The sequence below is a fragment of the Xyrauchen texanus genome, chromosome 13 (assembly GCF_025860055.1).
Source record: "Xyrauchen texanus isolate HMW12.3.18 chromosome 13, RBS_HiC_50CHRs, whole genome shotgun sequence".
NCBI lineage: Eukaryota > Metazoa > Chordata > Actinopteri > Cypriniformes > Catostomidae > Xyrauchen > Xyrauchen texanus.
The window spans coordinates 18740642-18877999 of NC_068288.1; the positions used below are offsets into that span (position 1 = coordinate 18740642).

Below are 137358 nucleotides of genomic sequence, written 5' to 3' on the forward strand. Positions count from 1 at the left end.
AGTTTTTTATGTGAGCATTTTAATAGCAGCTGCAAATTTTGCACTCCATTAACACCCTGGTATAGGGGCAGATCATATATACAGTAAGAGAAAACCGAGCCACAGATGTGACCACTATATACTGTATATGTCTTGCCATAGAGAGTACTGCTAATCTTTAAGCTGATGTGTTTAATTTTTCCCATGTTACATTTATTTTCGGTATACCAGTTTAATATACAGAGTCAACATAAGCCATTTGTAGGATGATTTCACCAAAAAGTGTAACTTGTGAAGTCAAAAAAATTCCTCTGTCTGATTGAGCTGCCACCTCCTGCTCGACACGGCAACATTCGATCGACAGTGTACGTTTGGGGCGGGACTATTTGTTTGGAGAACCAGTGGAGGACAGGAGGAGATTTCTGGAATCTGGTTTAAATTTTTTTTTTTTTTTGCAATTCCATTAGGTGATGCTAGTAGCACAGAAAATACACACTTCAGCTTTAAAGTGGAGGAGTGAATAACTGAATATCATCTAAGACACATACAAGCATTTGAATTTACCTGCATGGCCTGGTGTCTGCAGCGAAGCTGCACCAGCCAATCAGGGTCGAGGAAAGGCTGATTGACACCCGTATCTCTGAGCTGTGCCTCAGACAATTTCAGTCTCTCCACTAACTGCGGTAGCAAGCAAAGCAGATATACTGCAAGTAATCAAATCATACAACATTTTGGATGCATAAACATTAAAGCTACATGATTAGAGTTAGCGTGTTCAGGTGTGAGTTACTTTGATAAGCTCCTCCAGCAACACCATGTGGGGTTCCTCAATCCTGAGCAGCACTTTTGCCACCACCTCACAGTAGTGATAAGCCTGAGACACAAGACCACAGTCCAGCAGCCGACATGCATACAGGAATTTATACACCTACACAAGACACAACACAATCATAATCATACAATAAATAAAACACATCAACCCACACCTAAGCATAATAATACAACAACTGTCAAATGTGAAACAGTCACAGATGATTCATGTATAAATGATAGGACTGTATAAAATATCAACCAACAAATCTGACATAAACAATGTATGTGTGATGAAGTTCAGATCTGGCTAAGTACTTGGTGCCTGTATTCGATGTTTAAATTCTACCTGAAAAGCAGGGATGATATATTCAGCATTTCCAAGCCTCTGGCAGTACTCAAACAGTTCAGTGCAGCGAATGGCAGAGTTCTGACAGAACTTGGAAAACGGAAGATTGCTGTCAAAACAATAATAGAAGATCCATGTGAATTTAGGAACTTTGTGCAATTTAGATCAAAATAAATGGACCTTAGTCAGGGGAGATGCCATTTTTAATTTGGAGTGTTTATTTGCATCCCGGTGTAAACAGTATCTGCCACACAGTGCAGCTACAGAATAAGTGTTCATAGTAAATCCTCACATGTGCTTGCTGCCCAGCAGCACCAGGCGTTCAGATCTGTTTTTGTACCAGCCAAAGGGGGAATGGGCTGTGAGGTAGCAGATATGGGAGGCATAGAGCAGACCCCTTGAGGCTGAGATGGAAACACATTTAAAATCAAGATCGATTCTGAGAATAATATTAATTAGGGCCAATTACAACAAAGCATGAATGGATGGATGAAGGTGGTTTTTGGTATGTCTAAAAATTGGACTGGGCATTACCTAGGGTATCACCCATGGTGATGATGGACCTGCGATGTATGATGGAGTCTCCTGTCTCATTGGACAGCATTACAGCCAAGTGTGTTCTCCAGTCTCCCCACTTCTCACTACTCCAGCACTGAAAAGAGGAAATGGAAGGTGAGCATAACGAGAACATTTAGATGGGAGGCACATACCCTGCTGAAAAGACCAGCATGAATTGGTTTACACTGTTTTGGTCCTGGTCTAGATGATGGGATGATTGATCACCAGTAACAATAGGCTTTTCAACTACCCATATACATGCACAAGACTCTGGATGACTGACATCTTGTCATGGTCTTTCTGATGAAGCTGGTTGACCAATAAAGTCTTGCTGGTTGAAGTATTCAAGAAGCTTGCTGGGGACACCAAAATCCCAGCATCCAAAACATAACATACAGTTTGCTGGTGAACAGGATTTCTTTTCTTTTCAACAGGGTAAAGGATGATTTATAGGAACAGAAGAGGAAATTAAAAGTTTGAATATGAGGAGTGATTGAGATTATTTGTATCACACTTCTGTTTAATAACCTTAAACCCCCAATTAACACAGAATGGTGTGTATTACCATGGAAACAGCTGGGATTCTTCCTGAGAGCAGCTGGAAAAGGGTTTGCAAAGGGTCAGCTGGGGCCAGGCTGCCAGTAAATCTGTCAAACACACATACATACTCTATAAAGCCAAAATACATGACCATTAATCTGCGATGACATATATACAGTAGTGGACAAAAGTTTGGAATAATGTACAGATTTAGCTTTTTCAGAAGGAAAGTGGTACTTTAATTCACAAAAGTGACATTCAACTGATCACAAAGTATTGTCAGGAGATTAATGACGTAAAATACAGCACCATCACTATTTGAAAAAAGTAATTATATCCAACACCTTATCCTTGAATAATCATGTTAAATTGCTAATTTGGTAATAGAAAATCACTTGCCATCATATAAAACACAGTTGAAAGCTATTTGGTTTGTTAAATGAAGCGTAACATTGTCTTTGTTTGTTTTTGAGTTGACATTATGTAATAGACTGGCATATCTTAAGGTCAATATTAGCTCAAAAATGGCAAAAAAAAAAGAAACTTGTCAGTCAATCAATGTTTTAAGGAATGAAGGCTATACAATGCTTCATACAAAAGGTGTACATTACAGTCTTCAAAGGCAAAGGACAACTGGCTCTAACAAGCACAGAAAGAGATGTGCAAGGCCAGATGAACAACTAAGCAAGAGTGTACGTACATCAGTACATCTCTAGTTTGAGAAATAGATGCCTCACATGTCCTTAGCTGACAGCTTCATTGAATTCTACCCGCTCAACGCCAGTTTCATGTACAACAGTAAAGAGAAGTCTCAGGGGTGCAGGCCTTATGGGAAGAATTGCAAAGAAAAAGTCTTTTGAAACAGAAAAACCAACAGAAAAGGTTAGAGTGGGCAAAGAAACACAGATATTGGACAACAGATAATTGGAAAAGAGCGTTATCTTAACCCCATTGAGCTTTTGTAGGATCAGCCAGACTGCAAGGTGTGTGAGAAGACTCTTTGAAGAAGTTTAAGTTCTGAAAAAAAATTTGAAATACAAATTTGAAAAGTAATTTTTCACGTTATTAATATCCTGACTATTCATTGTCATCAATTCACATGTACATTATTCCAAATATTTTGCTACCAGTGTATATACAACCCCAATTCCAAAAAAGTTGGGACAGTATGAAAAATGTAAATAAAAATAAAAAGGAGTGATTTGTAAATTATATTCACCCTTTGATATATTGAAAGCACTACAACAAAACGTTATATGATGTTTTACCTTATGAATTATTATTTTATTTTTTTAATGAACAGAAATTTAAAATCAGATGATTGCAACACGCTCCAAAATGTTGAGATGGGCAATAATATGCTCCAAAAAACTTGAGACAGGGGCAATTTAAGACTAATAACATTTTGATGATTTGAAATAAGACGATGTGAAACAGATGTTAAACAGGTGAGACAATCATGTCATAGTATTTAGGGAGCCTCGAAAAACAGCCTAGTCCTTCAAGAGCAAGGATCATTCTAGACTTGTCAATTTTCCAACAGATGCTTCAGAAAATAATCCAGCACTTTGAGAACAATGTTCCCCAAAGACCAATTGGAAGGATTTTGGTATTTCACCCTCTACAGTGCACAATATAGTTAAAAGATTCAAGGAAATCTCTGTGTAAAGAGCTAGACAAAAACCCTAAAGTTATCTCTGATCCCTCAGATTTCACACTCTAAAAATGGCTAGATTGGCTTGCCTGTAGTCCTAACCTGTCTCCATTTGTGAATGTGTGGTGCATTATGAAGCACCCCATATGGCAACGACCCCATATAATTGTTCAGCTAAAGACCTATATAATGGAAGATTGGGGGGAAACTCCACTTTCTACACTTAACAAACTCCTATCTTGAATGCCAAATTGCTTAATAAGTGTTATTAGAAGAAATAGTGATGTTTCAGTGTTAAACACTCAACTGTTTCAACTGTTTTGGAGTGTGTTGGAACCGGCTGAACAGTCAAAGTAATATTTTTTATGAAAACATTAACAATTAGACACAAAACACAAACACACATACAGCAGCTCTCTCTCTCTCTCTCTCTCTCTCTCTCTCTCTCTCTTCTGAACTGCTGCATCATGTATCCCTCTCCGCAGCTGATTAGCCCAATAGGGGGCAGGGCGTGCATAGTCACGGCCCGGCCCTCCTCCACGTACCACTCCTCCCTCCTTTGCCTCAGGTCGGGGAACCCACGGCAAAATATGTACATTATTTATATAAATATGTACATTATGCTCTGAAGGAAAGAAATTGGTACTTTTATTCACTAAAGTGGCATTCAGCTGATCACTAACGTGAAAACATTTTTAAGAATGTGAAAAATTAAGAACTTCTTAAACTACTTCAAAGAGTTCTCATCAAAAAATTCTCCATGTGCAGCAATGACAGCTTTGCAGATCCTTGGCATTCCAGCTGTCAGTTTGTCCAGATACTCGGGTGATATTTCACCCCACGCTTTATGTAGCACTTGCCATAGATGTGGCTGTCTTGTCAGGCACTTCTAATACACACACACACACACACAGTATAGACAGATAAAGCTTGACATACATACAATAACTGTATATCATGATACTCGTACACAGCACATGTCCACATACATACAAACTAAAGTGTTCTTTCAATTAATATTTTGGATTCATTACCAGTAAAGCTCTAATGACAGCATCTGTGATATGCTGTTGATTTCCACAGAAAACAATTTAAACTAATCAGACTAATAAAAATGTGCTGACAGCTATATACTGACAATAAAAGTCTCATTTAAAAAAACAAAATTCCACCTTATTGCCAGGCAATATGCCAACTGTCAACATTGAGGGGGACAGGTCCTGCACACTAATCAGTGGTCAACCAATATGTTAATACTGTAAATAATGGTTGATTTGTAAATGATGACATGTGTATGTGGTTACATCCCATGTCATCCTGTATGTGGTTAAATCCTTGCATTACTGAAGCTCAATCTACAACCCAAAACAAATGTTAAAATAGAAATACATTTTGAAAAAAGGAATGCATCAAAACAGAATGAAAACACACACACACACAAACTACACAGAATGTAAACACCTGCAAAGTAATTCCCCACACATTGCTGAAACCTAGCCAATTAGCTGAGTTCAACAAGGTTAAGGGACACCAATTAACATGAAAGGGTCTTCTAAGTAAGGCATTTTCAAGGCAAGCCAGTGCTAATAATGGAACACTGACATGAGTTATATATTGTATATAGCCTGTTCATCCTGTATATGTGGCTTCACAACTGTCTTCACTTACTGTATATATGATCTGCCTCCCTGGCATGGTGTTTATGGAGTTTTTAAAGCAGCAATTAAAATGCTCACATAGAAGGGCATTGTTACACAAACAGATGATTCAGGGTTTCATTTGATTTGAAAATATTAATGAAAATGGAAATCATTAACAGGAAGTTGTTACTGCCAATATGAGCATTGACTGACGTCCCTCTGGCATGGGCTATGACATTTACCTTTCACACTGCTACAAACCTGCTTAGCACTGTGTTGTAGGATCTGCTGTCCATTTTGCTGGCCAGAAATAAGGCATGTCCCCAAAGAAAACTCTGCATGGCTGACTCCAGTGCCTCCTACAGGGAGGGTATAAAAACGAGGTACAGTGATGACATGAGTTGGTAATACCATAAACATTTGAAATATACCATGGTAATAAATCACTGCCATTTTCATATACTGCACCACAGTATTTATTTACATGTACTACATGGTAAAAATCCATGGTTGTACTACACATAGCTGAATCCTAGCCCATTTGGCTAAGACTATGGTACTTTTTATAAGTGTTTCATAAGGTACTGACACCAAAGTAAAGTTTTAAAAATGTTTTTAAAATAGTTTTAAATCTTGTCAGTAGCAGACACAATTTATACCCTAAAAAGGCAATGTATGCAGGAAGATACTAACTGTAAATTGTCAATAAAGCAGATCATTCAGAAAGTATGCTTATGATGCTTTTGCGTGCGTTTTAACTTTTAATGTCAGGCAGTATTCACTGCCACGGTTTTGAAAAGATGGTCCACAATATTCAATAAAGCATCTCCTTCTGTGTTATGCAAATACAGAAAGTCATATGGGTTTGAACAACAGGAAGGTGGTAAATTAAGACAAATGTTTAATTTTTGGGTGAACTATTCATTTAAGTTTAAGTGAAATAAGTCACAAATTTGAACCATTGTGTTATTTACAAATGAGACAGGGAACTGACAACTCAAAGAATAATAAAAAAAATGGAGTGGAATAGAATAAAAGGAAGGAGACACAAGCAAAAAGAAGCAAAACAGAGAACAAAGAGTTAAGTTGAAACAGCAACCTTTTTCCTGCCAGACAGCAATAGTTTGGTATATTTCTCAAGGTTTTGCTCTTCGGATTCTTTGTCAGTTGGAGGGTATCCAGTCAGAAGGTCAACAATGTTGATGGTCTCTGTTTCTGGTGTGTGAGTTTCACTCAGATCAATGAGGCTTGCTTCATCTGCAGGTTCACCAGAGACCCCACAAACACCCAAAGAACTGGAGTCCCTCGTCAGTAGTTCTGCTACGTCTGAGCCCACAATTCTCTACACAACACCAACACACACTCATATTAACCGGAGACACACATAGCACACAATGTCTTGATTTTTCTTAGAAAAATGACAATGTAAGCAGAGAAAAAGTATTGGCTTACAGAATTATTATGCAGAAGCATTGTAGTAATAACATTGGAATCCTGATGAGTTGAGATGTGACTTACTCCATTCTGTCTGCACAGCAGTATTAATAGATGCCACAAGAGGGCAGCAGAAGTGGCATCCTCTAACTTCTGGTCCTTCAGACATTCCTCTGACATTTGAAGGGCAAAGTTAATGGCATCCACCTTGTGCATATCCTCCCTTCACAAAAGAAGAGAAGAAACTATTTGTTTAAGGGGACATATTCAACAAATTACATTATAGTACTGGTTTAAAATATTTACATCACTGGGTCAGTATACAAAGCGTTTTGATTAAAAGTTGAGGCAAATCATCTAAAATGTGATTGTTTTTAACCATCCTCTAAATAAGAACCAATAAAGACCTAATGCGGCTCTTCATACATGACCCCTAGCAAAGTAGACAATGAATTTCATGGGAATGAGCTATCTTGATTAATGTATGTGATGCATGTGAATACAGAAGTCTAATCTCACCATCACAAATAGACCTCAAGATTTATATTCTCCCCTTTGTTACTAATTTCACCAATAATGAGTTTTTGGTGCAATTATGGTTTTGAAACTGAAATTATTTTTCTGAGAGGGATATTTTTGGAATATCTTACCTGGTCAGTGGCCCAGGAAAGTCTCTCATATCCTGCTGATCCTCTGTATCACACATAATAACCTGAAAAGATTGTATAATCATATGCAAAATACAGTACATATAATAATCCACCACAACAGTTCTTATGTTTCAGTATAAAAAAAACACAAAAAGACTTTTCAACAAGCAATTCAGTAATTTGTGGACCAAAACAGAGATACTCTTTATTTATGTTTGCGCTGTGGGCTCTGGAACAAAGCAAAAGACCCTTTATCTTAAAAATGATTTTGGTCGTGACTTTCTTACCTCTAGGCTGTGGATTTCCACTTGAGCAGGGTCACCCTGCGAGGCAAAGGCAGGATTGACCCATACCAGCTGACCTGCAGGCCCAAAGCTCACTGCCACATGGGGGATGCAGAACTTTAGTGGGGCTATGACCGCAGCATCGAAATCTAATAAACGGGATAGTTTAAAAATATATAGTTTATGGAATAGTACCACAACAATAAACAGATAAGTTCAAAAGTCTGAGAACATCCCTGAAAATCTGGGATTCAAATTATAAATTGAACCTTGAAATAAACAGAACATTTTAGGATTTTTAAAATGTTAAGCAAAGAGACATTTTGACATAAATGAAAAAGAAGTATATCACAATTTGTTGGTCACTAATCAAATAAACTAATTGTGCCATTTGCCATGTTACCTTTTTTTTTTTACTAAATGTCAGATTTCCTTGCTTCCACTGAAGTGCACACTCTTAAATATTCTCAAATCATGCTGATAGAACATTAATCATGAAGTATAGCACAAACTTATCAATGCCAGTTAGAGCGCATGTTGTCATTAAACCAAAAGGGAAACTTATCTAATCAGAAGACATTCTGACATTCATATTCATTTTTCAATTTAACTTACAGTATGTAACTTGTTTAATTCACTCAAATTGTTATGATTATAATATAATGTTATGGGGGGAAAAAGAAAATCCAAAATCAAAGCATTCAGACTTTTTGACCCCACTGTATTTACCCATTTATTTGTGATCATGAATAAATAAATATAAATGAATGAACAAATGCATGAGTGTTAAAGAAAATGTGCCATTCCATTCACATTTTCAAAGAAAAATAACCATTACACATCTGCCGTGCAAAAATAAAAGTGTTCTGAATACTGTAGATCTTGAGTCTATGAATGTTTTGTCATAGTTCTAACAGACCTATGTGAGATACAGGCTCAGGTTCACTCTGATCAGCTCCATTGATGTACTGGCTGAGCTCATAGCTGCTGGAGGACAGACCTGAGGTTTTAGAGTTGGCAAGAGCTCCATAATCATACACCTGGAGAAGATGAAACAAAATAGCCTGAGGGTCAATACAACAGCGCTGAAATACTGTACGTATACTGATGTCTACTTTCATTTATAGAAGCAAACCTCTCCAGTTCCATCTCCATTTTGCATACTTTCTCTGCGCTGTCTCTCCAATACCCCATGACCATACTGACCGTCTGTTCTATGGTTGTAGCTGTGAAAAACAATGTGTAAAGTAAGTTGCTTGATAATCACTTGATTTTTATAAAGATGTACAGCAGATATAAATGCAGTAGTGTATGAGAAAAGGTCATTGACAGACCCCTGCTGATCAGGGTATGCAACTCTTGCAGACTCCTGGTGCAGTCCTCTGACCTGATACCCCTCTCCTCTCCAGCCATCTGCAGGGCTCCACCCACCACCATCTACACATCAGCAACAAAGTTAGCAAGAATCGATTGAACATGAGAATTATAATGCACACACATTACTTTAGTATATGTAAAGTAATGTGTGTTTTTAGTTAGTTTACTGTCAAATTCATGTTATGTAGTGATATGCTGTGAGCATATGAGATTGAAGTTATGTACCTGGGGAGCTGTATTGTGCTCTGTTATAACCATGATAATTGTAATACCCATAGTCTAGTCTGTAGGGCCAGTAACTGGGGGCAGAGTAGTCATATTCCTGCCTGAACAGATAAGCAGTTAGATCTTTTACTAGACTGTATTATTCAAAGACAAATAACAATAAACAAGAGCATCAGGTATGCCAATAAATTTTTAATATAGACAAAAAGAATAATCCAAAATAAAAGATACTGAATGAGTTGCATTAATTCCCATTTACCTGGAATGTGGTCTGTCATGTAACGGCTGGTCTGATGCAAACCCTTGGCTAGAGAAAGGACGACTGCTATATCCAGGAGTGTTTTCTGGGATAGGAGGACTGGCCATGTAGCTTCCATAACGGGGATCCATATGGGGCCACTCTCTTTCTCTTGGGTCTGATGGTGGGTAGTAATATGGTGTTTGGTGGGAGGATCTGTAGTGGTCATCTCTGTCACCAGACTGGTACTGATGACCTGGCATATGCCAGCCTTGCCCTCTGGGCTCCATCAAGAGAAACTCTGCAGGTGCAATCTAAAGCAAACTGCACTTACAGAGGAAAGTCACAATTGTTAGGGAGAAGAGGGGAAGACTCATCTTTGCATTTTGCCTGCTGTTTACACACTGACTGACTAAGTATAATGTTATCAGTGACCAGCAATATTAGTCACTGTTTATCTATCCGGAAGGGAGCATTAAATCAAAATAACCTTTGTTTTCAGTTCTTTAAGCTCTTCAGATAACTTGTAACTCATGACATAACTAAAAACAAATCAGAACAAGATTAGAAAAATGTAAGTGCAACATTTTTGTACTTTAACGGGACACATTGAAAACCTGATATACTGTAACTGTGATACCCTCCAAATGTACCAATATATGATATGGAGGAAGCGTCTAACAGGAATAAAGTCCAATAATTGTTTTATTCTAATAAAATATCCTTGACAATATCAAACAAGAAAGTAATTCCTCAATATCATTTGTCAAAATCAAATGCCAAATAAGAAGTTTTCAATTTTAAATGTTTTTCATACATCTTAGTACTCACAGTTCACCGCTGTTTAAGCTGTCCTGTCACAGTTTCAAAGTGCACATGCCACATCATTTCAGAGTTCAACACAAACTGAGCTAACCCATGGACCTACCTCACACCAGAACTGAATGATCAAAGTACAATCCATGCTTGTCTTATCCTCTCTTTCTCTATCTCTTCTCAACTACACATGCAGAAAGCAAGGGAGTCCAAATATGACACCTTCCCTTTGGCTACTCAAAACAGTAGTTGCCAAGATACATGCAACATCTCGACATTACGATTTTTATTATTATTATTATTATTACTACTAAATGCATAACTAAATAAATGCAGATTACACTAATAACAATTTCAAACATATAGAATATCTTCTTCAAACATCTAACACTAAACGGGGGAGGGGGAAATCAAAGCAGAACTTACAATGTGTTTGCATGTAGTTTGACAGGAACTGTACGCTCACTCTCATGTTTGCAATATTTGAAGTTGCCACGTTGTGCGGAACCATAGCACAGGGACTCTGCGCTCTCCGGACATCCATCAGAGGAACACACAAGGCATAAGCTACACGCGTTTTCTTAAAATATTTTTTTTTTATTGCAATATAACAAGAACCAAAATAATTTACATACAAGACTACATATAACCATACATGTCAAGGGTAAAAAATAAATGCATTTTACAGAAAAAACGTATACCTATTAAATAGCTGTAAAGTTTTCCTTGCTTTTAAGTTTTTACTTTTAGATATTGTTTCTAAATATATTTTAACATCGATTTTAAATTGTTCAAAATTTGGCATTTTTCCATTCCATTTCACTTTATTTATATAATCACGGGCAATTATAATAATTAAATCAAATATAAACAGAATATTTTTATCACCATCAAATGAAAAACATTTTAGCATAACATCAAATTCAAAGTTGCGTTTTCTTAAAACTGCACAATGATGATTTTACAGCTTCATTTCCGGTTATAGCGTAATTTCCTGTGAAGCTGCTTGTGTTGTGAAAATATAGGCGCTAAATTGTCAAATAAAAATGACAATTTGACTTGCGATTTTGTGTAAGGAATTGGATCATTTCCAACTGAATCTTGCATTCAGATTACTACAGAAAAAATATATATATATTTCATGTATTTACTGATTTATAAGTTGTTTAAATTTTTTACATTTTATATTTTTGTAAAAATCATGGTGATTTAGAAATTATTTTTTTTAATTATGATTAATACAGTCACCCTGTAAAAAAAAAAAAAAGTGCTAGATACGTATCAAGCACTTTTTGATTTATTTATTTATTTATTTATTTATTATTATTTTTTTACAGGGTGACTGTTTTAAGACTATTTGTTCAAATAAATGTCATAAATAAATGAATAATAAAAATAATTATTGAATAGTAAATTAACCTAAATCCAGCACAGTAATGCATGTTTCCACATTCCTACCTACGTGAAATGTGAATTCACTACACCGCCACACGATGTCACTTTAACCTTTCCACTCACGGTAATCATACAGTAATCAAGTTTGGAAAGGTTGGCTCGATCCCGAATAGTTTCACATTTAGAACACATTTTTGGCTTGACATTGAATATATATCCACAAAAAAATAAACGTCCTCTCACTTTCAGCTGCTTTTATTTTCAGCAAAATTAACATGTGTAAATATTTGTATGAACATAAAAAGATTCCACAACTAAGACACAAACTGAACAAGTTTCACAGACATGTGACTAACAGAAATGGAATAATGTTTCCCTGAACAAAGGCGGGTCCAAATCAAAAGTAACAGTCAGTATCTGGTGTGGCCACCAGCTGCATTAAAGTATTGAAGTGCATCTCCTCCTCATGTGCACCAGATTTGCCAGTTCTTGCTGTGAGAGGTTACCCCACTCTTCCACCAAGGCACTTGCAAGTTCCCTGACATTTCTGGGGAGAATGGCCCTAGCCCTCACCCTCCAATCCAACAGGTACCAGACGTGCTCAATGGCATTGAGATCCAGGCTCTTCGCTGGCAATGGCAGAGCACTGATGTTCCTGTCTTGCAGGAAATCATGCACAGAACGAGCAGTATGGCTGGTTGCATTGTCAAGCTGGAGGGTTATATGTGGATGAGCCTGCAGGAAGGGTACCACGTGAGGGAGGAGGTTGTCTTCCCTGTAACACACAGCGTTGAGATTGCCTGCAATGACAACAAGCTCAGTCCGATGATGCTGTGACACACCGCCCCAGACCATGATGGACTTTCCACCTCCAAATCGATCCCGCTCCAGAGTACAGGCCTCGGTGTAACGCTCATTCCTTCGATGATAAACATGAGTCTGATCATCACACCTGGTGAGACAAAACCACGACTAAATGAAGAACACTTTTTGCCAGTCCTGTCTGGTCCAGAATGTGGGTTTGTGCCCATATGCGATGTTGTTGCCTTACAACAGGCCTACAAGCCCTCAGTCGAGCCTCTCTCAGCCTATTGCAGACAGTCTGAGCACTGATGGAGGGATTGTGCGTTCCTGGTAGAACTCGGGCAGTTGTTGTTGCCATCATGTACCTGTCACGCAGGTGTGATATTCGTATCCTGTGCAGGTGTTGTTACACGTGGTCTGCCACTGCGAGGGCGATCATTTGTTCTTCCTGTCTCCCTGTAGCGCTGTCTTAGGCGTCTCACCGTACGGACATTGCAATTTATTGCCCTGGCCACATCTGCAATCCTCATGCCTCCATGCATGCAGCATGCCTAAGGCACATTCACGCAGATGAGAAAGGACCCTGGGCATCTTTCGTTTGGTGTTTTTCAGAGTCAATAGAAAGGTCTCTTTAGTGTCCTAGTTTTAAGTTTTTATAACTGTGATCTTTGCCTATTATCTGTAAGCTGTTAGTGTCTTAACGACCACTCCACAGGTGCATGTTCATTAATTGTTTATGGTTCATTGAACGAGCTTGGAAAACATTGTTTAAACCCTTTACAATAAAGATCTGTTAAGTTATTTGGATTTTTACAAAATTATCTTTAAAATACAGTGTGTGTGTGTGTGTGTGTGTGTGTGTGTGTGTGTGTGTGTGTGTGTGTGTGTGTGTGTGTGTGTGTGTGTATCACTTTGTGGGGACCAAATGTCCACATAAGTTTTGTAAAACCCGAAATGTTTGACGTCGTGGGGACCATTTGTCGGCTTATAAATCATACTAAATTATGTTTTTTGAAAATTTAAAAAAGCAGAAAGTTTTCTGTGAGGGTTAGGTTTAAGGGTAGGGGGTATAATATAAAGTTTGTTCAGTATAAAAACATTATGTCTATGGAAAGTCCCAATAAAACAACGCGCGTGTGTGTGTGTGTGTGTGTGTGTGTGTGTGTGTTGTTTTTTTTTTAATAATTATCAATTAGCGTGTGTGCAACATGTCAAGACAAACATTTTTTATTGTGTGAATGCATTTGTCCGTGTGCGTGTATGCGCGTTCACGTCCGCTGACCAATCAGAGACGTATCATGTAAATGAGACGTGAGTGAATGAGTACTCAAAATCTTCTGAAGTGAGAAACAGTTTTTACTTAACTCAGCACAGTCGCACACTTATATGTCTGTATTGCACAGGAATACACTCCGTCAGAGAACAGTGCGCGATACATAACTTAAGGAAATCCGGCTCTTATGTGCAATATGACTTTTGAAGAATCTAGTGGAGACAACGCCACGGAAAGGTATGTTTTCTCATGAATATAGCTGGTATATTGGCTCGAGGCGAGTTGTCTGTTCTCGCGCAAATAAAGATCACTCATAGGTTCCCAAAAATGTCTTATACAGATAGTTTTATAGGAGCCAGATGAACTGCCCGTGCATTTGTATGTGTTTCTAGCCCTCATGCGTATATGTCATTGCACATTTGTCTCCTTGGTTACTTAAAGAAAAACACGCTTGCATCGCGTGCAGAGATTACCAATCAAACGAACGAACGACTACTTTTTGAAATGAAACGTACAGATGACTACGGTTGTAGCTGATGAAAGATCGAATCCGCATTATTTTAATTAAACTTCCCCAATTCCTTTGCAAACCGCGCTCATGCACAACACTTTCCTTCATGTTGTTCTGTATGAGAAGTTTCTGTTTCATTATACATGAAGGATCGCCTGTAAAATAGACAATAGTTTCTGAAACGACCGAGCTAATGAGTTTTTCTTCACCTCACAGAATGGACTCGGTGGAAAAAGCACTGGAAGAGGTACTGACTGCTGCATTACCACAGGGTTGCATCACAGTCGGAGTTTATGAGGCAGCCAAGTCACTTAATGTGTAAGTGATCATTGCAGATCCTCTGCAAATCATAACATTCACGTATGGTTCACTAAACGTATTACTGCTTTTTGCACATTCTTAAATGCACTATCATTAACTCTTTATCAGGGACCCAGACAACGTGGTCTTGTGTCTGTTAGCCACAGATGAAGAAGATGTGAAAGATGTCGCTCTTCAGATTCATTTTACCTTGATCCAGGCGTTCTGTTGCGAGAATGACATCAACATCTTGCGAGTGAACAATATGAGACGTCTGGCAGAGATCCTCGAGGGGGTGAAACCGGGAGGAGAATCAATGGACCTTCACTGTGTATTAGTCACCGTAAGTGTCATTTCATTCTCTTAAACAGTCTTGCCTTTGGCACAGGTTTTGCTTGAATCAGGAATTGCAGTGGCAGTTTATTGTTGGTACACGAGGCAGCCTCTAGCTTTATTGTGAAATTCACTGCTGTTAATGGCTGCACAATTCTTAATGCATATTCACAACTGCCACCCGTGCACACAAGTGGTTTAGGTTGAGATTGGAAGGTTTCGTTAAACTCTTTGAGGGCAGCTCGACTGAAGGTATTTAAAGTTCAATGATCCATTAGAGTGTTTTGTGATGTGGAATTCCTGCACGTCTGGGGCTGCAGTAGACTGCTGAACTTCTGTGGCTGTCTGTATACACGGACCTTCCTGTGCAACGGTGGGGTATGTCTGCAAATACAGTTTCCTGGAAGAAAAGATTTGTGAAGTGACCATCTTTAACAAATTAAAGAGAGGCCCTTTGAAAACAAGTGCTTGTCAGTTAGCCAGCAGCTGATAAAACCCCTCACTTCAAGACCTATACTGTGGACATACTCCGATTACACAATAGGATGCATGAGAAATTCATAAACGGATCTAGAATGCATGCAATGTACAGTACAAGCAGACTTCATGATATTTCTCCTCTCTCTTGCAGAATCCACAGTCGTCTGTGTGGGAAGATCTGGCGCTCCGCAAACTGAATCGATTCTGCAGAGACAGTCGGTTTCTGGACCAGTGGGTGCCGGTTATCAATCTACCCGAGCGATGAACAAAAGCAGACAAACTGTCAGCTTTTTCAAGCTACTGCACTAGTTTTGTGTTCTGCCCTGGAAGAAGCCAAATGTTATCACTGAGAATGAGACATAAGGGGGATTAATGAAATGTAATGCATAATGAAATGTATTCCAGCAAACCCAATGATAAGAAGTGTGGATTTTGTGTTCAACTGGATAGGCGATTCATAGTTTGCCCCAGAGCAGGAAGAATGACTCAGCACTATGTTTACAGTGCTGCCAGGGAACGACAAGTCCTGCAGTTTGCTGGGAAAAGACTGTACAGGAAACCGAATCATGTGACTGCTCACCCACACATGCTGCTCAATTGTACTAAGAGCAAGCTGAGTGACTGGAGTACTGGTATGTTCAACTGGATAAAATGTGATCAGACTGTCAGTCTAATGGACCGTTGAGCAAAAGTTGGGCATGACACTTTTGCGGACACACTGCAATTTAAAGACCATAATTTATGATCCTAAAGCTGTCCTTTTTATTACAATTATTTAAAAGGGAATATACAACAGACTTTTGTTTTAGAAATAAGTAACTTGTTTTTAATTCAATGATTCTGGAATAGGTTCTCTGTATTTAAAACTGTTAATTTATTCATTGTATTTATATTGTTCTGTTCACCCTCAGAAATTGTTAGAAAATAAAATATCTGACCCATCTTCATCTGTCGTTGGCTGTGTTGCTAATGGATTTATGCATATGTCATTGTCATAAAGCCTTGAAAGAGCGTGTACGATAAGCCTGTCTAACTGGAATCCTACTCATAAACAGAAACTAAGACGACAGTATCACCCTCACATTTATCCTGACTTTGCAACTTTATATAATTTGGTATCATTATAAATGCACTACATGCTAAATATTTTGTGGGGCAGGCACATTTTGACATAGATTGCATAGCATGCAGTCTTCTCTTGAACTGTTAAATGTAGAAGAGAACAGAGAATTCCATTACGTTCCCTATGGCAGCTGGGAGACGCATGACGTCTGGTCATTATGGCCTTGTGTCTTAACACAAAACAGGAGATAAACTGGGCCCTGACCAAGCCAGAAATAGAAACGCGGCTGAAAGAGTGAATCATACCTGACAGCATTAGCATACAAGCGGGGTGGGGGATACAAAACGATAGCAGAGTTTAAATGTGGAAGAGTGAAGGCCATTCAAGGCTGCAGCAGGAAAGCTGACAAATAAAATTAGCTCTCTATACATTATGCAAGAGAGAGAAAGAACAAAGAGGGAGAATACTAGAAAGACTATTATGCATTAAATACCAGTGTAAACTGTCATTTCATTTCCTGAATTTAGACTTCAAATGGAATTGGGTTATTATATTGATCACTTGCAGAGAGAGGGAAGAATGCAGTAGTGTTTGAGCTGAGGAATCAATTAAAGGGGCCTTGGAGCAAATATGTCACCCAAAAGAAAATAAAGAAAAAAGTAAATTTTATATTATTTGTATGTGCAGTATGTTTGGTATATTTTTGTATTAAGATATTTCCTAAACTTAAATTCTTTAGATTAATTCGAAAACTATGAATTATGCGTTACAGATAATTAACTAGACTTAGAATAGATTAGAATGAATTAACTTTGAAATATGGTGACACAAAATATGTTTTGTATGGTTAGAAAATGCCATCATAAATGTAAATAAAGCACCTAAAAATCAACAATATGCATAAGGTTAGGTGCGCCATACAGCCCCTTAATAATCCAAAAAAGTTCATGTCTGATACTGGGTGTTACCTAGTACGCATCATGCCGTACCTTCAATGCAAAAGTCCCGTCAGAGAGCTAGGCTGAGCCATTATGTGAGGAGACCAGTGAATAAGCAAACAGTGCTTACATTATGCCCCTGCTGCAGTGACCCCGGCCTGCCATTAACCTCATCCTGATAAATACAGGAATGCAGTCACAGGGCAGAGGAGGGGGAGCAGGTAAGTGGAGTGATACAGAGGTACTTTCGCCCTGAAAGTGCCTAAAGGTGAGGAACTCCAGGTTTATGGCTTTGGGACTGTGATTTTTGGTGGATGTGAGATGTTTACTGTTCCCACACATGCACAAGGAATGCAAATGTTTCTTTAATTTGTGGCGACTGGTTACAACATCACAAATTAAAACCAGTGAGCATATAGCAGAATTTAAGGTCAAGTTTGCTCAGGGGTTAAAAAGCTATTGTTTAAATTAAATTAAATTAAATTGCATTATCATGTACTATCATGCAATATTACTTAAAAATTTAGCATCTGCAGTATAAAGCTATACCCAGCATAAAGCCAGGGCAAACATTAGTGCCCTACCTCCCATTAATGGGCACATGCACCTGTGGTATCACAAAGCTCTTGCACTCCTAATCTCACAATATATCTACAAAATAAGAAATACATAATAGATGATATATCGAATAGCTCCTCGGCTCCCCCATACCGGATTACTGGGTTTATCCTAGAGCTTTTTCGCCAAGCTGACAGGTAACCATGACCACAAAGCCAGTTCATCAATCATATGCAAGAAGCTTCACTGATTACATCAATATGGGCCAGTAAATACAGCCTGACCTGTTTGTAAGTGTAGAGAATATAAGAGAAGCTCTACTGGGATCATTGCACAACAACAGCTTTGACCTGGAGCCCTATATAAAACAGTCTGACAGAAAATTAGAGCAAGTGGAAATGTTGAGACCCTGAACACCTGGCTGCTGTGGGTGAGTATTACTATAAGGCAGTGATTACAATCACAATACATACTCCTGGCTGTCCCCTAAAATAAGCTGAATATAATTTAAATATGCTGGCTGTGAAATAGTGAGATTGTGAACATGTATTTACAGTGTTTGCAAGGCAGGATTGTATTGAAAATACTCAAACATTCTCATTAGAGGTTTGTTTTAAAACCCTAACCCTATTTTGCTTTATGTAAACTTAATAATTCTTAAGAAATGTAATATTAAGAGTTTGAAAATCTCCCATTGTCTTACAGTATATTAACAGAATGTTACCATTTAAATTGCAACCGATAGTGATTGCATCATTTTTGCATAATTAATTGCTATGGCAGTTCTTTCTTGCATTTACTTGCATTATGAATTGTGATTTTTCATATTGCTTTCTTGCATCTATGTCGCCCTTTATAACCAATTGTCTTATTGCTTTTTTGTATCTTTGTAACCATTTATAGCCATGGTAGAACTGCAAAGAATGCTGCATTGAGGGTTTTTTCACCCGGAGAACAGCATGATCATATGGGAGGTCGACATGTTGCGACTGAATGTTACAGCACCCTGACATCAACCTCATTCTGCTGAGTTGGGCAGAACCAATTTAGTTAATGTGAACTAACAATGAACAATACTTTTACCACATTTATTAATCTTGATTAATGCTCATTTCAACATATACTAATAATTAAAAAATGTATAAGTTAAAATCAGTTAATGGTTAATGTTAGTGTATAAAAACACAATTCTTAGTTCATAATACAAGGTAAATAAATGCTGTAAAAATACATTGTTCATAGTTAGTTCATGATACCTAATGCAATTATTAATATTAACAAATAGAACCTTATTGTAATGTGAATCCAATCCACTGATGTTAGTGTTAGTGCGTATGATTAATATGCATTCATATTGCTGTCGTGCAAGTACTGGTGTTTCTTTCAGGAAATACAAATATATTTAGTAGAAACATTTAATGTGTGCCTGCCCTGTAACAAATGAGACAGGAGTGTGAAGACAACAAAAATAACAAGACAACAATTTTGAGAATAAAACTATATTTAACTTCAGTTGGAAAAAAGACAACACAAGAAGTTCTTTTTAGAAGATGGAAAATTCACTCAAAAATGGTGACACTGAATGCTCTTCATATTAAAACATTTTTAAAGACAAAAAAGCTGACTGAAGAGCTTGAGCATGACATTTACAATCCAAAAGCACCTTTAGAAATGACAATAGCATACAGAAAAGCACAACTGTCCGAATAACAATAGGCCACTGTGACAAATATCATTTTGAATGCATTACTTAGTGGACAACACAAAAGCAAGGCTGCATTCTTATTTATAAATGTGTACTTGCTGAAACCATACTGTTATTAAAGAGGATTGCATTACAGCTGATACAGGAAAATCAGGATTCTGCTGTTTTTCTGTGCAGTTCAGTTGCACAGTCATTAACAATTAGGAATCAAATATGGAATGATGAGAACACAGTATAGAGTCTGTGGGAAGCATTGCTGCTGGTTCACAGTATTTGGTTCAGTCTGGTTGTAGAGTTAAGACAGTAGCACGGCAGTGAATAAGTAAGAGCAGGAATACTTCATTAAGGCCTTTTGTGGTTCAGCTGGTCTGGTGGAGTTGTTTTCTGCCAGCTGTGTGATGAAGGCTTTACACACTCACTTTCAACACACACTCAGATGCTTTAACTGCATGGTGATCCTCAGAGTGTTCAAAAATTGGTGCAGGGAATGTAAACATGGAATGGTGTCAAAATGCATGATTATAACAGTCACAAACATAACTACCTTTATAGAATTCATCATCTGCTCACCATATGTATACAGACAAATCATACGAAGCATTGATAGTTTCCATTGCTGATCAGATCCAAGAATAAGATGGCACAATGACATTTAATCTTTATTATAGAAAAAGAGGAATTAGATGGAAACAATCAAAATCAATGTTTATATTGAATTAAGCATCTTGTAAATAATCATTAAAGGGTTGCAATATATTACCGTACCATTATCTGCAATAAAGTATTGCTAATGTATCTATCACACACAGGGCAAAAACGCAAGTCAAAGTATTCCAATGTGATCCTGCAGCATCTACTGAAAGTGGGTGTTCAAAGAATGGGTGTCAAAAAGTGGAATGAGTCAAATAAACAAATTTTGTCTGGCTGATTGAAAAAAAAAAAGAAACAAACAAAATGCCAGCATTTCAGATGAATGCATGAACACAGAATGTTGTATCATTCCAGAAATGCTGATCTGCAAGTTTTTGGCAGCTGTTGAACTTTTGAAACAGTCCCCCTGGTTTACTGAGAGAAAAAGAAAATGGCACAATCTTGTGTGTAGTGACTCGACAGGAAAAGTTTGCTTTCTTTCACGCCATTGTTCACACAGAGTGAGTTAGGGAGGGAGGGCAGGAGTAGTAATGCGTCAGTATGACGCCTCCACAGACACCTGTTTACCCCTCCAGTGAGCACAAGCACCCTTCACACATTAGTAATGTTGACATTTCAACTCTCACATCAGCCCCTCACACTCCCTGTGACTGGATGCATTTAAAAAGTCACATGGGGTCAAAGCACCACTGATGAGGCTTTGCATATCTGGAGTTATATATTACAGCATGCAGTCATTAAAAATGATCGCTTCCTGTGCTTCGTGATACTAGTAAGGTTTGGAACTGCCCACTCTGACCTCACCCTTTATTTGCAGAAGTCACCGGTGCCAACCACATCAGTGAGGAGCATCACAAAGCAAACAAGTTATTTGTGCTGAGTCCAAAGCTAAAATTTCATTCGTGGGTTGGCTTTGTCGTTGCACCACAAATGATTTTGTTTACTAGGTGCTTTGGCTCTTCTTTTTATAGTTTAAACAAGAAGAACTTTTCTAGACAGGAGATTTGTTTCGTTTCAGCCTTAAAGCCAGTGGATACAGTCAGATAATGGCTTGGGGTTTAGTCACTTTAAGGTGAATAGTAAGTGAATGTTTGAAGATCCTATTTTCTCTTTAACTGAAAAAATAAAGAGCACATCAAAACACACATCAGGAGTTCAAGCATCACACTACAATATAGTGCAGGGCTTTTTATCTTTAAAAGGGTTTTCTGAAGTAGGGATACCCATTAGCAGAGGGTCATATTTGGCATGTTCACTACAGTAATGCATGAGGTCTGCAGAAGCTTTAGAGACCTGCAGATAAGAGAAAGAGAAAAAAATATGAAAAATAATACATTTGTGTGGGAGAAGCAGTGTATAACTATAGTCATCATTAATTAGTAATTTAGCTGATATATTGCATTCATCTGAAGTTATTTTAGGGTCAACCTATTTGGAGCACCCTGATTTTAAGTGTCCTATTCAAGGACACACTGGTGATACTCGACTGACAACCTTTTGGTCTTGCTCAGTTCTTTATAATATAACATGGAGTGGTGGTGGCGTAGTTGTCTAAAGCACATAACTGCTAAACTGGTAATCAGAAGGTTGCTGGTTCAATCCCAACAGCCACCACCATTGTGTCCTTGAGCAAGGCACTCAACTCCAGGTTGCTCCGGGGGGATTGTCCCTTTAATAAGTGCACTGTAAGTCGCTTTGGATAAAAGCATCTGCCAAATGCATAAATGTAAATGTAACATTTCTTCATATATAAAAAATAAAGCACTGGCTGTTTTTCAAAATATTAACATATTCCCAGACTAGTACACTAACAGAGTTCCAAAACATTCCACTATATGTTTTTTTTTTGGGGAATGGTGCCATGACACTTCCATGTTTTTTTTAACATGTACCATGGAAATAACATGGTTTTCTTCTACATGTGCCATGGTAGTTCCAGGGTATTATTTGAAATGCCTTAGATGGAAATACCATGCTACAGTAAATTAATATGGCATTTAATTAGTCATCCTGGGACCGGTTGCATAAATCTGTTTTAGATTAGTCTAAATTAGTTTAGAATAAATTAGTTATTCTAATTTTAAGACTGGTTTGAACGTTTGCATAAAAGTTGCATAAAAAATTTGATTGGTCTAATTTGAGACCAGAATGAAAGACTGCATTCCCTAGGCTAAGTTTTGTTTACATTCTATGTTGCCATGGAAAATAACTGTCAGCTGAGGGGATTTCAGTTGTTGACTGAAAGAGATTTAAAGCTGAAGTATGAACTTTTTTGTGTTAAATTACCTTCTCCTGTCCTATCCCAGAGACAACTACTGTATAAGTAAGCCATAGTTTAATTTTCTCATGTCTTTCTGTGGCACTTTGAAAATTGCTGAGTTTGCTTTGACCGATCCACTTAGACCTGCCCCCCAATTTTTTGTTTTCCCAGGTAAAAAAGAAAAGAAAAAACAACCTTTTGAAAGTGCTTATCTTTTTTCTTAAGAAAAGTTTTACAAAAAAAAAAAATCAAATGTTATTTGCAAATTGTTGTAAATAACATCTTAAAGTTAGTGTGTCGGGTTTAGGGTAAGGATATCTGTTTTGTTTACCTCACATTTGCTTTAATGACAGTATTGGTTAGGTTCAGATGCAGCAGTTGGGTAGGGACATTGGCCTTGTTAATTTCAAAAAAGAAAAACAGATCATCTCACATTTGTTTTTTAGGATACTATTGGTTAGGTTTCAGTTAAAGGTTTAGGTTAGGGAGGTAGGTTTTATTAATTTACAACTCCATAGAACATTAGGGCCCAAACATACGTCATGCAAGTATGCAAACACAGACGCGAGCGCTTCGGTCAAGTGAGTCCAAACATTTAATTTGTATATTGGTGTACATCAAAGTAACATGGCATTATATCTAATACCTTCACTGTAGAGTGGTACAGACACTGTTATTTATCAGCTATGTTTATTGGTTATTATGACATGCACTAGTATTGTACCTTTATCCTCTCTGTGTTAGCTTCTATCCGTAGCTGTTGAACAGTCCTTCGGGCCTGGGATATATTATTCGAACTTTGCATCTTAGATGACATCTTTGATAATCTTCAGATACCTGTGGGGAAAACAAATGCAAAATTAATACAGACAAATGTTCTTTGTTACCAATGAGCAGTCAGCAGTGCAGATCAACATAACAAGTACACATCAGTCCACCCTCATGAATCTAGTGGTGTAAATCGGCAGTTTCATCTTGATCAATCTTATATAAATTCTCAATATTATATCAATCCGATGTTTGCGATACCTCAAAGTCTGCCATGATACAATTTCGATTTGATTCGATTCAGGTGCCTGTGATCTATATTACGTTATTATCTCATGTATGCAACCAAAATATAACTGGAATATTTAATTGCACTCTCTGAAAAGTGAAAATCCAGTATCCTCTTTGGGTCATCCACAACAAAATAAAAAAATTATACAAAAAAATGCACACGTCCATGTCTCACATGAGATGGATATTTAGCACTCATAAAACAAGATCATAAGGTAATATCAAAACATTGCTGCATCGCCTGACAGAAATGCATAAGGACGTAGCTGGCATTAAAAAGTAAACAATTTCTAAAAAAAAAAAATACACATTTATGAGTTGCATCTATGACATTGCATTGTTGGTTATTAGATCGATGAATTGTTACACCCCTACATTATTCAGGACAGTAAGTTGACACAAATGTCACAAAGCAAAACTCTCAGGACAAACATGTGCAGGGCAGGAAACTTGACCTATATAATATCTGTATGTACATGTTTACACAGTCACACAGTAAAGCTCTCTGAAGAGGTTTCTGGGGGCCCCTTTAACCCCTGAAGTGGATGGTGGTGTTGAGTGCATCAAGTACCCAGCCAGAGGCTTTTTCACTAGGTCGGCAACCTCAGTATTACCTTTTAACTCCAGGATAGAAAGCAAGCAGTGTGTCTCCAAGTAATATAATACTTCAATAAACATAATTCACGCAAGTACGCAGACGTGATCGTTTGGCCAACGCATGATCCTGTTGTATATACATTATGTGCACTCTTGCATTGCTCAGGCGGTTAAAAACCTCAGATCACAAGGGAGCAAGAGATTTTTTTAGGCGTGACCACGACACCAGTTGTGGTAGATGAGTCGATAGTTGAGGATTGTGGAGAGAGAAAAAGTTTGTTTGAATGGACTGGGGACAAAATTCGCACATATGTTTTTTAAAGATTAAACTCAAATTTCTGCCTGAGTCCACCAAGACAGTTGTTGACTGAAAGAAGAAAATATGCTCTAGTGCCCCTTGTGGCAACGCTGAGAATGCAGTGCGTACTTGCGTTGACGTGACACATCGACGTGGGAAATTGAGCTTGTGTAGCAAGATACGTCTGTATTCACGTACTTACGTAGAGCATGTTTGGGCCTTTACCGTCCCTGCAGAGCACTTTCCATATACCACCATCACCGGTTAAGCTGCCAACTCATCTTTCACATAGAACACACGTGTATAGGCACAAAGAGTTAACGGTGCAGTCAGGTGGAAGGGGTTGTGCTATCCAAATGGCACAGAGAAGGATATGGTGGAGTGGGAGGGGGGAGATGATATCTCAGTGACCGAGAAATAATGAGAAAAACCCTATCTGGCTCCCGGACAGCCTAAGCATGGATTAAGTGGTTTGGATAACAACTAGTTGTTAATGCAGTGATGTAATAAGTGTGAGACAGAGACTTCCTCCTCCATAGTTGTGAGTATAGGTCTTCACAGGTCCAAAAATGTGTTCCCGGACCCGAAGAGACCAGAAATGTGTTTTCCGGAACCGACCCAGACCCGTTTATTATTTAAAAGTTTGGATCCGGACCCGTGCAGAACCGAGAAATGCCGTAAATGTACTACCCGGAACCAACTCGGACCAGTCTATTATTTTAAATCTTGACCCGGACCCGGACGGGACACACAGACCCGATTGAACTCGATTGACAGCTAATTGCTATTAACAATTTAATTTACAAGTTGTGAAAATAAAACTTTGGGTCTTACCTAATATAACGTTAGTAGCCTTCTCTCCTCTACCTGACCGTGACGCATACAATCCATCCTCCTTGCCAAGAAAGTTGGTATAATAACATCCATGTTGTTCCTCTCTTGCTGACTGAAAGAGTATGTATAATCCACTCATTATTTCAGCTTCAAATGTCCACTTGTTGTCACGGTGACGGATGACAAAGAAGTCTTTGCAGTATTTTTTGTATCTAGCATAAAACGATATCTTCCACTGTTTGCCCTTTTGAACTATAATAATGATTGCTCGTTCAGTGCCACGGCCGCTGACATTAGCATTACTAATTTGCTGTCATCTGTGCTCTTGGAGACATGTCTGACCATAGATTTTAGATATACAAAGCGAACAAACTCCAACCACAATATCTCAAAAATTGCGCTGATGCCAATAATGTACTTCGGTTTTACGTCATCTTTCTAACACCGATATGGCCCGCCTTTTAAATAAAATAGCCAATAGTCAATTGGTAAATTCATCGTGTTACTGCAGACGTTAAACAGACCCGGTACCCAAGTACAAGAATGGGACCTGACCTGACCCGGGTCGGGTCCCGGAACCTCGGGTTCAGGTGGACCCGTGAAGACCTCTAGTTGTGAGGTCCAGGGGCAATCCATACATTACGGTCCAGAGAGCATGCTGTTTAGCAGCAACTTAAAGAGCACAACCAAAAGATGACACCTCTCTCGATGGCAGTTTACTAACAATTTCTGCATTTGCAGGACAATAATATGGGCACTTAATTTGTAAATGATGAAGTCAAAACAAGGACTGGTGATGGATCTGCCAGTTTTGGGGGAGGAGGGACTGGAGGCTGCTGGATCTGATAGGGTGGTGTCTGTGTTGTTGGGTCATCATAAATGAAAAAGATTGCATTTAAAAGCCAAAACATTTCTATTAAGAGACACAACTTGATGTGATAAAATTACATTGTTTCCAACCTGGTCTCATAGAATGAATGTTACTCTATATACATATCTGCAAACTGTCTTTTACGTGCCGTTTTCTACATTTCGCTGCAGTTTCCTGGTAAAATGAACAGTACAGACGCTACAACAAATGTTTTATTGATTGTCACACAAATCATGTGTACAATTGCTGATTATGACTTCATAAAAAACACAGAAATTATATAAAAACACTTACTTTAATGCATGATTTGAAAAACGATGTAATGACACTTGTTTTACATAGCCACCTACATATACACACTTATTCCAATATCATTAGCTTGCTTGGAAGCTCACCTGATGACTGCGGTTTGAGTCCAGCCAAAGATGAACGAAAGTAAAATTGGCATAGAAGTGACACAAAATGACACGATTGCTTCATTAAATGTGTTTTGTTTTTCTTTTCTTCAAATTTGCATTTTAAAACACTTTCAGTTAGGGTTAGGTGTTGGTTAAGGGTAAGGTTGTCTGTTTTTAAAACCTCCATCTGACATTTACCTTAAAAACCTCACCTGAGCACGTTGCAGAAACGTTGCAATGCTCAAGTACCTATTGTGAGGCCGAACTGATTGGTTATATTAAAATGAAGGTGTCTAGACTGCAAGCAGCATGGCATCAGATAACTTGCCATTGATTATGATGGGTGCAACATGATGCTCAGTTATAGATTGGGTATAACAGGTGCATTAACATAGTGTTACTACTGTGGTTAATAACTTGCACTAGGCTAGACGAATATGTAAATAATTTGTAAAGAATATTTTCAAAAACATATTGGTTTGCTGGACTCTTAAAAGAATAGTTCCCACAAAAAGGACATTTCCATTATTGTTTATGCAACCTAATGCTGCTCCAAGACAGATCAGAGTCACTATTCACTAGCATTATGGCAAATAAACCCTGTGAAAAAAATTCACCTTTTGTGTTCCATGGAAGAAAGAAAGTCATACAGATTTGAGTGACATTACGGTGAGTAAATAATGACAGAAATTTCATTATTGGTTGAAGTCTTCTAAAACTTATGAGAAACTCGACAAACAGATTGTATTCATGTCTGTATATGTTACGTAGATTACAGATGATTAACAAAAAACTACAATGCTATGTTTTGTTTTACATATTTTACAGGTCTATTGCAAGTAATTGAAAACATTTATTAATATACTTGGTCATGGCATAAATGTCTTTCAAAAGGCATATGAGGTGGGGATTCACTAAAATTGCTGCCAGATCCAGCTTGTTTTGGCACTAATTAAGCCCTGCTAGTTACACCCGTTGTGTGTTTACATTGTGGCATTTTCTTAAACAATTGTTAATTTGTGCAAAGCTGCAAAGGCAGCTTTGATTGCATTCAGTTGATGTCAAGTTCAATCAAGGTTTATTAAGGATGCAAGCACAAAAAATAGGCATCCACTCTGAGAAAGGCTAGAGATTGTTCAGTCTGTTCCCTCAGAGTGGCTTCTGAACAATGAGTCAACTTTCCGCAGATGCAGCACAGAGCTGAACTTTGACGTAGACAGACACGCTCAAGAACAGAGCCAATTAAAATCCACTCACTACTTGCTTACATCAGCACAACGACCACTGACCCCTCAGTAGGCTAGCCATTGGTCCGCATCCACTCATGTTGGCCAAGTAGAGGTTCACGTGTGGAGAAAAGAGCATGATGACATTATGATTAACTGTCAAAAATCAGTGCGCAGAAAGCCTGCCAGAAGCCCACATCCGTTTCATTAACCCACTCACTCACTCCTCTCCTCTCCCTGCAGTATGTATAAATGATTAAAGATGTGTATGAATGTATAAATAGCACAGGAACAGGAAGAGAGGGGGAGTGTGTCAAAGCAGGATACACCCAAATCTCAGACCAGAACCAAAGTCTTAGCTTGGCAGAGAAAAAGATCACTAACTACTGCAAAGCTGGGCCTGTGGAATTTGATTCATTATTATATGTTATAAATATATATATTCATAACAATGTTGTGATAAAACACTGAGAAGGGAATTCACTTTACACCTTGTCTATACCGGGCGTGTCCTTTGACGAGACGCAACGTAACGGCTTGACGCTGTCTATACTGGACACGAATGTTCTAAATGGTTTATTTGTGTTGTCGGCAGTTGTAGCATCAGCACGTGCAGTGCAAAATGGAATGGGACACGCGTTTACGTGCCACAATAGACACTTCCAGTGAAGAGAGCATCATTGATTATAATGGGTTCTATTGCTTTTGAAGCGACACACCACTCGTGTCCGGTGAGGACAGGTTGTAAGTATGAATTGTGCCTGTTGACAGAATGGTTTATTTGTATAGTGCGTCTGTGTTGTTTTAGCACCTGAATCAGTAATAATTTATGCAAATCAGGCAAAGGCGTAATTTGCAAAAGGTGATTTAGAGGTTTTCAACCCAACCCCGGCCTGAAAGTCCTTACAAAAATCGAGAGTTTATGGCAAATTCACCACTGATCAATTTCACATGCAAATGAGCACTGCAGCAAACTTGAGGCAAATTGTGCATTGTTGCCAAAAGGTTTGCTGAAGGTTCACTTCTGGCAAACATTTGCAGCAAATCACAAGCTCATTTTCCTGTGAAAAAAATGAAAGGCAATTTTGCGGCAAGTTTGTAACTTTCAATTTTTGTAAGGGAGGGCTGAAGAAACCGCAGGGTTTCTGGGTTCAGGTCAGTTTTTCAAGTGTGACTTCAGGTTCGGTTCGGGTATTTAATTAAAGAAAAAATAACATGCTCTCACTCACAGACACTTGCGAAGAACGGGCCGTTCACACTGGACGTATTTTTGTGTGCATCTGCTCTAATTTTCTGGACTGATGTCTGTGACTGTGGCACCACGTTTCGCTGTTTCTTCAGCGTCTCCTCTTTTGACAGTGAACTTCAAATTTCCAAAGTTTCATTCATTTCACTGAGTCTAGCTTGTTTTTAGTGCAGGTGTCTCAAAGATTCAACATTCTGAACAATTTTACATAAAATACAGCCTATTGCAAAAAATACTCAAGAAATCATAAAGCAAGCGATTTCCAGTTCCGGTGGGTTTGGGGCTTAAAATCTGACAGTACCATTCGGGCCGGGTAGGTTCGGGCACACGGTCTTGGGTACGGATAAGATTCGGGTTTCATTTTGAGGAATGTGTGGACCTCTAAGTTTATTCCAGATCTTGCAAGCACAAAAAAGCCCTATAAATTTCAAAACAATTAAGTTGCATTTAAAGTCTTCTGAAACCATATGATAGATGTGTGAGGAATAGAATAAAAATTAAGATTTAAATCGCTGAAAATTGTCCTCTCAAAAACAAACATCCAAACATTAGAATGTGACACAAGAGAGCCAATAACACTTGACATCACTGACTTCAAAGCTGTCATAAAACATGAAAATTACATACCTGAATTTAAATGGTTGTATTTACTGGACCCTTTGGAGTATGGACACATTTGTAGTATCTTTTGAAAGAAGACACTTTGGGCTTTATTTCCCAAGTTTCAGAATTAATATATGTTGTTATTTTTTAAAGTTAGAGAAGCTGAAGTTTATAGTAAAGGAAATATTTTCTAAGAAAACAATAATAAAAGTACCAAGACAACCCATAAATACAATGTTCTCAAAGCCACAAGTCTAAAAGATGTTTCAAATTTGAAGATGATCTAACAAAAAATTAGGTTCCTGGCAGCTTTTTTCTCCGTAAAATCGCTGCTGATGTACAGAGTAAAATTAAGGCTCCGCCTTTCAAGACGACACAAAATCTAACTGCACTGCTTGGCTATTATGAATAAAACTATGCTGCATTTTTAAAAACAGACTTTGGAGACAGGCTCATTTTGTTTACGAGACTCTAATATATAAGATTATATACAGTTTTAGAACATGAATGCTGCTCAGATTTCATAGTTTGTTGAAGAACGATGACAAAGGGTAATTCTTTCAGGCGAGATCTCACAATGAGATGCAAACAATGGAGAATATATCAATATTTCTCCGATGTATCGCTTTTATGGACAAAAAGTGCTACTGGATGTTTTTCAATGAATGCTTGTCGTGGACAATTGACCCAAGTGTGGTGAACTGGATCCATCTGGTGATCACGTTTTCCTAACAAAGGTATGAAGTCCCGTTTTGATTTTGCATGATTTCATTTGTACTCCTGGCACAAATAACTAAATTGCTGTTTCTGGAGCATTGCTATCGTGAAACAGAGATCAGAATCAGAAAAAGCTTTATTGCCAAGTATGTTTTTTACGCATACAAGGAATTTGTTTTGGTGATGTAGGCGCGTGTGTCACACATTCTCTAAATATAAAAAACAAGTATTAAAATATAAGCAATATAATATAAATATGTCCACAAAGTATATATTAAAAGTAAGAATACAAATAAAAGAGCAGCAGAGTAAGTACAGTGGCATGTAGAGCCAGTGGTGGAGTGTGGAGAGTGTCAGGGTGGGTACCGGCAGGATATCAATGTTGATGTTCAGCTCCCACTTGAGGACCTGGGAGATGATAGTTCCCAGGAAGCGGAAAGACTCCACAGTGTCGATTGTGGAGTCACAGAGGGTGTTGGGGGCAGGTACGGGGGGCAGGATACCAATGTTGAAACCTTAGACCATTGAAAAGATGTATAATTTGTATAATTATAATTTGTTAACATTATTACATTTATAGACTGTAAATGATATATTAAATGTAAGCAGAGTGACGTCACCACTGCGTATGGGTTAATTGTGTATTAACAATTAAAAATGTACCTTTGAGTAAAGTATAGAAATCCTCCAAAATGAATACGTTGAATAAATGGTAATAGAGTGACATTTTATATGCACAAAAAATTATGTTCTGGTGATGCAGGCAACAGACCAAGGAGGATGTTTTGGTGGTGCAGACAAAAAATCTCAACAGGGATGTATAGTTGTAAGAGTGTCCTTCTATTTAAGTGTATTTTGTGCCTACTTAAACCGAATTGTGACGGTTTAGTACATTCACAGACACAGACTCTTCCATTTTCTCAATAACTTATTTATCCTTTTCATGCTGAGAAAGCACAATGCATGTTAGTGTATGCCCTGTGCTATCTACGCAACAGCAACTTAACAGCAACAGCAAGCTAACCACTATACAGACTTAAGTGCAGAGTGGACACAGGGGGTGTTTCTCAATTCTAAGAATGCAGAGAACAAACTTGTGCTCTTACAGTGCATCCGGAAAGTATTCACAGCACTTCACTTTTTCCACATTTTGTTATGTTACAGCTTTATTCCAAAATTGATTAAATTAATTATTTTCCTAAAAATTCTACAAACAATACCCCATAATGACAACTTGAAAGAAGTTTGTTTGAAATATTTGTAAATGTATTAAAAATAAAAACCAAAAAATTCACATGTACATAAGTATTCACAGCCTTTGCCGTGACACTCAAAATTGAGGTGCATCCTATTTCCACTGATCATGCTTGAGATGTTTCTACAACTTGATTGGTGTCTACCTGTGGTAAATTCAGTTGATTGGACATGATTTGGAAAGGCACACACCTGTCTATATAAGGTATATAATGTCAGAGCACAAACCAAGCCATGAAGTCCAAGGAACTGTCTGTAGACCTCGAGGCACAGATCTTGGGAAGGGTACAGAAAAATGTCTGCAGCATTGCAGGTCCCAATGAGCACAGTGGTCCCAAAAGCCTCCATCATCTGTAAAAGGAAGAAGTTTGGAACCACCAGGACTCTTCCTTGAGTTGGCCGCCCGGACAAACTGAGCGATCGGGGGAGAAGGGCCTTAATTAGGGAGGTGACCAAGAACCTGATGGTCACTCTGACAGAGTTCCAGCATTTCTTTGTGGAGAGAGGAGAACCTTCCATAAGAACAACCATCTCTGCAGCACTTCCACCAATCAGGCCTGTATGGTAGAGTGGCCAGACGGAAGACACTCCTAAGTAAAAGGCACATGACAGCCCGCCTGGAGTTTGCCAAAAGACACCTGAAGGACTCTCAGACCATGAGAAACAAAATTCTCTGGTCTGATGAAACAAAGGTTGAACTATTTGGCCTGACTAGCAATAGTCATGTCTGGAGGAAACCAGGCACCGCCCATAACCTGACCAATACCATCCCTACAGTGAAGCATGATGGTGGTAGCATCATGCTGTGGGGATGTTTTTCAGTGGCAGGAACTGGGAGACTAGTCATCGAGGGAAAGATGAATGTAGCAATATACAGAGACATCCTTGAATAAAACCTGCTCCAGAGCGCTCTGGACCTCAGACTGGGGCAAAGGTTCATCTTCCAACAGGACAGCGACCCTAAGCACACAGCCATGATAACAAAGGACTGGCTATGGGACAACTCTGTGAATGTCCTTGAGTGGCCCAGCCAGAGCCCAAACTTGAAACTGACTGAACATCTCTGGAGAGATCTGAAAATGGCTGTACACCGACGCTCCCATCCAACCTGATTGAGCTTGAGAGGTCCTGCAAAGAAGAATGGGAGAAACTGCCCCAAAATAGGTGTGCCATGCTTTTAGCATCATACTCAAAAAGACTTGAGGCTGTAATTGGTGCCAAAGGTGCTTCAACAAAGTATTGAGCAAAGGCTGTGAATACACTTTTTTTTTTTTTTATAAATTTGCAAAGATTTCAAACAAACTTCTTTCACGTTGTCATTATGGGGTATTGTTTGTAGAATTTTTAGGAAAATAATGAATTTAATCAATTTTGGAATAAGGCTGTAACATAACAAAATGTGGAAAAAGTGAAGCGCTGTGAATACTTTCTGGATGCACTGTATGTAAATCAGTCTTGACAAGCTACCTTGGAAGAAGGAACTCTGAAGGACAGGAAGACGTAGAATGCATCTACTGCGAGCTTTGAGATGTGCTGCAATTTTCGCAAGCTTTCAGCTGGAAAATCTTTAAGAAAAAACAAAACAACAAATGTCCTTCATCTGCCACCGTAGTACTGAGTTCTTGCCCACAAGTAATGGGTTATTTCCTGTGTTCTCTGTACTTGCGTTCTTGAGGATTGGAATCAAACTTCGACAGTGGATGATGACGTAGAACGAGTCCATGAGAATGTAAGAACACAAAAGAATGCCCATTGAGAAACAGCTAAGCGTGTTGACCAGTACTGGAGAGCGGAGCCAGACAGAGTCGATGCTCTGGTGCTAGCAGCTGTGCAAAGATAGTGGACACTCGAGGTGCTCTGAACTGTGCCAGGCAGCTCATCTTGGTGTCTCGACTGAAATTACAGCTTTAGATAGAGACCTATGAATCAGTCAAGCACACTCCAAGCCTGGGCTGACGCTGCACCCTTCAGTCTTTTGTTACATCTCTGTCACCTCTGCCCTTACCGTGACCCTGCCCAACTAAAACAACTGTGCTGACAAGAAGACATAATAAAGACTGAATGAAAGGGGAGACTGCATAGGATATCTGTCACCCTCTAAGGATGGACCTAAGGGGAAGCAAAAGAGAGTGAGCTGAGAGAAAGAGAGGGGACTAAAACCAGCTTCGAAGTGTGTGATTCAAGCTGAATCACTAACAAACAAGAACAAGGGGAAGAGAAGACCACCAAAATGCAGATCATGGACCACATCTGGGCACAGAGCAATACTGCTGCCGCTGACTGAGCTGCTCACCGGGCCACCCACACCTCCCTCCCTCCCTCTCTGGCATTGCCTCTGCCTGCCTGGATCTCGGCCAGGACAAGACGGCTCCAGCCATCACCCCAGCCTCTGATGTAGCACTCCAGGAATAACAGAGCACTGGCAAACTGAGACCACCACAGCAGCAGCAGCAGCACAGAGACTGGGAAATTACTTTTACATTTGTTACACTTTGAAAAGAAACAAATAATTAATTAGAAACTAGATTTGTACATTTTATGAAGATAATGTGGTAGCTGTCTGTTTGAAAAATACCATAATTTGCTTAATGGCTTCTAGGGTGTTCCCTGTGGTATTCACATCCCTAAATATGCAACCTGGTCTCATAAAAATCACTTTACTATAAATATTTGCAAAATAATTTTTATGTGGCTGTTGAATGTACAGTATAGCGGCAGTTTCCTGGTGAAATAAACACTAGAGACACTCCTCTGTGTCACTGTGTGTCATTAATACTGTGCATATGATCCCAGAATGACCAAGAACAAATGGCATTATAGACAATCATTAAACTGAATTGAAACTGGAGCACTTCACTATCAAAATCCTTGTTTATTTTTTTGGCGGGAATCTGCCACAAGTAACGGTTTGTTTAAGTAATTTACCATAAGTATGAGCAATATTAATAGGTGGTGCTTGCTAAGGCAACCTCCACTGACTTGAAGCATGAAAAAATATTTGAAATGCATTCCTTGCTACTACTATAAATACCGCACAAGTTTTTGTTGATTTGTGCACTACAGTAAGCATTTCACAGCAATATTATTCATATACAGAAACTAGGCTGGGAGGTGTAAACCTTTATGAGACTCAAGGAGGATTATGTAAACAGCTGCATTTTCAATGGTAAGACAGGAATTTTACGGCTAGCCATACCTCACATGGGAACCCTTGACCAGAGCTACAGCCCATGGCCAAACTGGACCAACAGAAGCAGTTCCTTGTCTTACCACCAGCAAGCATGTCTTAAGATATGCTGTACAATAATTAAGCATTGTTTTCTTTAAGGTCTGGGTGGCAGAATGGGTTAAAAAGTTCCAAGAGAACAAACTATTTTCTTTTCCTCTGTCCCACAATGTTCTTTTCACAGTTTTATTATCTCTCCTTTATGCAGACCAATTGCTAAGCAACTGTTGTGCCTAAAATTGCGCTTTGTGCTGCTGAAACACAATAAGGCCGTTGAGATCTCAGGACACTCAGTGCACAGCAAGGACAATGAAGACTGTGCTATCAGAGGACCTACACACTCCAGCTTGTAGAGTGGGAGATAGGGTACGACCAAACAACAAAAAATTGTTGACTGCGGTAGCCAGGGCCGGTTTAACAGTACCCTCATGAGACTTAATCTCCTAGAGCCTGATGTTATCAGACAGACAGTCTGAAGCCATGAGGCGTGGGGAAGAAGGGAGACAGTCTCTCTCACATGAGGCTTTGGGAGAAGGAAGGAGGGAGGAGAGGAGTGCTGATAGAGGTGAATAAGTGCTTGTGAATGTGTTTAAATGGAGAGCTGGGAGTCGAAGAATAGATAGTCTCGCGTAGGAAGACATTTGACTAAACGGCATGATCCACAATGCAGCTTATTCTGGCCAAGAACTGGACATTTACACAGGAAGAGGCCTCTGACTGATACGCAAAGTGACCAACCACAGTTCGAATTGTTTTTAAGTTCCATTTAGTGGCACTGAAACATTCATTTAAAAAAAATGGCATGACAGACTACACAAAGGTTGTACAGAAAACAATGGAAAAATAGGGGGGGAAATCAGACTTTAAAATCTGAATTTTTTGCTGTCTAAAATTAAAAAGGTACACACTATTTTACACACATAATACAGAAACACTGAATATCTGTAACGAATACAGGAGTGAAGGCAGACGAGGAGGTGCGGATCCAAAAGCAGGTTCTTTATTATAAATCAAAGTGAGGGCAAACAAACAGGAACAAAGAAATATCCATGAGGGGAAAACAACATGAACATGAACATGAACATGAACATGAAAAACATCCAAAGCAAGGAGAAACAACCATAACATTCACGTGCAACAACATTCAACGACAGACAAGGACTAAACCAAAAACCAGGATATAAATACAAAAACATGGGAAAAAGGGGCCAATGAACAAACAGAACACAAACTAGGTGACAAGGTGATTAACAGAAACCAAAGGCAAATTAACAAGGGCAGGTGAAAACAATGAACAGTGAACATGAGGGAAAACAAGACTATGGAGGTACAAGGGTGACAAAAGTGAAAACTAAGGAATAACAAAAGTGACAAAATTACAAACAAAGGGCAACAGTGAGACAAGACAGGGTAACCGTTACATAGCCCCCCCCTCAAGGATCGGATACCAGACGATCAACAAAACAAAAAACAGGAAGAACAACTGACAAATGACAGGGGCCACAAAGGGCAGACAGGCAGTCCCGGGGCAACGAGAGGCAGTCCGGGGGGCGACGAGGGGCAGGCAGGCAGTCCAGGGAGCAACGAGGGGCAGGCAGGCAGGCCAAGGGGGGCACAAGGGACACGGAGACAGACAAAGGAGGGCGAGAGGGCAGATTAGCAGTCTCTGGGGGTGTGTGCTGGGAACCAGGTCGGGTGGCCTGGGAAGCTTCCACCGGGTAGGGGCGGGTTTAGGTGGACTGGGAGATGGCCGCAGAGCAGGGGCCGGTTCGGGGGGCCTGGGAGGTGGCTATCGGACAGGGACAGGTCCAGGAGGCCTGGGAGGCAACCTCAGGACAGGGGCAGGTCCTGGAGGCGGAGCTGAGAGGGGCTCTGGAGACAAAGCTGTGGGAGGTTCTGGAGGCTCAGGAGGCGGAGCCAAGGGAGGCGGACCCATGGAAAGCTCTGGAGGAGCAGGAGGCAGAGCTGGGGGAGGCTCTGGGAGCTCAGGAGGCGGAGCTGAGGGAGGCTCTGGGGGCTCAGGAGGCGGAGCTGAGGGAGGCTCAGGAGGCGGGGCTGAGGGAGGCTCTGGAGGCGGGGCTGAGGGAGGCTCTGGAGGCGGGGCTGAGGGAGGCTCTGGAGGCTCAGAGGAAGGCTCAGGAGACAGAGCAGAGGAAGGCCTAGGAGGTGGAGCCGAGGATGGCTCAGGAGGTGGAGCCGAGGGCGGTGGCGCCGTAGGCAGTTCTAGAGGTGGAGGCCTGGAAGGCTTGGGAAGCTCTGAGGGCAGAGCCGTCGAAGGCTCGGGTGGCTCAAGAGGCGGAGCCGTAGGAGGCTCTGGAGGCGGAGCCCTGGAAGGCCCGAGAGGCAGAGTCCTGGAAGGCCCGAGAGGCTTGAGGGGCGGTGCCCTGGAAGGCTCGAGAGGCTTGAGGGGCGGAGCCCTGGAAGGCTCGAGAGGCTTGAGGGGCGGAGCCCTGGAAGGCTCGAGAGGCGGAGCCCTGGAAGTCTCAAGAGGCTTGAGGGGCGGAGCCCTGGAAGGCTGAAGAGGCTTGAGGGGCGGAGCCCTGGAAGGCTGAAGAGGCTTGAGGGGCGGAGCCCTGGAAGGCTGAAGAGGCTTGAGGGGCGGAGCCCTGGAAGGCTGAAGAGGCTTGAGGGGCAGAGCCCTGGAAGGCTGAAGAGGCTTGAGGGCGAGCCCTGGAAGGCTGAAGAGGCAGGGCCCTGGAAGGCTCGAGAGGCTTGAGGGGCGGAGCCCTGGAAGGCTCGAGAGGCTTGAGGGGCGGAGCCCTGGGAAGCTCAGGAAGCTCGGAAGGCGGGGCTCTGGAAAGCCCAGGAGGCGGAGCTCTGGAAAGCTCGGGAGGCGGAGCTCTGGAAAGCTCAGGAAGCTCGGAAGGCGGGGCTCTGGAAAGCCCAGGAGGCAGAGCTCTGGAAAGCTCGGAAGGCGGAGCTCTGGACAGCTCGGAAGGCGGAGCTCTGGACAGCTCGGAAGGTGGAGCTCTGGACAGCTCGGAAGGCGGAGCTCTGGACAGCTCGGAAGGCGGCGCTCTGGACAGCTCGGAAGGCGGCGCTCTGGAAAGCTCGGGAAACTGGGAAGGCGGAGCTCTGGAAAGCTCGGGAAACTCGGAAGGCGGAGCTCTGGAAAGCTCGGAAGGCGGAGCTCTGGAAGACTCGGGAGGAGGAGCCCTAGAAGACTCGAGAGGTGCTGGCTCTAGGATGGGCACGACCACTGGCGCTGGCTCTTGGACGGTCACGGCCGCTGGCGCTGGCTCTTGGACGGTCACGACCGCTGGCTCTTGGACGGTCACGGCCGCTGGCGCTGGCTCAGGGACGGTCACGGCCGCTGGCGCTGGCTCAGGGACGGTCACGGCCGCTGGCGCTGGCTCAGGGACGGTCACGGCCGCTGGCGCTGGCTCAGGGACGGTCGAGGCTACAGGCGCTGGCTCAGGGACGGTCGAGGCTACAGGCGCTGGCTCAGGGACGGTCGAGGCTACAGGCGCTGGCTCAGGGACGGTCACGGCCACTGGCGCTGGCTCAGGGACGGTCGAGGCTACAGGCGCTGGCTCAGGGACGGTCGAGGCTACAGGCGCTGGCTCAGGGACGGTCGAGGCTACAGGCGCTGGCTCAGGGACGGTCGAGGCTACAGGCGCTGGCTCAGGGACGGTCGAGGCTACAGGTGCTGGCTCAGGGACATCTGAGGCTACAGGCCCTGGCTCATTGACGTTTGAGGCTAACGGCTCTGGCTCAGGGACGGTCGAGGCTACAGGCACTGGCTCATTGACGGGTCGAGGCTACAGGCGCTGGCTCATTGACGTTTGAGGCTATCGGCACTGGCTCACTGACGTCTGAGGCTACAGGCACTGGCTCGGGGACGGTCGAGGGCTCAGGCTCACTCACCGTGACATGCGTGGGCTCTGGCTCGCAGACCGGGGCTGGCGCGGGCCGGGAGGCGGAAGCCCGTCTTCTCTCCCTCCTCCGGGCAGACGAAGTGGACCGTGCAGGCTCGATGACGGCAACAGGCGTGGGGGTTTGCACACTGACCGTAGGGGCTGGCGTGACAAGGACGACTGGAGAGTCACCGCCGTGGGAGGGGAGGCAGGATCCTCATCCACATCCACAGTAAGTGGCGAGCCGCATACCAGCAGCGTCTCCGCCACAAAATCACAGAGCGTCCAGCCGCGTGTCGCCGGTGGCAACCGCTCCTTCAGTGAGGGGTTCAGGTTACCCCAGAAGAAAACCACCAAGGCCGAGTCCGGGAAGTCGGAGATGTTTGCCAGCTCAAGGAAGTCACGGATGTGATCCTCCATCGGTCGGTCCTCTTGCTTTAGGCAAAGCAGCTGGTAGTTCGCTTGCTGAACCGCTGGATCCATAGTGTGGTCTGTCGTTCTGTAACGAATGCAGGAGTGAAGGCAGACGAGGAGGTGCGGATCCAAAAGCAGGTTCTTTATTATAAATCAAAGTGAGGGCAAACAAACAGGAACAAAGAAATATCCACGAGGGGAAAACAACATGAACATGAACATGAACATGAACATGAACATGAACATGAACATGAACATGAACATGAACATGAACATGAACATGAACATGAACATGAACATGAACATGAACATGAACATGAAAAACATCCACAGGCAGGAGAAACAACCATAACATTCACGTGCAACAACATTCAACGACAGACAAGGACTAAACCAAAAACCAGGATATAAATACAAAAACATGGGAAAAAGGGGCCAATGAACAAACAGAACACAAACTAGGTGACAAGGTGATTAACAGAAACCAAAGGCAAATTAACAAGGGCAGGTGAAAACAATGAACAGTGAACACGAGGGAAAACAAGACTATGGAGGTACAAGGGTGACAAAAGTGAAAACTAAGGAATAACAAAAGTGACAAAATTACAAACAAAGGGCAACAGTGAGACAAGACAGGGTAACTGTTACAATATCTTAAAAAGATTTGAAGGCAAACTTTGTTAAAAGCCAGTGATTATTTTACCCCTAAAGTGTGAATTTTGTCAACTGGTAACTTGACTTTGTACAAAAATTTGTTTCCTGACTGATAGAAAAATCGGTGTGCCCTTAGTGCTGGAAGTAGGAGTGGGTATCATAAGGAATTTAACGATTTTGCTTCTTCAGAAAGATTCTGGTTCTTTGCAATGCTTTACTTTAGAGGAAGAAATTTTGGAAAGCAAGCAATCATTATTGCATTCACTACACTTAGCTGTCTGTTCTGTTGCCATATAATGACTTATGTACTGCCATATGAGACTTCTTGACTTTTCAGACTTATTTTTCACAATGGCTGCATCAATACAATTTAATTGGTCCTATATACTATATTTTAAATAAAATTACTAAAACTAAATTGTGGTAGCACATTTCTTTTATTCATTTTGTTTTATAAAATACCACTGATTACAACAAAAGTCATAGTCATTTGCTCGGGAATTGGACTACACTCTTTGCACTGTATGTTTTTGATTTCTTTAAAACAGGGGTGTCAAACTCATTTTAGGTTGAAGGCCGGACTGGAATAAGCATTACTGTATGCTGGCCAAACTGTTAATACATGCATATATATATATATATATATATATATATATATATATATATATATATATATATATATATATATATACACATACATATATGATGTTTTAAAATAAGAAATCCATTTATTAAATAATTTTTATCATTTGAGCAATAAGTGTAATGACAGAATTAAGTTTTTGTACACAAAACAGTTCTTGTTTAATTTTGTTGTGACAGAGAGCAAAGACTTGTGGTTTATGTGAATCATACATAATTCAGCTGCTGTGTTTCAGTGTTCATTCAGTCAAGTATTTGTCAGACTGATTAAAACCAATAACTCGTGAGTTGGCCAAAGTAAAAATAATTATTCTGGAAAAAATTGAAAATAGAGTTATTATCTCTAATATTTATCCTTATACCGATCCATGTTGTCATTATTGCTGTGAAAAATTTGCACAAAATTCACAGTGGGATGTGTTGTCCTGGGAATGTTGTGGATACATGCGGGGCATTTGCTGATCGGCGTAAATCTGTGAACACTGAATTTCTTGCAGAATTACTCGGGCTGTCGATTTAACGCGTTGATTCAGTGTGATTAATTTTATTAAAAGCAACGCGCTAAAAAAATTTACGCAAGTAATCGCAATGCCCCCGGACCATAATAAAGAAGATTTCTGAAAAATGCAAGCTTGTAGTACCACCTGTTTACTACAGAGGGTAGAAAGTGAAACTTCAGCTGTATGGCAAAGCACAGTTTATACATTGAACAAAACAACCCTTCAGCATCTAGCACAACACAAACATGCGTTACGTTCTTGCGTTCAAAACACTTGGAGCGCAAATTCGAACTAAGGGATCTCAAGATGTGTTCTAAGTATTAAACTATATTTAACTTGACACAGTGACCTAAAAATGTTATGTTTATGACGCACACACCCGAGACGCTTTACAAGCATCTGTCTGATGCATGTGTACATTGACGGGTCCTTAAACAAGCCCTCATATCAAATCTCGAACAGATTGACAAATTCACTTGTGAAATGGATTGCTGTGAACTGTAATTTTATTTTCAATTTTATTCTAAAGCCACTTTTTGTGGTGTAGTGGCTAAAGCACAGGTCTGTTAATCAGCAAGGTTAATCAGCAAGGTCGCTGGTTCAAACCCCACGGCCACCACCATTGTGTCCTTGAGCAAGGCACTTAACTACAGGTTGTTCCGGGGGTTTGTCCCTGTAATAATTGCACTGTAAGTCGCTTTGGATAAAAGCGTCTGCTAAATGTAAATGTAATTAATCGGGACACCATGTAATTAATTTGATTAAAATGTTTAATTGATTGACAGCCCTAATAATTACACAAATTATCACATATGATGCAATTTATAACATTCATGCAACACTTCAAGTTAAAATGTTTTCTGCCCTACTGTAGCTTAGAGGGTTAGTTCACCCAAAAATTATCCCATTATTTACTCACCCTCAAGCCATCCTAGTTTTATAAGACTTTCTTCTTTCAGCCAAACACAATCGGGGTTATATAAAAAAATATCCTGGCTCTTCCAAGCTTTATAATGGGAATGAATGGTACCTTAGATCCATCAAAAAAGTAATCCATACGGCTCCAAGGGGTTAATAAAGGCCTTCTGAAGCGAGGTGATGCGTTTTTGTAAGAAAAATATCCATATTTATAACTTTATAAACTATAATCACTGGCTTCCTGTAACGGCCGTCCGCACGTTCACGAGAGAGTCGAGTTCTGGTGTATGACGTAGACGTAGTGTAAGCTCCAGTGAGAAGTGACAAACGTGGAAGCACAGAGGATAGAGGAAGCCAGTGAAAACATGGACGGCCGTTCACGGAAGCCAGTGATTATGGAAATTTTTCTAACAAAAACGTATCGCTTTGCTTCAGAAGGCCTATATTAACCCCTTGGAGCCGTATGAATTACTTTTTTGATGGATGGATGCGCTTTTTTGGGCTTCAAAATCTAGTGTACCATTCACTTCCATTATAAAGCTTGGAAGAGCCAGGATATTTTTTAATATAACTAGAATGGCTTGAGGGTGAGTACATTCTGGGCTAATTTTCATTTTTGGGAGACCTAACCCTTTAACAAATATCATCATACCGATATAACAGGTTAAATCAATATGATTTATGAATATTTATGAAACATTAATATTTTTAAGCATAGTTTTTTCCTCAAATAAATCCCATGGGTCAGATTGGAGTCCTTTGCGGGCCACATTTGACACCCCTGATTTAAAAGAATTGGCACATAACAGACTACACAGGTTGCGATGTCTGTTTTGATTCACTTAAAAGAACCACTTCATAAGCTTCATTCATTTAGGAATTGGACTACACTGATCACGCTATGTGCTTAAGCAGTGCAGGAACAGCGCCTGTCCCCAGCTACAGAAGGCACACTTGAGAACAGTTAATGGAGCCGAACCTTATGAAAATAATTTCATTAAAAAAAATTATCTTACTCAGAACCGGTTCTCTGTTTTCTAAACATGTTGTGTAAAATCAGCCAATAAAATCTGAGCTTACTAGATCAGAAAGTGATTTCCAGTTCTGTGTGTAATATGCAACAAATGGTCAGTGAATAGACTGTAGAAGGTCCGTGGGCTGAGATGAAAGAATGATGCCCAGGGAGACACAAAGAGACTAACCTCTCCTCCCACATAAAACTGCCAAACTACAGCAAACACTACAACGCCAACTATGAAAGCAAGTCTACCGATAAGAGTCAATTAAAAGACACGTATGCTTAATCTGCTCAGACAAAAGACAGATCGCTGCGTGAATACCTCAGAGGTGTTATGTTCAGGTGCTCACAGAAATTGTTTTACTTACAGTGTGTACTCAGGACATTTAGCCAGTGAGTCACAGCCTGATAGTTTCTCCCATGTCTCCGCAGTGTCTCAGACTGAGGGAATGTGGGAAAGAGGTGAAAAGCAAATGCACACCTAGATCCCTGATACATCCGGGAAAATAAAGTACCAATGGCAATCTGGACAATTCTCAGTGAGTACTTGGAAGTCTCTATAATACCAGGAAAGCAATATCTGCTGCCATTGATCTCAATGGCAGTTGGTTGGCTAGCACATGACCCCTCAGATGTATGAGATATGAAGGGACCCATCTTTGCTCACGGCATTAAGTTTCAGCACTTGTTGTCATGTGACTCATCAACTGTCAATGGCAGCAGATAGGGAGAAATATTTCACAATATTTAGAGCCCTCCATAAACAAACATCTGTTACTGGTTAAACATCTCCTAAAATACAATTAAATACTTACAGTTTATGTATTATTTGGACAACAAACTTATTTTAGAATACATGATTACTTTTGAATGGCCTTCAAAGGGAAACATGTTTTTGCCATCATAATGGTGTTGTTCCAGCATTTTCCACCAGGGGCTACGGCGGGTGTCACTAATTTGTGAAACCCTGGTATTTGGCACTGTTTTTTCTTTTCTTTCTTTGAGCACCTGCATGATAGGCAAGATAGCACAAACTTTGCCTTCTTTTCTTACTTCACTCTAATTTTTTCTACTTTTGGCACACTATTTCTGTGATCAAGATCCAGTGTAAGTGGGCTAAATAGTGCTGAATTAAGTAAAACCACAGCGCTACATTGCGTTTGATCTCTGCACAGTCACCAAATTGTACACAAGAGACATCAGATCTCTCCCTCCCTGCACATTCCTTGTGTGGCCCACACACAACTCTCCCAAATGCCTGTGAATGAGCCAGAGACAGAGACTTCAGAGACACCGGCTTCATTTTAAAGTGTGTGAGCATCACGCCACATCTGCATGGCAGAGTGAGGGCTAAAGCAGAGAATGACCATCAAATGTGGTGCAGCTGAGCAGGGAGGAAGGATGTTTGCATTTGGAACGCGCGGCCCTTTGGAGGTATGGCGAGACAGGAAATGGGGCGGCAAGGGAGGGAGAGTTCAGTCAGGAACAACCAGATGCAACTTAACCCACCATCTGCTACTATTAATACACCATATCAGGATAAAGAGAGATGGGTGGGGGGAGAGCATGCAAACCTGCTGCATGATGTCTGTTTGCTTTTAGACCATGCCTATTGTGCGATACAATCTAAAAATAAATGGGTTGAGGCTGGGCCTGTTAAGTCAAGGTTTCTTCCCCAAAATTTAAATTTTGTTCAGTAGAGCCTATTTACAGTACTTTACTATCCTAATTATGCATGATTACAGTGTATGGTTAGTTGCATTCTATTATTTGCATTTAGCATTGTTTTTTACTGCTCTCTGTCAGGGTTGTGATTTGTGACCCACCATTTGAGAACCACTGTGTTCAAGAAATGTTCAAGGTTCCATCCAAATCAACAGCATTTGGTAGCATAATGTTGATTACCACAAAAAATCGTTTTGATACATCCCTTGTTTATTTAAAAAAATATATATAAAAAATTTTGGTTACAGTAAGGCACTTACAATGGAAGTGAATGGGACCGGCCAAATATAATAGTACACATGGTTTCAAAAGTATGGCCACAAGATGTTAACATTATTCATGTATTAGCTTGACAAAATCTCTGTTTTACATGATTTTAATTTGATAAAATCAGCTGCAGGGTTTATCGGCATTAAGCCGTCAAGGCAATACATTTGTAATGGATGGGCCAATAGCCATATCTGTGTAAACTTATACATGATTTTATCACAATGAAATCATGTTAACTTAGACAATGTTTACTTCTTGTGGCTTTAATTTTGAAACAATGTGTGTTTTAATGTTTATGGACTGGCCCAATTCACTTCCATGGTCTGGGTGTATGGGAGAGGTTTGCATTATGAATGTTAAAGCATGTCTACATAGTACATAGAATTTAAAAAGAGCTGGGAAAATCTTGATGTCCATGGTATGGCAATTTATGCACTTAATAATGTAAAACTAGTGCAAAAAATGTGTTGTTATGTATTAGTTTGTGAAAGCTAACCCTGTAGGATATTTGCCCAATAACTGTGTAAACTTTCAAATGATCTCCAGATCAAATGATATTATGATTGTCACAACAAAGGGAAAATGTGTTATGAACTGCAAAAACAAGCCTAAGTAACAGGTAACTACAAAAATCGACTCCAGTTCCATCAACAGCTTTTATCCTCCCTGCCAGTGACTCCACTGTGTAAAGTGCACTGACATGCCAAGAATACAAACACTTTAAATTACTTGGCATCCTAAGAGCTGCTGGTGGCCACTCACTTTTTCTTCACCTACTGTTTTGTTATTTCTGTGCACATCTTTGAAGAGATGAAAGAAGGCTCTTGAGTCAGGTGGAGGTCATCTATAATGACAGTGTGGATGCTCACCTTCACTGAGAGCCAGTATAAGAAGATCATGATAGGGCTTTTGTTTGGGTCTTTCTTGAGGTGTTTTATCTTGGAATAGTGTTCAATATGGGCTCTTTGTGTGGCAAGAAAGTAGAAAGGCTTTGCTCTCTGTACACACAATAAGTGCACTGTGTAGCATTGACTCACCTTTATAGACCTGATAACACATACCAGACATGAAGACGAGCAGTCTGTCTGAGCTCTGTGTGTTCTTCAATGATGCACAACAGACACTTTCATTATTCAAAGTCATTGCATGGTTCAAAGCAGATCCTTATTTTCTGTGATCTTTGCATTCAGGGTAGACGATGAGGAAGTTGATTACTTGTGCACATGCTTCAGTATGCAAAATACAAAGAAACAAGAGTGGCACACGGATGGATCCCTGTTCCTCAAAATCAAATAAATTAATTGACCTGCTCAGAATATGTTAGGAGGACTCTACCTGCCTATCTCAGACGAATCTCTAAATCTCAGCCAAGCATGCTCCTGATAGGAAGAAACACTAAAGAAAGCAACTTATAGCACATAAAACAAGTATGGATAAAATGCAAACCTAAAATGTGGGAGAAAATTCTTTCACTATTAACAAATAGTTAATCCAAAAAGTTCAATTATGCCATGATTTACTCACCCTCATTCGTACATGCATTCAATTCAAAATTTTTGTGGTTTGTTTTTTAGGAAACCACATCCACATTAACTTTCACTGTACCGAAAAGTGCACTTGAGACATTTTGTAAAGTATATTTTGTGTGGCATAAAAGAAATGGTTGCAATGACCATTTTTTTAATTCCAGAAAGAAAGAAAAAGAAGAAAAAAAAACATTATCACTATCATTTACAGGAATGTATTACTACAGAATTGCATAAAGACTGAGGAAGAACCATTGAGTATTAGAGTATTTCATGTTAAGCTGCTCTACCCTCCGTTTCCTGCTGCACAACAGTACAGAGTAGACACACAATTCTGACGTCCATCGGTCATGCAACGCTCCGAGAGAGCTGGAGGGGATGTCATCATTTCACAGCAGAATAAATATGAGGTACAGAATCTCCCCGGCAAGCCTACACACAGGAAAGCTGCAACAGGAAGAGCATGTATCTTACGCTCAAGTGGAGTGATCTAGCCACAGTACCCTCCCCAGGGTCAACAGAGGAGGAGGGGGTTGACGCTGACAGGAGCTCAATCCCATTCTTTCCCTTCACACACACCACTTCCTGGAGCCCTGAGCTCTGGGGTAGGCTATTTTTGTGCTGCACGAGCACACACATTTAGGTTCTGCCAGTGAATCCAGTCCATGTCTACAATCCGGGCCAGGCTGTAGTCATATCACAAGAATCTGGTTCAAATGGTTCCTCACATTTAAAAAGTTCTGACCACAAATTTAAAGCCACCGTTCGTTACAACCACAATGGGTTGCTTTTATTTCCTACATAATAAAGACATCAAATGCTTCCAGGCCATTCAGATCCAAAAGTTTTTGTTACAGCCCGTCTTTGCATGTAAACTTTGTTTATTCTCAGTATCTCTATGCACACACCTAAATCCCTCTGTAAAAGGTCACAGTGAAAGAGCAAAGTAAAGATTTGTATGTGTGCGCAGGTAGTGTGTGCATATGTATGAAGCACAATGGTTCATAACGTAAGCGAAAGCAGCCTGGAATCAAGTAATTGCTGCAGATGCGAGTACAGTAAAGCTTTGGGTGTGTTCCTGAAATTGTCACTTTAAGGAAGCAGGGGAAGGATCAGTCATCTTTCAGTCACCTCTTACAGTATGCATAAAATACACATTTTACCTTTCGGTCACCTTTCTCTTTAGGCAGTAAGATTAGATGCATAAATTCTTGACATAACAGAGCTGTAAAAACACCACAACAAATGTGCACAGACAGAGATTTAGCAGCTATCGTAATGCATCCAATAACAACATACTGTATACTTTCCAATGTTTACTACTGTATATGCATTACTGTTCTGTTCAGAGTTAAGCAAACAAGCATAAGCCTGCTTAGCAGCCTCAATCTGTGCGTCAACAGCTTTGATAGTATCACATCACATTTCCATGCAAATCTATGACTGGATATGAATGTACCTCATTCTGTCAACTATGTGCCAAGAATAACAAAAGATGGAAGTCGTTTATGATGCACTCACTATTTAAAATATGCAAAAAGTATCCTGATTTACTATCTTAATCGATTTAAATCTTTAAAACAACCTTATATCTTAAGTTACCACAAGAAAATATAATCCTAAAACTGTTTTGTTGTTTCTTAGAAAGAGTTATTTTAACAAGCAACCAGAAGATAAAGAGCAAGATCCATAAATAGACAGCAGGGAGGAGACCTGGGAATGTGAGTTACAGCTCTACAGACACACACATCTTTACAACAGAAGAGCATGTTCTTATCAGTGAAACATGGTGTCACATGTACACTGTGAGGTTATGTGTGCTTTTTATCTTCTAAACGGCGTCAGTCTCTCACACACACATTGGAGAAAAAAAAACTCACAAAAGTTTCATATCTTAATTGTTTCTCCTAGAAAGCAATGATAATAAATGGGGAGCAAATGAAGACTTATGCACCACCTTTTTGAGCACAAACCATGAAAATGACATACCTGAACTTAAATGGTTGTATTTACTGGACCCTTTGGAGTATGGACGCAGTTGTAGTATCTTTTGAAAGAAGACACTTTGGGCTTTATTACCTTTATTTATTCAGAATTTATATACAGTATGTTGTTATTTTTTAAAGTTAGAGAAGCTGAAGTTTATAGTGATGGAAATATTTTTTTATGATCTAAAAACAATAATAAAAGTGCCAAGACAACCCAGAAATACAATGTTCTCAAAGCCACAAGTCTAAAGAAGCTACGTTTCAAATTTGAAGATGATCTAACAAAAACGTCTAGGTTACTGTTGTATCCTCCATTCCCTGATGGTGGGAATGAGACATTGTATCGAAGAAGCGACACTAGGGGTCTCTCTTGAGAGCCTCACTCATCTCTGAACTTGTTAAAAGGCCAATGAGAAATTGGCAGACAGAATTTGCATGTCCCTCCCCTGGATATACGGGTATTAAGGGAGGGAAATATGCATCTGTCCTTTCAGGTTTTGTACCGAGGAGCCAAGAATGAGGTTCGGTCATAACAGTGGTTCGGTCCAGAGTCGTGGCTGGGAGGACACAACGTCTCGTTCCCTCTATCAGGGAATGGAGGCTATAACAGTAACCTAGATGTTCCACGTCTGTCGCTCACTTTGATGTTGTGTCGAAGAAGCAACACTAGGGGTCCATATTCAATCACGCCATGCGCTGAACCATGTACGTGCGCTGCTGATGCAGGTGCGAGCAGGCAGTTGCGTGCCAAAGTGGCAGGCTGCGTCAGACTGCACGTACCCTTCCCCAAAGCCCCATAAAATCATCATAAACCTTTTAAGTGCCAAGCATGGGAGCAGGCCGCGCCAGCCGCGCCTTTTCTCTCTCTATGTTTCTCGCATAGAGTAAAAGTGGCTGGGGCCATCTTGGCGCTATCACATAAAGACCCCGCAGAGACCACCACCTGCCCAGCCTGGGGGTAGGTAAAGATTGGCGGAATACATCACATGGGTTTTCAGGCCACATGTGGAAATGGCGCGTTGGTAGATCCTACCTGCTGCGAGGGAAGAGTTGCTACAAACACGCCGACCGGGGGGCAGCGGGGACTGCCCAAGGGAGACCATACCGTGGAAAATACACACACAGGGGGAATAATACACACAAGGGCCCATCCTGTGGAGCACCCATTCCAGTACAGATTAGTTTTAGTACCCATAGAGGGTCTGATCGGGGAATACCTCCGCTGACTTTGCGGACCAGAGGGATAGGGTGGAGTCATCAAGGGAGCCGAGTTAGTGGGATCTCCTGAGATAAGAGTGCACGTGATCGCCTCAGCGGAGTGGAAAGGCACTAGGTGCATGCAGTACACCCGGTCAGTTGTTTCCGCGTTACCAAGTTCTACCGGCTCGGACCTGAGAAAACACGGGATGAGACCGACTCAACCCTGAGATTGTAAAATCTCAAAGGTATTGGGTGTTGCCCAGCCTGCTGCTCTGCATATGTCTGCTAGGGAGGTGCCGTTAGCCAGTGCCCAAGAGGATGCCACACTTCTTGTCAAGTGTGCTCGAACCCACAAGGGGGTGGGCATGGCCTGGGTGTGATAGGCCAAATGCAATGGCATCAATAACCCAGTGGGAAAGCCTCTGTTTGGAGACAGCGTTCCCTTTCCGCTGTCCACCAAAGCAGACAAAGAGCTGCTCAGAACATCTAAAGCTCTGCATGCGGTCCACATAGGTACACAAAGCACGCACCGGACACAGCAACGAAAAGGCTGGGTCTGTCTCCTCCCGGGGCAGCTTCGCTTGCAGGTTTACTACTTGGTCCCTGAAGGGGGTCGTAGGAACCTTGGGCACATAGCCCAGTCACGGTCTAAGGACGATATGGGTGTCTACCAGACCGAAGGAAGGTGTCGTTGACAGAGAGCGCTTGCAGGTCCCCAATCCTCTTGATGGAAGCAAGCACGATCAGGAGGGCCGTCTTCAAGGAGAGGGCCTTGAGCTCAACTGAGTCAAGCGGCTCGAAGGGGGGTATCTGAAGGCCCGAGAGAACCACTGAGAGACCTCAGGAGGGGAACATTCTTGGCCGGGCAGGATTCAGCCTCCGGGCGGCTCTAAGGAACCTGATAATCAAGTTGTGCTTGCCCAAGGACTTGCCATCCACTGCATCAAGGTGGGTCGTGATAGCGGCTACATATACCTTCAAGGTGGAGTGGGACAGCATACCCTAAAACCTCTCTTGCAGGGAGGAGAGCACTGACTGAACTGCGCATCTCTGCGGGTTCAGACCGGGAAGCACACCAATTTGCGAAAAAGAGCCACTTTAGGGCTTAAAGTTGCCTGGTAGAGGGAGCTCTGGCTTGGTTGATCGTGTCTAGGACCACAGGTGGTAGGTCACTCAGATCTTCCACGTCCCATCCAGAGGCCAGACGTGGAGGTTCCAGAGGTCTGGGCACGGATGCCAGAGGGTGCCCTGTCCCTGAGAAAGCAGGTTCTTCCCCAGGGGAATTTGCCAGGGAGGTGCTGTCACGAGGCACGTGAGATCCGAGAACCAAGTCTGAGTGGGCCAGTAAGGAGCCACTAAGGTGATTTGTTCCCCATCCTCCCTGACCTTGCACTGCACCAGTGCAAGAAGGCTCACTGGGGGAAATGCGTACTCGAGCAGCACCCGGGGCCAGCTGTGTGCCAGTGTGTCTGCCCCGAGGGGAACCTCCATTAGGGAGTACCATTAGAGAGTACCCAGGAGTGGTACTTCACCGTACCATTCCCAGCTCGACCGCCTGCGTCTGCGACTGCGTGCCCGTTGCACAAGGTGCCCCAACTCTGTTTGGAGGCATCTGTGGTGACCAGAATGCATAGGGACACCTGCTGTAGGGTGACTCCTGTCTGCAGAAAACAGAGGTCAGTCCAGGGGTTGAAAGTCTGGCGGCAGGTGGGGATGATGAACACAAGGTGCGTGCCTTGGCACCATTCCCATCTCGGGACTCAAGTCTGGAGCCAGTGCTGAAGCGGTCTCACATGCATCAACCCCAGTGGCGCAACCACCGCGGAGGATGCCATATGCCCCAGGAACCTCTGGAATTGTTTTTAGAGGAACCACTGTGCCTGGCTTGAACAAGGTGAGGCATTGCAGCACTGACTGCGCGCGCTTGTTGGTGAGGTGCACTGTCATTGAGACGCTCTTTTCATTGAGACGAAAAGAGATGCTCTGAACCGGGGCGAGCTTGCTCTTTTCCCAGTTGACCTGAAAAGCCCTAGACGGCTGGGGTGCCTGAGCACCTGGTCCCTATGGGTGCACAGTAACTCTCGAGAGTGGGCCAGGATGAGACAGTTGAAGAGGTAGTTGAGTATGTGGATGGCCACTTCCCTTAGAGGGGCAAAGGCTGCCTCTGCAACCTTCGTGAAGACGCGAGGGGACAGGGACATGTTGAAGGGGGGGACCTTGTACTGATATGCCTGGCTGTTGAACCCGAACCCTAGAAAGGGTCGGTGTCGAGGCATGGAAGTACGCGTCCTTCAGGTCTACCACTGCGAACCAATCTTGATGCCAGACACAAGTTAGAATGTGTCTTTGCGTGAGCATTTTGAATGGAAGTTAGAGCAAGGACCGGTTGAAAACTCGCAAGTCCAAGGTCGGTCGTAAGCCGCCGCCTTTCTTGGGTACGATGAAGTAAGGGCTGTAGAAACCCTTCTTCATCTCAGCTGGAGGGAAATTCTCTATCACGTCTTTGAGTAGAAGGGTCGCAATCTCCACACGCAGGGTATTGGTGTCTTCGCCGTGCACAGAGGTAAATCGGACGCCGCCGAAAGGGGGCGGGGGCCTGGCGAACTAAATTGTGTAGCCGAGTCGGATGGTCCTAGCTAACCAGAGCGACGGGTTGGGAAGTGAAAGCCATGCGTCCAAGCTCCGTGCGAGGGGCACTAACGGGACGATCATTTTTGACGTACCCGGCGAGGCTTCGCAGCAAGGCATGTAGTGTGGCATCGGGAGGCAAAATTGTGTACCGAGGCTCTGGTGCTGAGAGAAGACTCAAAGCACTTACCTTGCTCTGCACACCCGGCAGGGGGCGGGTTAGTGACTGAAGGTTAGAGGAGGAGGTCCCGTGTAGGCGTCCTCTGGATTTGTCAGAACCAGCCGGCTGGGGGACAGCAGTTGTGAGTCTGGAGGCAGGGGGTCCATGTCCGGGGTGCTGGGACTGCTGAAGTAAGGCACCGGGTTGCTGTGAGAACGGCATTTGCGTGCCAGGTGACCCAGGGAAAGAGGAAATTGCTCTATTATTGAGAATTTGGGAACCGCAGCCCAAAGGGAGTGCGGCAAAGAAAATACCTTTAACTGAAGGTTCTCCTCCCAGCCCTCCACCGGGGGACAGAGCGGTCTGCTTACCTGACATTTGGACGCCGCGGGGGGACGCCCTTGGTGAGCTGACGGAGCACGGCCCATGCTGGTACGGCGGCGGGGCATGATGTGGGAATGGCTTCTGTCTGCTTCTCCACTGCTGAGTACTGCTGGGTGAAGTCGTCAATGGTGTTGCCGAATAGACCGAGCTGGGTGATGGGGGCGTTGAGAAAGCGTGCTTCTTGACCAGGTCCAGCCATAGATGACGCTCCTGGACCACGAGGGTGGCCATCGCCCAGTCCGAGTGCCGGCGCTGTGACCTTCGTGGCCCTGGGGGGCGTGAACGGTCATCAAGCGCAGTTCCTGCAGCAGATCAGGATCAGGACTACCCAAGTGCAGATCATTAAGTGCCTTGGCCTGGTGGATTTGCAGGGGGGCCATGGCATGCAGGGCGGAGACAGCTTGGAGCCGCTCCGCCGTCAAGGGTAGTAAGAGCGGAGGAGTGAGGAAGCCGGTTTCGGGCAGTAAAATTAAGTGAATGCAGCTCGCTGATCACACAACCGCTCTGAATGGACAGATGCATATTTCCCTCCCTTTATACCCGTATGTCCGGTGGAGGGACATGCAAATTCTGTCTGCCAATTTCTCATTGGCATTTTCTCAAATTCAGAGATGCGCGAGGCTCTCAAGTGAGACCCCTTGTGTCGCTTCTTCAACACAACGTCGAAGTGAACGACAGACGGGGAACTGAGGTTCCTGCAAGCTTTTTTCTCTGAAAATCACTGCCAGTGTACAGAGTAAAATTAAGGCTCTGCCTTTCAAGATGACACAAAATCTGACTGCACTGCTTGGCTACTATGAATAAAACTACGCTGCATTTAAAAAAAAATAGACTTTGGAGACATGCTCATTTTGTTTATGAGACTCTAATATATAAGATAATATACAGTTTTAAAACATGTATGCTGCTCCAATTGCATAGTTTGTTGAAGAACGATGATGAAGGGTAAATCTTTCAGGCGAGATCGCATGTAAACAATGGAGAATATATCAATATTTCCCAGATTTATCCGATACATTTTTTTTATCAAGTGCTATTGGATGTTTTTCAATGAACGCTTGACATGGACAACTGACCCAAGTGTCGCAAACTAGATTCATCTGGCGATCGTGTTTTCATAACAAAGGAATGAAGTCCCGTTTTGATATTGCATGTTTTCATTTGTGCTCCAAATAACTAAATTGCTGTTTCTGGAGCATTGCTATCGTGAAACAGAGATCGGATATCAATGTTGAACCCTTAGACCTTTGAAAAGATTTATAATTTGTTAACATTAATTACATTTTAGATGGTAAATTATATTGTAAAGGTGAGCAGAGTGATGTCATTCCCGAGTACGTTGAAATTGCGTATCAACAGGTTAAAGGAATAGTTCACCCAAAAATTTTAGTTTTCTCATCATTTACTCTCATGCCATCCCAGATGTGTCTTTATTTCTTCTGAAGAACACAAATGAAAATGTTTAGAAGAATATCTCAGCTCTGTAGGTCCATACAATGCAAGTGAATGGTGACCAAAACTTTAAAGCTCCAACAAGCACATTAAGGCAGCATAAAAGTAATCAATAAGCCTCAAGTGGTTAAATCCATGTCTTCTGAAGTGATCTAATTGTTTATGAGTGAGAACAGACCAAAATATAACTCTTAAAAGATAACACTTTTTCAGTGTACATCTTGCCATTGCAGTCACTAGGCATGATTATGATTTCAAGCTTGATTATTCTTCCTAGTGCTTGATGAATGCACAGAGTTGTGCTAGGAAGTGTAATCAAGCTTGAAATCATAATTGCCAATTTATATGTTGGTCTATTCTCATCAAAAAACTATTTGATAGCTAGCTACAGAGGACATTAATTAAACCACTGGAGACAGCTGCTGTATTTTAACACTGCCTTTATGTGCTTTTCAGGGCTTCAAAGTTTTAATTCACCATTCAATTGCATTTTATGGACCTACAGAGCTGAAATATTCTTTCAAAAATCTTTGTTTGTGTTCTACAGAACAAAGAAAGTCATACACATCTGGGATGGTATAACGGTGAGTAAATGATGAAAGAATGTAATTTTTTTGGGTGAACTATCCCTTTAAGTCTTCTGATTTATAGATTTTTCTCATGAGAAAAATACCTTAAAAGATACATTCGAAGGGTGCAAATGCTGCTGGCTAATAACTGCGGCCTATGGAAATAACAGGCTCTTGATCAAGGGGACATTTACTGGCCAGACAAAGCCTAATCTTCTGTTTGGCACATTCAAATTTTGAATTCTAATTTTGTCTTACTTAGGGATATCTGTATACCCAAAATTATGCTTGTTTAAATCTATTAGTTCCAAAGATTGGTACCTGGGATCCACATGGACATCCGGCCCTGCAATCTATAGAAAATTATAAAATCAAATGCCTTATCTATCCTGTAATCGCAAATTATTCTGATTGGTCCATTGCTGCCAGCGCTGAGAAAAGTCAAATGTATTATGCCACCACATGCTCGTAAATATTCACATTAGCAGTTGTCTGGATGACCACATCAATAATATATAAGAATATAGTTAATCTAATCAAACAAGTAATCTGTCTGTGCATAAATCATGATGACATTGATCAAACTCTTTCAAATGCAACAAACAAACACAGCAGGTACTGTGCATATACTGTATTATCAGCATTTAAATTAATGCATGCATCCACAAGGAGATGGAGAGTGATAGTGAGGAACATTCTACTCAATTTATGTGCTGCTGTAATTCAAACGGTAGAGAATGCTACTAGCCTACGGTGTAACCTAGACTTGCAGAATTATTCTAAGACAATGAAAGTCAACAACACCCTCCTCATTTGAACAATGGCTGGAGCTTATTTCTAATATTGCTAATTATGAACAAGTTACATTTAGAATCTCATGATCTGTTTGTGAAAACATGGGCTCACTTTCTAGAGTTTATTAAGACTCTACTAAGAAGCGATGCACAGTAAGAATGCTTCATTCCATTTCTGTGCTGATAACTCTTTACATTGTAAGATCCAAGATAAATACACATATGCACACAGATGTGTATTTCATACCATGTATATCTATACAGTATATATTTTTACTTTGTGTGTGATTTTTTAAGTAGAATTTAGAGTCACTATCAACTGTGTATTGAAATCAGTGAACAAGACTTCCTTTAAAATTACTCCTTTAGTGATCTGCATAAGAAAGAAAATCAAACCAGTTTGGAACGACATGAGGGTAAGTGAGGACAGACTTGTAATTTCTGGGTCAACTATTGCTTTAAGCTGCAGCCCATGTTAAAGATAAATACAGTGGGTCAAATAATCAAACCTGAGGATGATGCCACCCATGTGTACAAATATTCCAATGCACTAAAAATACAAACACACACACACACACACACACACCCACACAACTGTCTTATTCTGTATGTGCAAATGTCCTTCACCTCTTACCATGACAGAGATACACACAGGGTCATCCGCCTTGCTTTGGTTGGAGGACAGGACAAGGTAGGGGTGAGTGTATGTTTGTTAACGTGTGTGTGTTTGCAGGTCCTGCTGTTGTCTAGAGGCAATTCTCTTGACCTACAGGTGGAATGCGTGCAGCGAGAAAATCTCAGTGGGGGGCCAGCACTAATACGACCCCTTGAGAGACAGCACAGAGTCAGGCAGCTCATGGGAAGGTCCCTCCTTTCTCCTTCTCTCTCATTTTTTAAATGTTCCTCCCTCCCTCCTCTGTGGAGGGTGAAACTAAGGATGAATTGAAAGCCTTGAAAAGAAACCCCCCTAAAACACACACAGGTTTTACTTTTTTCTCATTTTTCAAATCTTTTCTTTAAGGACAAGAACCTTATCAATCAGTCTGTGTGCCAGTTTTGAAAAAGAGCAAAACAGAACAGTCCATTACAGCCATTAATCTCACAGCTCTGTGATCTAATGGACAGAGCATCTAACATATCACATGCAGTGTTCATGCATCCTTATGCATCACTGACTAAACCATATTGGTGATAACAAAAGCAACACATTTTTGTATCAGAACACGTCAACTAAAACAGATTAATTGGATTGTAAATGAGACAGAACATCTGATGTGCCAATATACGGTACTGTGCAAACGTTTTAGGCACTTGAGAAAAATGTTGCATAGTGAGGATGTCTTCAAATATAGTGCCATAAATTGTTTGTATTTATCAATTAATGTCATACAAAATCCAGTAAACATAAAAAAAGCTAAATCAATATTTGGTCAGACAACCTTTGCTTTCAAAACAGCACCAATTCTCAGGTACAGCTGGACACAATTTTTCTTGGTTGTTGGCAATAGGATGTTCCAAGCTTCAGCGGTCTCATTTGCTTCTGTCTCTTCATGTAATCCCAGACTGACTTATTGATGTTGAGATCTAGGCTCTATGGGGGCCATACCATCCATGGCAGGGTTCCTTATTCCTAATCAATTCTATTTGCAAAGGGAATTCTGAAATCTAAAATTTATATTTTCTACTGAAACACTAAACCCAGAATACAAAAAATTACCATTTTAAGACAAATGTTTTTGTGAAAAATAAAATGCATCTAAGACATTTGCACAGTATTATATGTCCCTTGCCTGCTCTGGGAGATTAAGACTATGCATCATGTACACTCATAAATATTATTGATAAGATTCATATCAAGCATAATAAATAGATAGGATTCATAAAACATTGAGGGAGTTCTAAGAAAAATGTTTATGCAGGAATCTACATGCACACACATGGGCAGGCAATGCAAGTTGTTACAAATATATACAGTGCATTCAGAAATATTCAGACCCCTTCATTTTTTTTTTTCTCACATTAATCTTCACTCCGTACCCCATAATGACACATTTTTGATAACTTTGCAAATTTATTTAAAAGAAATCATATTGACACAAGTATTTAGATCCTTAACTCAATACTTAGTTGAAGCACCTTTGGCAGCGATTACAGCCTTGAGTATATTAAGATATGATACGACCAGCTTTGCACACCTGGATTTGGGGATTTTATGCCATTCTTCTCTGCAGATCCTCTCAAGCTCTGTCATGTTGGATGGGGACCGTTGGTGGACAACCATTTTCAGGTCTCTCCAGAGATGTTCAATATGGTTCAAGTCCAGACTCTGGCTGGGCCACTCAAGGACATTCACAGAGCTGTCCCTAAGACACACTTGTGTTGTCATGGCTGTGTGCTTAGGGTCATTGTCCTGTTGGAATGTGAACCTTTGGCCCAGTCTGAGGTCCTGAACGCTCAAGACAAGGTTTTCATCAAGGATATCTCTGTATTTTGCTGCACTCAACTTTCCTTCAACCCTGACCAGTCCCCCAGTTGCTGCCACTGAAAAACACCCCCACAGCATGATGCTACCACCACCATGCTTCACCGTTGGGATGGTATTGTGCAGGTGATGAGTAGTGCCTGGTTTCCTCCAGACATGATGCTTGGAATTGAGGCCAAACAGTTTAATCTTCATTTCCTCAGACCAAAGTTTCTCACAGACTGAGAGTACTTTAGGTGCTTTTTTGCAAATTCCAAGCAGTCTTTCATGTGTCTTGCACTGAGAAGATGCTTCCGTCTGGTGAAACAAAGCCCTTCTGCAAGTTTCTCCCATCTCCACACATGATCTCTGGAGCTCAACCAGAGTGACCATCTGGATTTTGGTCACCTTTCTTACCAAGGACCTTCTCCCTTGAGTGCTCAGTTTGGCCTAGTGGCCAGCTCCTGGTTGTTCCGAACTTCTTCCATTTAAGAATTATGGAGGCCACTGTGCTCTTGGGAACCTTCAATGCAGACAAAAAAGTTTGTAGACTTCCCCAGATCTGTGCCTCCACACAATGCTGTCTTTGAGCTTTGCAGGCAGTTCCTTTGACCTCATGGCTTGGATTTTGGTGTGTTCTTTTCCAAATCATGTCTATTCAATTGACTTTGCCACTGGTTGACTCCAATCAAAGTTTAGAAATATCTCAAAGGTGATCCAGAGAAATAGAGTGTACCTGAGGTAAATTTGAAGTGTCACAGCAAAAGGTCTGAATACTTATGTCAATGTGATGTTTCAGTTTTTTCTTTTTAATACATTTGCAGAGTCATCACAAACCTTGTGTTTGCTTTATGGGGTATGGAGAGTGGATTGATGTGACTTTTTTAAAAAGCATTTTAGCATAAGGCTGCAACATAACAAAATGTGGAAAAAATAAAGGGGTCTGAATACTTTCTAAATGCACTGTATATAGTTGCGTTCCAGTGGCGTGCAGCAGTCAGCCCCTTCAAACCCTTCAGAAGGGGTGACATAAACTGAGATGGAAATGCAACAACACATTACTATATATATATATATATATATATATATATATATATATATATATATATATATATATATATATATATATATATATATTTATGAAATTTTAAAACTATACATACAGGGTTGGGGAGTAACGAAATACATGTAACGCGATTACGTATTTAGAATACAAAATATAAGTAACTGTTTTCCACTAAAAGTATTTTAATTACTGAAGAGATTACTTTGCATTTTATTGTCATTGTTTCATTTAATATTTAGTCCTTTCAGTGGAAAGCATTTATACATATACATGATGTGATCCAATGTGCATTTGAACAGCGGTGAAACATGATGTGTTACATTCATACGAGCAGACAGAGAAGTACGTTTCAAGTAAATTTGGAGCAAAAGAAACAGAAATAAGCCTTGTGTAAATTGTCAGCTTTATGCTAAAATAAAATGCTATTTCTAGCCATTTTACATGCACATGTTACCAGGCACGATCATATTTTATTATCAAGAAAATTCACGTTGGATCATAATTTCTTTTTTTCTACAAAGACCTTTGATATTGCGGCCAAAATCATATTCTTCATAATAATTTTAGTATTGTTTTCCTGTTAAAATATCTAAAAATCATTAATAGGATTAAAAAATCCAATTCAATTTATCTTGCTTTATAAACAACACTGCCTAATATATTTAGGTTTATCAGAGAATGTATTTTTAACATGTATTTTGTCTTACTGTACTGGCAGATTTTTTATAGTCAAAACAAGTGAAAAAAAATCAACCAGTGCTGAAGAAGTAATACAAAGTATTTAGAATACGTTACTGACCTTGAGTAATCTGACAGAATACATTACAAATTAAATTTTACAGCATGTAGTGGAATACATTTCAAAAAGTAAACCTCCCAACCCTGTACACATTTATACGTACAGTATACTGTTTATATATATATATATATATATATATGGGTACTTGGACATGGCTGCAATGATCGATAGTGATCACGCATGAAGTGACTTTTCACTTAATTCAAAATCCTGTGACAAATACCTGACAACTAAACACAAGCATATAAAAGAGGAAGCTTATTTTTAATTTTGAGACTGATTACATTGTACAGTAAATTTTTACTTTGAGGGGTACACTGATTACTTCTCATGGCAAACAAACTGATACGACGCTGCAATGCTATCATTACGATAATCAAAAAAAAGAGAGTGTAATTAACCGTGTTTTGAACACCTGTCTTTGTAAAACGTTTGCTAAACACGCTTTATTATAATATAATGTTAGAACTTTGACTAGTTAATGGATATTATTTAATAAAAGTGAATGATTGTCACTGACTAAACCTCCCTGACCGGCGTGACGTAACACACACCTGCATCTCGATGAAATGAATGAAGATTTCCACTTGAGTTTCCAAGTTTGATATCCGATATAAAGTGTCATTCCGTTGCACTTTTCTCAGTTGAAAGGTGGAAATTCAGACTCTCTGAGTTAAATGGAATGCATCATGAATCACAAGAGCGAACATTTGGACACAGACATACGTTATTATATATAAGAGTTATGAACATTTAATTTCCCCTTGAGTACTAGACAAGTACTCGAGTAATTAGTCAGTGTACTCGAGCAGACAAAATGACTAATATATATATATATATATATATACATATTTTTTTTTTTTTATTAGACCTGTCAATCGATTACATTTTTTTATAAAAATTATTACATGGTGTCCCGATTAATTAATCACGATTAATCGCATATACAAATATTTGCTGAGAAAGCCCCTCATATAACAATAATTCAATATATAATGATGAAATTATACATAGTAAAAATGAATATATATAAATACAAAATATTCAGATAATTAAAATGCTTTACATTCTTGTGGCAGAAGAGTTAATCATTGATAAGACGATACAAAAAGCAGCTTTAGAATACAATGTATTGTTTAATACCATATTATTGAACATAAACCATAATAAATTGTTCAAAGAAATCAAGCAACAAGATGAACTCTCCCATTACAATGACTGCTGTCACTACCTGCAGGTGTTTCTCCACAGTTCAGCACGAGCTCACTGAGGCTCCTCCTAGAGTTTTGCACTCTTACGAATGCTCTAATTAAAAACTAAGCTGTCTAATCAACATAACAAATATTTATCCTAAAAAAAAATATTTACACCGCATTTATGCCTTTATTAGAATGGGAGGGTTTTAGTTCTCGAGTTGCTCATTTGCAGTATATTTACCATCTACATTGCAAGCGAGTGGCGCAATATGCAATGAATCCAAAATAATTCCTAAGTGATTTCCGCTTTTGTTCTACAGCTTCTTTTGGAGTGTTAAATGATTTTTCTTCAGTGTTAATTTTCATGTCTGTTCAGAATACTCAACTGCTGCAAAACACATTGTAAATAGAAACCACTGACTTAACAGGAGCAGACTTACAGGAATAGTTTGCCCAAAAATGAAAATTCTCTAATTATTCACTTACCTTGATGCCATCCTAGATGTGTATGAATGTCTTTCTTCAGTAAAACACAAATGAAGATTTTTAGAAGATAGAGCTCTGTCAGATCCTTATAATACAATTAAACGGGTGCAAGCACTTTGACGGTCCAAAAGTCACATTAAGGCAGCATAAAAGTAATTCACACAACTCCAGTCAATCAATAAATGTCTGCATATGTCTTGATATCTTACACAATTTTGCCTTTTTAAGTACATTTGTTTTGTTTTAAGAATGCTTCCATATAATGGAAAACAAGAAAAAATACTGATTAGGGAATGCATTTATATATTTATTTTTGCAGTGCACACATACAACCAAGTTCATGCTGAAAAATACCTTTCCTGTATAGAGTGCAGATACTGTATGTGAAAATTAAGTATCAACAGAGAAAAGGAGGAAAAGCTAAAATAAATAAATAGATAAAGAGAAGAGGTGTTTTTAACAATCATGAGGCTGCGGTGTATAACACTGAGAAGACTGTGGAGCCTCTCTCTACTTTACAAAACATCAATAATCTCGGCCCGATAGCTACTGCCACTGCAATTAAACTCCACTTATTGTGGCCAGGCAAATATGTCCTATTCCTCTGTCTGCCAAGAGACACGGCATCAAACAAACCTCAAAAAACAAAACAGAAAAGTGGACACAAAAAGTGGAAAGCATGGAAAAACAGGTTGGGAGCAGAATTCCAGGCATGTGGAGATTTTTCCAGTGAGGCCACAGAGGGATTGGTCACATGCTTTTGTACTGTGATCACTGCATGTCTAACCTCATTTCCCACAGTGGATGTCATTTCTGAATTGCCAGTAATGTCTAAACAGGCCCCTTTTTGCACTCCCTATCTACTATTGTTGGACCAACAGGTAGTCCCTGCCAAATCTCACACAATTAATAAAGCAGACGTTTACATCTAATTGCTCAAACAAACAAAGCAATGTTTTGAAGGCTCCACTATAAGTCAATCTACTTCTAATTTTCTCAGCATATTAAATGGAGAAACAAAGATTACATACTTTTAAGAGAAGATAATTGCAGTTTCACCATAGAGGTATGCATTGAAAATCATTCCTTACATATCCAAAATATGATAAAAATGTCTCCACACAACTGTACACCCCCACACCACCTTAAGTTCCTCTAAGGCATGCAAGAAGATTAATGCAGAGCAAGTATACAGAAAATGTTACTGATGGAGCGGAGACTATATATAATGGGTATTCTGCATCATCCCAATGGGAAAGATCAAATAAATTATTAAAAGAATAATTCCCAAACACACACACACACACACACACACACACACACACACACACACACACACACACACACACACACACACACACACACACACACACACACATCTTGTTTGGTTTCCATGTTTTAAGGGGACTTTCCATACACATAATGGTTTTTATACTGTACAAACTTTATATTCTATCCCCTAAACCTAACCCTACCCCTAAACCCAACCCTCACAGAAAACTTTCTGCATTTTTACATTTTCAAAAAACATAATTTTTAGTATGATTTATAAGCTGTTTTCCTCATGGGGACCGACAAAATGTCCCCACAAGGTCAAAAATTTCGGGTTTTACTATCCTTATGGGGACATTTGGTCCCCACAAAGTGATAAATACACGCACACACACACACACACACACACACACACACACACACACACACACACACACACACACACAGAACAAAACATTTCATATATATATATATCATATGATCCCATGCCTTGCACACATCGTCACTGTGAGAAAGAAAGCACAAGCTCAGGGAATGTGATCTGAGTTGACCCACTTAAGGTGAAATAGGCCAGTGTGACAAGGGGCACCACACAGCGCCACAGATACTACTCAGATAAACTCGCTTCTGCAAAGCAGGAAAAAAAAACGACCTTTCATAGTTCCAGGCCAGAGAGGACAATGAATTTATAAAGATCACATCCTGTCTCCTGCAGCTAAATAATGACTATAAGATTTGAATGGGTCTGTGGCAGGGCGGAGGGCGGGGCCGGGTCGTGATTATACACACCCGGTCCCTTATCCGGCTAATTAAGCCTCCGAGAGGGATAAAGGCTGATGGCAGATGGTTCTGCGATGAGAGAGAGATCGTTTACGGACATGTCTGTCATGTGTGTGTGTTTTGTCTTTTGCTTCAGTTTTATATTAAACTATTTTTTATATTATCAAGCCGGTTCTCGCCTCCTCCTTTCCATTGAACTGATTACAGGGTCCTTTCCCCAAGAGGAGAGAGCTATATAGGGAACACTGCAACACAGGATTCATACAGTCTTATCAGAGTTAAACAAATCTGACTGCTGTCAGGAGACCATAACTGCACAAATGGGTTATCTAAGAAGCCGTATAATTATGAGCCATTTGAAACCTAATTTGCATCTGGAGCCCACCTATGCCGTTTAGGTCGGCAGCGGAGTTACTGTGTGTGCGCAACTGAATATGACCCAGGCAGCAGGCACACAGGTAGATGTTGATATACACACACTAGCTTTTCTTCTCTCTGTTTATGCATCACTTAGTTCTATTGTTTTGCATTTGCTCTCTCCCTTCCAGGGTTTCTCAATTTTCCCCCCAAATGAGGGCTTGAGCAGCAAGAATTGAACAAAGTGCAATTGCTGGCATGTTGTATGACACCTGTAAAATCCCACTGAAGAATACAATAGGAACAAACAAACACAGAAACATGTTTACTTTCTATTATGGTAGGGAATTTAAATTTTTATATTTTATGTTAGGGAATTATATTTTCTGTAACGTAACCCTACCTTTATCTTTAAACCTTTAGAAACCATTACACAAACCTTTCTGCATTTTCATCTTTTTATTCAAACATTATGGAGTATGTTAATTACGTAAGCATTTTTCCTTTTGGGGGCCATTGGTTGGTTCCCACAAAATAGGGCGATTTCCATCCTTGTGGCCACATTTAGTCCCCAAAATGTAGGCAGAACCTGACCCCTCCCAAACACACACACACACACACACACACACACACACACACACACACACACACAAGCTGGGTATCGCCAGCCAGCACGTATTGCGATACATCACGATACATATTTCACAGTTCGATATATCATGATACAGAATTGATTCCGATTTACATTTTCTTTCAATTGCAATTAATTTGGGCATAAAGTATTTCAGTTCTATTATCCATTTTGCTCATAGTTTTAAAGAAACTCTATTTCAGCTAACACCCTGTCTACACCGGGCACGGCGCAATGGCTTGAGGCTGTCTACACTGGACACGTTGACAGGAATGTTCTAAACCCTTTAATTTGTGTAGTAGCGCCAGTGCGTGCTGTGTAAAATGAAATGTGACACCCGTTTATTGTCGATGCGACAGACGCGCCACAATGGATGCTTCCAGTGATGACAGCATTATTGATTATAATGGGGTTGTATTGCTTTTGATGTGACGCGACACTCGAGTCTAGTGTAGACAGGGTGTAATACTGTTATTAACATAGAGGATCTTCTAAGTTGGTAAATTACAGTAATATTAATAGTAATCATCATTTTGGGCACATTTTATCTTTTTAAGCCTTAAGTAGCTTTGCAGTCAAAAATTATCCCTTTTGAACATTTCTTTAAAAAAAAACATGGTTTCCTTCATCTCAGTATTATGAGGTTTGGTGACTTTTCCTACATCACGCATAGACTTTTGCTATCTATACACACGAAAAAAAAAAAATTGGGCTGAATTCCGGTGATGTGTAGGTGTAACAAAACGAACTCACACTTGTAGTGTTCAGGGTCAGATTTGTCACCACATAGCAAATTATGATGATAAAACAGAGCATTTTTTTGTTTGTTCGTTTGTTTGTCAAATAAAATCACACAGAAATGAGGGGGTGATAGTATAACACATCCACAATGTGTAACGCACATGCTCAAACACACACACACACACACACACACACACACACACACACACACACACACACGCACGTTGGTGCGGCTATCCTTATGAGTACTCTCCATAGACATAATAATTTTTATACTGTACGAACTATAGATTCTATTCCCTAACCCTACCCCTAAACCTCACAAAAAACTTTCTGCATTTTTACATTTTCAAAAATACATAGTTCAATAAGTTTAAGCGACTTGAATTAGGGGGACACTAGAAATTTCCTTTTGAACCACCCAAACACACACACACACACACACACACACACACACACACACACACACACACACACACACACACACACACACACACACACAGTTTGGTTTCCATGTTTTATGGGGACTTTCCATAGACATAATGGTTTTTATACTGTACAAACTTTATATTCTATCCCCTAAACCTAACCCTACCCCTAAACCTAACCCTCACAGAAAACTTTCTGCATTTTTACATTTTCAAAAAACATAATTTAGTATGATTTATAAGCTGTTTTCCTCATGGGGACCGACAAAATGTCCCCACAAGGTCAAAAATGTCGGGTTTTACTATCCTTATGGGGACATTTGGTCCCCACAAAGTGATAAATACTCGCGCTCACACACACACACACACACACACACACACACACACACACACACACACACACACACACACACACACACACACACACAAGGAACAAGGAACTTCATGCATATTCTTTTAACAAGCAACTACAAAGTTATCTGTGGTCAGCCCCTACACTAACATAGACAGTGAGAATAACAAATCCAAATTGAAACACTTCCTCATTTTCCTGTGAGGCACATTACAACACAAATGATCAAAAAGACAAGTCCTACAGAGCCAAGTAACATCACTTCCTGCCAGACCACGCCTGTTTGAGCTTTGGGACAGTTTGCATGGATGTTGAGTGTGCGGGACCGTGCGGAGGATGTGGGTGTGTGCGAGTCTACATGCTTGTGGAGGGGGAGCTTGTAGTATGTTGGACGGAAGTACGCCAAGTTCATGTAACTTAATGCCCATATTTGTGCAAGTGCTTACGAAACAGGAAGGTAGAGATGCCATTAATGGGAAATGCCTATAATAAAGCAATCATGAGGTAATGTAGGCCAAATGCATAATTTCTCACTTTCCTCTCTTGTACTTTCCTAGAGGGCATCTGGTACAAACCTTGAACACAAAAACTCTCACATAAACTTACAATTACATTTACATTTATGTATTTGGCAGACACTTTTATCCAAAGCAACATACAGTGCACTTATTACAGGGACAATCCCCTGGAGCAACCTGGAGTTAAGTGCCTTGCTCAAAGACACAATGGTGGTGGCTGTGGGGACCTTCTGATTAACAGTTATGTGCTTTAGCCCACTACGCTACCACCACTCTGTGTAAACTTGTGCAAACACATTGACTAATACACACACATGTATGTATCTCTTGCAGGCACACAAAAGCATTCCTAACCACACATTCTGCTCAAAAACAGCCGCAGGAAACTCAGAGTTGTTTTCTAGTTCTCTTACAGTTAGTACATTTCCTAATGACGAATTTTGCAATCCGGCATGTTCGTTAGATTCTAGCGTTAGATTCTGAGGCAGCGAGCCAGTGATCTGCACAAAAGAGGGACTGAAACTAAACCTGCTGCTCTTGTTGTCCTGTTAGGGGAAGGAATTTTTCCCACACTTCCTTCATCTAACAGGAGTGAAAACAACCATTCTCAGCCAAGAGCCTCCCTCTTTCCAAACCAGCTAAATATGACACTCCATCACAGATTATATTACACTTGATGCATTCCAGCCCGCTTTCTGTTTAAGCATTCAACAAATCCACTTTAGTTCTGAATCCATTCATGTGAACTACAGCTGTGTTCTGAGATACTCTCTGTGATATCAGAGACTATTTAGAAGAGACTGGCCACTTCCATTAAAATAAATAAAAGAGCTCGTGCCCAATGATCAACAGATGTAGAAAGGAAGTCCCACTTACAGGTAAAAGAGCCAATCACAATTTAGATACAGACATCTCCTGTCAATCAATTCAAAAACGCACATGAACATTAGCTATACAAGCAGGAAAAATTGCTTTTTTGTGTGTGTAATATGAGGTAAAGAAGAGCAATTTATGATACCAGTTTTATCAGATTTTACAGCTGATTTAAAATATGCTCTTTTATCGTAACCTTGACAAAACGTTTTTTAGATTTCAGTGTTCTCCCATTCAAGTAGATAGGACTAGCACTAGCATGACTGAAAATAGCCTCGTGGGAGTGTTCCGAAGAAGGCCGACAGTGGACTGACTTGCTAGAGAGACTTTAGCGATATGCACACCTGACCCTGAGTGCTATGCTGAGTATGTTATTACAACACTAGGCTACTTCTGACAGTGAAACTTTTCTCAAAAACTCTGACTCTACATTTCTCTGTATAGGTGCTGTCAGTGGAGAGAAGTGGTGTGTCCAATATCATCACAGTTGGATCATAATCATTCTAACATGCAAATATTCACAAATAATCTTACATGATGCCTGGTAAAGGTGGGATTAGATATCCGAAAAAAATTAAGTCTTTCTTGTGGCTGGCTATGAAAATAGATTGTATAAATTGGGTTGATATGAGCCCATCTAATACATAACTACAGAAATTATAAAATATTATGTTACTGCAACTCATGCACCCTGTTAGACGAGCATTGGACAGAGTATTAAGGACAAAGTTAGACCGATGTTGTTAATGGAAACATGCTGTTATTTGTTTCAGGAACATAAATCCCAGTTCAGTGGCTCCCCCTAGTGACAAAGGTAACCGATAAAAGGTTAGTTCACAAAAATGAAAAGTCTCTCATTATTTACTCACACTCATGCCATCCCAGATGTGTATGACTTTGACACAATCGAAGATTTTTACAAGGATTTCTTAGCACTTCAGGTCAATACAATGCAAGTAAATGGCTGCCAAAATTTCTATGACTCTAATGGTTAAATCCATATATTCTGAAGTGATATGATAGGTGTGGGTGAGAAACAAATCAATATATAAGTCCTTTTTTACAATAAATTATCCTCCCTGGTCAGTCAATCTCCACTTCACTTTCTCATTCTCCTTCTGTTTTTTGTGTTTCACATCCCTCTTGCATTTCACCCCCCTAATGGGCAGGGGGAGAATTTATGAAAAATACGACTTAAAGATTTATCTGTTTCTCACCCACACCAATCATATCATGCCTGAACACAGGGATTTAACCACTGGAGTCCTATGGATTACATTTGGCACCCATTCACTTGCATTGTGAGGACCTACATAGCTGAAATATTCTTCTAAATATCTTTAATTGTGTTCTTCAGAAGAAAGAAAGTCATACACATCTGGGAAGGCATGAGGGTGAGTAAATCATGATATAATTTATTTTTCATTTTTGGGTGAACTATCCCTTTAAGTGAAATAAACATTAAAGGGATAGTTTACCCCAAAATACAATTCTCTCATAATTTACTCACCCTCTTGCCATCCCAGATGTTTATGACTTTCTTTCTTCTGCAGAACACAAATTAAGATTTTTAGAATAATATTTAAGCTCTGTAGGTCCATAAAATGCAATTGAATTGTGGCCAGATCATTCAATCTCCAAAAATCACAAAACATGAAAGTAATCCATAAGACTCCAGTAGTTAAATCCATGTCTTCAGAAGCAATATGACAGGTGTTGGTGAGAAATAAATCAATAGATAAGTCCTTTTTTACTATAAATCCTTTGTCCAGCCCTGATCAGTAAGTGGCGATATGCTTGAGGAATATGAATTGCCAAAAAACTAAAGAATGTGGAAGTGAAAATGACACTGAAGATTTATAGTAAAAAAGGACTTAACTATTGATCTGTATCTCACCCACACCTATTATATCACTTCAGAATACATTGATTTAACCACTGGAGTCATATGGCTTACTTTTGTGATCGTTGAATATTCAAAGTTCTGTTCACCATTCATTTGAATTGTATGAACTTACGGAGATTAGATATTCGTATAAAATCTTCATTTGTGTTCTACAGAAAAAGAAAGTCATACACATCTGGGAAGCCACGAGTGTGAGCAAATAATGAAGGAATTTAAATTTTTGGGAGAACTATCTTTTTAATCTGAGTTAAGGCACCCAGGTCATTAGTTTCTAATGCCATCCATTGCAGCTGCATCTCTGAACATCTGTACAAAATAATCTTACGCCAAATCATTTAAAACAGTCCAAGAAGCAAGCATTTCTATGTACTGGTAATTCCAAGTATACACGTATTTGCAGATGAGCAGGTTGTGATCTTCACTCAAATACAATTGGAGAGAGATACAATTAAAAGCCTTTACAAACTAACCCGTCAGTCACACACTGTGAATAATGTATTTTTAAAACTGGCCATCTGCAATAGTCTGAAAACAGTTCAAAGTTAAACACCCATTTTAAAAAAACATACTGTATAATCATTGTATTTTGGATAATGCTTAGAAATAGTTTAATAATTATGTAACACTACATTTCTGTGTCGATTTCAAAACAATAAAATGTTTCAGTGCTGTACTGTAAGGATGGCCCTATGGCCTGGGGCCAGTATGTGAGTGTTTTGCTGCGTTGTCACATCAACTTACATATGGCATGTGCGTACCATATACATGCATTTTTATGCCTTGCAAACTTAAAACATTTGGATTTCTGTTTTGTGTTGTGTGTTTTGTAATTTGTGAAGAAGGCATCATTTGGTCAGAATGGGTTGGAAAATAATAAATAAATCACTCTATGCCATCATTTCCAGCAATAGTGCATTACACAGCTATAATGCAACTCCATCTACATTTATAGAATTACACAGAGTTACATTGCTGCTGTTTAATTTACAGATATCATTTAAAATATTGCAAATAAAAAAACAAAAATTATTTGTTGCAACATTTAATGAAGAATTCATGTATAATTTTTTTCTTCAGATACATATATTTTCTGATACATATTTTGTGGTGGTGCCAGTGAAAATGTTACCAGGGCATGTAAAAGTCTGAACAAAGTCTGAGAAAAACAAACAAAAATCCTTATTGCTGAGCCCTGCTTTTCCAAATCACTAGTCTAAATGTAATTGCACACAGTACTGTCTTTCAAACACTAGATGGCAGTGTTTGAAACAGTAACATTTTGATTTCCAGACCACATGACAAGGGTACAAACTGCAGGCTTTGCTCCAAAATGCCATTGAAGATATAGGGAGCCCCTTACCTAACCCTTTCCCTAACCTTAACTGTGAGTGGAAGTGCAATTGAAACAACCACCATTTGGGGTAACCCCGCCCTTTTTTTGAGATTCCACCCCCATTTGGAGGTCTCTGGCCTGCAGCTATACATAATTTGACCACAGGGGGAAAAGGGTTGTAATGACAAGATTGTTGATTTTAATGGACAGTCAGTTATCAGATCCTCATGCAAAACCCTCAAACACTGTAAAAGATGACCTCTTCACTGTATAAAACATCACCAACACACAGAACATGTCACGGCCAGCATTGAATATTCAGCAGGCTTCAGTCCAACATAAAGTGAAAGTTATGTCTTGTTAACAGGATTCATAGGTTCATTATTAAACTCTGCTCTTTGAATGTTGGAATACGCACCTCTATGAATGTGTGATGAAATGAACAGACAGGAGCAGAAGGGCTTCAAACGCTATGTAACTGCATCTCTTTGAGGGAGTAAAGGTCTGTATGCTTGTGCAATTAGGCCTAGTTCTGTCTTCAACACATTTTAGATACACTAAGGTGATAAGACATTCCAATTGCATTGATTTTAGCAACATTTAAACATACCGTTTGGATTGAATAGAAGTTAGGAGTTAAAAAAAAACAAAAAAACATTTTCTATGCTTGAGAAAAAAGATTCGAGGAGAGATGCTGGTCGCATTGTTCTGATGTTGTACACAGTCATGATGAGGTAAGTAGATGACTTAAAATTCCATGTATTATTTGGATTTGTCTTATAAAACAATGACTTATTACTACAGCTGGATGAAAAAATAAGAAATATGAAAAGAAACTCTGATTAGCTGGTTTAAAATGGTTGTCAGATTTGATTGTTATCAAATATTATCTGACCACATTCTAGTAAAACCAGTTCAACCTCTAAGGCACACTCATCAACAGATGTAGGTTAACATAAACTATAGCAGCGTGACAAAGCCTGAGAAACAAAGGAAAAACACATTCTTGGAAAACTTGAATGGTCTTTATTTCCTCTAATGCTCTTGTGTTAAGAGGCTGCCTTACTTGTTCACATTTGGCATGATTTCAATATTGGCATAATATGCATATTATTCCTTGACAAGACTGTTGGTAGATTTTGGAATTGAGTGGATTAACCAATTTCTGTTAATTGGCTAATCAGGCGCAGTTATTGGCAGATGCAATATCTCAGCCGATTAATTGGCCTGGCCAGTATACGCTCACCTAACACTTTATAAGGAACACTATGGTTCTAATAAAGTGCCCAATGTGGTCATCTGCTCACCCAAAAGTTTCGATGTGTTGTGCATTCTGATATGCTATTCTGCTGGCTACAATTGTACAGAGGGGTTATCTGAGATATTGTAACTTTTCTGTCAGCTCGAACCAATCTGGCCATTCTCTGTTGACCTCTCTCATCAACAAGGCGTTTCCGTGCAGAGAACTGCTGCTCACTGGATGTTTTTGGCACCATTCTGGTTGCGCTTGAAAATTCCAGGAGATCAGCAGTTACAGAAATAGTCAAAGCAGTCCGTCTGGCACAAACAACAATGCCACAATCGAAATCACTGAGATAATAAGTTTTCCCCATTATGATGGTTGATGTGCACATTAACTGAAGCTCCTGACCCATCTCTGCATGATTTTATGCATTGTACTGCTGCCACGCGATTGGCTGATTAGATAACCATATTCATAATTAGGTGTACAGGTGTTCCTCGGTAAGTGTTTATAGACCTATCACTACAACTCGCTGTCTATTAGATGAACTGTTCTCTATCAACAGATCTGTAAAACGTGCATGCATGCAACACTTGAGCACAATGCAAAAGCAGTAAAAATGGCAGTAAATGGCAAAAATCTATGTGTGCATGTAATTTTTTGTTTAACCCATTTATAACCTTACCCTATTAAAGGAAATGCATTCATTGCGTGCCATGATATATTATGCATCCCTACTGAAAACGTTTTTAAGATGACATTATAATAGATATAGACTAAAAGCAGCACAACTTTAATTTCACTGGGTCTGTAAGGAATCTCTCTCCAGCCTCAACCAGTCTTCCTTTTGGACTTCATTAATCTGTCTTCAAACTTCAGTCTGTTTAGTTTGGACTGTTATCAATATGAGATGTTAAATTTATTACAGTCTCATGTAAGCAATTGGAGGGATCATGATACGGATTTAGACATTGCCTGGCAACAGGCGGTCAGCCTCCCAGATGTATACCTAGTATACTAGTCAATGGCTGCTTTACTCAAGACAAATGGTTTCCAGATTGAACACTGACATTAACTAAAACTGAATTTTAACATTCAACAAGCAGTGAGCTGGTACTTAAGGTGTGAGATCTTGGTTATCCTTTAAACAATCACAGCCAAGATGTGTACACTGAGAAGTAATGAGTTTGTAAAAGCGAAGTCTGAATGCTGGCAGTAAACTAATTACGGTAAGTACTACAACAGCGACATAAAAAGGAGAGTGTGGCTCTAAACGAATAGAGAATCTTTAGACAGGGGCTGCAGCCAATTCAGGGTTTATAGATCACTAAGCAACAAAGCAGGACACTCGTCATGGAGACAGGAGGTGGGGGACAGAAAGCACTCCACATGAAATGGCTTAATAAAACAAGAAGCCATAAAATAGAGGCAAAGTCTAAATACTACATCTCAGTACTGATTTAATGTGTGTGTAAATCACTACAGTGTTTATAGGCTTAAAAAAGCATCAAATTCATTTTAGGCATATCTGCAGTTTGCATAATGTAGTTGTCATATCACAGGGCCCATGACAGGAGATAAGGGCTTCTGAAGGGTGAGAATTATGAGTCCTGAGGTTGTTTATGGGATCAGGCATACACAAAACAGGAGCTCAGATTATTTGCACATTTCGAGGGAAATCGTGGCATGTCAGCACAACCCCTATATTCAAACATAGGCATAAAGTATATTAATAGACATGTCAAACTGAGAGAAATGTGTTTGGTATCTGTTTTCTTGAATCCCTATCCATAAACTACCATTCTTCCACATGTTGGCTCTAAGGTGCTGAACTTATGTTGTTTCTTTATGGCCTACTGTGTTCTACAGTTGCTAGGCAACCTGTTACTTCCCTAGACAGTGAGTTTGTGCAGAATCACAGGGTTCTTCTTATTCTGTGTTCCATGTAGGCGATAACATGACCACGGCAATCATCTGGTGACACCTAATTAACCAGCCCTCAACAAGTGGCCCTATGCATGTTACTTATAAGTGATTTCTGCAGTTGATGTGCCTCCCTATCTGCAAGATGCTTAGAGGTCTGCAACTGGCTTCTCAGATGACACAGACATCTGGTATGTTAGGGTCATCAGAGGTACACCCTTTAAGCGGACCAAAATGGGCTCTGTAGGGTTAAAGGGATAGTTCACCAAAAATTCTGTTATCGTATACTTAACCTCTTGTTGTTGTTCCAAACCAGCATTGTACAACTTTCTTCCATGGAAAACAAATGGAGATGTTAGGCAGAATGTTCCCCTCAATCAACATTCACTTTCAATGTAAAAAAATAATACAAAATTGGTTATTGAGGCTAACATGTTGCTGAGCATCTCTTATGTTCTATGGAAGATAGTCAAACAGATCTGAAACCACATCAGGGTGAGTAAATGTGTGATGAGTATTATCTTTCTTTTTTTTGTATGAACTATCCCTTTAAGGGAACTGATTGGGGCTGATTCGATAATCAGCATTTGTGCACATTATGCAATGATAATTTCATAGGTTTTGTCTTCTCCTCTGTGGTAACCATGGGAGAAAGACTATAGAAGCTGATTTTATAAATGTTTTGAAGTTCATACAATAATTTTTACAAGGAGTTGGAGCTTTTGAATAGGTGTGATGCTGTAAGTGACTTGCAGGGCACTTTTCAGTACCTCCACCAGACTGAGAACAGCAAAGCCTTCAGGGATATTAATGAAATGAATGAGTCAATGAGTGAAGGAAAGTTTTCTCTGATGGATAGGCTAATGAGGTTTACGTTCAATCCCGGGTGAGCCTGGGCCTGTTCAAATTAGATCCAGGCCCACAAAGTATATTAGTGATTATTCTTTGATTTCAAATATATATTTATCAAATAGTTTGAAAAATAAGCATAAATTATGATTTCTGAAAGTGTGAAAGAAAAATGGTAAAATTACATTTGGATGAAATCTTGGCCTATCCATTTTTATTGAGGCCTACCCAAAAAAAAATCCTGGCTATGCCCTTGCTGTGAACCACCAGAACAGCAAAAAAGGACCACAATGGGGACCAAGGGCCTGATGTAAAAACTTTGCATACACACAAAATGAGTGTTGAAATGTGTGTATATGCAAATAACAGGATTTATAAAAATAAACTTGGCTTGAATATCTGCACACTTTAACCCAATTTAAACCCTGGTTATAATATCTTATAAAATAATCTTTCTCAAGTAAATTGATCTTGTTTAAAGGATGTTTAGACATTTTTAATCTAAAACAAGACAAATATTAAGAAATTATTTTTAGCAGCATTTTTAAGGCACATGAGACATTTACAGTCTGTATTAGAGTCTATTCTCCTAGTTTTTTGTACTGATAACATGCATATTAAAAATTACATACAGATTAGGTTATGTATAGTAAAAACAGGCATTGTACGCTCCATATATGGTTTATTTGGGAAGGAGACGGGGTGCGGAATAAATCACATGCAAGTATGCACAATCTTACGCTAAATGGGATTTATATAATGACTTTGTGATGGTTCTGGCATATGTACGGTTTTAGAAATCTGAAAACTTTTGAGCGTACGCATATTTTTAGGATGAAATCTATGCCAAGTTTTATATGAGGCCCCAGATTACGTGGAGCAATTTGAAACTTTATAACATCTCTGATCTTGGCTCCATCTCTGAGGGTCAACTATGGTTATGATAAACTCATCAGAGCCTATGATTTTTTGGTGTAACTCTATTTGGGTAAAAAACCCAGATGAGATAAAGGGCTTTCACACAAGAGCTTTGGGAGAATACTTGAATATGTTTCATGCCAGAGTGTGATTAGTTTGGTTAGTGCACCAAGGATCCGGACCCAGGACCTCTTCCAAATGGTTCCAGTATGACATTAGAATTAGAAATGAACTGCTGTTAATGACGAATAGCTTGTTCACTCACCTTCCTGACAAGCGGAACAGGGAAGCAGAGAAGCAAATGCATATCTTAATACTGCTTGTCTCTGGAGAAATTGCCTTCAGCAAGCAGCTTTCTTTCTTTGTTTCTTTTTCAATAATCCGCTACCAACATATGCAAGTGTCATTCTGTGCATTTTAAGTTTTGGCAGTAAAACCAAGAGCACAAAAGTATGAGAAAAAGTGAGTGCATTGAGACTAGGGTACACTACATGACTCAAGCACGTCTCCTTTAATGTTTTGAGTCGGCGACTAGTGTGTCACACGACCACAAGTCGCAGACACTACGACAGATTTTAAACCTGCATACTTAAAATCTGGCTGACGAGTTGTCAGGTATGTGCACTTGTGTATTGTGGGCACCAAAACAACCAACCAATCAAAAGACTGTCCATAGCAGGCCGCAGACTGAAAGTTATGCAGTGTGCAATTGGCTTTACCAGTACAGAATAGGCATGGCCCCAACGTGGATAAGGTAATTCTAAAATGCAATGTGCTGTAGTCAATGTCCCTTATCATATAAAACTATATTCTCTTCAAAACTGAAAAGCATCAATAAAAAAACAAAATTAAATCATCAAACAAATTCGATTAATTTATGTATGTGCTATGCACTTTTTAAATAATTAAGTGTTAATGGAGATGCTACATTAGAAGGTGGCTGCCTGTATAGACACTAAGGCATCTTACTAGTGTAAGTCATCATCTCAAGAACATGTCCCTGTACTATTACAGTGAGCTGATATAATTCTCAATTTAATTTCAATATTGCTTTGTTATGCCACTGGCATTAAAGTTATGAAATGAAAATTCATTTAACACATCTTATAAAAAGTGCTGCCTCAACTTCAAATTTAGTTTTAAGGCAAAAGTGAGAAAAAACTAAATGTTCTTCCTGGTCAGACTTAGGCAATCCTTGAAGAATTGAGTGTAAATGTCACCATGATAATGTATGTTGAAAGGACGGATGTCTGTCACGCAAAACATGAGCTCATTTATGTCATAAAATATCTGTCTGCTTTTTTATTCCATCCTTTACTCCTGGTCGGAGGCTTACATAAATATTTAGTTCATACGTAGGGTTAAGTTCTACCTAAGTTTAATGGTGCAATGCTCAAATATTTTGTAGTGCGTAAATTGTGACTCAGTGCCCATTTACACCACAACTAGGCTAAGTTGTAACTTACGTATAGCTGGTGCAACCGGCCCCAGGTTGACCTCTGCGGTGCGGCTCAGTGATGCTTGGAGTTCAACTGAATGACACACAACTTGCTGTTGATGGAATTTATATATTCGCTTAAAATTCCCTTATTTGGGCATTAAAATGTGATTGAATTTAAAGTCAAGTCAAGTGGTTTTTATTGTCGTTCAACCATATACAGTTAGTACAGTACACCCTCCAGGACCATGGTGCTACATAAAACAACATAGGATAAACACAGAACCACATGAGACTACACAGACTAATAGTCTGTGTAGTCTCTGTGTAGTCTCATGTGGTTCTGTGTTTGTGCACAATAATTACTGTTATCTTAAATAAACGAGGTTAGATCAAATAACCAAGATCAGACAATTATTTAATAATTGCAACAGGCCTACTCCAAGAACCGAATAAAAATAGTAGTATTCAGTAGAATCATAATTTTACAAGCATTGATCTGTAATATCACTTCGCTTTACCAGAACCCTTCTAAAAGGGGAGCCTACAAGTTTAGCGTAAAATAGCATAACTTGGTGCTCCCATAGACATTCTTTGGCAGTACACTGGCGAGGAGACAAGAGGCCATTTTTTTAATGGATGTCTTTAGAAAAGATGCCTCAGTGTGCTGAATAAACTGCTTTTGAGAGGAAAAATCTCATCACTTAATGAATTGACTGCCTTTCAGCTAATCTTCAACATGTTTTACACTAAACAAAGCTTTTGGAGTGAAGTGTGGAGTTTACTACAATAAATGTATGTTTTATAAGAGAAGTCACAGACAATTTTGCGGCAGGTAGGTGTCACTTTACGGCTCTACCCACTCATTCATATGGTATCCGCAAATGGTGACATGGAGGTTGTTATCTCAATATATGTATAAACATATTTCTGACTTTACTGTTTAGAAGCACAGACATCAGGTCTTCTTCTCTTATCCAACACCTCAAGGGCACACATCCACAGCAGTCCCAAGTGGACTCAATTGTAACTGCTTGAACAGTGTGATTCAGCAATGCTCACAGCAGGCAAATGCAGAAAGGTCATTTAATTTGTGATATTTGAGTAGTGTTATAATACTTGAGTAGCTGGTGCAAAACCAGTTTAATCTATGACTTGATTATTCGTGCACATCCCTAATGATTACATAGCTATGTTTAAGAACCAATGATGTACAGTGACAGATCTTCATGTCTGCACTCATGCAAACTATAGGTTCAAGCAACTGGGTTGATCGGTTGTCCACGAATCAACCCTTTATTTAAAAAAAAAAAAAGTTTAGTCTGCCTGATTAGCGTATTGCTCATGGTTGTTTAAGAATAGACAGCAACATACCATCTGAGCTCAAAGCTGAACACTAACTATGCAGTGTCATGCAGCCTTATCCTGTGGCCCTTACATAAAAGAATGTACCTCTCTCAGCTCCAATCACAATCTCTCAACAATCCTTGGCATAAATCGGACATTAACCCTTTCACAAGTACGATCAAACCAATGTGATTACACTAGGCTGGGCTCAGACGTGTATAATCAAACCGGTGTTATCTATGTACTTCTGTTTACCATCAAAAGTGGGACTGAAGCAGTTGTCATAATAAACCAGCAGCCCAAATAGCCTTTTCAACATCACAATATCTTTATTTTTAAATGTTACAAACTTTAAAACACTCACTAAATAAAAGTATAAAGCCATTACCATCGGAGTGTACGGTTTTGATGCAGCATTGCGGCCATGTTTTCTAACGTCAATGAATATACAAACTAGTCAGTCCACTTGAGCCTTCTCCCATTCTGCCCATCACAACCACTTCAAGGGTTTTTAGAACCTTCTATGACAACACAAACTCGGTATCCCATCATGCATTGCAACGAAAATATAGCGGTGAGTGTCATAATCATAATCAATCATTATAAGCATCTAAAAACCACCTTTATGTTTGATAATATATAATCTGACCATCAGTGCACCTGCTGTGATATAATCTTTCCTCAAGTACATCTGCTGTGATGTGTAAGGTAATGTTTATTTTAATTACAGCACGCATTTAAGAACTCACGCTGGAAGATCCGTCACTACAGGAGAAATTCACGTGTGAAAAGGTTATGATAAAGATATGGTTATCACTATTTATCTCATAACTATTTGCAGAAGTCAGATTGTTATTATTCCAAGTAGTGTTTTTCCTCCCACAATTTATGTATATGCCTTTCCTAAACACCATGAACATGAGTCACACACAAGTAATTGCTTGTCACAAACACACTTCCAGTAAACTGTTGTAAACTTGAGATGACTTCACACAGAACTTGTGGCAACCTAAACCTCAACACTCAGAAACGTACTTATGACAAAATGGGCAAGTCAGTGATGACCAGCTAACAAACAATATAATTAGACAAGAGACACTTGGACAAAACACCTTCTATCAAGGGGAGCCAACAAGATTAGCCAAGCAATGCATATCACTACGGTCCCGTAGACATTCTATGGGTAGTACATCTGCGAGGAGACCAGGAGACCATTTTTTTAAAGGATTTCTATGGAGCAGTGTGCTGTAAAAACTGCTTTTATGAGGAAACAGCTCATCACTTAATGAATTGACCACTTGCCTCAACATGTTTTACACCATAAAATATTTTTGGAATTAACTGTGGGGAGTTATTGTGGGGAGCAAATAATATTGCTCTTTTATAAGAGGACACTGACAATTGTGTGACAGGTAGGTGTCAGTTTAAGGTTCTCCACATTTATTTGGATGGTATCCACAAATGGTGACTTACTGTCGTAACATGCTAGTTGACCGTAACGCTCTCACCTACGGTAAAAACGCAGATGTTGTTATCTCAGTATAGAAGATCTCTGAAACACCCACAGCAGGACAAAAATACTTCTAAAAAGATTATAAGCCCCATTAAACATGACTAAACATGGGTCATTCCAACACACTGTAAAATCTCTGAGATGACTACGGTGGGTGTGAGTTCTATGGAAAAGCTAAATGGAAATAAAAATACACTCCACTTCACTTGGAGAAACCAAAGTCCCTTTCAAGGCAAGTCAGTCCACTAGGCAGCCATCTTTGGAACACTCTTAGGCAGGCTGGACAGCAAGCGGCATACAAGAACAGTTCCTATCTACTTGAACGGGGAAAAAACCAAATCTCCAAAAAGGTTAGTCAAGATTACGATCAACGAACATATTTAAAATCAGAAGTAAAACCTGAAAACACTGTTCAATGGAAAGGAGGAGGTGAGAACCGGCTTGTCAATATAAATCATATTTTAATAATAAACTTAAACAAAAGACAAAACACACACATGACGGACATGTCCGTCAACTATCTCCCGCACAATCCTCCGCCTTTATCCCTCTCGGAGGCTTGATTAGCCTGATAAGGGACCGGGTGTGTAGAATCACGACCCGGCCCCGCCCTCCGCCCTGCCACACACTGGTATCATAAATTGTTCTTCTTTAGTTCTGATCATGTAAAAAAATTACATTTGTAAAAAATTCTACAGCTTGTATTTTTCGAGTTGATCATATCTAAAAGGTGATAAGGCAGAAATTCCCTTTTGAACATCCATTGGCCATTCCAATTTCTCCCATTTTAATAGAAGTTGCCCTTCTCTCCTAAATAGTCTCTGGGCAAACTTAAATGTGAGCAAAAAGCCACTAGCGCCAAACTAAATTGCATAAGGAATGATTGTTTCCAAATAGGTTTCCAAGACAATCCTATAACACCTTCCCACCCATCCCATCTTCTGTTGTTTAGAGACAAACAGATTGTTTGACAACTTTGTCAGGACACACCACTATGAAAAATGGTGTATGTTTACTGAGCAAGACTGCTTAATTAGGAGTATAGCAACCACTTACAGATTATACCCAGTCTCAACAAGCCACCGGCAGAATGTGTCACATCTTTATTAGTGTCTGTGTGTGTGCGTGCGTGCGTGCGTGCGTGCGGAGTTCAACTCTGTCATTTCATGTCTGTCATTACACATTTATTGCCATGTGCAGGTTAATCATATATTGATGAAAGAAAGATCATGAGCTGAGATGATAATTTCATCTGCTCTTTGGATCAGCCACCCTTCATAGGCTCCCAACTGAAGTTAGCAGGAGAGAGGAGGGGCTGCAGTGACATTTTCCTGTTTGGCAGTGCGTACCCAAACTCAATAAAGGGCCTCATCACTGCTGTCTTTAAAACCGAGCACGCCCAGGGCTCAACTCTAAGGATTTTTTCTACTGGCCCGGTAGGCCCAGTGCTTCAGATTTTTACTGGCCCTGCAATAATTTTCACTGGCCCCAACACAAAAATGACAAATAGCTGTTTTTACCATCGTGGCTTTAAAAAATATGTCAGAAGATAAATATTTTTTATATATCTTATGCTTTTAATAAGGTGTCGCCCAGGGGCCTGAGTAGCTCAGTGAGTAAAGACACTGGATACCACCCCTGGAGTTGCAAGTTCGAATCTAGGGTGTGCTGAGTGACTCCAGCCAGGTCTCCTAAGCAACAAAATTGGCTCAGTTACTAGGGAGGGGAGAGTCACATGGGGTAACCTTCGTTGTGGTCACTATAATGTGGTTCGCTCAGAGCCCTGACGCCTCTACTCGGGAGACCAGTCTCTTCATGCTGGCATCCTCACATTGGGGAACAGAGCCCCCCAAACCCCGTACCCCAGGGGTGAATAAGATGCGACTCCAGGGACTAGAGCACCCGTTGCAGGTGGCGGGCAAAAATTCTCGTCACATGCCACAGTACTGGGAAGCCAAGCCACTTGGATGAAGCCACCGCCACTCGCGCCCCAGACCAAAGGAGGGGGAATCGTGTCACAGCCGCTGGTCACTGCCCATGGACCTGGACCTTACACTGTCATCAACACCCATCCTTCACATAAGGATATCCATCCACACAGTGAGGATACCAGATTCCCCTTTGATTTGGACACTTTTCCCTTTGGACAATTTATTCTCCCTTTACTTTGTTTTATTCTTTTAAATAATGCCACTCCAAGGCCTGACATCACACCCACTGTGTCGGTCTCTTGCTCACCTGCCACAACATATAGGATGAAACTGAGATTCAATGACAATTCAAAACTTGCACTAAATGGACACCACATTGTTTTGACAGGCTAAAATGAGCTAGTAACATTGACTGATAGCTGTCCTTGAGAAGACTGACATGTAGGCAAACATCCCACTCCTTAGTCCAAGCATCACACTGTAGCAAGTTGCTATATGTAATAAGTTTGGGAATTTCCCACATTCCTCCACCAATTATATGTAAGGAATTAGTCACAGGGTATATTTACAACTGCCTGCATTTATCACTAATAGATGTATGGAACTTGCATAATGGTTGACTTATGGCTTTAAGGTTATTCCTACGTCATTTTCCACCCATAAATGCAATAAATGTAGCTCAAAAAAGGAAATATAAATTAATTCAGGGAAAATTACAATAATTAATGTGTAAGTCCGATCCAAGTCTTCGGCCAGCAATGAGTTGATCGGAACGTAAGGTTAATTCTTACAGTAATACTACTTTCATGGGCAATTTGGAGATTTTACTTATGTAAGTTGTGTTGCGTTGGTTCTTTGGCTGGGTCCGTAGGAAGTCCTGTCACGATTAGGGGTGGGGGGTGGGGGGGTGAAGTAAGGAAGTAAGGACTGCTGCATGTGAGAACTCGGGATTCGCCAGAAAATAAGTCAAAACTGAGTGAAAGAAGATGTGCCGAGCTGAAGAGAAGTTTGTTCAAGGTTGAGAGTTGAGGAGTTGAGATTGGCTGCACCCCAAATCAGAATTGTCTATTTGCTATGTCACCTGGTCAACTCTTTCCCTCCTTTTAAGTTTATTTCAAGTTTTTGTTCTTCTTTCTTGCTCAAAAATTATATATTTTAATCAAGAACTTTATAACTTAAGTACAACAGAATATATATAAAAAGGAATTAACCCAATATTCTCCTCATGTAAAGACAATTTGTTTATATTATATATATTTAAATATATTTTCTCAAAGTAATTCAACATGGATGACACAAGATTACAAATTCATAATTATCATTTTGTTTGTTATTAAAATGATTGCAAGTCATAACACATGTTTTACAGGTTACAATCAGGTTAAACTTTGTGAGTTTCCCACACTCTGGCATGTTCGTACACATGGTTGTGTATTTGTTCATTGAAACATTATTATAACACAAGCCTTATGATTGTGTTGAAGTTCATAGATTAAGTTGATATATCCTACTTGTAGATGGGTTATTCAATATTAGGGCTGAAACATTTAGTCGACGTTATCGACAACGTCAAAAATAAAAAATTGTCGACAAAAATTTTCGTTGTCAAATGTCGTTTGATCTCATTTAACCTAACATAAATTATACAGCTCACAGCCCAGATGCACTTTAAACTCTACAAACAGATTGAGATGATGTAGATCGCAAAGTATGAGGGAATTAGAATGCAAAAATACAAAATAAGTAAATACAGAAGCATACAGTTGTGGAATAAGTGGAGCTGGAGCTGGAGCTGCTGCTCCGCTGAAGCAAAACTTGCATGACGAGTGTCTTTAAAGGAAACACCCTGGCGTACACTAATATTTAAGTTACATTAGACAATTTTAAATGGAATCAAGACAAAAACACATGATAACAACAGGATTTTTTTACAGTGAATTTCTTTACTGAATTAAACTTTAAAAAAAAGTCTTTATTCCCCTTTAATTCAGGGAATGTCATTTGATTTTGACCTCTTTATTGTTAGTAAGCATGTTTAATACAGCCTTTTAAGTTTGGGCACAAGCTGAATAATCGGTTAAGAGCTAATGATTAATAGTTGCAATAATCAGCAAATAGTTGAATAAACATTAGATTAATCAATTGTCAAAATAATCGTTAGTTGCAGCCCTATTCGAAATTCAAATAAAAGTTCAGTCTGTGGATTTATGAAGTAGGAATAAGAAACTCCATCTAACGTTTCTTTCACTGATAAGAGTTTCTTTGTTCAGACATCTCATGGTTTCCGTGGCAACCATGGGGGGAGTTGCTTTAGCAAATGGCCTTATCAGTCATGTGATAAGTTGGGGGTTTATCTGATTTAAAAAAACAAAGACTGTGAAGTTTTGTTGTGATTCCCCATATCTGTCTTTGTTTTCAAGGCAGTCAACCTTAGCCAGATGTGTGCTTTTATTTCATTTATGCCATGTTGTCCCAGACTTTAGGGCATTTTTTTGGCAGAGAGCTTAGTTTATGAAGTCGGTATACATTTTATTTATAAGGTGTGTATTAGAGGGCATCTCTCTGTAATTCTCTCATTATTCTTCTACCTCCGAGCACTACGACACTGTTGGTCATGAGAAGTGGTGCTTTTATGAATGCACCACTTCTACAGCTGAGCTGTGGCCCTTGCAAATAACAAGCTAAAACATTGTAGGTGTTGTGCCTGGTTGTCCAGTTCCAAGAGAAATTTGAGAGAAGCCTTCATCACCTGGAAAACACTAGACATACAACATTTCTTGAAGAGAAGAGTGTTTTGTTCCATCCACCTTTTTCCTGAACGTGGAAGTATTCCACGATTCAGAACAGATTCCTGTTTTCATTTTCCAGTCGGTAGTGTTTTCACTCACATTGGTGTAAACTTGTAGCAGATATGTAATGTTTAATGTATTCAATTTGTAAAAAATAAAAAAGGGTATGCGGCTCAATAGTACTGATACTTTACAGATTTACAATGACTGTTTTTTGACAGTGCCTCACACGTCAAAGTTTAAGGACTGAATGAATGACATGAAGCTATGAACCGAGGTTTGTTACATTGATATCATAAACTACTTTGAGTTATGACAGCCAAGAAATTAACACATTAAAGGTGCACTTGAAACACATGTATAAAACCATGAGAACTTACATGAGATTAAGACTCCAGTTATACCAGTAACCTTAGAAAAGCTGTTTGATTCTACACGGAGAGGGTCTCCTCATGGGGGCTGCCATGTTAGGACCACATGACCAGCCAAATACTACTCTCTTAATCTCAGTAACTGCCTGTCATTGAACAGAAAGCTGTGATTCCCCACCCCCTCGGTGTGCAAAATATGTTTACCAATCAGAATGCAGCATGCCTAAAATATCAAGAACAGAACAGAGTGAGCTAACAACCAATGAGAAACAGAAACAGGGAAGATGAATTCAGGACAGAATAATGACTTAGTGCCGGGGGAATTAATTTTTTTAAATCGACATCCGTGGTTTGGAAATATTTTGAATACAGGAGAGAAAACGTGTCACCGACCCAGGTAATTTGCAAGATCTTTTAAACTAGTATTGCGAGAAAACAGATTTAGCAATGCATGGCGACAAAGTCCCTCGAACAAAAGCACATCCCAAACTCAGTCTGAACCAGGTGAGCAAAAATTATCCAGGCATTTGCAAGCTGCACACTGTAAGAGAGGAGCTCAAAGGTATAAAGAAATAACCAACATATAAGTATCATTTAAGCAAAGACATGGTGCCCAAATACACCGTCAATAAAGATGGCTACCAAAGAATTATACAAACACTCAACAAGAGATACCAACTTCCATCGCAAAGTTATATTTCATGAGTTGCCATCCCTGAAATGTATGCCAAATGCAAGACCGATGTTGAATCTGAGCTAAAACAAGTGAAATATTATGCAGCAAAGTTGCAAATTAAAGGGGGTCTCAGATGCTTTGGCTTCCTGGTGACTTTGTGAGGAGCAGCAAATGTCAAACGCCACAGACAATGGCTCAAACATAGTGAAGCCTGTAGCTTTGAACAAATGGACATGATCACAATACTTTGGACACAGACTGCATCTTGCAATTGGTAACTGTTTTCCTAGCTAGATTTATAAGTAAATTAGATATTCATAAGTGAATATTGTTGCCATATTTTCTGTCCTATTTTTGATTTGGATTAAATTCTGGCCATTTTGTTAATTTAAGCCCAGTTTCCTTTAAAATATCTCAAAACAAAACCAGACAGGTTGAACAGTCTTGTCTCACCCTGAAGGGGATATTTTGCAATGATGGCTGTACACTATCCCACTTATTACAAAGCATCCTGGCATTAAATGTAAAAAAAAATGGACTTTAAATATTGCTTTGCGTAGAAAATATTGATTTGCGTATTTTTTATGTAAGAAGAATTAGAACATGTAGTGTTTAGAAACCGCAAATTTTCACCTTCGGTTTTCGTTAGAGTTCTGTAGGTGTTTATTTACGGTATTAATGTCTGTCTAACTGCTCAATATCCCGCTTGTTACAAGACTACTTGTCAAACAAATAAATGCACACAAAACAATAGTTTGAGAAATGTTTTATTATTTTATTACTTTGAAAAGATCACAAAGTGATAGAATAAGAAAGATGACCAGTCTGATATCACTTAATCCCCAGATGTGCGGTAAGAAATAGACAGCTAGATTGCACTATTGCCAATCAGAATTGCGTATTGTAGTGTGCTTTGTAATAATTGCCTTTAATAATCATATAATTTAGAAGTGAGAAACAGAACAAGAAACACTTTTAAATATAAATTCAATGTCAAATCTATTTGTCGAAAGACTACATTGTTTTATAACTTTGTAGTTTTATCTTATTTAAATGTATGAAATAAGATCCATGATGCCATTAAAGTTAATGCATATTGTCTTATTTTTTACAAAATGCAGTAAAGGATGAACAGGCCAGGCCACAGGCTTGTGCAAAAAGTTAATGGGGAATTTCTCCCACAGTTGGAAGACCTTCAGATTCCAAAGCATGCACTCAGGATTTCAGTTCACAGATGCCCTTTCTGGTGAGGATTATGTAAGTGTGTCATATTTGAAACCCGTCCTTCGTCTATTCAATGCAAAGATATTGGCTGTGGAGAATGGGAACTCTGACCTGACAAAGACAATAAAATGTGAATACCCCGTCCGGGACATACGGGTATAAAAGCGGAGAAATACTTCGAGTTCATTCAGAAATTTTATTCGGAGCCGATGGTCGTGTTGCAGACAGCTGCGAGTCACACACCTGTTTCTGTTTCCTCTGACGCTTTGCCTGCTGTTGGATCTACGGCGCACTTCAGCGGCTTTCTGCATTCTCTGCACGGCAATGCAGTTTGCCCCTGGGCGCTTCGACAGCACAAAAAACTAAGAGTTTTCAAAAAAAGAGTGATTTCTCTGAAAGAGTTATTTTCTATTTAAGAGCAATACGCAGCTGGCGTTGAACGTCCTTTTCAGGACACGTCTTTGTAAAGATGCCCTTCCACCCCAGCGTAGTTCCTGGATGCGGTAGAGTGCTCTCCGCTTCAGACGGCCACAGGCGTTGTCTCGTGTGTCTGGGTTGCGATCACACCGAGGCAGCGTTTGTGGATGGTTCATGTTCTCACTGCGAGAACATGACCATGGAAACGTTGCTGTCGCAGCTTGCTTTCAACAGAAAGCACGCCACTCCAGCCGCCCCCCCCCCGCATTGCTCTTTCTTCCCACAGGATTGAGGACTGTGTGGCTGGTGAAGAAGGCGATCTGGGGATGGCAGCGGGTGCAGCTCCGCCGGGTACGCCCCCTCGGACCACCCGCCCCCCGGCACGCTCGTTGACTCCAGTCCATGCTTGAGGCAACAGCGGTTCGTCTTACAGCCAGCCTGACTATCCTCTAGAGCTAGAGTTGGATGAGCTTGCCGCTGCATCGTAGAGCGCGGCGTCTGACGCTGAGGACTCCCCTGGGCTGCTGCCTTCGGGCCTGCATGATCAGGCTCAGGCTGACGCGCAGATGTCCGATATGTTTGCCTGGGCCGCCATCAGCGTGGGGCTGGACTGGAACCCTCCGTCCTCCCCACAGCCATCGCGGTTGGATGACTGGTTCCTGGGGGCTCCGCGGCGCTCAGAGCCCCCCCCCCCCCCTTTTTTTTACCGGAGGTGCATGATGAGCTGATGTCTGCATGGAGGGCAAAATATCTCCACACGTCACAAAGCCATTTGCTCATCCGCTATCTCTACCCTCGATGGCGGAGCGGCCCACGGGTACACGGCGATTCCTCAAGTGGATAGGGCTGTTGCGCTCCACCTGTTTCCCGAAAACCCTACCACCTGGCGGGGTCGCCCTGTACTCCCCTCCAAGGCCTGTAGGACAACGTCGTCACTGACGGCCAAAGCCTACAGTGCCGCCGGACACGCCGCTTCCGCCCTGCATGCCATGGCCCTCTTGCAAGTCCACCAGGCCAAGGCACTCAAAGATCTGCACGGGGGTAGCCCTGATCCCGACGTGCTGCAGGAACTGCGACCGACCTCGCCCTCAGAGCCACGGAGGTCACAGTGCAATCACTCGGGCAGGCGATGGCCACACTCGTGGTCCAGGAACGTCATCTGTGGCTGAACTTGGTCGAGATGCGTGAGGCCGACAAAGTGCACATCCTCAACGCCCGTCTCCCAGTTCGGCCTCTTCAGCGACACGGTCGAGGACTTTACCCAGCAGTTCTCCATGGTGAAGAAACAGACGGAGGCCATCTCGCATATCCTGCCCCGCCGCAAGCCTGCCGCCATGGGCCATGCCCTGTCTGCTCGTCGAGGGCGTCCTCCTGCAGCGATGAAACGCCCTGCTCTGCCTCAACCCGGGCCCAGCTCTCAGCCCATGTGCCGCCAACCATTCAAACCCTAGACAGACCTCTGTTTTTTAAGGGCAGGATTGCCCCTGCAGCAGGTGTCCCGACGCGTCCTGGTCACGACCGATGCCTCCAAATCGGGTTGGGGCGCCGTGTGCAACGGGCCCCGCTGCACTGGCACATAAACTGCCTAGAGTTGCTGACTGTTTTCTTTGCCCTGCGAAAGTTTCTCCTGTTAGTTCGAGACAAACATGTCCTAGTCAGGTCACACAGCACCAACGCGGTAGCGCACCTAAATCGCCAAGGCAGCGTATGCTCCTGCCACATGTCGCGACACGCCCGTCGTCTCCTCCTTTGGAGCCAGCCGACTCAAGTCGCTGCACGCCACTCACATCCCGGCGACCTCAATGTGATAGCGAACGCGCTGTCACGACAGCGCTAGCCCGGTGGAGAGTGGAGGCTTCACCCGCAGTTGGTTCAGCTGATTTGGGAACGATTCGGCAAGGCCCAGGTAGACCTGTTTTCCTCCCGAGAGACCTCCCACTGCCCGCTCTGGTATGCCCAAACAGAGGCTCCCCTTGGGGCAGACGCGCTGGCACACAGCTGGCCCTCGGGGCTGCGCAAGTACACATTTCCCCAAGTGAGCCTTCTTGCACAGGTGCTGTGCAAGGTCAGGGAGGACGAGGAACAAGTCACCCTAGTGGCTCCTTACTGGCCCACCCGGGCCTGGTTCTCGGACCTCATACACCTCGCGACAGCCCCTCCCTGGCGAATTCCCCTTAGAAAAGACATTCTTTCTCAGGGACGGAGCACGCTCTGGCATCCGCACACAGACATCTGGAGAATCCAAGTCTGGCCCCTACCAGGCAACTTGGTAGGGGCCAGCGAATTGGTGTTCTTGCCGGGCTGAAGACCCGCAGAGGTGAGCAGTTAGGTCAGTGCTCCTCTTCCTGTAGGAGAGGTTGGAGGTGAGGCTGTCTCCGTCCACCTTGAAGGTGTATGTTGCTGCTGTTGCGGCCCACCACGACGCAGTAGACAGCAAGTCTTTGGTAAGCATGACTTAATCATTCAGGTTCCTAAGAAGCGCCCGGAGGTTTAATCCTTCCCGGCCAAGCCTGTTCCCCTCCTGGGATCTCTCAGTGGTCCTCACGGGCCTTCAGAGACCCCCCATTGAGCCGCTAGAATCAGTTGGACTCAGGACCCTCTCCTTAAAGACGGCCCTGCTGATCGCGCTCGCCTCCATCAAGAGGGTCGGGGAAGTGTTAGCGACACTTGCCTGGAGTTCGGTCTGGCAGACACACATGTAAGCTTTATTGATCAAGCTCTAATTGTTCTAATCTAAAATACTGTATGTTTGAAAACTGATATGTATTTTTAAATGGTAAATCTATGAATAAGGAAACATTTTGCCAAAATCACAATATCTATCCAAAAATCCTGTATTTTTTTGTCCATGTTGCACAGCCCTAGTAACCACAGAACTCATACTGTAGCAATTTTATTAAACAAGAAATGTGATTTGTGTTAAAGTTTCTTTTACATTTCGATTTGTATTATTTTTAATTTTTGTTAACATTTATAAATTGCAATTATGATCTTCATTTGTATTGGTAAATTGACAGAGAATGTAAATGTTTGGATATGGGTATGTGGTTATTTTAGATTTTTTGACAATTATAAAAAAATTTTTTATTGATTATTCATTTAGTTTGAAGTGTAATTTCAATTTAGAATTTTTTGGGTTTTCCCGTTTCAATAAATTAATAAAACATTTTTAAGGAAAACTGTCAGGGTTCCGGTGGGTCTGTCTGTTTTTTTCTTGTGTGTCTGCGTGTTTCCCTACCACTCTTGTTTTTACAATGGCCATGTGGGTGGAGTGACTTGCGTTTCTATGGGAATGATAAATCACGCCACTCATGAGCTGATTGTCCTCATCTGTTCTTCGTTACTATATTCCTATCGCCCTATATTAGCTCCCTCATGTGTGTTGTCTGTCCCTACATTGTTTTGTGAAGCGAGCTAATCAGGATCTGGAGAGGGTGTCCTGAGCTGCGTGGCTTCCCAGTAACCATTGTCTTAGAGTTCCAAATTGAGCAGAGTATGCACATAATTGCTTTACCGTCTTGCCTAAGGGTCTGTAGACCTTCCAGTGCTGTTTCCCCTCCCAAGATCCCAGCAATGTAGTTCCTTCCACTCACGCTTTCATCCAAAGGTGATGGCACACATTTGTCGGACTGGCATTTGGAACAAAATGTTGTGGACTTACTCCTGTTCGGATTATGACCGTTTGCTGGACTGTTACCTTATTTCCTTGGGGAATATACTCACCTGTTTCTTATCCAGTCTGTTGCCACTTACCTATTCTCGCTGGGGTGTCCCATGCTGCCATCATCTCCACGCCATTCCTCATCCCCGTCGCCGGTTCACCGCTGCAGCCTGAGCCCGGTTGTTTCCCTCTGCTTTGCTCATCCTATTCCCATATTCTTTTGACTATTTAAATGAAGACTGACTCTTTGATTTCCTCTGCCCATGAGTCCTCCTTACAACAGACGTGACACAAATTGACTTATGGAAATTAAGTGCTGTGCAAAAATATTACAGACACATTTAAATCAAAAACTCGTAAATAACCACCACCCTAAAGCCAAACATTTACGGTCTCCAACTTCCTCCAACTGCCCCATTTGCCAAGACATAAGTATTACATCTATGAAGATAGGTGATAATTTACCAATAAAAATGAAGTTCATACAGACTATTATAAATGTAAACTAAAACATTAATAATAATTGAAATGTAAACAACTTTAAAGGGGCATATTATGAAAAATTCACTTTTACATGGTGTTTGTACATAAATGTGAGTCGGCAGTGTGCGTACGTAACCACCCTACAATGTTAAAAGTCCACCCACTCCTCTTTCTTATATTAATCAAAAACAGTTTGTCAAAATGAACAGTTCTCGCCTGCTCCTGACAGACTCCACCCTCCTCCCCTGAGTGATCTACACACAGTCCACCGTTTTTTTCCATGCTGGATACAGTGAGAAGAATAATGTCTCAGCTTCGTAAGCATCATAAGTGTACTGTTGTTGGCTGTAACAGTGAACATAAGAGTATTAATGTACTCCCGGCATCAGAGCCACTGAAGACGCAGTGGACAAGCTGGACTGGTAATCTGGCATACCGGGCATATTTCCGGTGGGCCGGTGTATATTGGGAATCAGGGGTGGACTGGCCATCATGATAACAGAGCTAAAATGGGCGAAATGGGCCACGAAATCTAAAATGAGCCTAGATGTTATGAGCTCTAGATGTTATGCAGAACAGACCACAAAACAGCACTGCCGATTTCTCTTCCCAGTCCAGCCCTGCCTGAACTCTGGTATTTACGCTGTCATTCATATAGTTTCTGATTTGTTGTTGCTGTAGTAACCGAAGCACGAGCTGTAAAGGCACAGCCCACTTCCGGAAAGGTGGCAGGGAGCAGCAACTCCTTTGCATTTAAAGAGACACACATGAAATCAGCATGTTTTTGATTCCACCCAAAAAAACATTTATAACATGGTATAATAAATGATCCGTGGGGTATTTTGAGCTGAAACTTCACAGACACATTGTGGGGACACCTGAGACTAATATTACATCTTGTAAAAAGTGGCATAATAGGTCTCCTTAAAGAAAGTTTAACATAAATTATGTTACTTGTTAAAATTCACAAGTAATCCAATGTTGAATTAAACTTCTGGGTTAACAAAAACAAGCACACGTCCATTTTTAAACAGACCACCTAAACCCAACTACTCTGCCATTTTTCTAACAGTGGATACTCTGGAAACTGTGCAATATTTCACAATGTTACAATAACACGCCTATTTATTATGATAGCTCTGTTCGCTTAACAGTGGAATAGAAATATAACATGTGGCCATGGCAGAATAATTACAGTATGTACAAAAGAGGTCGGTCTCGCAGAAAACGTACTCCTCAAACATATCTGAAGGTTTAAGTTATGCATATGGCCAGCCTTATGTGGACCTGAAGATAAGCCAAACTTGTAAATCCACATTCATTGGTTTACTCCCCCAATTCCTGACATGATTTTGGCTTGATAGTATCTAGTGATCATACTGTAATTCTCTGACTTCCCTTATATAAACATTCACTGTGACTTACATACTTTAAACATACTAAAGATTTCCTATCTGTAAAACATAAACAATCAAAATGAACATGATGTAGCCTGAAATTCTGTTGTACACATGTGGAGCGGAGGGGGGCGGGGCCGGGTCGGAATATCGCGCGCCCGGTCCCCAATCGGCCTGATGAGGCACGCGAGGGATAAAGGCGGCCGGTGACGATTGTTCGAGAGAGAGAGAATTACGCGCATGTCCGTCATGTGTGTTTATGTTTGTGCTTTTGGTTTAAGTTTACATTAAAATTATTATTTATGTTGACAAGCCGGTTCTCGCCTCCTCCTTGCCCATCCTTTAACTGTTTTACATTGCCTCGCGGACGGCGGTCTTCCCTCGACCCCTCCGCGTCTCTGGGGACGGCAGGGCACTCCTCCGCCCCCGGCAGCGGCTCCCTCGCTCCAGGCGGTCGGGGTATCCAGTCCCCACTTGCCCCGCGGACGACGGCCGTACCCCGCATCCGGGAGGTCGGGCTACTCCGTCACCCGGCAGATGGCAGCGCCGCACCCCTGGGTGGACGGCAGTGTCGAGGACTCTGCGACGGCCATCCCTCCTTAGGGTTGGGCGATGTTGACAGTAAAACATCGCGATGGACGATGATATCGTCGGTGGGGCGGGGCGGGGCGGGGGGGGGGGGGATTATACAATTTCATATAATTTTCAAAAATTATATGAAAAATTATTATTTCGTTATTTTACTAACCCAACTACTGACTCGTCGGCGCTTTATCAGTAGGTTGCACGACACGTGAAGCATTTTTTTTTAGCTTTCACTTAAGAAGAGTTGTGCACTTTTTATTTTAATATATCTCTTTACATAAATACTATTTTCCACTTAAAATCTATAATTTCGTAATTTTACTCACTGATGAGCAAAAGGACGAGGCAGAAATGACCATGTACCTGCAGGAAATGGCCATTGATGGGGAAGAGGACCCACTGACTTGGTGAAAACGAACGACAAAAGGTTTCCGTTCATGGCAAGATTAGCACGGAAATATCTGTGCATATGTGCTACCAGTACTCCATCAGAGCGGGTCTTCAGCACAGCGGGTAGTGTAGTTACTCCAATCCGCAGCTTATTAAAACCAGATAAAGTGAATATGTTGGTATTTCTGGCCAGAAACATCGAAATTTAAACATGGTCTATGGTGAAAGATATTAGACTTCTTTACGCATTTTTCGCCATCCGTTGCGGAGCTATTCGATTTTGCATATAATTTTTTAAACGTTCAATTGTGTAGTTCATATGACCACTTTACAATATTTCAATAACATAATTTATTTTGTAGCCTGTGCTGAAGTTAATTGTGCTGCTAATTATAAGTGAAATGTTAATGCCGAGTTTCGGTCTGAGTGTTGTTAATAAATGTGTGTTATTCATATTCACCTTGTTTCTTTCATTTGATTTGACATTATGGATTTATGGCCAAGGAAATTTTTCTTTAAAAGTATTAACCAGACAAAAGTTATTTGACATTCGCTGGTCTGGGTTGATCTTAAACTGCCGCTTCAGTGTATACAAGAGCTATGTGACAACGAGCAAGATTTTCTGAGACACTACAACTACTAATAATTAATTAATAAAGGCTATTTTCTTGTAGCCTACAACATAAAATATTTTAATCTAAATGTACATTGTAAGACATGTAAAAAAAAGACAAGAAGCTAACAATGTCAAGATCAATATTTGTGCAGCCTGCCTGACACGGTATTTTCACAGACTAACATGTCACGTCTCTGGCATATACTACAGTATTTAAAATAGCATATATGCATTAGTTATATTCTCAATTTAATTTACAGAGCAATCCCTGCAAAGTTTTTAGGTTAACTATAGAAGAGACTAGGATTAGTGAGTCACACTAGCAAGACTCGCAAAAGGGGGCGTGGCATCACGATGGTGGCTCTACATCGTGATGTTGGTCAGCCATCACGATGGACGATGATATCGTCCATCGGCACAACCCTATCCCTCCTCCTTCCCGGGTTTCGGCACCAATGAAAAACAGTTAAAGGATGGGCAAGGAGGAGGCGAGAACCGGCTTGTCAACATAAATAATAATTTTAATGTAAACTTAAACCAAAAGCACAAACATAAACACACATGACGGACATGCCCGTAATTCTCTCTCTCTCTAACAATCGTCACCGGCCGCCTTTATCCCTCGCGCGCCTCATCAGGCCGATTGGGGACCGGGCGCGCGATATTCCGACCCGGCCCCGCCCCCCTCCGCTCCACAACACATGTGACTAGATTTGCCAAAATTCTTCGAGCAAAATACGGGACAACCAAATTTTGTCAATGTCTGGCCCTGAGTACAAGTCTTAGTAATGTCTTAAACAACCATTAATTATAATGGGTTTTTATGGCACAGAAAATGCTTAACATGAAATAGTGTTGGTTATTTTCCTTAGATCACAGTGACGTAGTTTTGGCAGTATAGTGTTTATCACATGGGAAATGTAAGAAAATCACAAGTGTTTTAACAACTTATGTGTTATGTGACTTATGTACACACAGTGTGTTTAAATTTTCTCACTGTCATTTGTCTGAGTCTCTCTCTCTTTCAGAAAGAGTACTGACATTACATATGCAATGTAATGTCATGAATAGATGCATGGTATTTTGGAATCACAATGTAGGAAAAATTTATTATGTACTTAAATGCTAGATTTTTAACCAAATTATCAAATTTTTACCAAAATTATTATAGAAAAAAACTTACTGACTGTCATTGATCTTACCTGATCTTTCCCCTGGCCTCTTCGGTCAAGTGTAGCATCCACGTAAAGCAACAGCTGATATCTCACAAAAGATGTCTGTGTTTCAGCTCTATTTCTCTCGTGTGTGAAATGTTCCCAACAGTATGGGTGTGAGATGCTAAAATACTGGACAAACGGCTTCCTGTATGGATTCAATACATAACACTTTTGTTAGCTGATTCAATATTACACGGGACGGTTGGCAACAAGTTGCAAAGTAGGTGCCATTAAATTTTTGTTTTATGAGCCATTAGGTTCAACCAGAAAGGTAAATATAGGCTAATGGTTCAAACAAAAACAGCTATTAAAGATTTAAGTAGTGATGTAAAAAATACTGGTACTTTGGTACCAAATCAATACCTAAGATGTCACAATACCAGTGTTTCTGCAGTACCAGAAGTACCGAGCAGACTTAATTTGGTCAAAGTGTGCTGTCTGACAGACACACAACTGCTTTCAAATGCTCACATGCTTATTTGAGCATGTGCTCTGTTACTTCTATGTTGAAATGGACAATTAATCAAATTAAAATCATAATATGTCATTGTGTGATTTTTAAACCGAGAAAGGTGCTTTAAATGAATGTATGAAGCCGCTTATACACTGGAAACTCCACAGACCTTGAGAATGATTTGCATTGTATGAGATGACACAGCAGAGCACTCATCTACAGTAAAGTGTGCAGCACATGTAGAATTTATATTTATATAATGAAATAACCGCATTTGCAATTTAATGATCACACAGGGACATGTTGCGAACTGTTTATCTGGAGAAGTGAAGCTTCCATCAAAAATGCATGTCAAAATAAAAGCTCATGTCAAAACAAAAGCTAGACTAATTAAATTGAAGAAATTGCAACATAAATATCTTACAACTGTAGAGTAAAATGTAATATTCACTTTATTAATATTAATAATAATAATGGTTAATAAAGAAGAAGAAATAATGGTTAATAAAGAAAAGATTTAAGGGGGGGCCTGGGTAGCTCACTGAGTATTGACGCTGACTACCACACCTGGAGTCCCAAGTTTGAATCCAGGGCGTACTGAGTGACTCCAGATAGGTCTCCTAAGCAACCAAATTGCCACGGTTGCTAGGGAGGATAGAGTCACATGGGATAACCTCCCTGTGGTCGCGATTAGGGGTTCTCGCTCTCAGTGGGGCTTGTGGTAAGTTGTGCCAGGATCGCAGTGTAGCATGAGCCTTCCATGCTGTGAGTCTCCGCAGTGTCATGCACAATGAGCCACGTGATAAGATGAGCGGATTGACTGTCTCAGAAGCGGAGGCAACTGAGACTTTTCCTCTGCCACCCGGATTTATCGCACCACAACGAGGTCCTACAAATTATTGGGAATTGGGCATTTTAAATTGAGAGACAAAAGGGGATAAAATAAAATAAAAAGTTTTAAGTGGCACTAATATTGGCTAAACACTTCACAGACTTGAAACATTCTTTCAATCACTGTTCTTAAGGGCATGTCAATGGAAACATGTCTGATATCAAGCAAAGATCAAAGACTCATGGCTGATGTCAGCTCTTGTTTTTTTTTTCTTCATTGAAATGCATTGCCTGAATTTCACAGCTCAATGTACAAAGTCATGTTACAGCAAGTTTAGGTTCAGACTCTTGTATTGTCATTGTTCAGTTTTTGCAGTGCAGAGAATTCAACTAAATCTTGAAACACAAATTATAAATTCAGTTCATGTCAACTGGAATGAATGTGTGCCCTTGCTTTAGTTTAAACTCTGTAACAAGATTTTGTTTACTACTAGGGAGCACTACCTGTACCAAATAAATTAACCAAGAGTGTTTTTTTTTTCATGTGATATGCATCACGCCTTGGTTTGTTATTTCAGAACACTGATTGTCAATAACTCAAAGAATAAAATAAAAGTGCGATGTAGTAACCAAACTTGATTTAAAAAGGCTTTTATATTCCTTAATATTACCAAATGTTATATTGAAAGAAAAAGAGGATACAGTCATATCTCAATTCACAACACATTCTCAAAAATATACAATTGTCTAAAACACACCGTTGATAATGTATAACATTGCAGAAGGTCGATTTATACACCAAGGCTGCCAATACACCCAACTTAAATAAAGAACACACATGCCAACATCAATGGCAACAATGTATCTTTCTTGTTCAATATCTGGTTAAAAAATATAGAAAAAATCACCCACGAGACAGACAGCAACCTGAACACCACACCAACACACTATCATAAAGAATCAACCGTGCAACAGTGTTTAAAATCATTAACATTTTTTTTTTACAAGTGGACGGAATGGCACTTAATGAGAGTGATGGAGTTCATATTTGCATTCACATACAGTATATTAGCAGTTTGACTTACCGTATTTGAGCTCAGTGTGGGTTTAGGAAGTCGATGGAAAACGGGAATAGAACAAACTTGGTGTAATACTGTCAAAAAGAGTCCCGACGACAATTTTTTACAAGTGCAAAAAGTTCTCCTTTTAACAACTGTCACCTCCTAAACTCTTATATTACTGAGTTGACTGCTCTAAAATGCCTGTGTTTATGTGAGACAGCCGAGCTCCGACACGGATCGACCTTTCACTTCTGTACGAGTAAATAAGGCGGAATGGTAAGAACGGTGGAGGACTGAAGCGCAATAGTTTATCCACACGTCTGCGGCGCACATTTACAAAGGATACTATGGCAAAAGAATATCTCATGAATATTAATCATGTCTTACTGACGTTGCTTGGTAACCTTCCGGTAGCGTCCACTCATGTAATCGAATAATATTCATGAGCCAAGCCTTCACCAAATCATTTTGGTTTACTGAAAGAACGTAAAGTATTTATTATTAATAAGCCAAGCCATAGTAGGGTTTGTAAACTCGTGTCCACGTCGTCGCGAATACAAGAGCGCCACTTGTCGGGGAGATGCAACCACTGATCTATGTAAATCAGTGGATGCAACTTATCAGTTCGAAAACTGGGAAAAGGGGCGTTGAAGAATAACAAAACTGTTCAAAGTTGCATTGAAAGGTGCATTTTCAATCACTCACTTGCTTATTTCATGTTGTATTAGGCTGGCTCTTTGCTGTATTTATATCCCGTAGTTTTTTTTAATATACAAAATAATATAAAATAATAATAAAAAAAAAATCGCAAAAAATCTCGATGTAGGCGCCCGACTAAAAATTAATAATAAAAAAAAAAATGTTTAAAGAAAAAGTCTGGACACCATAGCTTCAAGGAATAATTTTATATAACCCCACCCTGTACTCATCAGACAAGAAATATAAGAAAGAAATTATGTTTAGCCTACTATTATAAATTCATAAATCATATTTAAAAAAAAAACGTAGAACAAAACAAGAGACTGCTATTTCCACTCAGTTATGCAGTATCAAGGTTTACCAGAAGTTGGAAATTATTTGTGGTCAAATCTTGTTTAGCTGCTGCTTAAGTTGATTTAATTGTCAATCACAAGAAAAAAATAAAACACCTTTAACCAGGTATTGATTAAAAAAAATTATAATAATTATCCTGTAAGCACAATTATAAACACTTAATTTAGTGAACTAAGAATTAATAAACTGTAAAACCAGAGAGGATTCATGGAATAAAATGTTATTTATGGAAATTACGTGAATAAAAATCAAACTATATTAAACCAGTGAATAAAAAAAAAAAAAGGAATAACAAGGACTAGGTCTATAAAACAGGTTGAATTTATTGCTTAGAGAATACAGCTTACAGCTTTTGCAAAGGCATGTGAATACCTTCTCAACTACACCTTACCAATCATGACAAGATAAGAATTAACCACATTCACAATGCAACTGTTACACATTGCACTTGGGGGGAAAAAATATGCTATCAAAACACTGTACAAAGTGAGAGCGCCCACCAATAGGTTTACAGAGTCTTCGGTGTGGTCTGCACCCAAGCACTTATATCAAACAGAGAGGAAATACCATGAGTAGATTTTTGAAGCCTATCCGTTGACTGGAGTTTTATATTTTATTTTATCTTTGGTACTATAACACGTATATTATTTCAGCAAATGTTAATCTTTTCCTTGGAATACTGTTCTTAGCATAGGGCAGGTAAAATCATATCTACTTATAATCTGTCATGATCCTCACATAACTAAAAAAAAAAAGAAAAGCATCCTACATTACAAATCACACTTTCTCAGATCTCACTCAGCTGAACAAAAAGAAATACAGAAGCGGGGATGAACTGCTGTAAAAATCACTTTCCCCAATATGTGTCTCTTTAAGCTATTTTACAAGCACAAATATAAGAGAAATATGCAAATCACCTAAAACAGGAGGCAGTTAGGTAAAAAGCTGGCTCCTGAACTTAACAAGCACAATATATGTGGTGCACGTCACAACCACATTAAATGACTTCACATCCTTACCACACACATACAAAATGGTGAAACTTATGACAACTGCCTTTGATTAACTCAGGAATAAATGTGAAAGAAAAGAGGGTTTTTCATGACCTAATAATTCTAGATAACAATTTAAATCACAGGAGAACTCCCATGATTGTTCCTGAACAGTCAGTATGAATTTATACTGATGAGCTTGATTTAAAAGTTTGTTTAGGAAACAACACTGCAGACGTCCCTCTCTGCTAAGGTTTAAGGAGGACAAAGTGTTTAGGAGATAATTTACATATCTGTAAATACATGTCAATTTATCGGTGTGCCTCAGGGAAAGCCTGTCAGGATTCACATGTCGTCCTCTTCATCTTCATCCTGGGAAGATCCAGCCTGCTGAGCTGAACTGGCTGAAGCCGCTGCTAACTGTGCCTGTTGGGCAGCCTGTTGCATCTGTAACCACTCCTGTTGTGCTAACTCAGCCTGCTGCTGCCGTGCCTGTAACACAGCAGAGCTTATCAGAAGCGCCACTCAAAACCACAGCTTCCATGTAGTCGGACAAACACAAGGAACTAGTAACTGCATTTCCACAGATCAATTTTTTATGTTTTACTTAAAGGAATATTTGCCCCGAAAAATAACATTCTTTGATCATTTACTCAGCCTCATGCCATTTAAATTACTTTCTTCTGCAGAACACAACGATTTTTAGAAGAATTTCTCAGCTCTGTAGGTCCATACAATGCAAGCCAACAAGGTCAAAACTTTGATGCTCAAAAAGCACATAAGAGCAGCATAAATGTTATCCATATGACTCCAGAGGATAAATCCATGTCTTCAGAAGTGATCCGATAGGTGTGGGTGAGAAACAGATAAATATTTGTCCTTTTTTTATTTGACCACTGGAGTTCAATTAAAATTGATTACTGTTATGCTGCCTCAATGTGCATTTATGAACTTTAAAGATTTGAATCCTGTTGGACCTAAACTCTTTTTTTTATTGCATTGTATGGACCTATATAACAGAGATATTCTTCTAAAAATGTTTGTTTGTGTTCAGCAAAAGAAAGAAAGTCATACAAATTTGGGATGGCATTAGGGTAACAAAATGATTATAGAACTATTCATTTAAAACTGGTGTTTGTAATTTCTTTTAATGTTAACATTTTTCACAAATTCCAGCTTAATATGCAGAGGCTAAAATTGAGCCATATATAGGTTGAGTTTGGAGCGGGACTATCTGCTTGTGCATCGTTTGGTGATGCTAGTGGTGCAGAACTGACACACTTTAGCTTTAAGGGCTAAACATCCTTTAGATATTTTTTCTCTCGTAAAAACTTAAACAGTGATATGTGCTTGAGCTGAAGATCACCAAAAAGCTTCTTTTACCTTGGCAAATAATTCCTGCTGTTGACGGAGAAGTTCCTCCTCAGGAATGCCAAGGTTCTCTAGTCGTGAGCTGGCCTTCCTCCGTTTAAGTGCTACCGTTTTACACTCCTGCAGAACATCTTTTACCTCTGCAATATACGACCCAAACCCTAAACTTTCAAGTGCTACAGAAAAAAAAACAAAAACAAAAAACAATGAATTCACAGTAAATTAGCAGTTTTTTTTCCAAGAGACATGCCTGCAAAACCAGCATACAAGATATAAATATATACACACTGTACATCTTTAAAGGGACAGTTCTTTCAAAAATGTTAATTGTCATTAGGGCTGAAATGATTTGTCGACGTTATCGACAACAGTGACAATAAAAAAGTATTGACAAATGTTCATTGTCTTATAGTCGTTTGATTTAATTTAACGTGAGATTGTATGCAACTCTAATGATGACGCGAGAGAGGAGCACAGCAGCTCGCGTCTGACAGGAGGAAGAAAACACAGGTCCAGATGCACACTAAACTATCCAAACAGCTTCAGGTGATGTACGTCGGAAACACAGAAGCTCGGTCATCGTGAAATAAAGCACAGCCAGATCTGGCATTCCACATAAGCAAAACCTGCATGTTAGAGCATCTAAAAATCTAACAACCTGGCAATATCTTAAATGCATCCTTTATTAAATTTCAAATAATAAGGAAGTGTTTAAAAAAAAAAAAAGGGCATTTGTATGTGCGGTCAGCGCCACGTCTATGAGTTGCGTGAAATGGGCGAGATTAAAAAAGCACCATCTGGCACGGATTATATAGCTAGATTAATAACATGATGGATTGCGACTTATTGAATCATAATATACTGTAGCCAGTGTGTCACGTTTGTATCTTATTGTGAAGTAAATTGGCGATACGCAACTCTATTAAGAAGATGGCGTTTGTTTTTGTGAGTTAAAGATAGATTGAAGTGAAAAAGGCGAGAGAGTGTAGTCAGCCCATTAAACACTGCAACAAAGTTTTTGATCAGTCTTTGATCAGCCATTTTTTGGCTTGTTTTCCAAAAATTATATCTAAAACTCCTTTAAAACAATGTACATTTACATTAGTAGCTATACTGCAGAAGAAGAATTGTTACTGGAGAATGTTGAATACAATATTTAAATATCTAAAACAAGATACATTTACCTGAGATGCAACATGTACGATATTTAGACATGCGTTTAGAGAATATGTGGAAAACAAGACAAAAACTCTTGATTACAACAGTTTTTTTTGCAGTGATTATTTACTGAATTAAGCTTAATAAAAAAATTAAAAAAGTGTTTTTTTTTTCTTCTTGGAATTCAGTGAATGTCATTTAGCGATATTTTTAAAAGAAGATTTTTTCCTCTTTATTGCTAATAAGCATGATTAATACAACCTTTTAAGTCTAGGCACAAGCTGAATAGTCGCTAAAGCGCTATTGACTAATCATTCTAATAATCGTTAGATTAGTCGATTATCAAAATAATCATTAGTTGCAGCCCTAATTGTCATAATGTTTGCCTTCGTGTTGTTACAAATCGATATGACTGTCTTTAAGTGAAATACAGATGATGATGTTAGGCAGAATGTTAAAAGAATAGATCACCCAGAAATGAAAATGTTCTCAATTTACTCACCTCATTTTATCCAAGGTGCGTGTGACTTACTTTCTTCAGCAGAACACAAATGAAGATTTTTTAGAAGAATATTTCAACTCTGTAGGTCCATCCACTGCAAATGGATGGGTGCCAAAATTCTGAAGCTCCAAAAAGTACATATGGAAATCAGAAAAATTATATATACAATTTCAGTAGTGTAATTAATGTCTTCTAAATGAAATGCCAGGTGTAAGAAATAATCAATATTTAAAACTTTTTTTTGTATTTATTTTTTACTAAAAATGAATCCCTTCCGGACAGATTGAGGATTGTATGTTGACGAGGGTGGAGTTCAAATTGCCTCTCGCGTGACATAAGCCTCCTCTGCATGGATATTAGGCTCGCCTTGAAAGTAGACGAGAGTAAGCAGCTGCAGTCAGTTAAAGAGCTAAATAATTGCTGTCAAGGCAAACAGTTCTCACTTCTTGTAGCGGATCACTCGCCACCAGATCAAAGGCAGATATTGTGGGATTCATATTCATGTGCTTTATTGTTAATAAAATGAATGCAATTTAAATTCTGTTGCTTTTTAATAACAATAAATTGGATAAACAAGACAGTCAATGTACCTGTTATTTAATTCCCCCATAAGGTGTGTCTTTCCATCCATTTTTAGTTGAAGACTAATTTTAAATATTTCAGAAATATGATACCAATCACATATCCCATACAGACTGCACACTGAATGATGGAAATATTCACATAAAAACATGATATTAGAGATAATAAAATCTAGCATTTTAGAAGAGAACGAAACATCAAGATTGTTTAAGTCAATGAGCATGAAGCTGTGTCACCATTTCCCATCGTGCTTGCAGTTCCCACAGCTCAGAAAAAGTAACTGTGCCGCCCGCCTGTTACAACTGTGGCCACCTTGTCATGACATCACAGCAAGTCATAAAGATGTCTAACCGGCATGCACCTGCTGGTGATCAGTTCTGCGTAAAACTTGCTCATCTCAAACGAGCCTATTCATAAGTAGATCCCTTATTGGCAGCTCTTTCCATGGACTGCTGCACTTTTTCTAAACAAAATGAGTATACGCAGCAGTCTGGACAAGGACCACAGTCTGCGGCACCTCCTCCGCTCTCTCTCTTGCATTCAAACAGCTCTCCTTGTTCACCGTTCCAAGATGGCGCCGCAGTTGATATATCCAAACCAGCCAAATGAGGCATCTATGTATTTATCTTTGCTCCTCTATTGTAAACAACACTATGCTTCTACTTTTCCAGGTATTTCACATGTCAGTTATAAAGTGAACTTGCCAATGCACTTTACCTTGACCCTTGTGAATTTTTGGTAAAAAAAAAAAATTTATATATTGATCCATTTCTTACACACACCTAGTGTTTCACTTCAGAAAATATTAAGTAATTCCCTGGAGTCTAACAGATTACTTTTATGATGGCTACAATCTTGGAGCTTCAAAAATGTGACACCTATTCACTTGCATTGTATGGTCCAAGAGAGCTGAAATATTCTTCTAAAATATGAATTTGAGTTCTGAAGATGAAAGCAAGTCATACACATCTGAGATGACATGAGGGGGTGTTAATTATGAGACAATTTTCATTTTAGGGTGAACTATTCCTTTAACCTCAGTCACCGTTCACTTTTATTGCAAGGAGCAAATGTGCAATGAAAGTGTATGGTGACAAACTTGCCAAGCATCTACTTCTTTTAACCCTTTAACATGACAGTAATAACGCCATAAATATCCACCCTGATAGGCACACTGAATACAGGAATGTAAAAAAAAAACATTGTGCAATGCATTAATTCAGTCAGGTCAAAAATCTGAACTTATGCATTTAAGGTTGCAAGTTAAACCCTAAATTGTTGATCCATCCCCATTGTGCCCTTGATTAAACACTCCAACACAGGTTACTACAAGAGCACTGTCTCTGTAGTGTACTGTAATAAGTTATTGGCAAGCAGAAGCACACTGCACACCAGGCAGAAACATTTGCACATTCTCACCGTTTATGACATGTTCCGGAGATATAGTCTTCTTCTCTGATTTATTGCAGATCTCGTTAGCTTCGGATGAGATTAGGTGTATGAACTCAGTGCAGCAGTTCACTACCAGCTCTCTGGCATCGTTCGCCACTCGCACGTTGGGAAGCGTTTCTTTGATCATTTTATTGATCGCCGCCCTCGGGATCGTCAGGTCATCGTCGTTCCCTGATGAAGAGGCCATAGGGATGAGCAGCAGAGACTATTCAGAGTATCAGATGGATCGAAACCTGAAGAGGAGGTTCAACGGGTTGAGGATGATGAAACGCCTACAACGCTGCTTTGTGTGGAGTTCCAGATGATTTTGCCGGCTTTCTTCAATGCCGAAAACACTGTCAGAAATAATGTTTGATTTAAAATATAGAGTGGAACTGAAACCGGGGAGAGTGTGCGTCATAGAGAGAAGGAAGGGAGGATGGAAGGAGTCGGTACCTTTGGCTTGATTAGTTTAGAAGGATTCTCCACATCCACACATCAGTGCTGCTGCTGTTCCCGTTAGCGTTTATAAACATGGTTTAAGTCCAAGCATTCATTCTGAATCAGTTCACTGTCTGGATAATCTTACATGCGCCGTGCGCGTTCGGCTGAAGCACGAAACGGATATTTAGAAGCTTCCGAAGCTCTTAATTCATTGCTTCACCCATTCGATTAGCGATCGACGAGACGAAGCCCACAATGCAACACTTCCGGATATCCGGTCATTCTTCTGTTATTATTTTTTGTTGGAATTGCTCGGTACTTCCATCTAGTGCATGAAAAGAAAATGGCAAGTTCATCGATTGGGGAAAGTCACGTGGTTACTAAGTGGACTTGTTTTTTTGTTTGTTTATTGTTTAGATTTTTTTCATTTATGCAAACTATAAGAAAATGCCAGGGTATCCACTGTAAAACATTCAGTTACATAAAGTAGAAGTATAAAAAAACACTATGCAGTTTACAGAGTGAAATGGTTCTTAGGGCTTTGGAGTTGCTGGAGCTATAGTGGCAACATTAGTGATGAGAGTGATACAGTGGAAGATGGTGACAGTAGTGATGAGGGTGATACAGTGGAAGATGAATGTGCAAAACTATCAAAGGTGCTGTGTGAGTGGGCTCTGAGGAATGATGTGCCACAGAACACCCTCTCAGATCTTCTTTGTGCACTACAGGAGTTCCATCCAAATTTGCCAAAGCAAGCTCGCACCCTGCTACAAACCACACAAATAGCAGGCAATGTTAAAAACATCAAAGGTGGTGAATATATACATTTTGGCATTCTCACTCACCTGCGGACAATTTCAACTCTCATCAACGAAGATAGCAACTCTATTGGCCTCCAAATTAATGTTGATGGGTTGCCCTTGTACAAGAGCTCTGCTTTGCAGTTGTGGCCAATTTTGGGAAAAGTGTCATTTGAAGAGGAACCTTTTGTTATTGAAATTTTTTGTGGCAATAGCAAGCCTGTGGATTTGGAGCAGTATTTGTCTGACTTTGTGCAGGAGGTAGCTAGCCTTGAGTAAGGCTTTGAGGTGGCAGGAAAGAACTTTACTTTAAAGATTGACTGCTTCATTTGCGATGCTCCTGCAAGATCGTTTATTAAAAACATTAAGGGACACAATGGGTACTTTGGGTGTGAGCTGCAATCAAGAAGGAGTCTATGTTAAGAACCACATGACTTTCCCAGAGAAGACGGCTACACTCCGCACAGATGATCAGTTCTCTAGACAGGAGGATGAGGAACACCATAGGGGCAACTCTCCCCTTGCACGGATTAACATAGACATGGTTACAATGTTCATTCTGGACTACATGCACCTAGTTTGCCTCGGAGTGACTCGAAAATTAATACGCTTTTGGATGAAGGGGGATTTTTCTTGTAGGTTGGGCTCGCATGCAGTGATGGCTATCTCTGTGAGATTGCAGCAGCTAAGGCAGCATATGCCAATTGAGTTTCAGAGAAAGCCAAGAAGATTAGCAGACATTGACCGGTGGAAAGCCACTGAATTCCGCCAGTTCTTACTTTATACGGGCCCAATTGTTTTACAAGACATCCTTTCCTCTTCTCACTACAGAAATTTCATGAATCTCTCAATTGCCATGTACCTGATGCTCTGTCCTGCCTTGTGTAATTATTACTGTGACTACGCTGATGCTCTCATGAAACATTTCTTAAGCTGAATTTGAGCAGTTGTATGGTGCTGATGAATTGGTGTATAATGTGCACAGTTTGACTCATTTGGCTGATGATGTTAGGAGGTATGGAGCTTTAGATGGAGTGTCAGCTTTTCCATTCGAAAACTACATGAGGAAATTGAAAAAAGCTTCCCGGAAACCACAGTTTGTTCTTAAACAAATATTTAACCAAATTACACTTGAAAGGACATTTATTACATCAAAAAAAGCAAAGAAGACAGACAGCAAGACACCTTTGCTGAAAATGAGACACTCATGTGGTCCATTAATACCTAACCTGCCTCACTGCACCCAGTATAAAAAGGCAATCATTCAACAGTTCTGCGTTGCCACAACTACTGGGGACAACTGTGTGATGGCTCAAGGGAAATTGGGACTGGTACAGAACATACTATGTGATGAAAAGACCAATACAAAGTACATAATTTTCAAGAGGTTTTCAAAGCTAGATTCCCTTTACTCCAGTCCTCTAGATTCAAAAGACATAGGTGTTTATAAAGCAAGTCATCTAGAAAGTACAGACCAAATAAACTACCTGTCAGATATAACAAGAAAATATGTTTTGATCCACACAGACACAGAATGGGCAGCCATTCCATTTCTCCATAGCTACTGAGGGTTTTTTCTTCTTTCTTTTTTTGTATATGTAAATGTCTTCCACCAGCGAGCCACCTTCAACCAGCGAGCCACCCTCCACCAGTGACCCACCTTGCACCAGCGAGCCACCCTCCACCAGTGAGTCACCTTCCACCAGCGAGTCACCTTCAACCAGCGAGTCACCTTCAACTAGCGAGCCACCTTCCACCAGCGGGTCACCTTCCACCAGCGAGTCACCTTCAACCAGCGAGTCACCTTCAACTAGCGAGCCACCTTCCACCAGCGAGTCACCTTCAACTAGTGAGCCACCCTCCACCAGTGAGCCACCTTGCACCAGCGAGCCACCCTCCACCAGCGAGCCACCCTCCACCAGCGAACCACCTTGCACAAGCGAGATGGCCCTGTACAGCATTGTTGAGTTCCCAGATTACTCAGTAGGGATTGTGAGCAGCAAATGGCTTAATGAGGACTCCTCCATAACTCTGTGACCACCTTATACTGACCCTGGTAAACAGAAGGCAGCTTTGTTGATGCATGAAGTTCCTGGAGAGACTTGGAAAGCGCATGAAATCTGTGTTTTGGGCACAGCAGGTAGATTTTTTTTTCTCTCCCAGAATTGTAAATAACTTAAACTAAGCATTGCATAAAAAGGTGTCAAGGAAAATGTGAATAGATGAAAGACCTATTGACATTTATTTTGTTTCTTACAGTGGATTATGCAAAGGCAAGATATAAAGCCAAAATGGCAGAAACAAATCTAATTGTAGCCAGTGAACCTGAAGAATTAGATCGCAGTCAGCGGTCAAGACAGTAAGTGTTGTTCTATTGCTTTTACTGTCTAGTACATTTATGCAAATTAGGTTAAATATTAAACATAAGTTATAGTGCTGGTGCATTCTAAGTTATGAATGTTGTGAACAAGATCCTGAAAGCAAACTATTACTATATCTAAAATAGTATGAGCCAGTTGTTTAGTATGAGCCAGCTGTTTATGTGTGTTAAAATGCATTCTTGGATTGTTTTTCCTCATTTTGTGCAAACCTACCAAACGCTACATTGATCTTGAGCCTGAACCTGCTCCACTGAAACGGCAGAGACAATCACAAACAGTCACAGCTGCAGTCGTACACCAGCCACCAGTTCCACCATCACCCATGGGTTTGCCACCTTCTGGTCATAACTCTCTGGTTACTCTGTCTCCAAGCCACCTTCCACCTCCGAGTCGCCTTCAACCAGCGAGTCACCTTCCACCAGCGAGTCGCCTTCCACCAGCGAGTCGCCTTCCACCAGCGAGTCACCTTCCACCAGCGAGTCGCCTTCCACCAGCGAGTCACCTTCCACCAGCGAGTCACCTTCAACTTTCACCTGAGATCCACCTTCCACTTGCAAGCCGTCCTTCACCTGCAGCCTTCCCCCTTCCTGTGAGGCACTCTCTATCAGCAGGTAAAAACTGTAAAAAGGCTTACACCTCTCTAGCGTTGGAAGCAAAAGTTATTTTTATTCTTTGTGGCTACATCTTGTAATGATGGTTATTCAATAAGAGTTGGTTCTTGATAGAAGAACTCAATGTTAATATCCATTTCTTTCGTATTAGGCTAGGCCTTACATTACCTAATAATATTAGGATTTTGTCTGTAATGTATTGTCTGTGGATTTTATTGTTTCATTCGTAGAGATGCACACTAGGCCTATTCTGATTTCCGGTTTTTCATTGAGTTTGACCTGCCAATACCTATTTTAGCCGATTCCAAATTAATTTTTTCTAACCACTTTACAGCACACAGAAATATTTATTTTCCATCTTTTCTTTAATAGAACATTTTGCATATAACATAGAACATTTTTTTTAACAGATAATCGCTATAATGCAACTGAATGATTAAAAATAAGCTTAAATGCGTATATCTTCTATAAATGTTTTTTATTATTCATTTTATTTTCTGACATACTCCAGTTTTTTGTTAAAACTCACTACACGTTTATTCTGTGCATTTTGAGCAAATAGAAAATAAAATAATAAATAATTCAAATAGAAATAATTTCTATTTTGTCCATCGAAAGGGTGCTTTCACTTTAATTGAGCGTGAGCAGCGCAGCACAGCAAAAACTAGACTCAGTGCCGAAACCGACGCTTCACTGCACACACTTGACGCTCACGCTCTGCTCATGCTGCCGTTGTGAATGCACTCATTTGTTAACATGTACTCCGAGAAAAATATGCGCCGCTCACGCTTGCGGTGTGAAACTGCTGTGATGCTGATGTTACGCGATGGTAATCATGAGTGCATTGACTGGCATAAGATCGGCATATGGACTGACCGGCCGGTCGCCGGTCATGGCCGATCACGGGAAAATCGGCCCATTCCGGTCAATCTGTGCATCTCTATTCATTAGCACATTTCATATTTTCACCTATTACAGATACAGTAGTATTTTAACAACATTAGTTGTCATGTATATTTGTTAAGGCTATGTATCATTATAGTACAGAGAAAGTGACACAGAAAGCCACAAAGGCTATGTTCAGACTGCAGGCATTAATGCTCAATTCCGATTTATTTCCAGATCCAATTTTTTTTTTGACTGACTGACTGACTGACTGACTGATTTTTTAAATGTGGCCTGCATGCTAAAAGAGTAAATTACGTAAATCGAGTTTATAGCTGGCCTATTATTCTGCTAAAACGGTCTCTGTGCTCAGTTTTAATTGTTTTCTTCCTTTTCAGGTATTGATAGATATTTAGTCAGTACACTAGAGGAGATTAAGGACAGGCTGACTATGCTGGAGAGAACAGTGGCAAATATCTCTCGATCAAGCACAAAAGAGGTCACATTGCCAGATGACGTCATATTACCCCTCCAAAACTACCAGGACATGGATATCTTGGAGCAAAAAATGGAAGATCATCAATGTCGGAAAGACTTGGTATGTCAACAGTAGCTCTTCTCAAGACAGAAATTACTTTGAACTAGCATTGACCGAGCCTCTGGCTCTAACTATATGGACAAAAGTATGCTATTACACCCTCAATAACTTCAATGGCATGCCATTCAAATCCATATGCATTAACATGGACTTGGTCCCCCCTTTGCAGTTGCAATAACTTTCGCTCTTCTGGGAAGGATTTTTACAAGATTGTGGGGTGTCAGTGGAATTTTATGCTCATACATCCACAAGAGTATTTGGGAAAGTTGTTGCAACTGCAAAGGGGGAACCAAGTCAATGGGTCTACATACTTTGTCCATATAGTGTATCTACTAGGGCTGAAGCACGTCTACACTGCTCAATGACTAAACAACTTAAAACATTCCATAAAAGCAAAAACGGTAACAACTTAAATTTAACTTAGTTTTTTCAAACTCTTTTAGACACTTAGTATTTAACAATTTGGTCTTAAGTGTTGGAATGTGCACCAAATAAAGTAATTTCTTCTACGTTGAAATCATTCTAAATTATTAAATTTTCAGACAGGGCGTCATGCAAGCCAAAATTTGGGGGCACAATCTGAGACGTTGCAATTGTTTTCTGACGGGTGATATGGATCATGTTAGGAGGGGTCAGGGGTTTCTCCCCTGAAAATGTTTAAATTCTGGCTGCTAAACATACCATTTCAATGCAGCTTGGGAGGGACAGAAATACCTTAACGGAGCTAGCAGCAACCCTCCTCTATCTGAGGACTAAGTTAAAGTATCTATTTTGTAAGTTTATGTAAAAGACAGGTTGATGAAAGAACTGTAAGCTCAAATTCAAAAGTCTACTTTTGAAGTCTACTTCATTAAAGCATGTTTACACACACACTTACTGTACACTTAGGCCTACTACACATGATTTTAAAAACAGTACCATTGCAGTTTTTATGTTATGATTTTAAATTGGTATGTGACCTAAGAACGATCTTACATTAAAGGTACATAAAGGTGCTGAGGTCTGACTTTGTGGTGCTCTGAAATTAAGTTATTTTAATATTAATATGTGATGAAGGACTTTGAAAGAAGTTTGACAGATTTCAGTTAGGTTGGATTTTGCAGTTAGCCTACAACAAATTTAACACCCTCATTTCTATGAAGCTGAAAACAATTGAACCAGCTGGAGACTTTGACACAAGACAAAACAGAACAGATGTTTCAAAACCGATCAGATAACGTTACTATGGCTTATTGGCTTTGTATGGCAGGCAGTAACATTAGCCAACTAGTTTTCGGTTAGACTAGGCTAGCTATCGATAACGTTACACTGACACAACTTAAGTTAATGCTCTGAATTCGCAGCTAATATCAAATCCATAACTTTTTGATCAAGTTAAAATTTCCAGGTCAACCACAAATAATCCCACTACCCTTTAATATCATCCGATAACTAATTCAATGCCGATTTGTTGCTTTGCCCACGTACCACTTCAAGACCATCTGTAAAACATTGCCAGCTCAACGTCGCGAGACGAGTGAGTTGCTTGAACATACACAGCAAAGATTCTAGAGCGCTACGCGTGTAGATTTGATATACACAGACACCATATTAGGAAAAAGGGGCGGGCTGATGCTGACCGATTTATTACACATCCAGAAGAATACATTTGAGTCGTTATAGGCTCTGGTAATTATGGAGCATAATAGGAATAAAGTTGTGACAAAAAATTATCAGGGAGGAAAAATCTGAGGGGCACGTGCACTTTGAATGGGCATGATGCCACTGTTTTCAGATTTTTATGCAGAAACAAAAATTGATCGACATGCTCAGGGTTAGGAGAGTGACAGCAGAATATCTCGCTTAACTTCATCATACAACCGGGGAATTGCCGTTTCTGTTAAAAACTTTTATGCTTATTTAAGACATAACTAACTGTGTTTAGAGGATACTTACCAAAAAAAAAAGAGCAGGATGTGCTTTATATTGAAAAGAAATATTAAAAGTGTGATAAGTCGGGAAAGAGAACAGAATTCTACTGGCAGGATGCTGTGCACATGCTCCAAGCGCAACACAGACAAGCATAGCCTTTGTCTTCGTTTGTGCACCTAAATGGCCAAATAAACCTAAAAATATATCAAAATGCCAAGTCGAGTATTCATGTAAACACAGTAGATGTAAGTACTGTGTGCATTCTCTCTCTCTCTCTCTCTCTCTCTCTCACATGCAAACAGAGGATTTATGCTCATCAACCTCACAGTCACAGTGAAAGCCCTTCGCATTTAATACGTATTGAAACTTTATTGTTTGCTGAATATTTGTTTGTTTTTAGTTGTCTATCTATGGACCTAATAATTAGCTGCTGTTGAAATTTTATTGAAAAATCCCTTTTTAATTTGTGTATGTTCCTTCCTGTTAGACTGCCTATCTAGGAACCATTGGTGGTGTAATGTCCAGGTAGCAACTAGGAGAATATTGACAACATTGATTGGCCATTCTTTAGCCACTCAATTGAACTGGAATGGCTCAAACCAAAAGAGACCTTTTCAGAACCTGAGTCTAAGGAGGGTTGTAACAGGTAAGCATGTGGTATTAGAAATGGCATATATTAATTACTTCCCATACACAGTGTTGTTTTATGCCTATTTGCTTTTCAGAGGCTGTAAGAAAATGTTCCTTTCAGCCAAGTCCTCGTGATTCTGAAATTGAGAGTGAAATAAAGGTGTGGCTGCGGAATTCAAGAGACGGAGCGGGTGGACGAAAGGAGCGGTACCACCGTCTGCTGACTAGTCAAGAGACCTCGGGGGAAGAGTGAACTTTGCCAATGAATGATTAGCACACCAAAGATTAGCACACCAAACATATATTTTTTTTTTTCCCAGCAAAGGTATTTTTATGTTTATTTGAATTATTTTTATATTTGTATAGAGGAATTTTAGTCCCTTTCAGAGTGTTAAATTAGCTTTAAAGCTAATAATTATTAACCTGTATTAACCTGAATTGAATGTTTTATATTTTGTAATTAATAAATATATTGATTTGAAATCCCTTTGACTACTGTATATTTTTGAAAATACAGAAAATAGTTATGTGGTGACTGCATTCATTCCAGATGTATAGAATAATTGTTTTTCCCAAAGACTTATATAGTAGCCAAAAAGTATTTATAGTGAAACAGATTAATTGTGAACAAGATCTATTGTTGTAGATTAATAGTGCCCTGTGTGTGCGGGCCCTGTGTGGGCTTAGTGAGGGCTTCCTGGGGGCTAAGGGAGGGCTGCCCATGCAGGGCCAACGTTTTGCCAATGAGCAAATTCTCATGGGCCCTGCGCTAGCAGCCTGCTGGGGGCCCTTAGGCTAGCCCTAAGTGGGCCCGCAAAGGGCCAGTGCGGGCTTGTTTGCAGGGTAGCAAGTGTCAACATAGTAAAATAGGACTTGGTGCACTGAAATATGCATTTATCTATGAAAAACGTATGCTACTTCAAGAAAAATAAACAAGTTTATAAGAATGATTATAAAAAATGACATAAAGGAGGTATAAAGGTAATCCATATGCTTCCAGTGGTTAAATCCACATCTTTTGAAGCAATATGTGAGGTGCTGGTGAGAAACAGATCAATATTATGTACTTTTGTACTATCACTCTCCATCTCTGACCAGCTCCAAGCAGTAGGTGGCTGAATGTGAAAGTCACTTCCACACCAGCATGTAAGTGAAAGTGTAGATTTACAGTTTAAAAATTACTTGATCTGTTTCTCACTATTATATAGCTTCAGAAGATAAGGATTTAACCACTAGAGTCTTATGGATTACTGCCTTTTGGGCCTTTACAGCACATGAGGCTCATGCCACTATCCGTGATCCAGGCACAAATTAACACGACCCCCATTGAGCGCAAGAACCCCTAATCGTGACCACGAAGAGGTTACCCCATGTAACTCTACCCTCCCTAGCAACCGGGCCAATTTGGTTGCTTAGGAGACCTGGCTGGAGTCACTCAGCATTCTCTGAATTCGAACTTGTGACACCAGGGTTGGTAGTCAGCGTTAATATTCACTTAGGTGTCCAGGCCCCCTATCTTTGATTTAGAATGGGAATGACAATGAGGCTATGAGGGATAGACTTACAGTCTCTTCAATGGCACAAACATTATAAAGCTCCTAAATCACATCTCGTGTTGTCTGGAGTTCTTTGTAAACTGAATGTTCTTGGACAGATTTTTAATCACTATATTTTCCACGGAACAATCCAAAAACACTTAAAACATCAGTGCAGCCCATTGAAGAGACTGTAAGTCTATCCCTCTCAACCTCATTCCCATTAAAAATCAAGAATCTAAGATTCTTCATTTGTGTTCTGTAGAAGAAAGAGAGTCATAGCCATCAGGGATGGTATAAGAGTGAGTAAATTACTTTCATTTTTGGGTGAACTATTCCTTTAATTGGACAGAAATGTTAAGCCATTTAAAAGACAGGCCCTTGACCTTATTGATGATCAAACATTTATGTGACAAGGTGCACATTTTCATGTGTCAACAAAACGGTCACTCCAATAAGATGTAATGGATGAAACAGAGACTATCTCTTTCTGAAAGAGCTGTCTAATTTTACTGTTTCAAACAGAGGGATTGGATGAAAACCAGATTCTTTCTATCATGGTTTCAAAGAGATGTAGTACAGGCACCAATGGAGACTGATAAGGCTTCATAAGAAATGGCATCTATTATAACCCAAAAATCTCCTGGAGTAATTGGTATGTCATACAGTACTTATTTGAAAGATCAACTGACCATCAGCATTCATTAATTGAGAGGCCAAAATAATGGTATTATTAAACCAATCTGGTAGAAACAAAAACTTATTTTTTTAACCAATATCCTGGTTATTCCAAATAAAATAACAATGGGGGCTGAAATTATCAGGTGCCATGCCAGGAGTACTTGCTTATGAAGATTTGACAGTTAAAGGGGAAATTTAAAGATATAGTAATTGTTTAATAAATAATGTTCATTTATTGTTGTTTGTATTAATTTCCTTTTCTGTGTTTCTCTAAGGAGCTGAGGTCCCAGTGTAGGGAGCTAGCCGTTCCCTGTTTATAGTGGTGGTGCCCATGTCACCTGCTGAGTGATGTGTATTCACAACTGATTCACCTTTGTGCTTCTGTGAGTAAAGGTGTACGCCTGTGGGTGAAGTGTCTTTCTTGGGGATTGCCGTGCTCGGCTAGCCTACCTGCCAGCAAGTATATGCTTGTTCTGTTGCTTCGAGTTTGTGTGAGGTCTATTGTGAATCACTATAAAGTGTATATAGATACAGTATTCTGCTCAGGTTCTGCCCAATAGAAAAAGGATTTGCTCTACAAGAACAAAAGTTAGAGGGAACATTGATTGTGACCCTCACCACATTATATATCCCTTTCATCAGAGGTCCAGGAGCTTCTGAAGAAAGGGGTGAAGAAATCAGTGCAACTCTAAGTTCACACCAGGGGAGTCTGTTCAAAATATTTTCTTGTTTGGAAGAGGGATTGAGGATTCAAACCTATTCTCGATCTCAGACACCTCATGTGACCACTTTTAAACATGCTGCGTGTAGTCAGTGTGCTGCGTTCCGTCAAGTCAAGCACATAATTCACCTCCATAGACATAATGCATACTTTCACATCCCATAGCACCTCATTACAGGCATTTTCTACAGGTCACATTCCAGGACAGGACAGATCAGAATTGTGTCCGACCAATCAGATTTTCCCTTGCCCCATGTATATTCACATGGTGCATTCAAATATCTTTGGAACCAATAAAGCAGGAAGGTACCTTATCTGAATGACATACTGCTGTGTGCCAAATTGCCTTACCAGGCTGCCAGCAATACACAATGACTCTTGGAGCATGTAACAGGCTCAGGGCTGAGAGTCAATCTGGGGAAGAGTTGCCTTGTTCCTCATCAAGCTGTGCATTTTCTTGGAATGGACCTGGATTCAGGACAATCTACTACTACTTTCACAGTGGAAAGGAGTTTGTCAATACAGAATGCTTCAGTGAAGAACCAGGTTCAACTCATTCTACCCTACATCTACCTCTTATGTTTGGCCAGGTTACTTACTACATCTATGACTATTCCAACACTTAATAGATGTTTTTCAGCTGCAATTGACATACATTAGTTTGGATCACAACTGTATTTTACGTTTTACTGGCACTCTGGAGACAGAAGCAGTTTCCTTCAGAAAGGACCACCTCCTGCATGCAGAGAGGTGATAACCAGAAATCCCACCCTCACTGGATGGGGAGGGGTATGGCAACATCGAGTCCAAAGCTAAAAGCCTGTCACATTAACCTTATGGATCTATGCACAGCATTCCTTAATTTGAAGCAGAGTTGTCAGGGAAACACATCTTAGTATGAATAGACAACACTTCATTAATCTGGTGGTGTTTTAGATCAATCACGAAGGGGGAATGAGGTCTCTGATCTGCTTACAGCTGACGTGGACAATAACATTGTGGGAGCACAAATGCCTCTTATCAGCGGCACACATTTCTGGTCACCACAACATTGTGGCGGATTCACTTTACCGCTTCAATGCAAAAGCCAGTATGTTTCATGGACTGCTCCATGGTGCTCCATTGATCAGTTGTTTAGTCAGTTTGGTACCTGCCAGAAGGCGACACCCTTGTTCAAGCAACTTTGAGATTGGTGGTAAGAGGTAACCCTGGGGGGTAAAACCGGCCCACAAGTGCCTCATAGGCATACTATGGCAAGGGTCTCGTCCATGAAAACAATTGTTTTATTCCTACTATGACAAGACAATTAATTTTGTGGGATCATATCTCCCAATCAGAAGGTTGTAGATATATAGGGGCAGGCTTCTAGCAACCATTTACGCACCCTAGCAACTGCCCACATAGACTTAAATTCAAAATGGCTCAGAATTATATCTTCAGAACAGAATGTCATAGACAATTGGGGATTGGATCTTTTGAGTCAGGTTAGTAATCAGCTAATAAGAATCTCTCTGGTCACTGGCTAGCCATGCCCTAGTAGCCATTTAGAGCACCCTAGCAACCAGCCCTATTGACTTCCTTTCAAACTGGCTGAGAGTGATATCTTTGGATCAGAATGTCCTAGAGAAATGACAGTTGGCTTCTGTCACTTGGGTGAGCAATCAGACTTAAGGTATCATAGTGGAAACTACTTAGACATGCCCTAGCAACCATTTAGAGCACCCTATTAATCAAAACCTATTGACTTCTATTCAAAATGCTTAGATGGGATCTCAGGATCAGAATGATGTAGAGACTTCTGGTTTCATTCATTGGACTCAGGGTAGCAAGGAGCCTTTTGAGTATCACCTTGGTAACTGCCTAGCAACCGTATATGGTTATCCTAGCAACCAAGAAACAAATCACATATCTATGCACCAGAGCATCGTAGAGAATTCCGATTTCTTTCATTTGACTCATTGTAGCAAGGAGGCTATTGAGGATCACCTTGGTAACTGCCTAGCAACCAGATGGGGTTACCCTAAGAACCAAGTAACAAAACATATCTCTGTACCAGAACATAGTAGAGACTTCTGGGTTTGTTCATTGATTCAGACAAAACTAACAAATATCTAATTTTGGGTCATAAATCCTGAATAATTTTGCTTCAACAGATATGGATTCAACCACTGGAGTCGTATGGATTAATTATATGCTGCTTTTGTACATTTTACAGCTTCAAAATTTTGGTACCCAATTTAGAAAGAAAATTTGTTTAGGCAGGATCTATTCTGTTCATTTGTATTATTTGGCATCCACTGGATCATTTCTGTCAATTCTGATTGTTTAGTTCATTCCTTCACATGTGCTTGGAACCCGATGATTGCGGCTTGCGGCAATATTTCAATTGATATTCGTCTGGCCTTTTTCTCTTGGTCTGTTTCTCAGCCATTTGTCCTCCTTGGAGTTTAGAAAGTTTGCATCAGTCAGATTTGCCATTGCTCTTCTAATTAATTTCCCTCACGCTCTGCCCCCACCTCCATCCTGTGCATGTGCAAGAAATACCCCCTGTTGCTGATTGGATGGAGTAGTGTTGTGTGGATCTTTGAATTTTGTTATTGTCCCATTTACAGAGCCAGGGCCGTGTACAAATACTAGATATTTTTTCAGCCCACCCAGAGAACGGACATCTAGCAGACTGTGAGGAGATATTTGTAGAATTTGACAAAAAGTGTATTGGATTAGAATTACTGAGCACAACTTTAACAGAACGATCGTACAGACCTAGTTGCAATAAATAAATAAACTCTTCAGTAGATTGTTGAAGCACCATTTTCCCCTAAATATCAAGAATGAACTTCACAGATACTTTTATCTCCTCGGTACACTACAAGTTATTGTATGTGGCAGTGGGGGCGTGGTCAAGCGCCCGTCCGGGAGAGAAAAGCGGTAAGGGTGCTTACACCTGAGCTAAATTATGTCTAACACCTGTGTCTATTTGCAGTAAGCACGAGGAGAGCCGCATAAATAGCAGCAGCCACAGAGCCTAGACAGAGAGTGCCTACACCCGGACCAGCCATATTTGAGAAAGTGTGCTGTACAAATTAAAAGTGTCTTTATTAAATAGTCTTACCTTGAGCAAGAAGCTGTTCCCCGTGTCATCCTTTGGGAAACCTTTTTACACTGGTGCCGAAACCCGGGAAAAGGAAATTGGAGAAATCGTCCAAGTATGGAGAAGGGTCTCCCCGTAGAGTCCTCCCAGCTGGCGGAAGTCCTCCAGTCCCTCGCTACACTCCATCAGAGCCACCAACAATCCCTGCTTGAGCTCTGGCAGGACCAGGATCGTCGATTCTTCGAGATCATGCGGGCTCAAGCAGAGGACTCGCCATCCGGAGCCTCCTCAGCCAGGAGGCCGCTTCAGCCTCAGCCGCGACCCCGGACACTCGCGCCACACTGCCCCCGCCCGCGTTACAGAAGATTGGGCCGGCCGACGATCCAGAGGCATTCCTCGATCTCTTTGAACGCACAGCGGAAATTTGGGGTTGGCCGCATGACCAATGGGTCGGGGCCCGGAAGAAAATCGCCAGCTCTTCCGGGGTATGAAGCAGGAAAGGTCCGACCGCCCGTTCACGTTTGCCCAACAGCTCCGGGATGCCTGTCGGAGGTGGCTGCTTACGGGGGACCGCGACGTCGAGGGACTTGTCGACCAGGTGGTACTGGAGCAGTTTGTTCAACGCTTGCCCAGGAGAACAGCACAGGTGCGGCCGTGGCGCCTGGGCCGGCCTGCTGGAGGTGCGGAGACCCGGACCACTTCCGGGATCAGTGTCTGCTGATGGAGGTGGGGATGGTGGTGCAGGTCGCTCAAACAAAGGAGGAAGTGACACAATTGTTGATTCCATGGAGCCGCCGGGAAATTATTTTCCAGGCGGCTCACTATAATCCTATGGCCAGTCACCTAGGGGAAAGGAAGACACTTCTCCGTCTAATAGCCCGTTTCTATTGGCCGGGCATTGGCGGCGACGTCCTAGCAACCAGCATTGGCGGACATCGCTTTGTGTTAGTCCTGGTGGATTACGCGACGCGATATCCGGAAGCAGTGCCTCTGAGCAACATCTCAGCACGTAGTGTTGCAGGGGCACTCTTCAAGATAATCTCCTTGGTGGGGATTCCGAAAGAAATCCTCACCGACCAAGGCACTACTTTTATGTCATGAACACTTCGCAAACTTTACGAACTGTTGGGCATTAAATGGATTCGCACTAGCGTGTACCATCCACAGGCAGATGGACTAGTGGAGCGATTTAATAAAACGCTCAAAAATATGATTCGTAAATTCGTGCACGAAGACGCTAGGAATTGGGATAAGTGGTTGGACCCCCTGTTGTTTGCAGTACAAGAGGTTACGCAAGCCTCCACGGGGTTCTCCCCATTTGAGCTGCTGTATGGGCGACGCCCACGTGGGGTCCTTGACGTAATCCGTGAAGCTTGGGAGGAGGAACCTTCGAATAGCAAAAACGAAATTCAGTACGTTCTTGATCTTCGAGCAAAACTCCACACAATGGGGCAATTAACACAGGAGAATTTGCTCCAGGCTCAAGAACGCCAACGCCGGCTGTATGACAGGGGTGCTCAGCTATGGGAATTTGCACCGGGAGATAAGGTGCTTGTATTACTCCCAACATCGAGCTCTAAATTGCTCGCCAAGTGGTAAGGACCCTTTGAGGTCACACGAAGAGTAGGGGATCTCGATTATGAGGTTAAACGTACCGATAGAGGGGGCGCACGTCAAATATATCACCTCAAACTCCTGAAATTGTGGAGAGAAGAGGCGGCCTCTGTGACGTTGGCAACGGTAGTTCTGGAGAGGGTGGAGCTCGGACCGGAGGTAAACAAATCCTGCAATCCTAACACCCCGGTTGCTTGTGGAGACCACCTCTCACCACGCCAACTCGCAGAGGTTTCCGAATTACAAAAGGAATTTGCAGATGTGTTTTCTCCTCTACCGGGCCATACAAACATCATACAACACCACATCGAGACCGAGCCGGGAGTGGTGGTACGTTGCCGCCCCTATCGCTTGCCCGAACATAAAAAGAAAATAGTTCGGGAAGAATTGGATGCGATGCTTGAGATGGGAGTAACAGAAGAATCCCACAGCGATTGGTCCAGCCCAGTCATTCTTGTTCCCAAAAGCGACGGGTCTGTGCGGTTCTGTGTGGATTATAGAAAAGTCAACGCAGTGTCTAAATTTGACGCGTACCCAATGCCTCGTGTTGATGAACTGCTCGATTGGTTAGGTACTGCTCGGTTTTATTCGACCTTGGATCTAACGAAGGGTTATTGGCAGATCCCCTTGACACCAATATCCCGTGAAAAAACAGCCTTCACTACGCCATTTGGATTACACCAATTCGTGACGCTTCCTTTCGGTTTGTTCGGGGAACCAGCCACATTTCAGCGCCTCATGGATAGGATCCTCAGACCACACACCATTTACGCCGCTGCCTATCTAGACGATATCATCATTTATAGCAACGATTGGCAACGGCACATGCGACATCTGAGGGCCGTCCTGAGATCGCTACGGCGGGCGGGGCTCACAGAAATCCCTAAGAAGTGTGCGATTGGGCGTGTGGAGGTACGGTATCTGGGGGTTCCACTTGGGTCATGGCCAGGTGTGTCCCCAAATTGATAAGACCGCGGCGATTGCGACTTGCCCTAGACCCAAGACCAAAAAGGGGGTGAGGCAGTTCCTGGGGCTGGCTGGCTATTATAGAAGGTTTGTGCCTAATTATTCGGATGTCACCAGACCGCTGACTGACCTCACTAAAAAGGGGGCTCCAGATCCAGTCCAATGGTCGGAGCAGTGCCAACAGGCGTTTATACAGATTAAAGCTGCACTTTGTGGGGGGCCGCTTCTGCATGCACCCTTTTGTTTTGCAGACGGACGCTTCAGACAGAGGGCTGGGGGCCGTACTCTCGCAGGTGGTGGAGGGGGAGGAGCGCCCGGTGCTGTTCATCAGCCGGAAGCTCTCCTTGAGGGAGACCAAGTACAGCACCGTAGAGAAGGAGTGTCTGGCCATTAAGTGGGCGGTCCTCACGCTCCGATACTACCTGCTGGGGCAGGCCTTCACCCTCTGCTCGGATCACGCCCCACTCCAGTGGCTTCACCGCATGAAGGATACTAACGCCCGGATCACCTGTTGGTATCTGGCCCTCCAGCCTTTTAAGTTCAAGGTGGTCCACAGACCGGGGGTGCAGATGGCTGCCGCTGACTTCCTCTCCAGAAATGGGGGGGGAGTGGTAGGCAGGCCGGATGACGCCCCGGCCTGAGTCGGGCGGTGGGGGTATATGGCAGCGGGGGCGTGGTCAAGCGCCCGTCCGGGAGAGAAAAGCGGTAAGGGCGCTTACACCTGAGCTAAGTTATGTCTAACACCTGTGTCTGTTTGTAGTAAGCACGAGGAGAGCCGCATAAATAGCAGCAGCCACAGAGCCTAGACAGAGAGTGCCTACACCCGGACCAGCCATATTTGAGAAAGTGTGCTGTACAAATTAAAAGTGTCTTTATTAAATAGTCTTACCGTGAGCAAGAAGCTGTTCCCCGTGTCATCCTTTGGGAAACCTTTTTACATTGTACTATTTACAGTCAGAGATGATGCGAATTCCATCTTATTTAGCAGCGTAAATGTAACATTCTTTTTTATATATCCATTATTGATTTATTTACTAAAACATCATTTATTATATTATCCTGGAAGCAGTGGAGTAGTAGTGACTGAAGAGGTGGGCATACTGTGATTTTATCGAGGATCCCAAGTAAAACGGGCTTTATTCTTACTTTAATTAATTAACTAATACAAACATAACATTATAAAAATAAACTGTTAAGCATCGTATAGGTAATGACTGTGTGTAGATTTGTTCACTTTAAAACGTATAGTACTTCTTAAAGCTTATCCTATATTAGCCTACTTATCATATTAGGTTATTTGTTTTATTTGTATAATACATTTTTTATTTATTTGTATAGGGAAATAGCTTTCCTATTAAGAAAGACAAGTTAAGATTATTTTATATCACAAGGTAAAAATTCACTACTGACAGCAATATAAGACAGAAACAACTGACTCTGTATTTTCCAAAACATAGCAAAACTTTTTATTTAAATGCATTAATATTTTGACTTTTGACAACGAAATAAATAAAAAGCACAAAATAATTATTGAGACTCCAGCGACATAGGCGCATCAGTATTTCACTGTAGACTGTACAAATGTCCGGCCCGTTTTTGAAACAGAAAATATGATTGGTTAAAAAATGTCCAATCACGTTAAAACGAACGTTCTGATTGGTACTGTCTATTTCGCGTGAGCTCGCTGTCCTTTTCTGCATATCGCGGCACTGTTTTGTGGTCCGTTCTGCATAACGGGCAGCTCATTGTTGCTTATCGCGACCCATTTGGCACATTTCGCAGCCGAACCACCAGCCCGCTCAGTTCTCCCAATGGCCATTACGCCCCTGATCGGCCCAAAAGTGCGTTGGCCCTCCGGGAAAATGCCCGGTATGCCAGATTACCAGTCCAGCCCTGGTGTACGCACGGTCGTAGATTTGGCTTGAACATTGGTTTCCATTGATTATGTTATAAATATAAATAAATAAGTATGAATGTACTTGTTTTTATTATTGCGGGGCATCCTCCCTAGAATCTGCACCACTGGTTATATGCAAAATCCTTTGAAAGATAGGTGGGCATATGGCGTAAGCCTGCCTATGCCCTAGACCAGTGCTTCCCAACCGTTTTTCTGCAACGGCACACTTAATATGACTAAAAAATTCTATGGCACACCACTATCCCACATAGGCTAACCATCATCAATTTAGTTCCTTTTCAAGAACTTGTCCATGTTTTCTGTCCATCTTAGCATAAAAAGGTACTGGTCCACGAAAAAAATTTCGGGGGATATTTTTCTAAAGAATAAATTAAAAGCACCAATTCTAGCTATTTTAATGATTCAAAGTTTACAATTGTGCAGAATTAGCTGCAAAATAAAGAGTATTTTGGTGAGGCTTGCTTCTGTTCAATTTTATTAACTGATTAGTTCAGTGACCCCTTCTGGAAATGTCACTAGGTGGCGACAAATGAGCATCTTGTGTGCTATGAGTGAGTCAGTGAATCACTTTGAGTCATTCATGACTGAAATCTACCAAGAGACTTTATAGTGTTTAAGCATTAAAAGAACAAAGCAGATCTATAGTCTTCCTTCAGTATGAGCATTATTTTTCATCCAAAAAGACAACAATAATAGTCTAATAATAGTGAGTTTCAATAACGTCCTTACCTTCTGCTTTATTAAAACTTGCATGGCTATAAATCTACTGACTTCAGTATAAGAATTATAAACACAAAGCAGATCTATGGTCCATTTTCCTACAGTAGCCTATTTAAACTGCTGAGCATGGCTTTTATCAGAAAAGACCACAATAATAGACAAATAATAATAATTTTGAGTTTCAATAATGTTCTTTTGTCACTGTAAAGAACATTTCACATGAGTTGAAGTTCAACGCATGAGTTCAACGCTCCGTTCAACACCAACGTCAAGCGGTGCATTGCCGCATGACAAGAGTTGCAGAAAACGTCACAGAGGGGCGATTTTACGAGTTTGCCACATAAAAAAGTGGGAGGTGTGCACAATAAACATTGCAAACATGTATTTGGAAGAGAGAAAAAAAGGTTGCAGCTGATTTGATAGCAGAAAGTAATAAAAGGACTTGTTTATGTTTAGGTTAAAGCATTTTCTTGGTGAATTTAAATTAGTTCAATAACTGGGGTATTCTTAAACAATAAGGTACTATTTAAATAAAATAAATTATGAGACACTCAATGTCTCTTCACAAATTTGGACAGTTTTTAAATAATTATTGTTGCTTTGTTATCTCAAAGACATTATTGATGAAGCAAAAACGTGTGTGAAAAAAACTTTGGTGTAACAGTGATATCGCTTTATAGACTTCAATATATTCTCTAGCGCTGACACGAGTCATGTGAAAGTGTATAAATATCAGTCACTTTTGCACATTAATCATCACTCTTCACAATCACAAAAAAGCGACCGATTATGGTTTCAAAATGGTGAATTTCTCAGACAGGTGAGGAGTTTGGATCCCTGAAATTATTATAATAATTTTTTTTCATGCATTTATTTATTTTGTGGAATTTTATAATTTTTCATGGGACACTAGTGTGCCGCAGCACAGTGGTTGGGAAACACTGCTCTAGATTATAGCAGCTGCCTCACGAAACACCTGCTGACAGAGCTGCCATTTTTTGTTTTACAAAGAGCAGCACATCTACAGGTTATCTTGTGGCAAATGACCCGCAAATCTCATTAATACTCTCATTATCAGCGACACAAAGCTATTTTAGACATGTTTATTGTGACTTTTGTATTGAGTAGGCCTACTTTGCCCCATGAGTGTCTTTGCATTTACGTGAAACTTTACTCGAACAGAGATAATTTACACAGAGCTGTAATCACGTAAATGATGATTCATTGCGAAATAAAATTTAATAGCGAATGCTAATATAATTTAGGGAATTTTAAACAAGTGGATCCAGTTAAAAACTGCGCTGGTATACAGTGGCCATTCTGGCATACGGCTTGTCATTCCATTGGAACATGAAAATATACCTTAATGGCAACTTTACAAGACTAATAAACAACAGCCAACTGAGAATTAAATTAAACTGTCATATTCCAACACGCACTCATCCAAGGCCTTTCGAGGTGATTAATGGGAAGTAATGTTACGTTTTCAGGATTTGTCTCTACGTATGTTTGTCTCTGTTTCTTAGAGCTTAAACTACACATCAAGCATTTTTTATTATTTCAAGCAATACATTACAAATGCAAGTAACTTTACCTGTGGAAAACCCCCAGCACTGTGAGATCGGTGGATCCAATACTACAAAAATGATAACAGAAAAATGCTTTAATATCTGAAAAAAATATCAGAAAATCCAATTATCGGTCAATCTCTAATTTAGTTATGCCCTTTGGTCTTTCTAATGCCCCAGCTGTCTTCCTAATGCCCCAGCTGTCTTCCAGGCACTCGTCAATGACATGCACCGGGACGTGATAAACCTATTTGTGTACATGCATGTTATTCGGATTAGAGCTCTCACTATTGATTATTTTGGTAATTGAGTAATCTAATAATTTTCTGATGATTAATTGATTAATCTGAAAAATAATAACTCAGATTGCATAAATTGTCGAGGTGAAGTCGTGTTTGGCTAAAATGCATTAATTAGTTCTGATGTATTTTATGATTGAATAACAACAACAAAATTGTGCAAACAATATCTAAAGCAAACAGACACCCAAAGCAGATATATAAAATAAAAAGATGTATATTTAAGCTCACAGATCTTCATGTGTGCCCAACTTTTTAAATACAAGATCTACTTTTTTCTTTAACTAGTTCAACATGAACTACCCATTTTAGTTTCAAACTCAAATATGGGAAAACAGGCCATGGAAATAAAATCTTTTTTATCTTCACAAACAATGTCTGCCCACCAATCTTGTTTATTAAGGGCATGATATATGTGTGGTTAAACTCTTTTATAGGAACTAACTAATACTTTGTCTGTGCATAAAACAATAAGGCACCATATACTCTTAAATATTACATAAAAACATTGCACCAAATGCAAGTAAAGTTTGCTCACTCAAAACTAATTTGTGAATTATACCCTTTTATTGAACACCACATTGAAAAACAATCAAAATGTTCTTATATTCCTTATTGCAGCTTGATCCACTTAAGAATCCACAAAAGGTGCAACAAAGTTTGAAAGCCTCCAGAGTTCATGAATCACACACCCAAATGCTGCTCATAGTCCACAATATGGTACAGCCAGTGAACAAACATTAAACTCAGGCCTGTCAAATCATTTTCTGATTGAACATAAAGCCTGTGAATTCCTTCTACAAGTAAAATCAGATAAATCAAGTGGCAGGGCGGAGGGCGGGCCGGGTTGTGATTCCGAACACCTGGTCCCTAATCAGGCTAATCATTAACCCCTTTACATCAATGAACCAGGAACATACAATAAACCCGAGAAAAGAAAACAATGCTTACTTCAGATTGAGCATTTAAAGCAAGGTTTCCTAATCAGGACAGCAGTTCCTTGTTCAGAGCAATACGCCTTGTTTAGGGGAGGGGCCAAGATGGCATCTATGTAGTTTGGCATTTTATAGCTCTCTGAAACTTTCGTGCAAAGCTTTATCTTGTTTAAACTTCTGCGGCAATAATTGTTTTGGGCTTTAATTTGTTAACTTTCTAAATGATTCTGTGAAGAGTTACTAAACTGTGACTCTTTTGCTGTCATTACTAAAACAAGCGTGATTAGCTCAGTACACTTACTGGCAATCATCTCCACATGTTGACTTGACTACATTTCTCAACAGGTTTATGGATCAGTGTAATGGTACATGCATGGCGGAGGGTGTGAAGCGTGTGCATGACTACACTTAACCTCTTGAAAGGGAGATCTTCGATGATCTTTTACCATTACCTGATACTCCGTCTAAGAGCCTTTGTCCGAAAATGCCGTGCCATACCTCTGAGCCTTCAAACGCGAGGCTGATGGAGGCGATAGAGAGGCTGGCGAAAAAAACAGGACGATGTCATGGAAAAGTTACTGGCAATTGAAAGGTCTGTGGCATCCAACTCATTTAAAATTTCTGAACTTGCTGGGAGAGTTAAATCTGTCGAGGATAAAACGGAGCATGCTGTCATTGAAACGGACAAGTTGGACAAACTGAATGCATAAGATGGAACTTGAAAATCTCAGGCTTTCCAGAGGAGGATGGAGAAAATGTAAAAATGGTTGTCACTGACATTTGGTCTGGGTATCGCCTGGATTGAGAGATGCTCTTCAAATGTCCATTGATGTTGCACACCAACTCGGTCCGAGGGGAGGAGGCATTTATCCACAGCGGATTATTGTGCAATTCTTGTAACACACTCATCACGATCACATCTGGATTGATGCAAGAATATCTGAAGTCCTTAAACAGAAAGTGATTAAGATATCTGAAGATTTGTCGCAACGCACAAGGGATGCATGGAACAAACTGTGGCCGCTGGTAAGTCAAGCAAGGAGAGAAGGGAAACAGGCCGGGTTCAAGGGTTCATTTGCCTTTATTGATGGAAAGAAGCTTACTGCGGACAACGTGTGATCATCCATCCATTCCAATGTCCATTCTCTTTCAAATCTTGGACCGAAAGATCGGTCATATAACTGACTGTTAACTTAAGTTAAAATTGGTTTGCTAAAAAAATTCTCCAAGACTACTCATTCAGGTGGAGTTATGATTGTATTTAAACATAACCTCAAAAGGTATTATTCTTGAGTCACACTTTTCTACAGAGGGTAGATGGATTATTATAGCAGTTGTTAATTCAGGGGAATCTATTGTTATTTTATGTAACATTTATGGTTTTAATAACTCTAATATGAACAGTGTTCTTCTACAAACCTTGTCTGCAATGCTATCTGCTTTAAATAAAAAATGTCCATCAGCTGCTTTTATAATAGGAGGGGATTTTAATGAAGCCCCTGACTTACATTTAGACAGATTTACACCGAGATTCAGTGTTAACAGTCATAACGTATATTTAGGTGATTTTTGTACCACCTCTTTGATAGATGCTTATAGACATGTACATGGAAACAGTTCATCATTTACATGGTTTAAACCAGACATGTCACAAAAATCCCAGATAGACCTCTGGTTTGTATCTGATATGTTAGTTTAATTTATTAGTTCCTGCTCTATTTCTCCTGCACCCCTTACTGACCATGCTTGTATTGACCTTGAAATATCTCTGGGAAAAATTTGAGCTCCTAGACAACCAGGATATTGGAAGTTAAACACCTCTTTCTTACAAAATGTCATGTATTCTTTAGGTATTAGAAATATTATTAGGAGGCATAAAACAAAACTAATCACAAAATGGGAATTGCTTAAATATGAATGTCGGAAATTGTCTATACAGTTTGGTAAATTACTCGCGAAAGCAAGGGAATCAAGATACTCTAAAATTATAAGGGAGATTAACAATATTTTGTGTCTGGCCTCCCCTAGTGAAAAAGAAGCTGTATTCGTTGAATGAGGATCTTAACATGTTTTATGCTGAGAAGGGCAAAGGTGCTTTTATCAGATCAAGGTCTAAGTGGCTAGAATTTGGAGACAAAAAACTGCACATTTCTTTAACTTAGAAAAGAGAAGAGGCAATTTAAAGAAGATCTCTTCTCTTTAAATTAACGATAACTTGACTTCGTATGAAAACAAAATCTCAAAGTTTGTATCTGAATTCTATCAGCATTTGTATACTTCTTCCTTTCATTTAGAGTCTTTTAACAGTTTTTTTTTTGTAAAGTAGAATCATTCATCCCATAAATTTGGGAAGAAAATTGTGCAGTTTGTGAGGATGAGATAACCCAAGAAATTGGGAGTTTTAATAAAAAAAAACTCTCAATAAGAGTCCCGGTCCTGACGGTTTGCCTTTTGAATTTTATTGCTTTGTTTGGAATGACATTAAAGGGTTAAGTTTGGATGTATTTAATTAATGTTTAGATAAGGGGGAATTAAATGATTCTATGAAACAAGGGTTAATTTCCTTTTTTCTCCTTTTTTATTTTTACTGGTTGCTGAGCTTCTTAACCTTTGCACAGTACACTGCTCCAATGTAAATGCATCCAAATATCAGATAATTCTATTTTAATTAGTCAACTTGTAGATGATACCTGCTTGTTTTTAAAAGATAAATGGCAGGTCCCAGTTTTATTAGATAGTTTAAAATTGTTCTTTGATGCATCTGGTCTCATTAATCAGAACAAAAGTGAGATTATAACAGTTAGTAGTTTGGATGTTGATAATATATGTGAACTTAAGGTGAAACAAACAGTTAGATATCTTTGCATTTTAATAAGTACATCTCCAAATGACAGAATTGAATCCAATTTCACTAGGAAATTGCAGAAAGCAATATATATCTTCAGTTGTTGGTCACAGAGGAATTTGACTTTCATGGATGTGTACTGCTGTCAATGGCAGAGGGCATTTCAAGACTATCCTGCACTTTCACTATACTTTAATCCTGGGATGTGTTCTGCTGTTGACAGTGTTTTATATAAGTTTATCTAGAAGAACTAAACAGTATGTAAAAAGAAAAACAATAATTAGAAGCTATTCTGAGGGTGGGTTTAATGTTCTTGATTTTAGTCCTACTACTAACATACGTATTTAAAATTAATTGGATAAAGCATTATTTGGCTCAGAGTAATTACTTTTGGTTTTATATCCCCAATTTGGTTTTTGAAACATTAGGTGGATTAAAATTTCTGCATTCTTGTAATTTTAATTGTATTATTAAGCTAGCTAATTCTCATAAGGAAGCATTGGATGCTTGGAAAATAGCCTTCAAGCACAATTTCTCCCCACACACTTGTATACTATGGAACAATCAGCGCATATTGTTCAGGAACATATCTATTTTTAAGAAAGATTGGCTTGAGAAGGGCGTCATCTTTGTCACAGACTTTCTGTCTGGTAATGCTGACCTTATGAGCAATTTATTTCTGTTTCAGGGCTCTCTTGTTCAGTTAAAGATTTCAAATCTATTGTGAAAGACATTTCTACTAAATTGCTTAATCTTGTAAAAACTAATTTAATGTACAATCCTTTAGTTGGACAGATTCCAAATTTGTATATTGGTGGCGTGAATGTCCAGGATGGTAGTTGTAATAATCTTTACATTAGAAAATGTCTCATAAGGGATGTTAGCTGTTCTCTGAAAAGACTTGAAAAATGGAAACAAAATTTTCCTTTGGTCAAGATTTGGTCTGAAGATAATACATTTTTATTACCTCATAAAGTTAAGGACATGCATTTTAAAGTGTTGCATAGATACTACACTTGCAATGTTAATCTTAATAAATTTCAGGAAGATATTTCACCACTAAACCTTTACTTTTGTAAAATTTAGCCCAAAACTCTTATACATTTTTTTTGTGTATGTGAATATTTTCAGGATCTTTGGACACATCTTTTGTTAATATTTGTTGTACTTCATAAAATAATTGTGATAGAAGAATACATGGTTTTGTTCTTGGACTGTAACACTGGTTCTCCCATAGTTGACCATAAAACTATTTACTTTGCTTGGGAATTTTCATTTACATAAAGCAAAATGTCTATGACTACTAAAAGAGTCTATAACTACTTTAACAAACAAGAACAATATAAAAACATCTCTTCTAAGGAAAAATATATTTAATATAATATAGGCTAACTTGTTAGAATATGTATAGTTGTATGTAAAATATTGTAATATATCCCCTGGTTATAACTATTGTTTTGTTTATTATGTCACTGTTGTTCATTAAGCAATAAAAAAAGGAAAAGGAAAAGGAAAAGGAAAGTACCGGTATGACCGGTACTTTCCTGCCAAGCAGTGTTTATTGCAAAACGGAATTCAGGCTGCTATCTGTCCCACTGGTGATGCTGATCCTCCACATAAGATGCCATCATTGTTTTGTCAAGTATGGTTGATGTGCTCGGTGAGATTGGTCTGTGGATGTTAGGCTGTAGTGAGCTTTTGGACAATTCCCCATTGCTTGCATACCCGGCAAAGCAAGTTGGTAGAAAATTGAGCCCCTGGTCTGTGAAAAGGTAGGCAGGAGTACCCCATCTCTAAAAATCTCCTCTACTAGAATCTTGGCAAATTGTGTTGTCTTGGCCTGCCTTAATGAAAATAACTCCACCCATTTAGAGCAATAGTCAACAATGACTAATAGGTGTTTGTTCTGCCTAATGCTTTTTTGAATTGTCTCATGCATAATGCATATGTTTGCAAGCATATAATGCAAGCATATGACCGGGTTCAATGGCGGGTGTGGATTGGAGATGGTGTTGGTGACAATTAAGACATGAGGCAGTGCCTCCATACGTCCGATCTTACGCTTGTCCAGTATACAATGTCTAGTAGTCTGAGCAAAGTTTTGAGTCTGCCTAAATGTCCACTCAAATGATTGTCATGGCCATAATGCAGGAATTCTTTGCGTAGATCTGAGGTAATGATGAGTTGCAATTTCTGACATATTTGTTTGTCTGGTGTGCTACTGAACACAAGACCATTTTCAATAATGTAATGAACACATTTTACCTTCAGCATGAGTTCTTGGATTTATTTTGCTGTGCTGAGATGATGTTGGATATGTCAACAGGTAGGTTGGTAGGTAGGTAGCTGAGTTTTGAAGCTGTCACTACTGTAATGATGTCTGATAAGAGGTGTTCTGGTGACCTGGATAATACATTTGGCACTACATTGCCCCTAACGATATTTGACTGTGAAATCTGTAGAAATATTGTGCAGCGGGTGAGTAGAGATGAAGGTTTGGGATGTTGAAATACCCAGGTAAGTGTGGCGTAATCAGTGATGATCTCGAATGCTCTCCCTCCTTGATATAGCCTCCACTTTTCAACTACCCAGATGACTGCAAAGCTCTCATTTTCGAACACTGAAAATTATTTTACTGCACCTCGCAGTAGTCTGGATGCATATGAAATGACTCTTCCAACTCTTGAGGAAGCTCTGCACCCAGTCCCATCTCACTTGCATCCGTTTGTACACAAAATGGTTTATTGAAGTCAGGTGGAAGGAAAACTGGTGCTTGAAAGCTTGTTGGCATTCTTCTTTCCAAATCCAGGTGGATTTTTTCTGTTTGAGTGCGTGTAAAGGTACTGCTATCGTTGAAAAATGGGGAATGAAGTGATGGTACCATCCAGCTAATCCTAAATATCTTTGTAAATCTTTGAGAGATTGTGGAGTGGGAAAATTGTTGATGGCTGACACTTTGGTAGGATCTGTTTTGACTCCTTCTGCTGAGACTATCTGACCTAGGAAAGTGATGATGCATGGCATAAAGTTACACTTGTCGAGGTTAAGTGTGAGTCCTGTATCAGGTAAACAACGGAATACCTGAGTGAGATTGAGACTCCAGCTCGACACTCGTGGCGGCCCGGGCAAGCATGGCGATCAGCTCCGCATCGGCCTCAGACTGGGTGGGCTCACCCAAAGGTGACAGCCCAGATGAGTCCGCGCCGTCCGACATCACCAATGTGCTCTCCGATGCTAGCGAAGACTCATAGCAGCCACATACCCTCATAGGGTATATTTTATCCATCTGTGCATATGGCAAAAGTACACCATATACTCTGAAAGATGACATAAAACCATTGCACCAAATGTAAGTAAAGTTTGCTCACTCAAAACAGTTCATTTTTTAAATATACCACACCACATTGAAAAAGACACCATAAACAAAATGCAAATCAAAAGTATGAAAGAAATTATATAGTCTTATTTGCATGATATGAATGTCTTTTCCAAACAACGCATGAAGAATACACAAGTCCATGGATGAAAGCGTCCGTGGCTCTAATCCAAATAGTTTTCCCCATGCAGAATATATTTCTTAGTGCCATAGTAAATCCAATCCAAAAGTTCTTATATTCCTTATTGTAGCTTGATCCACTTAAGAATCCACAAAAGGTGCAACATAAAGTTTGAAAGCCTCCAGGGTTCATGAATCACAACCCCAAATGCTGCTCATAGTCCTCAATATGGTACAGGCAGTGAATAAACATTAAACTCAGGCCCTTTCTGATTGAGCATAAAGCCTGTGAAGTCCTTCTACGAGTAAAATCAGACAAATCACATTTAGAAAATAAATGTACATCAATGAAACAGAAACATACAATAAACACAAGAAAAGAAAACAACGCTTACTTCAGATTGATAATTAAATGCAAGGTTTTCCAATCAGGACAGCAGTTCAGTGTTTGAAGCGATAAGCCATGCTTACTTTAAACATTACAATCTGAGTTGTTCTTCTTCTTCTTCTTGGTTTTAAACGGCAGCTGGCATCGAACGTAAATGGCACATTTCCACCACCATCTGCTCCGGAGTGTGGAACAGAGCTTAAATTCTACCTATTAATCCTGTTTTTCATATGAATTCAAAGAAAGTGCTACTGTTTTTCCAACTTGACATATTTGTTATTTCCTTAACACTGCACTCCTTAATTTCATTCTTCATAAACTGCTCTATCATATTTTTCCTTTCTTCTTCATATTTAGTGCATTCAGTAATTACATATGATATATATTCTCCTCAACCTGACAGTATCCATATCTGTAAATATTTGTATATATTGTGGGTAATTAACACTGACAGATTGAAAATTCTGTTGGTAAATCTAATTCCCCTCTTCCAGCTTTCTTTATTTCCAACATGTGCATGTCTATTTGTGGTGTATTATGAACCCACGGATCTGTTTCTGTGATTACAACTGTTGGGCACATCTTAACTCTATTAATCCCCATTTCTTTTGCATATATTTTACTAGCATATCCAAAACTATTAATTTGATGTTGTTCCCAGCTTTCTTGTATCACTGTTTTTGTAGGATGTTCCTCTTTATGCCCTTTAAGATTGACCCAGTAATTAATCATCAGCTGTTTCCTCATTATTTCTAGTGGCATCTCTCCTGTCAGAACTTGCAGAGCTGATATGGATGTTGTTTTTACTGCTCTACTGCACTGCCTAATAGCTTTAGCTAGTATCTTATTTATTTTTTCCAATAAAGTTTTTGATGCTGACCCATTTACTATACTTCCATAATAATTCACAGACCTAATCATTGTCACATATATAATGTTTAATGAGGAGACGTTTGCCTCTGTGACGAAGCAGGCGGAGAATGAGGATCTAGGCGCAGCAGTTTATTTAGAAACATAAAGAAAAACTCAGAAACAAGCAAAACAAGGGAGACCAGGCACAGAGCATCAAAAACATGCAAGAACTAACAAGGGAAACAAGGAAACTAAAGGGCTTAAATACACAAATGGAACAGACAAGGGAATAAGGAACACCTGGGGAAATAATCAGGGAAAGAGAACTAATCAGGGGAAAACCAATCATAAAATGAAACTACAAAAGGACTACAAAAACCAAACAGGAACTAAACTAAAATTCAAAATAACAGCACAAAAACAAAAGACAACAGAGAACATGACAGAGCCCCCGCTTTAAGGAGCGGATTCCAGACGCTCCAAAAGGCACAAAAAAGAAAAACAAAAACAAATTGTCCAAGGGGGCACAAGGGGCAAACAGGCAGTCCAAGGGGGCACAAGGGCCTGGGAGGCGGCCACAGGACGGGGACTGGGTCAAGGGGCCTGGGAGGAGGCCACAGGACTGGAACAGGGTCAAGGGGCCTGGGAGGAGGCCACAGGACTGGAACAGGGTCAGGGGGCCTGGGAGGCTCTGGAGGCAGAGCCGAGGGAGGCGGAGCCGTGGGAGGCTCAGGAGGCGGAACCATGGAAAGCCCTGGAGGCGGAGCCGAGGGAGGCTCAGGAGGCGGAGCTGAGGGAGGTGGTGCCGTAAGAGGCTCTAAAGGCAGTGACCTGGAAGGCTCTGGAGGCAGAGCCGAGGGAGGCGGAGCAGTGGGAGGCTCAGGAGGCGGAGCTGAGGGAGGTGACGCCATAGGAGGCTCCAGAGGCGGAGCCCTGGAAGGCTCTGGAGGCGGAGCCGTAGGAGGGCTCAGGAATTGAAGCCATGGGAGGCTTGAGGGGCGGAGCCCTGGGAGGCTCAAGGGGTGGAGCCCTGGGAGGTAGAGCCGTGGAAGGCTCAGGAATTGAAGCCATGGGAGGCTCGAGGGGCAGAGCCCTGGGAGGCTCAGGAGGTGGAGCCCTGGGAGGCGGATCTTTGGGTGGCTCGGGAGGCGGAGCCCTGGAAGCCTCGCGTGACTTGAGAGGCGGAGCCCTGGAAGGCTCGAGAGGCGGAGCCCTGGAAGGCTCGAGAGGCGGAGCCCTGGAAGGCTTGAGACTTGGGAGGCGGAGCCATGGGAGGCTCGGGAGGCGGAGCCCCTGAAGGCTTGGGAGGCTCGGGAGGCGGAGCCCTGGGAGGCTCGGGAGGCGGAGCCCTGGGAGACGAGAGACTTGGGAGCCCGAGCCTGTAGCCTCGACCGTCCCAGAGCCCGCGCCTGTAGCCGCTGACCGTGGCAGGCGTGGGCTCTGGCTCGCTGACCGTGGCAGGCGTGGGCTCTGGCTCGCTGACCGTGGCAGGCGTGGGCTCTGGCTCGCTGACCGTGGCAGGCGTGGGCTGGGGATCAGCAGCCTTTCCTCTTCTCTTCCTCCTCCGGGTGGACGGAGCTGACAACGCTGGCTCTGGGACGGACGAGGCTTTCAGCTTGTTGGCCGTGGCAGGCGTGGGCGTTGGCTCGTTGACCGTGGCAGGCGTGGGCGTTGGCTCAGGGGAAAACCTCTCCAAAATCATATCCACATACTCGATCAGAGTGTACTCACCACTCTCTGGTAACTCCTCCCATCCATGGGCAAGGAGGCCGATCTGGTAGATGGACTTTAGGTGTCTGTCTGCATAACCAGTGCATCTGGCAATGGTGCAAAACATACGTGTGTATTCGATCAAAGGGAGGTTCGCCCGGCTCAACTGGAGGAAGATTGCTGCTAGATCCATCTAAAGGTTAGTTCTTCTGTGACGAAGCAGGCGGAGAATGAGGATCTAGGCGCAGCAGTTTATTCAGAAACATAAAGAAAAACTCAGAAAC

The 137358-nt window shown here is 40.5% G+C and overlaps 4 protein-coding genes across 10 annotated transcripts in view; 1 reads left to right on the forward strand and 3 right to left on the reverse strand.

Moving 5' to 3' along the window:
• Window positions 1–11187, reverse strand: part of sec16b (SEC16 homolog B, endoplasmic reticulum export factor) — a 23607-nt gene extending 12420 nt beyond the window's left edge. Inside the window, exons 1-17 of one of the 3 annotated variants that reach the window (XM_052141662.1) lie at window positions 10981–11187; window positions 9760–10062; window positions 9501–9601; window positions 9233–9335; window positions 9034–9124; window positions 8818–8938; window positions 7902–8047; window positions 7615–7676; window positions 7049–7187; window positions 6630–6872; window positions 5792–5889; window positions 2262–2343; window positions 1673–1790; window positions 1431–1542; window positions 1139–1247; window positions 770–907; window positions 544–657 (exon numbers count right to left, since the gene is read on the reverse strand). In XM_052141662.1, the coding sequence (XP_051997622.1) occupies window positions 544–657; window positions 770–907; window positions 1139–1247; window positions 1431–1542; window positions 1673–1790; window positions 2262–2343; window positions 5792–5889; window positions 6630–6872; window positions 7049–7187; window positions 7615–7676; window positions 7902–8047; window positions 8818–8938; window positions 9034–9124; window positions 9233–9335; window positions 9501–9601; window positions 9760–10028 (2046 nt within the window). In that variant the 5' untranslated portion in view covers window positions 10029–10062; window positions 10981–11187. Of the gene's footprint in view, window positions 1–543; window positions 658–769; window positions 908–1138; window positions 1248–1430; window positions 1543–1672; window positions 1791–2261; window positions 2344–5791; window positions 5890–6629; window positions 6873–7048; window positions 7188–7614; window positions 7677–7901; window positions 8048–8817; window positions 8939–9033; window positions 9125–9232; window positions 9336–9500; window positions 9602–9759; window positions 10068–10569; window positions 10632–10980 lie in introns of those variants that run through there. The other 2 variants (XM_052141663.1, XM_052141664.1) reach the window with 2 other exon arrangements.
• A 2884-nt stretch (window positions 11188–14071) lies between these two features.
• On the forward strand, window positions 14072–16587 carry LOC127654464 (growth arrest and DNA damage-inducible protein GADD45 alpha-like). The gene is made up of 4 exons (XM_052141679.1): window positions 14072–14263; window positions 14754–14855; window positions 14967–15180; window positions 15802–16587. Exons 1-4 carry the CDS (start codon window positions 14214–14216, stop codon window positions 15913–15915), a joined length of 480 nt encoding a protein of 159 aa, XP_051997639.1. The 5' UTR covers window positions 14072–14213; the 3' UTR covers window positions 15916–16587.
• A 3067-nt stretch (window positions 16588–19654) lies between these two features.
• Window positions 19655–98691, reverse strand: gng12b (guanine nucleotide binding protein (G protein), gamma 12b). Of its 4 annotated transcripts, XM_052141682.1 has the most exons (4): window positions 98411–98691; window positions 96026–96185; window positions 23550–23662; window positions 19655–21858 (listed from the first exon to the last, which is right to left on the reverse strand). In XM_052141682.1, the coding sequence occupies exons 3-4, from the start codon at window positions 23640–23642 to the stop codon at window positions 21733–21735; spliced, it is 219 nt and encodes a 72-aa protein (XP_051997642.1). In that variant the 5' UTR covers window positions 23643–23662; window positions 96026–96185; window positions 98411–98691; the 3' UTR covers window positions 19655–21732. The 4 variants fall into 4 exon arrangements, with proteins under 4 accessions (XP_051997642.1, XP_051997644.1, XP_051997643.1 ...); XM_052141684.1 differs by lacking the exons at window positions 96026–96185; window positions 98411–98691 and adding an exon at window positions 46969–46984; XM_052141683.1 differs by lacking the exons at window positions 96026–96185; window positions 98411–98691 and adding an exon at window positions 43526–43660.
• A 1059-nt stretch (window positions 98692–99750) lies between these two features.
• Window positions 99751–106173, reverse strand: LOC127654182 (protein Dr1). 2 transcript variants are annotated; one of them, XM_052141242.1, is made up of 4 exons: window positions 105932–106173; window positions 105464–105831; window positions 101815–101978; window positions 99751–100923 (listed from the first exon to the last, which is right to left on the reverse strand). In XM_052141242.1, exons 2-4 carry the CDS (start codon window positions 105681–105683, stop codon window positions 100777–100779), a joined length of 531 nt encoding a protein of 176 aa, XP_051997202.1. In that variant the 5' UTR covers window positions 105684–105831; window positions 105932–106173; the 3' UTR covers window positions 99751–100776. The 2 variants fall into 2 exon arrangements, with proteins under 2 accessions (XP_051997202.1, XP_051997201.1); XM_052141241.1 differs by having other exon boundaries at window positions 105464–106173.
• Window positions 106174–137358: the final 31185 nt, after the last annotated feature.

Excerpts from the sequence above, each read along its gene's own strand:
- LOC127654464 (XM_052141679.1), top strand. The coding sequence starts at position 14,214 with ATGTGCAATATGACTTTTGAAGAATCTAGTGGAGACAACGCCACGGAA. Across the intron at positions 14,264-14,753 it reads GGAGACAACGCCACGGAAAG|AATGGACTCGGTGGAAAAAG; the intron begins GTATGTTTTCTC and ends TTCACCTCACAG. Across the intron at positions 15,181-15,801 it reads TTCACTGTGTATTAGTCACC|AATCCACAGTCGTCTGTGTG; the intron begins GTAAGTGTCATT and ends TCTCTCTTGCAG.
- LOC127654182 (XM_052141242.1), bottom strand. The coding sequence starts at position 105,683 with ATGGCCTCTTCATCAGGGAACGACGATGACCTGACGATCCCGAGGGCG. Across the intron at positions 101,979-105,463 it reads TCCGGAACATGTCATAAACG|CACTTGAAAGTTTAGGGTTT; the intron begins GTGAGAATGTGC and ends TTTTTTCTGTAG. Across the intron at positions 100,924-101,814 it reads AGCAGGAATTATTTGCCAAG|GCACGGCAGCAGCAGGCTGA; the intron begins GTAAAAGAAGCT and ends GCTGTGTTACAG.
- gng12b (XM_052141682.1), bottom strand. The coding sequence starts at position 23,642 with ATGTCATCTAAGATGCAAAGTTCGAATAATATATCCCAGGCCCGAAGG. Across the intron at positions 21,859-23,549 it reads CTAACACAGAGAGGATAAAG|GTCTCTAAAGCTTCTGCAGA; the intron begins GTACAATACTAG and ends TCTTATCTGCAG.